Source organism: Anopheles nili, chromosome 2, assembly GCF_943737925.1.
Source record: "Anopheles nili chromosome 2, idAnoNiliSN_F5_01, whole genome shotgun sequence".
NCBI classification, from domain to species: domain Eukaryota; kingdom Metazoa; phylum Arthropoda; class Insecta; order Diptera; family Culicidae; genus Anopheles; species Anopheles nili.
The window spans coordinates 8,164,597-8,270,928 of NC_071291.1; the positions used below are offsets into that span (position 1 = coordinate 8,164,597).

Here is a 106,332-nt window from a genome sequence, read left to right on the forward strand (position 1 = left end):
CTAAACGCCACCATCTCCGAGAGAAAAGCCACCAGTACAAGGCCTTCCCCAGTTGGCACGTCTCAAAGGTAACGATGGCGCGGCGACTGTGCCGAACGAGAAAAAAAGCGGATCGATAATTTTGATGCTGTGAAGCCCACCATGCGCCCTGGTTGCGGGTTGATGCGTGAGGCTTTTCCTGGCCCTTGGCACCATCACCACCGCCAACACCGTGCGCGAGTGTGGCGACTTTTCCTTTCCCTTCGGTTCTACCCACGCCCGGAAAATGAGAGGACGATGCTGAGCCGGTCCCGTGCAGTCGCTCTTTAGCAGGGGGCTTCTTGCCAGCCAGCTAGCCTCCTCCCCAAAGCGGGTTTTATTTTGAGCACTTTCCCTTGACATCTCGCTCACACTCGCGCGTTAGTGTGCTCGGTTGGCTCCCCGGGAAAATGGGTGTGAAAAGACGAGCGTGGGGCTCGAGAGCTGACAAAAGGGAAGGAAAATTCACTCGACATGACGGCGCTGCTTTATGGTTAGATGCTTATGGCTAGAGAGAGAGAGAGAATGAGAGAGAGTGAGGGATCGCACGAGGGCACAGCTCACACAGATGGGAATCTTCGCCTGATGCAATGATGACGAACATAAGACCTTACGGTATCCTGTATCATGCTTCTTTCTGCATGCCACAGAACGAGGAGATAGACAGAGACAGAGAGCGGAACAGAGCAAAGGAAAGCGCTTTTCCGCGGGCATTTTCTAAAATGAAATGATGGACGTAAACATAGACTTTGCTCTTAATGCAGAGCTGAATTTTTATTGCCATCTAGATTTTCAACTTGGCTTCTGTCTCTTAAATAGAATTCAGCACGCTTACGATGCGCAAAGAATTCAAGAAAAAAATTTTTTTCGACAATTTGATGATGTTTTAATCATCTGTCGGTTATCGGCGTGGTTTAAAAAAGCTCTCTTTAAAACTCTTCGTGTTTTGTGACTGGCTGGACAATCAAATGTACATTTCATGCCCTGTTCGGTACCATTGTCCACCGATCCTTACCATATGATCGAAACATACCAGAAAACCTTTTCATTTTCCAATACACAAACAACCCGATGAGTAAAGTGCTTCCCTTCTTCCTTCCATGGTGTAACATATCGATGCCGCTTAAATTACATTACTAGAACAACACACAAGCAGCATTTTGGTTTATCTTGCTATACTCCCATGCAGAGTGCTCTGGGCCCATCTCATACGGTTGCTCTCGCAAATCGACAAATTTTCCGCAACGAAAAAGGGACCTTGCAGGCATCTTTCCATCGCCGACTCTCTAACAGCAAGCAACTGTACAAAAAAGCTTCTATGTTACTCTTATCCGCTCCACTTCGTTCTGTCCTGGATTTCTCTCTCTTCGTAGGACATCGTCGTTCACTTTCTCTTTCTCACTTTCTGGGAGTTTAGTAGCGTAAAACTTTTCCCTTTTCCGCTTATACATAGGGCCGAAGGACTTTGGGAAAGCTTTTCATCTTGAATACACCACGCCAGGGAGGATGAAGATGCTGCTGGTGATGATGAAACCCCGCAAATCCAACCAACACCAATAGGATAAAGCGGAAATCGACAGAAAAAAGAATACCACGAAAGACACAAGCGGAAATGAAAAGGATAGCTCAGCCCGCGAGCCCGTGAGATGCAAAAAAAAGCAAAGCTTTTAAGCACGTCCTAATGTTTACGTTGGTTAGCTGGCGCTTCCAAGACAGCAAGTCTTAATAATGACTCTCAACAGTATATATAACGGTGATGTATGTATTCGACAATTGAATCATTTTTAGCTGAAATGAATTGCAGCCTCAGAATAAGGCGGGAAACATTGGCTGAAAGCATCTACATAAAAAACTCTTACGAAGAAATATCCCACCGATGTGGCGCAGAAGATTTCAAAAAATCGATACCATACGCATACAACGAACACGCACAGCATAAATGATGATGTCCTCCTATCGCACCGATCATATGCGATGTGAATTAAGATATCGTACCACTCTGTGTTTTCTACAGGATAACAACAGGACGCGAGAAAGAGCGAAAATAAACCGAAATAAATTCTGACACCTTAAAGCCGAACGAATTCAGACATTATATAACCACACTACTGTAGCATGTATTTCGTAGTATTAAATTTATAGCAATAGTTTACCCGTAGACGAATTGAGGTTGATTTTTTCATCAAACATATCCCAAACCCCAGTTATCACAAATATATTGTCAGCCAGTAGGTAAGAGAACTGTTATGCTTGCGTTTCCAAATGGGCTTCTAAATATAATTAATTCATGTTTGCGAAAATGCTGAATGTTGCTCCGCGTCCATATTGATTGCACATTCCGGAGCATTTATTTCCATCCACGAGTAACACCACCACTCAGCAGTGAACTAACGAAGCCTGCAGAATCACCAGATGGCGAGATGCCTTTCTGGTACGGCAAATAAATGGACCCAGAAAAAGAGGACGAAAAAATCAATGCCAACGTTCTCATCCTTCCAAGGTCTTTTGCGATATCAAGCAGACCGTGAGGCGATAAGACGCTATAAGCTAATGTTATTATAAGCACGAAGCTGAGGACAATTGTATTTTTAACAATAATGTCTATACAAGCAACATAACTTACTGATTGCTAACATCTAAATAAAATTTGTTGAAATAGGTACCTGTGGCTGTGTAAAATGTTTAAACCATTGCTGGTCAATTTAAACAATCCAAAGACCAATGATACAACTCGTATTGCAGCATCCATTTTTTGCGAGGCGGTCGCATAAGAAAAACATAATAAAAATACATGCGCACGCGTTTCTTCGTCTTCGAAATACCAAACCTACAAGGAGGCAGCACTCGGAGTGATCTACAAAAAAAATGTTCTGCACCAATGTAGGAGAATTCAGGTACAAGCGCGTGTTATCAAATACAACAACATCGAGCTAAAGTCACATTCAACTCTTCTATCGTCATCCAGCTGGGTTTAGGATCAAAATTAGGTTTCATCTTTTTGCTCCTCCCATTTATTCTGTAGTTTTTTTTAAATTACTATGTACGGTTTTTTTTTCAATTTCAATCAATTTCAATAAATTTTAACGTGTTTTAGTAACGGTTTAAGAGGTATACAACACGCACACGTAATTGTAGAAATGCTTGATTCGAATATGGGGCGGTTGCCTTTATCGATTTTCCATTTTTACTATCCGTTGCGAAGTCGGCAGTTTACTAAGGAATCAAAATTCATAGACATTTCATGACTTTTGAGTTGTTCGTATTCTGTTTGTTATCATTAGAATCTTTAATCTCACTTTTGTATCTTAGGGAATTTTCGTTAATGGAAATATTTTTTAGCTTTAAACAACAAACTTTCACCAACAGCAATTTATTATTTAATTTAATTTCACTGCATATTTGAACACAAAAAAAACAAAACAACTCTCGGTAGAACATAAAACAATATCGTAAACATGGTCTACAAAATATCAAACTGCCAAAACATTTGTTTTGCTAACAAATTCGGCCAAAATTCATTCAAAATAAACACAGCCACCGAACCTGGAAAGAAAAGTCCTTGGGAACAACATTTCGGGGGCCTTTGCTTCCGCGTTTTCCGGTGGAAAATCGATAAATATTGATCAATTTTCCACGGGCTCCAAAGACGACACCCAGATGGAGCTAGTGAGCAAGAGAGCCAAAAATAAAGTGAACATGCAGAAAGAGGCGAGAACAGAGAGAGAAAGAGAGAGAGAAAGAAGAGAGGGAGAGCGTGAAAGAGTGATGGTCTACAAGCAGAGGCGAAAGAGAAAAATAATAGGGCAAAAAAGGAAGCTCGTCCACTTCAGCACGTGCATGCGAGCGTTCGGAAGCAGAAGTGAGGATCTGCGTTGTTGATTCCATTAGTGTCCTGTGGCAGTTATGTGTGGCGCAACCATCAGGAAAGGCCACCAACGTGGAGTATCATATACTCGTTCCCCAAAGGGATGGGAATGTTCGGAGAACTGGAACTAAACGTTAAGCAGCAGGAAGCGGAAGGAAACCTCGCTTTCAGAGCGTAGTTCAAGCGATGTCACAGCATAGCGTTGCTATTCCCATAGTGGATTCAATAATAGATAAGTAATGGGCACACCATCAATTATGTATTTTTGATATCTGAATGCTCATGTTCGGGCAAATGATTCCAGCTTTGTTCATTAAATTTTTGCTTCTGCTATGTTAAGCAGCATAATTACAAACTAGAAAAACTCAATGCACCACGTGTTAAATGTCTTATATGACATGCTAAGTTTGATTATAAAAAGATAAAAATAAATAAAACATACTAATGCTGTCGAAATGTGTTGTTGGCAATTCCATCAACCCAAACCGGCTACAATTTCCAGGCAAATGATTATCTAACTAGCGTAAACCATTTTAAAAAGCTTCTCTAAGACAACTCAAGACAAAATATAAGTTTGTTCTGTTTGACTGTTTTGCCTGCAGTCTCTTGAACATTTTCCGAAAGAAAACGCCCAGCAGAGAGACATCATAACATCGCTCCTGCCAGAACCCAAGCAACGGTCGTACGGATGAGGACCCCCTAAAAAAACTGCCCAACGGCGGAACAAAAACACCATACGCGACGACGATGTAAATCAAGCCAGCAGCATATGAAGCAGCATAAAATGCATCGTACCGTAACAAAAATACCGCGCGCTAGGCGCAAGCAATTCCGCCTGACGGTTGCGACTTTGAAAAGTTGAAGGAACTCTACGTACGAGTGTGTGCGTGCGAGTATGTGCGGGGGTACGCTTCTGGCTGGGGGTGTGCGTGTTGATGGTGCTGGAAAAACTAGTTAATAGCTCCACCACCCTACCCCCGGTTCCATCGCTTCTTATGCGCCCGCGTATGTGGAGCAAGTCCGAGGAGCAATGTGCGCCCCTCATCCACCCAGGAAGTAGCGCAAGTAAGTAACAGTATAGAGAAGACGACGATGCTAGACGCGGCCATGGTTTTGTACTGAAAGGCAAGGGAACCGCCCTAGGGATGGTGGAGCATCCCACCCAGTAGATAGGGCTCAGACACAGCGAGGTTCACGCAAAACCAAACCAAGCGCAATTGAGTGCGCTTTCTTCAAACCGAACGGTGGTGTTGGTGCATCTAGCCGTAGACACAGGGCGGCTTTGGGGAAGATAAGGTTCGAACGAGGGACGTAATTCAAAGGGAAAGGAAGATGTACTTGAAATCCAATCTAGGCGCTTGTGGGGCGCCTGTTAGCACACGATCGAAGAAGTATGAGCTGGACGGGAAGTCTACAGACGCGTTTCTACATAAATAGTGCACCCGATCGAGGCAAATCATGCTAAAGAAGGGCCTTCGGTGAGTGAGCGAGCGAGAGAGAGAGAGAGAGAGAGAGAGAGAGAGAGAGAGACTCTTACGCAAGTAGTTTGCGGTTTACTTCACAGCTCTTCTATCCCGCCCCTAAACATCGTCACACACACACGGAGTGTTCTTAGACGCGCTGCGTCAACATTTATTCTACCAAGCCAGCAACATCAGCCCGCTAGCACGGGTAGAAGGGCGGACTAAATCGATTGCCGAGTTGATTTATTTTCGTTCACAACCAGCGCGCGCGCTGCTGCTCGCGCTTCTCACGCTCACTCACTACGAGCATTCTCACCATCGGCTCATCTCACGGCGTTCACGCTTGATGCTGAACATGTGTAGCGCGTTGCTCCACCGCACACAACGCGCATAGACGGCGTGCGAACGGCCTCCAATCATGGCCACGGCACTGAGCTCCATCAAGGGGGCCACCGGGCCTAAAGAAAGAGAGAAAAGGAGGACATGGTGAATGGGGAACCAACCTCCACGAGAGACCTCGACCAGCGAACTGCGATGGAAAGATGACTACGGTGTGTACCACTGGTTGTAGCGTTTTCACGCATACTTCTACCGAACGTCGTCAATTTGGCTTCATCGTGCGTGCAGCCGTTTTCTCCCACCTCTAAAAGAAAAATCTTCTTCCCAGCATGTTGGTGGCCCAATGCGTCACAGCAGGAAAATTCGAACAAATACGCCTGCCGCGATCGGTGGATAAAAATACGCAAGCTGCATCCACGCCCGCAAACGAAAACAATGCACCCGCGTTCGATGCGTTAGGGCGTGCAATCCTTTCGTTCGCCGCGTTGAGATAAAAACAAATTCACTCGCCCGAGACCGACGACCCCCACAGAGTAGCGCCCCCAACCGGCGGGCATCTGAACTATTTCGGTGCCCACAAACGAACATCCCATCCTTCGGTTGGCGGTTCGCTTCCGAGCAGCGAAAGAGGAGACACACATGAAGCGAGGGAAAACACACAAACACACACGCACGGTTACCGTTGCTCGCCACAGCGGTCCCACGTTTTTCCCTCCCACGAGAAACACCCCAGCAACTAGGTGGCTCCCCTTTCGTGGTCCTTCCCGAGCGGGCAATAACAACGCGAAACAAGAACCGCAAGAACAACAGCAGCATTCCGCAACGCGTCACATCCATCCCCTTTTTTTTAGTTGAGTTTTCTGTAAATGTTCTTCGCCTACATTGATCTGCTTTACCTCGCTCTCGCGGTTACTGTTCGTTTGCTTTCCTCTATGATCACTTTCTCTACATGTGTTTTAAAGCTCCGTCCTTGGCGCGAGATTTTTTTCATTGTTAGTTATTTCTCGGAGGGGAGGTATATATTCTGGAAACTCCATACATCAGTTGGAGCGGGTTTTTGGATTCAACGATGTGCTGTTAAAAAATAGTTACCCAAAATATACTGCGCTCATGTTTATGTGCTGCGAATTTGGAATGCTACGGGTTTTGCTGCACCATGCGCAATTCCACGGTTCAAATCAACTTTTAATTGACGCGCTCGCGAAGCATGAATAAATAAACGTTCGTCTGCATCACATCACATAGTTCTGTGTACTAATTTCTTGATCATACGCAGCGATATGCAACATTAAAGTGCGCTGGTCCGCGGAAAACGGAGGAACAAGGATAGTCCCTGGCCGCCCGGATCGATTCCATATTCCGGAACAAGCGGAGGGACCCGACGTTCGACCGAGCTATACATAATGGTGACCTAGATACTTATTTTAGCTAGCCCCCGTTGTTTGCTAGCGCTGAATCGTAATTTCCCCAGAAGCTACCAATTCCATCGACCAACCGCGTGCGTTCGTAGTTTCATTTCTCTTCCTTTTGTATTGTCCTCCCCGTCGTTTCACTATCGATTTGACGACATAATTAACGAGCATGTGGGGGGGCACTATTTTTACCCAACAACGCACGCCCCGTTGCCATTGCTCCTTGCTCGTGCCCTAGAGTACCCTGCTCCCAGACTGCGTCGTTATCGATTAGCGTCGATTACTGTCGCCAGGCCGATGGTATTATATACGTGCTAAACGGGTGTTTCCTTGGCGCTAGAGGTCAAAGCACACGAAGGTTATCACCGGTAGCATGGCAAGAGCAGAATAAGGATGTAAATGTCGTGCTCTAAAAATCACGACAATTGACAAGTGACATCCCGCGACAAATCACGTTTTCATCGAACGCGCACTTAACACCTTGGGTGGCTAACAAACACGCGAATGGCAGTGGACCTATTGACGGTTGGTGTAACTTGATATCCCCCCACAGGAACATGAATACTTTACATTTACATGGCAAAATACTCTTCAAGCTCATTTTCATCGCATTACGTAAGTCTTAATGCTGGAGGCACATTGGTAGATGAAACATTTTCTTTGCTGGTTTGATCATTTTCCTCCCAGTACGAAAATATGCATAACAGATGAAATAAAAGATCGCGAAAGGATGAAAATCTTTAGTAGCTTATATTCCTCCATCCTACTTGTGACTCCTTTTCTCATCCTTTTCCTCTGGATCATTGTTTCACGATAAAGAGATTAATTTCTCTTTTCCTGAAGCTATCCAAATAGATTAAAAAGGAAAAACAGATTTGTTTTTGAATGCTCTTCGAATAGGAGGATAGGGAAGGGCGAATTTGAATTCCAGGTCAAATATGGTTGATTTTCTAATCAACTTTTTTCTTATCTTTTCTTATCCTATGGTTCTTATTACTTCCTTTCAGGTATAAGAGATGTTCCAGGTATTAATTTTCCATCCGTTTTTATCCGGTTCAGATGAATGTCTCATCTTTCCCATATTTGATTTCAAGTGTGAAAGTAGAAGTTAAAAATACCAAACATTCAACATCAAACGAAAATAATTAGCATTTTTATTTCTATGACACACGGCAAGTGATAATGTCACACATTTTAAAATAATACACCTTTACAGGAACATGTTCACTCCAAAGAATGTTATTATGTTTAAAACATTCATTGGTATTTCAAAACAGTCCGTAAAAAACACGAAAAGAATCATACGAGCAGGGAAAACCAAGGCGAGCATGATTTTTCACTGCTGGAGAGCGTTCTTCCATTTTCCGCATTTTATACTCGCCTCTCTGCCCATGTGTCGACACAAAAAATCGGTAACCGTGACCTCCCGTAGAGTTGAACACAAATAAAATGCTACACGACCGGTCGAACATCGGAACGTGTAAGCTTTGGTCAAGGAGCAAGAAGAGGAGGAGATCCACTTTAATGGAAGCTTCTCTGGAAATAAAATCTACCTCCCTTAATCCCATCTTATTTTAACGACTACTCTACGCACATCCCGCAATAGTATTCCCAATCATTTAGATAATTGAAAAATGCGCTTCTTTTAGTCCTACAAACGCACTTTCATTTTTGAAATAAAATATCGTGTTCAATTCAAGCCCAACTATATGTTTCTATTCAAATTAAGAACACTGCCAAAGTTTCAAATAAACATGTTGACGAGTTGATGATTTTGCTTAGTTTCTATGTTGATTGTAGCGAATCATTTTAACAGTGGAAAATGCAACATTTGAAACAACTTTAAGCTTCTAATATTTCACAGTTCAACTAAGTCTACAGTTTATCACAAATTCGCTAGCTCTCTACTTTAGGACTGCTGGAATGAATCTCATTTATTGTTATCTATTCAAGAACGGCCAGACCATATTGAGATTTGTATAATTGTTTCTGGACTGAAAGCCATTTCCTCCCAACAGCCCCTGTGAGCTTTATCCCAGGTTGACTTGGTTAAATGAATCTCTTTTTTTTTTTGCAAGGAATCGCATCCCCAAATTGGAAATGAAAACAAACGAATAAAACTGTAATTTGTCACTTACACGATGATCATGTTTTGATCGCGACCGCTTCTCACTCGCGCGGCATTCGGCGATGAGTTTTGGGCAGCTCACCACAGCTCACTACTGCTCACTGCGGCCACCGCGCGGTACCGTTCCACGTGCTCACAAGATTCAGCATCTCACCATTGGCCGTTCACAGAATGTCATCATCGTTCTCACCATCATCCGCCGCCTGCTGCGACTCCCGCACCTGTAGCAACGCCGCTGGTGACGTCGATAATCCCGGCGCGGACATTAACCATGACGGGCGTGCAAGGGTGGCCGTACGAACGCACTGTTGGGACTGCAAAAATCTGCCGGAGCAACACCGCCCCGACCCGTAAGAGATGGATGCAGATACAACGGAAGGAATGAACGCGAAGATAGCGACGTCGTTCGTCGTTATCCACATTTCCGCGAGCCACAAAAAACCATTCCGACTGCCGCACGGAAGGTGTGCACACGCGGAATAAAAAAACAAAACTCGACTCGCGCACTTAAATCGCACACTTCGTTCCGTTCTTTGTAGTGGTGTAACCAGACTCTTCGGTGTGATGGACGGACGGTGGTGCTGCTGTTACACACTATTCGCGCACTATTTTCCTTCCTGCCCAGGCAGATGCTGCCTTTCAGCCTTCTCAATTGCCGCGCCACTGATAATGATGGTCGCCACACCAGGCGCCGATGGTGTAACGCGATACAATCGCCACACACCGCGAGTAAAAAGGGCCTACTACTCAGGCACGACGTGCGTGTGTGGTACACGGTACACCACGCGAATGCACACCTTATCCCGTGCTGGCCCCGTCTGCTTCCTGCGACACGACCATGCGCGAACGCACAACAATTCTGGCTGCTTACTGCTGCTCTCCGGCCACACTTTGCCCACGGGGTGCGGTTTCATCTAACACCCCATGAGGCCGCGACACACCACAGCCCAATGACAGCACTTTTTTTTTCTTCGTTTAATACCACCCTTCAGCTCACTTTAAACCAGCCACAAACGCGCGCGCTACCACGTACACTGTCTCACTGCGACGGCGAGGCTCTCACGCGGGGAAGGAGAATGCACACATTTTATTGCTTGCCTGTTTCGCTACTGCCATTTTCATTTTCTGTGGATGGAAAGGATTGCTTTTACTTCTTTCATCGAGTAGAACAAAAACACCAACAACAACATCAAAACAAATGAAAAACGTGCCATAAACGACCAGAGAAGTTTGTCAAAGCAAGCGAGGGTGGGGACGGTAGGGTCGTATCTTCTTCAATCGAAACGCGTTTTGTTTCCTCACGGCAACCGTACACTCACACATACACAACAAGCACACCTCACTTGATGGAAGAAAAAAGAGCTAGCGGTCACCGACACCCTGCCTCACGAAGCGAATGTTTTGCTCACAAGGTACTTTTTTACACACCGCTCTTAATCTGTCGACTTTTAACACTCTACTAATTCTTCGACAATTTTAAGGCTGCTCATGATATTACGTATCAAGAAATACAAATTTCATAAAAAGGATCTGAAATTTTTCCAATTGAGATTTAATTATTGAGCATCCGAGATGAGTGAGAACAGAGTGAGAAAAATATGAGCCGCTGCTAGCACACGGCTCACGTCGGAATTGCAAACAATCCGTAAACAATCAATAAATTGAATGAGAATACGAGTTTAAGCTACGTTAAACGAAAAGTCTCCACGACAGTGAGACTTCCATGTATCGAAGAACAAAAAATATTTCAAAAAAGTTTAATTTTTCCAATAAAAAATTCGTAGAGGCCCACTTCCATACAAAACTTTTCTAGCCTAAATCGGCAATAAAAAATCTTTACACGGTCATAAAAGCACGCTGTCATGACGTACAAGCAAATAAAACGAATTTTGCCATTTCCAGCAAGACAGAACATCTTTAGCATGCCGTATAAACACTTGGTCACGGAATTTTGGCTTACTGCTGCTCCTGATGTCAAACACACAGCTTACTGTTTGTGACGAATTAAGCTATGAAAACTTGTAATCAGCAGAAAACAAGATAGCTAAATTAATTTCACTTAAGATTGCCGTCTCACGTGCGCCACCAGTTTGACATTAACATATCACTGCTGGGCGACGTGTGCCGGGGTTCCTCAACCCTGCAGCCCTGTGAAATTTTTCATTCTTTAAAAAATAGCCTACAAAACCTCTTAACAACACGTACTCTGCCGTATGCATCAAATCTAACGATTGTAAACCCAGGAAATCAACGAGTACGAGAAACGCTGCCTATCAGGTCGAGCTCGCGGTTCGATAGAAGGCCCTTAAGCCTAAGGGCGGACGATGGAACCGACCACCATTTTGCCATTCCGAAACGACATGCGTGAGGCGTTGGTTGCTGGCGGCTGGCTCGGCGCTAGAAGCTCCTCACTAACTGCACCTCACTTTGCTCTTCTCACCTTCTCACTCACGAGGAACAAATGCGTTCGTTTTTCATCAAACCCATGCACACGCACACACACATATGCACATGCTGTCTAGATATACCACAATTTTTTCGACACAAAATTTCACACCTTTCGCACACTTTTTGGCACACGGAAGAGGTATTAACAAGTAGAGTTGCCTTTCCGCCAGCGATTTTACAACCTGCTGCCGGAAGTGCGATAGTTTTCACGTGAAAAATTGAATTTCTCTGTGGCTGCGTTCGCACGCCACGACAATTTTCGCTGGTGCTGTTTTATGTGTGTGTTGTTAGGCCGTGGCTACGCAGGAACAGAAGGCTCTTCTTCTTATTGTATGGCTTGTTTCCTCCTATCATTTCATATAATAGCTCTACACGCACAACACTAGTCTGTCACACTCCTTCCAATACGGATACTGTAGAACTTCTACAGCTTTGCAGGGCTTTCAAGAAACAGTAGATGCAGAATATTTTACACAACTTTACGTCAAAAAGTACACTTAGGTATGGAACATTGCAAATTTCCTTTGCATGAAAGGATATTCGTTTTAATGTTTGAACCAATGTGCTTTATGTGTAGCCTTGCTGTCACAGTTAACATTATCAAATGGATATGATATCAAATATTTTCTGCAAAACAGCCGTAGTCTATATCTCCAGGTTGAATGCCCTATAGTAGCAGTTTTTATATCACTTCTTTATTACTGTTAATATAGCATACACTATGTTGTATATAGATGCATGAGAATAACTTTTTTATTTGAAAGGAAAAAATATTTTTTAAGCATATCAAATAAGAAAAAATGCTGCAAAACTTTGGTAGATTTTAATCTGGCCTTTGGAACATTTGAAATATCATACTTTTAAGTACAGAAATATCGTTCCAAATTTTATGTGCGTTTTGCATTCCCACAAGCATTAAAACTTTTCTGAAGTTGTATTTTCTCAATGAAATACGATAATCTCACAGTTTTGCTTTTATGTAAAGTAAAACAATTATCGGCATACGTTCTCTGAAATAAAGCAAATTGTTTGAAACAAATATTCATAAGCTTGTTTTCACCTTTATTATAAACACCATTTTCCACTCGTAGGGCTCTAGAAAGCTTCTCAGCACCTTATGGTGGAAATATAGGTTTTTGTACATGTGATAGGTTTATTTGCAGACGCGACGGATATAATCACACAAGGCTGATTTGCACAAGCGCACACTTGTTATACTATCTATTTCAAGCCTTTTTAGAGAAGCCCTTCTATTGCTGCCATGCTTTTAAAATACAATGAAAATATACTTTTCCACTGCCTCAACATATTTATGGCTCTTTGTTATTGTTAAGCTTCAAACTATCCCACATCCCAAGATGGGATCGAGTTAGATTCACTGCGCTTCATTGCTTTAAATTTTGTTGATCTAGTTTACAACGCATGTCGTTCTTCCATCTTGTCTCGTAAGTTACTCAATTCTCTGCTATATTGTTTAAGTGCCTTAATTAATATCGATGCCTTTGTGATCAATTTTGTCTCGATATGAAGGGGATAAAACTCCCCCGTCCCTTGTGGATCGGTGAAAATCACAGTTACTGTCTAAAATATCGTTTCAAAAATTGAACCTGAGTTTTGCATTGAGACGATCTCCATAACGTCATTTTTGTATCGATATGATGGTTTTCGTATTGATTTGTTACAATTTTTATCCCCCTTCTCCCATGTCCATTCTGAAGCCAAGCAACAATCACATGTTCATTAATACCGCGGCAAAAAGCAAGCACTTTAGTTTTTTGTTCGATAAAATTGTTCAATCTAATAACTCTCACATTTTTAAAAGCACCATGGGAATGGGTTGAAGACATACTAGCTAGGTAAAATTTTAAAATTATCTACTTCAAGATGAATTACTAAAAAACATGTGCTATGCTATTACTCTTAAAAGAATTGCCTACGCACCTTCACATATTACCACTAATTTTCTCTCTAACAAAACATTACAGTTTTGTAAAGCGTTATTCGTAAATGACCGTTGATCGATCGTGCAAAGGCAACTGAACTCTAGAAGCTTACAGCATATGTAATTAGAAAGGTATAATAGATCTTAGAGCATTTGAGATTCTTTGAGGCAGCAAATCGCTAAGTAACGCAGTTAATGAGAAGTGAATCAAACTATAGCTAACAACAAGCAGTATAACATTTTCAGCAATTTAAGTACTTCACATCACAAACCGCATGAAAAACGGACGTCTGTCTGCGCATTACATCTATGCGTTCCTTGAATATACGGCTCATTTCATAATAATATCGGTGAGATCAGTTGGAGACAAATTTAGATAGTTTCGTGTCTTGCTAGCGAACGAGCTCTGCAGATAACGTGATCACAAATTACCTGAATTGTGCCGCTGTAGTACACTGTTGATTTTCATTCTCAGCGGTGACAGGTCGATCTTGCCGAATCGTGGCAACGAACCAAAACGCTTACTAACGGGTGTGGTTACAGTCATGGCCGATGCATCAGTCTGTTGGCCTTCATCAGACTGACCCTCAATTATCAAATTTTTTGGTTTCCCCGAGCATTTGCTCGGAGAGGAGATTCGTGCTACGGTTGCGTACTTCTGATACAACTTTGGTGAAGACTCGTCGCAAGAGTCTGTCAATCCGCAGGGCTGCCGTGGTGCACGACCATCTCCACGGGAGCACAGACGACGTCTGGTTGTTTTCGGTGTCCGAAAGCTCGCTTGAACACCATCCTGAGTTTCCACTATGTCTTGCGATGCAGCCCGTTGGGCTGATTTCACTGTTCTGGGCAGCGTAGTTGCCGCTGGTAGCCCGGTGGTGGACTGTTTTCCTTCCACGCTGCATCTACGTACTGGCGGAGTTCGCAAGGATTCTTCGTTAGGGTAGTACGATGCTATCTTATCATCTACCGAGCTTCGGTTTTTGCCAGTTAAGTCTGTACTTTGCTCACTAGCGCTGCTAACACCGCTGCTGCTACTACTGGTAGAGCTGGATCGGATTGGTTCCGGTAGCTTCCCCGACCCCCCCATACTCATGTAGATCGATTCTTCTCCAGTATCGCCACATGAAGCGGATCCCACAGGCGGATTGTTTCGATAGATAACCTCGACCAACTTCCGCCGGTTGAATCCTGTTCCAACTGGCCCCATCTCTAGATACCCCACAAGATCGTCTTCATTGATCGGTGGAGGATAATCGACAGCGGGAGATATTACTGCTGATTCGTAATCTAGCCTAGACGCAACTCCGCCGCATGCGGATCCAACGAGATTAACGGTAGACGAGTTTACTGAACCATTGAAACTCTCGAAGATACGCTCAGATATGTTCAGCCGCTCTATCTCCGGTATTCGCTGTGCGTCGGCTCCCTTCACATTGGATGCTGGCAACGACGGTTCATCTGTTAAATGAATAAACTCGGACGATGCGAAGCTGCAATCCTCCTCGATGTAATCAACGTCTGGCTGGGGATAAAACTCGGACGTGCACGATCCATTGCCATCAGACAAATTGTCACAAGACGAATTGTCTCCGGCGATACCAAGCGTGCCTTCGGAAATTTCGTCAATTTTCAAACGGCTCAGATCCGGGCTCGAAAAGCTGTTGCGTTTGTTTTCGACGAAACGCAAACGGCACACTTTATCGCGATGCACCACGGCACCCTGAATGGTGGCCGATTTCGCGTTTGTTTTACTTTGCTTTACCGCGGAAGGTTTTTTCCCGGAAGCCGAACCCTGAGAATCGGTGCTTGTGGTGCGTCGCCGCCCGAACACCGAGTCCAACCGTAGCCAGTGGCGTTTTTTCTTCAACAGTTCTCCTTCGGGCGCCGGCGATGAGCAGTGAAAGTCTTCAAAGTTTTCATTTGTATTCGCCCTAGTCCGTGGTGGCAGGGGTGGTGGAGGGGTCGATGCATCCTCTTCGATTATAGGACTCGTTTTATCGCCACTGTTCCCAACTAGCCGCATTTCCTCGTATATGCCGGATGCGATCGAGGCCCGTGAAAGGCGTGATCTTGCCGTTGCTCGATCATCCGAAATTTCCTCGTAGATACCTGATATTCCGGAAATGCGCCGGGACCAGTTTGCCGTGTTCGTGTCCACACGCTCTAACTGTGGAACCGTAGGGAGCGGACCAAGTAAATCCTGCAGATCCATGATGTTTTGTGTGTTGTCTAGGTTCTGATAGATCCCAATATCATCAGCTGCACCACCGTCCCATCCACCCCCCGTTGGTGTCGTGGCCGCAGCCAGTGGATTAAGGGGCTGCATCTCCTGTCGGATTTCGTACACCGGCGTTCGACTCGCTCGGCGCAGTTGCATCATCTCCTGTCGGTACAGCTCGAGATTGCGAATCGATTTCTTCATCCAGCACAAGTGCCGCTCACAGAGCAGCTGCGTTTCGAGTGCGAAGTACGCGCAACAGCGTTTGCGATTGTTCTTCCAAAACAGCCCGTATGAGTGCTGCTTCGTGCGGGACGTCGCACTCTGCACCGTCAGACCGGGGATATTAATGCGCACGATCAGATCAGTTGCCTGATCAGAGGGCGACGAAAAGAAGGAGATTCGCATGTAGCACGGGAAACACTTGACCGCCTCCACTCGGACGAAGTATCTCGACCAAGACTAGAACGACGTACAAAAGAACTAAATTCAAATCTTTCTGTAAAAAAATAATTTAACGGTTGGTTTACCTTCATGTGTGAAAATTCTAGCTTCCTCTCACGAATATCCAGCTTTACATCCATCAACATGCTTATGGCGTTGTCCTCCATGATGACGTTACGATGCCGTTGTCTAAGGTTGTGATCACGACCAGAGATTTATTGAGCTATGTAGAAAGAAACGTGTGGCTTGGATTACGAGCACAATTTTTCTCTCGTAGGTAATGACGAGCGTTTTTTTATCACCCAGCATGGAGAAAATTATCAACGGAATAGCTGATAAAAATCCGTCACAAAACTAAACCGAAGGCCTATTCTCCTCGGATGTAACCTTGGTGGGACACCGTCGTGTTCTAACGACAACGATGGCCCCTGGGGCGGTTGGAATGAGTGCGAAGGACCTTCGAATAATTTCTAGCAGTAAACGCACGCGCTCACTACTTGGCGATGAGGCGCGACACTACCGCGCAACTGGTAAGATACGAATAAAAAACCGTGTCTGTTGACGCGAACAACAACCCGACAACCTCGTTCCAGCTGCGAGCTTGCGTCATTTAGAACCGTTCGGAATTACTTGGACGCGTATCAAACGTTTTTTGTTTTTTCCCGCCGCTCGGTGGATTGCCAATGTTTGCGCAGCATTTGCATAGGATCATTCGTTGTTTGAAAACTCGTTTTGGGGGGATTTTTTGGGTTGGTAATTATGTGCTTAGGACAAAAATATCTAGTCAACGTGACTGTGCAATTGATAGCCCTATCCGAAATCAAGGAACGGCAAGTTAGCGCCAGGAATGTTTGTTATCTTAACGGAACGGGTTTTTTGTTGCGAATTTTGTCTAATCGGCGAACGAATAGCTTTGGAATACCAACCATTGCAAAGAACCAAAGAAGCTATGTTTAACCAAGCCTGAACTAATAGGACTTTCTTACCTAAATTTATGTTCCCTTTTCCTCCGGTTCAGGCTGCAGGCATTCAACCATATCACTACTAATTAATTCTAAACGAAGAAAATATCACAATTTATCCGTCTATAGATGACTACTTGGAACCCACGGGAAGATACGGGCTGCACATTAGAAAATGTTGAACACGAGACGATTTGGCGTGCAGCATCTGATAAGATGGGCTGCGCTTCTTGAAATGATCCAGAAATGATGCTTTTTTTTCGCTGATCCAGAATTCAATTATACGACATCGTACACTGTTCTCGCATCACGATTTTTCGACGAGTTGATTTTGTATGCAAAATCCGAACGGAGAACCTAGCGCCAGAAATGGTTGAAACAATGTGATGCCGTACGTTTAGCAATTGCAGGCACAAAATGGAAGTTTCGCCGGAAAACAAAAGAAACAGCACACTGAAGATGGGCTAAGTCGGGAGCGGGTATACGAGAAGAATGGCTAATTTGCACTCTATTTACCACACCCGCATCCCGGACTACGGAAGATGGTGGACAAACCCGTGGAGATTCGAACGAGAAAAAAAAAACAGGGTTTATTTTGTGCGCTTGTGCATTAGTTTTGATTCACGTGTACGCCCAATTGCGCGGGGCTGATGTGTAGAACGAGAAGCACAACAAACTGACAACTGTCACAATATTTACCCCGATTTATGAATATCTTTAAAATAATCTAACTTTTCATTTAGTACATATAATTGCAATAATGTGGCCAGCACTAAAAATTGCTTATTACTTTTTCGTTTCGTTTTGTAAAACATTCGAATCATTATACTTTCATATTTTGAGGTGAACACTAGCAAACCTGCCGGCGTAATCTGTCATCATATGGCAGTAAACGTCACCGGCTATTTTGCTTACGTTTGGTATTCTTTCCACACTACTTATTGTATAGTTCATAAAAATAACTATCCGTGCAATTGGGGTTTAGTGAAGGCTCGAAATGGCTTCCAAGGAAATCAAAAGCGCCCTCAAGGAAGCTCGAGAGGCAGTGAACAATAAGAAATTTTCCGTAGCAATCACACTGTGCAAAGTGAGTTCGGTGCATCGCAGGGGCAAACGAACGAAACGCAAGCTCCGTGATTTTACCTTTTTTTACAGAAAGTACTGAAAGAACAGAACGATAATTATATGGCGCTTTTGCTGCTAGGCGCATCCTATCAAGAAAGCGATAAAAAGGAAGCAGCCGCATATTTGAGGCGAGCCATTGGTTGTACCTCCGACCCGACGATTGCGTTGCAGGGTTTGACCAGCTGCGTCGACGATCGTGAACTGCTGGATATTTGTGATAAACTATTAGCACTTACACCGGATAAATACGAGGATTTACATGGCAAAATTTATGCGGTAGCCGCACGTGGTATACTCGAACCGGCCCTGCGAATCTTCGAGCATGAGCTCGATAGCGAAGCGGACGAAAGAAGAAAACAATCGGCCTTCGATTGCTTAAGAAAAATTGTCAACATGAATGCCGATCTTGAAGAAACAGAACCCGCCCTGGTATGGTTATATCTGCCAATATTGATCTAGAGATAATTGTTTAAAATTGAACATCATATTTTCCAGGTTACAAGAGTGTTAGAGCGGGAAATCAGCGACAGTGGACTAGTCCATCATGATAAATTTCGTCGATATCTAAAACTGCTGTACCGCGAGAAACGTTTTGAGCGATTAGCGTCGGTTGCAGCTGCTATGCACGATCGTTTTCCAAATGACATATACCCACTGGAGTGGATTTGCAAGCTGTACAGCGAGCGTATAATACCAGAAGAACAGCTAACGTCTCTGCTAACGCATGATCTCGCGGTTTACCTAGAACGAGCTGTTGCTGTGGCACCAAGCTCCGCGATAGCGCTTCTAACGCAAGGAAAGTTTCTTTTCGATCGTGGCCAACTTGTAGAAGCCGAACGTGTCTTAAGGCGCGCTAATGATGTGCAGCCCCAATGGGCGTCGTGCCTCAAGTTGCTGGCAGAGATCTACTTCCGGCAGAAAGCGTACGGGCTGGCGGAAAATCTGTATCGCAATATGAAAGTAACGAATCGAAATTTCGCCATTTCTCTGTTAGAGGATGAGAGCGTCGAAAAGTTGCGTGAGGCGGACGCTTGCTTTGAAACGCTGCACGAAACTGATCGTTCAGTGGAGCTGCTATTTTATTGGTGCAAGACGAGCCTTTTGCTCGGGGACCTAGCTGCGGCAGATCAAAAATTGTGCCAGTTGCAGCAAATGGAGGATGCGGGAATTGAACGTTTGGATTACTTACGCGCACTGCGGGAAAAGCTGACGGGGAACACCGAAGAGGCGATTAGGTTGCTCTCTGCCCATGAGCGTGACTGCTGCTGCTTGTTGGAGCTTTCAACCGTGTTGAACAGTGTTGCAGGGAGACACGAGGAAAGCTTTTTAGCCGCGTTGAAGGCAACCAAGCTGGATCCAAACAATGCCGAATGCTTCTATCGTCTAGGGCAACTTTACCTAGAACAGGGAGACTCACTGCGTGCCCGCAAATGTCTCGAGAAGAGCGCCCATCTTAGTCCGGCCTCACGAAATACCGTGATTCTTTTGAGCGGTCTGTACCGTAAATATTTCGAGTGGGACGCCAACGCTGCCCTACTGTCGACAACGTTTTCACTCTGTTCGGGAGCAGCATGGGCACAGCTGCTGCTCGGGTTGCACCATCTTGGCCGCCATGAGTACGACGATGCGATCGGTGCCTTTAGAACGGTACTGCGGTACGATGTGGACAACTCACCCGCTTGGGAGGGCCTGGCGGATGCATACTTAGGTCGGGGCTCATACTCGTCGGCGATGAAACTGTTCAAAAAGATCACGGAGCGCAATCCAGCCAACCCGTACCCGTCGTTACAGCTGGCGAATATTAAAAACGTAAGCAAACTCAAGAGGAGAGATGGTGGTTTTGATCACACCACCGTATGCCGTGGATCGTCTTTAACCTCATCATTTTACAGACCGTGAAGCTGTACAGAGAAGGTCTTGTATTGTTCGAGGAATTGCTGTCGCAACATGCCGACTATTTTCCCGCCATTAAGGGTATCGCCGATTCGCACATGGGATTATGCTATCAAGCTCTTAAGCACCGGCTGGTGGGACGGAGTCGTGACCATGCCCAGTTATGCGTTGAATACCTGACGAAGTAAGAAACAAACAAAATCCTTCATGAAATGATAACACAATCCATTAATTTTCTTTTTTTTTTCGACGTAATCTCTGTTAACATAGGGCCATCAAGCTGAAACCCAACTTCTCCTGTCTATGGCAGCAGCTGGCAAAGATCCTGGACACAGTAAGCTCGTTTCCCGTGGTAAACTCCCATGTTCTGATTGAAGGTAGTTTAGCTGGGCGTGCGCACGAACAGTCGGTGCTGCTCAAAGGTGTCCAACTATCTGAATTGGCCGGCCGGTGTTACGGGCGAATAGTTAAGCAGAACCCTGAAAACAGCGTATATTGGTACGAACTGGCGGCGAATGTGTACCGTCGGGCAGTGAAGTTGTCCCGTCACGCTCATGAGGAGAAGCATGAACACATCAGTGAACGATTGAAACTTCTTGGCACGGCACGCGACATGGCTAAGCATTCGATAAAATTAGATCCGGGTCGGTGGCAAAACTGGAACCTACTTGGAGTGATATGCGCCACCAAGGAGTTTAACAATCTCGCCCTTGCGCAGCACTGTTTCGTGGAAGCTGTGACGATCGAGCGTAAATCGTCCGCGGCTGCTTGGTGTAACCTGGGAGTGCTGTATCTAATGGCCGGCCCTCTTAATTTGGCCAACAAGGCGTTCAGTCGAGCTCAGCAATGCGACACGACGTTTATGAATCCGTGGATCGGTCAAGCTATGATTGCGGAGCGCGTCGGTCAAATGGACGAAGCTATGGATCTGTTCCGGCACTGCACGCAACTCGGCTATCATCGAGAGTCGGCAATCGGCTATGCTCACTGGGTGTGTACGATTGTGAACGAGGACAACTACCGCGAAAATGGACGTTACCGGTTTGCGATAGATACGATGGCTGCGCTTCCAATAGCGCACGACTGCATCATCTGGTACTGTTCGGATTTGGCTGAACAGGCCTCAGTTTCAGCCCTAGCTTTCTTGGGTAACATCAGCAGCCGGTTGGGGCTTTGGCGCACCGCTTCTGAGGCGTACTACAAGGCATCTAAAGGAACAGCGTCCACACCCGATGCGGATCGAATATTATGCGACCTGGGGCACTGTCTAATGAAGCTGCAGCGTAACGAAGAAGCCGTCAAGTGTTATGAGAGCATTCGTGGAGAACCCACCTACGGAGCGTTGATTGGCCGAGCGCAAGCTTACTTCCGGGCGGGACATTATGAGCAATCGTACGCAGAGTACGAGCAGTGCTTGAACTACCTTGTTTGTACGGACAGCGAAAAGGCGTACGTGCTGATTGCAATGTCCGCGATGCTGTACGCCTTTCACGGGCAAGATGCTGCCAAAAATGCTCTCTTCCAATGTATCGCATTGCCGCAACCTCCGATAGAAGCACTCTTTTCGGCCTGTGCGCTTGGTTTGCTGCACAAAGACGACATGCTGACGGAACTGGCAATTAAGGAACTGCGCAAACACGAAAGAAATCCTCAATTCGGCCACCAAGTGGTGTTCTTGGTTTCAGAATTCTACTGGCACACCGTAAGCATCCAACGAAGTTCTAACGAAAAAACCATTCACCCGTTTGGGTAGCTTACCTTCATTTTTTTTTTATTTGCCTTTCTCTACCATAGAATCAAAAACGAATGTGTTATACATACTTGCTTTCCCAGTTGCACTGTTACCCGGACCGACCTAAACTGTGGCAGTTGCTGGCGATGACGCTGTTGCAACGGTTCCGTACACCCGAGAATAATCTGCGCCTTGCATGCAGCGTGGCGCAGGGTGCCGTCACATTGGATTTGGCTAATCGTGTGCACCGCACTCGGCCGGAAGAAGCTGCACGATGGCTTGCCGTTGCAAGTGAAGCCATCCGCCCACTAGACGGACATCGGTGCCGTATTCTAGCTCAGAAGGCTCTACACGCCGGTCCAACCAGCAGCGAAGCTTGGGGAGCATTCCAACGTGCAACTGTACGATGAACATTATGTTTCTCTTCGCTGTGTTCATACAATTGTATATACAAGCAATACTTGCTACACAAATAAAATCATTATCTTCCTGTCTTTTTCTCGGACGCATGAGTCAGTCTTTTTCTCTGTCCATGTGGCATCCTAAAATGATTATGCCTACTGGTACATGGTGAGTCTAATTCGCACCCCAGCAATCGTACAGCTTGTAGAGTTCGTCATTGTAACCGCTGCTTCATTGTCCTCCCACTGATAAAGAGGTGGAAATCGTCAATATCTTTCTCTCATATGCGGCTAAGAGAGATTTTCCACTGCTCTACATAAGAAGTCAAAATCAAATTTCTCCTGAGTAATTTTCTAACATTATGCTTAATTTGAACTTTACAATCCTTTCGTTGCACTTTCATCTGCTCCATTCCCCAAGTAGAAAACCAAAAGTTTTAGTCTTGGCTCAAGTTGAGTATTATACTTTTGTCTCGAAGTGTAACGTCTCGAAGGTAATCTGCAACAAATTCCAATTTTTCAATGACTCGTTGAATTAATTGTTTCAAATATATCTTTGAATTAAACAAATGTTCAACGGATTCTTGAACATTGGAGCGGGATTGGATTAGTATCTCACTCGGATCGGATGCATTGTACATTTCGAACCGGTTCGCCCACCACTAGGTTAAAGAACATTTGAGCTGGCCCTCGGCTGAGAGTCGTAACGATTTGTGCCATCACTTTGTTCGTTGAATTGTTTACATGCAAATGCAGCGCGGTGCTTATTGTTTTGCCAATAGTAGCGTAATCTCAACATTACGTAAAAAATACAGTCCGTTGTTGCTGAACTCTGTTGCCTCGTTCCACTCGACGAAAATGGTGCAAATCAAGGTAAGTGTGCGAAACTGCGCTAGCACTAACACCGCTTTGGGTTGCCCCTGAACTTGGCCACTTGTCTTCCGGTGATTATGAAACACAGCGTGAATAATGAGGCTGACAATATTTTATCCCATCTTGGGTACAGTTCCTGTTTAATTGGTTAATATCACCAATGGTGCTTAATCCCACACCCAGTAATATTCCTAAGGATCAGATCCGACTGGCTCTGAGATGCATGGACGGGTGAAGTCGCATTTTTACATAACTAGCTTGAGTTGTGGATGTTATCATTATCAATATTGCTTCATCACCATGCGCTCTCCAAAGACCGCAAATCACGGAAGCGACTTATGCATTTGCATTTATGCTAGCTGGTGTAAACCCCCCACAGTTCCCTGTTGTACGTTTTGCCATCCGGTTGCTGCACCCTTTTGCTTCCAGCACGTTCTCGAAGCAGGGGCAGCGGAAATTGTAGGACAGGTGGTATATCAATTCGCACGTATCCTTGCGATCGATACTAACGAGCCGGCAGAAGGGCGGCGCGTATCCGTGCCGCGTTATTTATCGTCACGTCCCTGCTGTTCTCAGCAGGTAACGAGCCGGCATTTGAACACCTGTGCCCCGTTTCGCACCGTTGATTCAATTGGGTGGGCTCAGCTAGAAAGCCAATTTTGTGTACACCATTTGAAAATAATAAACCCACCAGCGAACGAGCGGCAGAGTTTTCCAGCACATTGAGCATGAAAAAAAGGTAGATGGATGCGAGAGTGTGCACGTCCTAGTTCCTCTGTCAACGATATTTTGGCCCGAGGGACGTTGTTATCCTTTCAGGCTGAATATTGTATGGGCGCAGGCCGCTTGTGGTATTTTTTTTTATTTACGCAATTTGTGCAACATTCCCCAGCACGAAAGAAGAGCCAGTATTATCTTACGAGCCACATATACCCGCCCGGCTTTTGCAGTTATTTAACCCCCTCATTCCGGTTGTTGAATCGGTAAATAGAACCAACGTCGTTCCTTTATTATGGCTCTTTCATGGACCACTTCACCCTTGTCGTGCGGGACGGTACGTGGATACTATTTGTTGATTCAGGCTACGGTTCACCGCAACCGAAGCCTACGTTTTCTCGCTCGGACGGGATTTCGGTAAGCAACGAGAAGCGGTTTGGTGAAGGATAACTCGACTGGAATAACTTTACCTTCCAGGAGAAACCAAACCACACAACTGGGCACTGTTTTCGTAGGAAGCTTTTAATTGAGTTTAGGAACGCATCCTCGGCTTCGAGCGTTCCTGTGCAAAATTGAGCGTTTGGTTTGCGGTTATGCGAAGGATACGGGTTTTGTTCCTGCCACTTTGAGGTTTGATTTTGTTTTAAATACTCGCTGATTTTGGCGTTCCGTTTCGAAAATCAGAGCGCTCGAGAAGGGTACATTTGACCCAACAATTTACGGGGTCGGATTTGCTCTTCCTTTTCAGTTATTTTCATCGTCACGAAGCTCCTTACAGCCACGTCTAGATTGCAGACATTACCGTTTAATGTTTCATGCTCATTTTTGTTGCCTTTTATGGACTCTAATGACTTGCAGCTATTGGAAGAACAATCAAATCTCGTCTGCCATACATATTTAAGCGCACTCCCCAGAGCCACTCGAGTAGAGAGGACGCCCCTCGAAGGCACTTGAATAAAGGGAATTCGAAAGCATCCCATAGTGGCCTTGTCTGGCATAAAATTGGATGTAACAAGCGGTTTATGAGACTATGATATTAATATCTGAAACAAGTTTGTATGATTAAAATAGTCCGTCGTTGGTTTGCATTGTTTCCCAAAAATAACCATTTGCTCAAATGAAGACCCCTCGTCGCCCTATCGGGTCGTATCCTTTCGGGACCTGGGGGTGTATGTGATAAAATATGTATCACTTCATTTAGCTCCAGTCGTCGATTCTCGGGCCCCTGCCTGCTTAAGGCCTTAGGAGAAAAGGACGGTGACTAATATGTAGATGATTGCTTTGGTTAGTGGGCACAAGACAGAAATCTATATTTCATAGGATCCTCCGAAGGACCTTTGAGACCTTTTCCGTGTGGTAGCCTCGTTTTCAGCGGCAGAATGGGCGATAAGCCGAGGGTATGCGATTCGCAACAAATCGATACGCTCGTTTACTCCCGCTTGGACGCTGCTATATTTGCTTTGGTTTTAAACCGCATTGCCTGTGGGTGGGTGCGTGCGTTTGGTTGCTTTGCTGATGGCTTTTAATTTGTGTGTTCTTTTGCTTTTCTTTGTCGTGCTTTTTCCATTAACTACGCAAACGAACATCAACAACGCTGGATGGACGACGACGATGATGATGATGATGATGATGGCGAAACAGGAAGGTGATAAAATACCGTCGGTCGATCTGTTCGAGGATTCGCCCGCAAACAAGGTAAACATGGCGGATCTGTGCGCTGGCAAGAAGGTGATCCTGTTCGCCGTTCCGGGCGCCTTCACGCCCGGCTGCTCCAAGACGCATCTGCCCGGCTACGTCGATAAGGCGAGCGATCTGAAGTCATCCGGTGCGACCGAGATTGTGTGCGTGTCCGTCAACGATCCGTTCGTCATGTCGGCCTGGGGCAAGCAGCACAATGCCAGCGGTAAGGTGCGTATGCTGGCCGATCCGGCAGCTGCCTTTACGAAGGCACTGGAACTGGGAGCCGATCTGCCGCCTCTTGGTGGGCTTCGCTCGAAGCGCTACTCGATGGTGCTGGAGGATGGCGTCGTGAAGTCGCTCAACGTCGAACCGGACGGTACGGGCCTGTCGTGTTCGTTGGCCGACAAAATCAAGCTGTAAGCTGGCCGATGCCCGTTCATCGCCATCCGTCTGCACCGTTTTCTCGCAATCTATAGCAATATTACGTATACCGGGTTTGAAGCCTAGTACCTTTTTGCTCTTAATCTCCCAACAATTAACGATCATTGCTAACACACAGAACACACACAAAGCATCAAATCTAGGAAAGGTATCGATGCCTAATCCCAGATGGGGAGCAGTACACGCGCAACCACTCGTAGAGAGTAGAGAGTTAATTCACTGTGGTCAAAATTCTAAATCACTTATAGCACGTATCGCTGTGTGCCGAATGCCTCGTAGTTCTCTTTTTGCTAGTTGTTAATGAACATCACAGTCACGATTCTACATCAATATATATTATACCTTTTGGAATCTGTAGCATGATAATTGCTGAGAATGGGGAGAAGAAATATATCAAAATCTACTCCGCTCGTTGTCGTGTAACAAAACACTGGATCACGTGTCGAGCGCATCCCGAGAACAATAACTAGTTGGATACATAAGAAATAGGAATTAGTGCCACAAAAATCTCCACCATCGTCCGTTACGCACCACGACGCAACTTCCCAATTCTAGCTTTCGTTGTGGAATTTGGGAAGCTGCGATACGTGACCCGTAGGAAATGTGAATGTGCTTTACGAAGTCAATTCCTGCAAGAATCATTGAAAGGAAATGGGGAGATATGGGAAGATTATCAGTACAGTACACGACACGCAGGGCTTGTGAGGGAATGGGTTGTGCAGCGATTCATTGAATTTAAAAATGGAATGGAATATACTTCACAATTTGCTAAGCAAAATAGTTCCACTACAAAAAAAAAGATTTGATATCGAAGATTTTTATCTGACTACATCCGAAAAGCTACAGCTCGAAGTCAGCGTTTTTATTGCAGCTGTTGTTAAAAGAACGTTAGCTCAGCTTACAATACTTTCTCCGCTAATCAAATAAGTATCATGTACAGTCATTTTTGGAATAACAAAAAAAGAGAAGGAATTTCAATTTAAATTTTGTACTGGCAGTTATAATCCAACGAAAGTGCAACTAATCCGACCTGTTGAGGATAGAACTGCTCTTGTTTAGTAAAAACGAAATGCACATCACTACGCTCCTATCCAAGGAGTATAACGCAAATATCCCGACCAAATGGCGTCAGAGAAGCGCGGTAAAACACTAACTTTGATTTGTTTACCTATTGTACAGTAGTTGCTTTGATCGATTTCTTTTCTTTCAGAGATTGACGTTGTTATAGAGATGATGGAAATTTATATCAATTCGATTCTGTACAAGCGCAAACTTTATCCTGAAGCATTGTTTCGCATTCGCAAGGCGTATAACATTCCGGTGTACATTTCAATCTATAAGAACCTCAATGTTTATATAGCGAACACGTTGCAAGCTGTCCGAGAGTTATTAAGCGAACGCAAAGTTTCCAAACTAGAGGTTATTGTTTACCAGGACCAGAGCCATCCTATGGAAAGTTATGTTTTCAAATTAAATTACTCGCATATGCGGCTAGAGGAAGACGAAAACATGCGCGTTTTTGAGGAAGAACTCCGTAAATCGTTACTTTCCTTAGATGCTCGAATGAAGGATTTGAAAGACTTGCCGGAGGAATCCGATGTTAAGTTTAAAATAGTGCTACACACTACCGAATCAGCTTTTGTTAAGATTGGAACCGATCCTAGATTACAAAACTTTCCGTTTGTTAAAGAAAGCATTGTTTCAACAGCAAATGAAATGGCCAAAATCGAGCTTTTACCAGTGTTGCAGACGTCGCGTGTTGGAGTAAATGTGTTCGTCGAAGAATACAGTGCCTGATTTTTAATGGTTCAACGTTCAATAAATTGAATTGTTTTTATGTATGTTTGTTTGTTTAGCTAAGAGTAATTCGCTTGTTTTAAAATCTATTCCTTGGTCCAAGAAGCAGCCCTGGTTAACAAATGTCAACAATGGTGAGATTGGAGTGGTGAATAACCATGCCCAAAATGGGGAAGAACTGAGCAGCAACATGTAAACCTACATGTTCGAATGTATTACAATTCTTATTAGGACGAGATACATTGTCGAGAAAGTAAAAATTACTTTTGGATTTTCCACCTGAAAACTAATTCTCATGTAACATGTTGTATGTATTAAATTACGATAAATTAAAATAAAATATTTGATTCTATTTAATGTGCTACATTGTGAAAATATTTGTTTGTAGCGACCATTTTTAAAAGCATGACCGACGATCTCGGTATAATCTCGTGGCATTTTGTCTCGTGCTCTCGATCTCGTCGAATGTAAAGGCTCCCTCATAGAGGGTTTGTACTACTGTCACTCTCATAAACGACGCGCAAGACAACAAAGTTTCACTATTGTTTTACCATTCCTGGGATACGCAGGTGACAATCTGAAACTTCGCGCAACGAACTGTATTTTGCTGCAAAACGTACGTAAAAAAGTTATATCAACGAATTGTGGTTCAAGAGGGAATCATCTGACGCTGTGTGTAATATCAACGAGAAACGCCGACAGCAAACTGTGTTCTACGGGTCAATCCCTGTTTCCTGCGAAACCCGAAAATAAAACACGCTCCGGCGGACGACTAATTTATCATCCGATGGCGTGAAAACAGTGAAAAGCTCAACAAATAGGTTAGTGCGGTAGTGCGTGCAACCTGGCGTTGCGTAAATACTCGGGCACGGGCAGCTGACTTACAGTTTTTTCCTCAACACGATATTCACGAGCACCCGGTGCTGCCGCGAACGCGTAGTGATATTTCCAGCGGCGTTCTGCATGTGCTTCCGCTGGTCGCCCGAAAAACATCCCAATAGCTCGCGACTGGGCGGCCATTTTCCTTGAATAATCTCTCGCGCGCCCTGCGGTGGTAAGTTTAGATCGCGCGCACGCAGCGAAAGCGAACCGCAGTGTGTGTTTGTGAGTGTCGTGCAGATAGCCTGACAAAAATCGCTGCGGGAACACACTCCGGTGTTGTAAATTAACCAGCATCAGTGGCGGTGTTGCGCCTAAGCTTTGTTGCTGTTGGTGCCGGCGGCGAAATAGCACAACAACAATCGGCACCATTGTGCGTCGGTCGCATTTTTGACTCGCGCAGTGTTGCCATGCTTGCCGTTGCCCGTCGTTGACCGAGCGTGAAAAAGAGAAAAAGAGCGTGCGCGTGAGCGAGCAAGAGAGTGTGTGTAAAATGAGAATGGCAACATAGCAAGCGCCGCTATCATCGGTCTGTGACTTGTACGCCTTCCTTCCTCGCGGCAGGGAGTCCATCGCGTGTTGCTGAATTTGGCAGCACGAGCGCAAAAGCTGCTCTCCTTGGGAATGTACCGTCAAAAAAAAAGAAGAATCTGCAGCTGTGTGGGATAGGTAAGGATCAACCCGCGCGACCAAAGGAAGGCAGCAAAAAAGGGTACGAGAATTCGTCCGTGTTGACGTAGGTGTTGTGCAGAAGAGTACAGTTTAGGTTATAGGAAAATTTAATGCCGAGAAAGTGTCACCGCTGGAAAGCAAATACGTCTCGCGTGTCCGTGTGCATGCAGGGGGCAGGGGTTCGCTTGTGTTTGCGTATATGTTGCATTTTCTTGCGAAAACAGGCCGCGATAGTTTTCTCTCCATTTTCCATCTAAACTCACCCACCACCTCGTTGGAAGGGGAGTTTCCTTCGAGACGAGTGAAAGTAAGTTGAATGTGTGTCCGCTTTTGTTTTTCTCTACTCGCTAGCGGAGGTGAAAGGTTGGGATTACCACCGGCAAACAGCTACTTGGTTGACGGAGGGCTATACGTGCCCTTACTGTCGCGCAGCGCCCATCCAGAGGCCAAGGTCAACTGCCAGCGAAAGGGTCGAGTTGGTGTGACCTGTGGTGGTTAGTGGTTAGCAGTGAAACAACAACAGCAACAACAAAAAAGAGTGAAAAGTGAAGAAAAAATGAAGTGAATCGTATGGCGGCAAGTACGGCGGTTTTGTGTATTTGCGTGAATCTGCATCAGGTCGAGTAGTCGGTACTGTTTGACTCCTGGCCGGATTTGGTCGTCGTGTGTTCCCCGTTTTCACCGTTGGCTGTGCACCTACATGGCAGCGGCAGCAACTGGCAACATGGATTCGGACGACCTTTCGGATACGATGAACGATTTCCTTCCACTGCTGCCGGAAAACATCAAACAGGAGCTGTTCGATGCCACCGAGAAGGGAAATCTGTGCGACAGTGTGGAAAATAAGGTAATTATCGTTAGTTTAGGCAAAACGGCATCATTCCCGGCTTCCCGCAATCGAAAGTTGCGTCGTTGTTTTAATCACCGATTTATATGCTATCGGCATCATTAATATACATCATCTTTGTTTGATGTTGTGAGCTTTACGGCAGGTGTACGCTCTAATTGCTTTCTGTCCGTAACGTTTTGAAAATTGGGAAAAGTTGGCGGCATTATTAGTGTTACTTCAACGGGATACGGAAGCGTTTTGTGTAATATTTGTGCATGTTGTACGTACCTAAAATGTTCCCACTTTTTGTCTGATTTGTGAGGGAAATAGGTCTGAAATTTGTAATTTTGATAATAATTAATTTTCTGTCGCGTCATGTGTGCGAGATTTTTTTTGTTTGTTGTTCATCCAGCGAAAGGTGAAACATGAGAGGCTTTCAACAATGGAACAAAATTAAATTATTATCATTTTTGTTTCGCTCCCACACCTCTCGCCCCTACCGCACCCGGTGTGGTATGGTTAAAAAGGGTTATAAGACAGGAAAAATAATGGCACAAAGCAAAATGAAGATAATTTAAACCGTTCCTTGCCTCATTTTCCGCCGTCTCCCTTTTGGGGAGAGTTTTGGTTAGGGTCTCGTCGGCATTGTGTGAAATAGGCTTAATCGGGATCGTATTCGTGGGGGCGAATGTCGTGCTGAAATGTAATGTAATTATGGCGGCTCAAGTAGCGCAGCATAAATGCATTAAACATGTCCGGATCGTTGTGTTATCGGTGTGGATTCGGGTGCTTATAATACCCGGCAAAGCTTAATGTTGAAAACAGTACTACTTTCATCAAAATGTGCACTTTCATCTCGTCGCACTTTGGTTTTCAATTATTGTATGTATAAAAATGCTGAAGTGGTGCTTTTTCATGGTTTTTGTGTTCACTATCAACGTTCATTTTGCAATTTGCGTTCATTTTGCAATTTCGTGCGAATAATTTTGTTGATCCAATGTTCAGAGAGAACATTTTTTAATTCACTTTACGTAATCATATGAAATACTCATCTATGTGCGTATATCAGTAGAGCTCTTTTGTATAAATTGATGTAATCAGATGAGTCTGCATTTAAAAGGGTTTTCCGTGCTACCCAACGGCAGTGGAGGCGCCCAGCCTTTGTATTGGAAAGCGCCACATTGTTCAGCGAAAAGCTTTTGTATTCGTTTCCCACGAATCATGGAAAGATATTTTTGTCTTTTCATTATGTTTGCGTTCGCAGTGAAAATATGTAAATTATGCATATTTAATTAATGTGGTTTGAAGTTGAGGCTGCAGATAGTTGTTCAGCTTTTTCACATCTTTCCTATGATAATACGAATCAAAAGCGCCTCTCAAATTCGCCCCTATAGCTATGTCCTTGTTGTAACATCAAAACAAACACATACATACTCATATTTTTATATATATATACATATCAGGACAGATTCAACTAGCTTGAAATGCTCCAAAAGGACTCGCTCTTTTGGCGGAGTTCCATTTCAGCTTCTATGCTTTTTTTCTTGTTCTTCTCGCCACCACCTTGATGCTTAACCTTGCTCACTTCATTCGAAGTGGCTTTCCCTTTCTACCATCTCAGATGCTGCAGGGCAGCTCTTGTGCAGGCGTACGTTATTCCCATCGCTGCCCGTTTACCCTCCAGGAGTTGAAGGGGACGATACCGCAAAAATGTGCGGGGAGACGCAGAAACCCCGCTCGTACTACGAAGCGGCTATCGGTGTAAAATGCCAAGCTTTGTGTTAGTGTGCCAGGCACGCGATGCCTACTCGCGTGCCACACACCGGTCGGTGGTGACATTGTCATTGTCAGCTGTTCGCCATTCACAACCTTGAAGCCTCCTTCCGGGGCTCGTCTTCCGGAAAATTGGCAGAAAAATCTCTTGACGGTGTGCGTTGCTTCGAACGAATTTTTCGCGCGTGTAATTTCGTAGGTTTTCAATTGTAAAATGCAAACTTCTCATGGGATTTTGATTTCATATGGAAATCAAAGCATTGATATTTTTGTTTTGGAAATCTCCCATAACTCGCATACATTTATGAAGCTAAGAAAATTATCCTTTTGCGCGATTTTTTGTTTGAACCTTATAGGTATGCTTTTCATATTTCTTCTTTGGTGGGATATCAAATTCGCAGGGGATTTATAATAACAGCTCGGTTTCTCTTGTCAGGTTTGGTTATGCATGATGCGAAAATCACGTTTTTTTGTGCAACCTTAAATCCCTTATTTCCAACGGTTCAATACACGTGACGGTCGGGGTGGGTAGGTAACATCAGATCGTTGCTTGTTCAACATGCAAATAATGCCAAATTCTATCGAAAACATTCAATGAGCTGCATTGTTGTGAAATCATCGGTGGTACAATCGCCAGTAGACGGCAGTATCGTGAGTAGACAACCCGGTCGAAATGTTGATCCAAAATGCTATGCGAAAAACACTGGCGTTATTTTCCTGCCGATATTTTGAATACTTGCCCAACAATCACCATTTACTGATGCACTTTTGGGAAGGGAGAAGGGATGATACTGATGGCTGATGAAATGTAAAATATGTCCCGTTCGTCAGGTAGAATCTGATATGCCACTATGTTTTCGGCAAGGGAATTTCGGAGGCATAATCTTTTGTGTTGTCCGTTGCATGCCGCATAATTAAGGGGGGCTGCAACGCAAGACGAAGCTGATGTTGTTGCGTTAAAATTTCTACCAAAACGAATCATATACACGGTGGTTCGGGCTTAATTTCTCGTTGCTCGTACATTGTATCCAGATCACTGGCGACATACGAGATGGTACGAATGAACGGTTTCCACGAAGTCCTGATAATTTGGGGTACATAGAATAACACCAGTTGAATGATGTGCCACACACATACAGCTAATAGTACGGCTTGGGTGTGCATAAGCTGTTGTTTTTCATTTATGCTGAATTTGCTTGTAATACTGGATTGTGATGTATTTTGATCGTTTGTGTGTTAATGAGCGGGTTTTATGCTCGACGCTGTTAATTGTGAATCATTCTCAATGGCTCTTCTCTTGCACGCGAATACCCTCGGGTTCTGCATGTTATTTCGTTTATCATCTAGGTTGATATTTATTTAGCAGGGTTTTAATTGATGGAAGGTATAGTTTCGCACCAGCTCGCCAAAATTCACACTGCGTATCACGATGTGTATTGTTTATTCTTTTTATTTTACGGTGTTTGTTTGTTTAGTACCATCGAGATGGTGCATAGTATTACGTGTTGCGCTCAGCTGCATACGGTGGTATAGGCAGGCCCTTGGTTGAAGACGATAATGCCGTCAACCGCAACATAATCGATACCACGTTTCGTCAACGTCAAAATTAATAGAAGGAAAGGCAAAAAAGTTCTTTCTGGATAATGGAGAACGAAACAAATCGATAAACATACTGCATAAATAAAAATTTCACAGTCATATGAAATGATTCATGTTTTTATCAGTTGTTTAGCTTGTAATTTTACTTATTATACCATCATGGAGAAAATTTATTTCATTTGTGGATGTTATTTCTGTTTTCAACAATTTTTGAGTAAAATATTTTTTGGCTTTCTCCTCTTATTGATATTTGAATTTGATTATTCCTAAAAATCATAATAAATATCTAGCAGTTTATATGTCGCCATCCTAACAAACATGCTTGCAAAATGTTACTAGCATACGAATTATATGGTTGTTACTAAGTGCAAATGTTTTATAGTTGCCGTTTCTGCAATCCTCAACACTACCAATTTCAACCGATCATTATCGTTAAAGCTAACGAGCTGACAGAAATGCGGTGCACGGAATACTATCGTTTGTAAAATGGAAGCTAAAGTTGAGGATAAAATATCCATAAACGACCTATTCGTATGCAGCATCACGGATGGCCTTCTAGAAAAGGAGTAGTAAAAAAAACAACCACCATTCGCTATAGTACATACCCAGCCCATAAACGTTATTGGATGATACGACGGGGTTTTAACGATATTATCGGCGGCATCCCGTTCTTGTTCGTCTGGTTCCGGAGACTATCGCGGCGATCGGATTGGGATAAATTGCTTCGCTTTTTGTAGGTCGCCTGGACCATATTCGGGTTCGCACACATGTTTGTGCCATTCATGTGCCAGCAAAGTGTTAGTGAAAAAATTGGGCCGGGTGATCGATTCACCCTCGGAACGAATGTTGCATCGTGCAACTAGCTCTCTGGTGCATTACGTTTCGCATCGTTATAATACCGGAGCTGGTGGTATTTATTCGAATGTAATCACGATAAATCGTCGTCTGGTACGCGGCTCGAAGCATGGGCTTATCTATGAGGCAATGAATGCGAGGGATTTTGTGATAAAAATCACCGACATGTTATGAGCTCAAACATTTTGCTCTGGCATTTTTGGCATACACATGTACACATTTCGTTTTATTATGCGTTGCTGTTTTTGCGTTTTGCGTTGTCGTTTGTGCATTCTTTTGTGCAATAACAATGCACAGTGATCCTTTCTGCGATCTGGCTGAGGAATTTTTCACGTGAAATGCTACCATCAAGGCCATTTTAAGCTAGCATGTCAGCCAAAGCTACGCGACGGTTTTATTGATTTTAGTTTAGTGTGTACGAAAATATAAATATATTTATTCAAATGTAAAACTTCTGGGAATATCCCCTCCCATGTGCAAATTCGATTGCTGGCACAACCTGAAAGCATAAATATAAACAATCTACAACACAGTCAAACTGAAAGCTGCTAACCGGTGAAATTAATTTCGGGAATTTCCATACGGATTAAAATGGCCCGCTTCGCAAATCCAGGAGTTCGCTATATTTATAAGAAAAACAAATCCGTGTCAACCCTTTTTGGGCGGGATGGATATGAGTAGCACCCCGCGGTTGCCTGCGCTGAGGAAGGATAGTAGGGTGAGTGTGGTGATGTCTATACATACGCGGAGATAGGCACCGGGCTTTCCGATGTGTCCTTCAGTCGCGGCAGCCTATTTATCTCCTGCCCTGGCTCGCCGCTGCATATGAAAGGATAACATTCCAAATTAAAATATACCGCTGCAGACGTAATATCGTTAGCATAACAACACGGGTCGCTATCCCGTTCCTCTCTCGGTGGCTGGTGTGCAATAAGGATTTTTATGCCGGCGCACAATGGCGTGTGGCATGGTAAATTTGTTCGGAAAGCGAATGAAAGCGGTCATTACGCTTTCCGCATGAATAAATTACCAAAATCTGATCAATGGGTAGCTGTGTCGTGTGTAAAAAGCAGCACGGAATTCAATTCCAAAAGCTCTTGTTCTCTCTCTCTCTCTGTCTCTCTTTCTCTATCTATATATCTATCTCTTCATCGTAAAATGGATGGAAGTGCGGATTTTGCACACATTCTGCAGAAGGATGTGAGTTGTCAGAGGAATGGCTGCGGTACAGCTAACAGCCATTCCACCGTTCCCAAAAATGGGCTTTGTTATGCGGTTCCCCTCCAGAAAAGAAACAACTAAAACTCGTTAAACAAAACAACGGCAGTGGATTTGAAATCAGCAAACATCGGCAAACAACAAACAAAACACGTACATTATGATGATTGGTTTGGTATTTTGTACGCTACCTTGGTTGTTAAAAGTTGCTCCGTTGGGCGCTTCTGGGATGTTCCATTCGAAGTTTGGATGCTGCACAAAATCTGACAAAGGATGTCAATTCCACGAATGCGACAGCGGGCCCGAATGTATGCTCCAATGTTGGGTAAAGTTTCGCAAACGCGAACTGTCAACTGTGTTGTCAATGAGAGTTACTGATCGGGGGTTCGGTTGCAAACCGGAATGGATGGAATTTCCATTAGTCGAGCGAATCGAAGCGGAACTAGTTTATCGGAAGTTTTCTTCAAGTTGCAACTTTTGAATCATTCAATTATGAGAGTGTAACTTGCGACTTCATTGCGCACACGAAACCCCAATTGGATGTGCATCCAATGTCCCATTACCATGAACTGGATCCTTGCGACTTGGAATTTGAATTCATGTTTAAAAATTGCTCAACTGTGGGTTTTCCCATATCACATACATAGTTTTGTAAATCGTTCAAATCGCTCCTTGATTATCAACGAAGCATTTCCTCAGTATGAACAATTTACGATTGATTGCCATCTTAAATCCTTTAAATAACTTCATAATCGCAGAGAGAAAATTGGATTTACAAGGAACTTATTTATAAAATCATAATTATGGCTTGGCTTTAAAAGTACATTCGGTATAGTGCCGAAATTGCACACCCTAAAATTGCACCGGCAATTGTGAACACTAAAGCAGTTGCGAAACATCACTAGTTTACAAATAGTATGAAAAAAAGTAAGCAAACACCATCAACATGTCATGGTGAAGCGCTGAATTTTACGAAGCAGAAGATTGTTTTTTCATTATTTACTTTTAATTTATCATTCGGTCGCACCGGTCACCGGCTCTTTGCTCGTTTGTGTGTCATGGTAATCCTTTTTCAACGTTATTGCTTTGCACGTCCGCTTGCTACTTGTGACAACCCAGAGCAGCAGCTGTTCGTGTTCCCGCACTAGTGTCCAACGATAGTATTACGTCGCAGCATACACGAGTAGCGGCACGGTTGGTGCAAACCATTGCAATAAACTCGTGCACTAGCACCTCGTGGGATAAAGTTGGAGGATCGAAACGGAAGTAACAACATAACCGGCTGCTATTCAGGATTAATAATGGATCAATGATAGCACTCTTGTTACAGGCAGCGCTGCTGCTAGATTACTGCCGTGATGGTATGCAGGCATTTATTTAGACATTTTGATATCATTTTTATGCTCCATTATCTGGTGCACAAGGCGATGAGGTCTCTGGTGCCTGATGTGCTGTTGTACCTATCTCGAGAATATCTCGAGGAATGTATTAAATGAATCATTCATAGTGAGCCATAGCTTATATATTGAATACAACAAAGTGATAAATGATAAGTTTAAAGATAATTTTAGATGGAAATTAAAAAAAATATTTGGAAGTTTATTCAACTAATATTAACAAAATTACACAAGAAGTTTTAATAGTTTTGCACCATTGCAAAAATAATTAAATGTTATACATTATTTCTAACGGGCTTCACGAAACTGGGGAGCATTGAGTGAAAAAAAATCAATCAATGTCTGTCCGTGAATAAGAATGCTAACATACAATTCAGTGGAATTGATCGTTGGTAAATTGTCTTTTCGTGAGATGCGCGAAGCAAAATTTTGCTTCATCATTCCAATCAATCTGTGATTGTGCAAGCGCAAAATCATGTTGATAGATGTGCAACCGATCAATCTGCCATGGCAATTTTTTTATTTTTGCTGTATTAGCAACATAATGGAAATGATAAATCTTTTCTCGGGTAAATTATGCACTGCAATGAGAATTATTAGTTCATGATAAGGTAGGTTGGAAAAATTGTAATAGTTGCATAGCTAAATTATATTCAACTTAACTTTATTGTGCTTTTCTTTATGATTCTTTCCTTTAGTGTGCTTTTATTTAGGTGCGTATGTAACTTTGGCAAAGAATGGTTTGTGTAGCGAGCCCAATTAACAATAGAATTTTGAAAATAAAAGACGAATTCAATATATTGTAAAAGCATTATTATATAAACTAGTCACTCCAATTGTAAAAAATGCTTTCATATTCTTTTAACTCAATTTACTTTAAACTCAAATAAGTATATCAAATTAATGAACGGTGTTTTATATTCCATCATTGCTGCGCTGTTCTGTAAAGGACATTATTTTTCTTCTCGTCCTTGCAGCTAAAATACCATTGCATATCCTTTTGCAAAGAGAAAGAGAGAGAGAGAGAGAGAGAGAGAGAGAGAGAGGGAGAGTATGAAGAGCGCTTATGGAAGCAATGCTATTCTGATGGCAGTGACCGATAGCTCAACTTTGCAAAACTTTCCAACGATGACGGGGTTGTGATTGTTCAAAACCGGAAGCCATAAAGAAAACTCCACAGTGCCGCGTTTAAGAATGGAGTAAAAGTTGAGCATGATAAGAAAATATTATCTTTCCTCCGGAAATGGCTTTTTTTGTTTCCCTGTCTTTTGATAGTAGTGCGTTTCCTGCTAGCTTCTCGAGTTTCTGCATACTTTTTTTATAGAAAGAAGCCACAACGGATGAAGTTTCCTTATCGTTATCATTTAAATCCATTATAACTTACCATACGTCTGCAGCGTATCCTTATACTGCCGTTCCTTCCTAAGCATAACCTAAAATCATATGAAAGTTGTAATATTACGATGTTCGTTTACCTTCTGTCAATTTGTGCTCACACAATGTGTTTTTCGTGCGAGCATGTTCATATTGTAAAACCACACAATATTCTCTTTGTCTGTGCACTTGAATGTGCTAGTTCATGCACATTCTTTAAACAGCTCTTCGCTTACCACTCACTCCGTGAATAGAATGAGTCGATTACATTTCAAGGATTTCGAGCTATATTTTGATAATTCTTCGCAGCCATCATTTGAGTATTGTAGAGGGCAATGAATGGTCTCACAAGAGCCGAATCTTTGCGTCCGTTTAGACGAGCTTCGTCGAGTTATGGTCGAAGCGCGTGTAAATGTGATTTTTTTCTTTTACCATTCCCAACATGCTATTCAAGTAGCTCTTCGTAAAAAGAAGGAATACCCTTGAGAATGGTTGTTCCAAATACCCATGAAAAACGGAATGCTACACTCAGCGATTGAATAGTTTTTTTTATTTGCTATTCATTGCGTAATATAAGTTAATGATAAAAACCTCGTGAATTGCCAAATTATCGTTTTATGTATATTTTTCCAGTCTTTTCTAAGGTTGAAAATGAAACCCAATCTTCTTCCATCTTAAATAGTAACTATTTTGCATTTACATTTTTCAAGCTAATTTACATTTTCGTTTATCCTTCGATGAAATTGAATGAGGTTCGTACTTTGTGTGACGCCGTTCAAAATCCAGAAAAATGATGTCCAATGTGTTGTCATGCTTCATGGATGATTTTGAAGATACGCACCGGAAAAGAGTGAGTATTTATAGGGGCAATATAAAAAAATACACACAACAGGGGTTGTATCTTGATGCGTCTGTCTTGAGGAAAAAACTAAGTAGAAAAATATAACGAACAGAGTTTGTCGATTGCAAATACAGATTTCATGGCTTTCAAGCTCGATCCTCATCCTCGTCATATTTTTGTTAGCTTCGTTCGCTCGTATGCTGTTGCGATTGAAGAATGGTGATGGTAACTGCCAGAAGCAGTCGAGGAAACGCGGAACTGGCTAATTAAATTTATGTTTTTAGTGCCCTTGCTCAGACTCATACCAAAACGGAATGCTGGCTTGGCTGTTGTGCAGTTTCCACTTTGAAGTTTTACTGTTTCGCTTTAATATCCACACTTAACTTCAAACCTCTTATTATTTAAAATTTCGAATTTAAGATTATTGTGTTTTATTTCTTTCAGGTAAGATGCTTGCAATACACTCAAATGGGATTTTTACAATCATATCGAATGTCTGTAAGTATGAATTTTCGTTTTGGTATATGTTTGTAAAATGTATGAAATGCATATTGTAAAAGCGATATTTCAATAATGTTTGGCAGCTGCTGCAAGAGTTATTGCCTCCACTACAAGCTCTCACATTTCATTTTACCTTAATTTCGACTCTGATATTTCGTACGATGCTAAAAATACATCAAGTCAAAGCCACGAAAGAGATGAGAAGAAAATCGTCTCGTGCAAGGCAAGATTGCGTTTTTGTGGTGAAGTGTATTGCGTGAAAGATGATCGGCTTCACTGAGACTTTGGAAAGGTTTTGGATAAACATTTATCTGCTCAAAATGCCATCTTTTTTCCTTAAATTATGGATTTATTCTAGAATCTATTGCATGTTTATGAATGTTATGTATTTTCATTAATAATTTCATGCACTGTTTGTTTGTTTACTCTTATTTTGTACTGATTTCAAACATTTTGTGGTCCAATTTTAGCTAAATATAATTCAATCTTCGAACGAAAATGGGAAACCACGAGAGGCACGGCTACGGAAAATATGGCAACGTAGCAAATGTACATTTTCCTCCCATACTGGTGTGGTATTGGTTCGCAAGACCGGACAGGCGGCGGATTAAAAGCAATCTAAAGTCAATCACAAAACGTCAATCGTTTGTTGATCAGAGAGCTGGTGGTTGTGCGCAACAGTAGTTGATTTATGGCAAGTTGAACAAAAGTTTCATTCCACAGGGCGGCACATTTCCCATGTGACAACTGTGCGGTGTGGAATTCGTCTGCATCATTGACGGATAGAAGAGAGAACAAGTGAGCGGGATAGAGAGTTTTTTTGATGCATTAAATAAATGCCTGAGGGGAAAGCAGAATACTTCGCCGAGAAGCAACGTTGCCAGATGTACGACGTTGCTTTCTCTTCTCTGGTTGTTCATTACAACATGTTAGATGAAAGGGGGAATTGTTTTTGCGTTTGTTTCAACATTTTAGTGTTATCGTTTTTGTTATAGTAATACCAAAACGTTGGATGAAAGCAACTCTTTTTGTGTTATAGCCAAGCGTTGCGGCCTAATTATTATGTTTTTGTTGTGATGCTCAATGGTCGTTAGTGTCCGTAAGTTGGAAAAATTAATTGCTGGGAATTTTTGTAATCATTTTGAACAATTTTTTTTGCTCTGTCACTCACAACACTATCATTATTCGCAAGGCATGGGCGTGAACTCGGTACGTGCCTAATTGTTTTAAATATATGCTTAAGCGGGGCGAAAGTAAGTTGATTATCAGCTAATGATCCGTTGCAAAATAATTTTGAAATTCTCGCCCCCATGGACATCGTACTGTGGGATGTAAAACAAATTAAAAAAGCAGAAGCCGGCAGAGGAAATATCGAGAGAGAGAAAGAGAGCGAGAGAGAGAGAGAGAGAGCGAAAAATACCACTAAACTAACGTTGAAGCGCGCGCAGGAGCCTGTCCGAAAGGTTCGCGTCTTCTTCTTCCCAACCAGCACTACCAGCACACAAATGGCAATCAGCTTGTGCGCGCGTAATTAACGATGGCCCGTCCGGACGCCTCATACTATTTGCTGAATAATGGGAAAATCGACCATTACCGAGGGCTGGCGCGCCAAAACTTGCAACACTTCCAAAGCGGCAAGGAAAAAGCGTGTATTCGATCGCTGTGCTGGCGCTGCCGAGTCAGCAGACCAGCACCGCTCCGGCGTGGAGTTCGCAGAAAAATGCGGTAAAATTTAAACAAGAAGAACTATATTCCATGAAACTTCCCTCCCCGGGAAGCGAACCGTTTCCGCATTACCATGGCATCCGTTTCACGTTCCACGAACGTGATGGAGATGGATGCGTAGTAAAAAATAAAAAAAGGGAAGCTTAACGAGTTCATTTCCGTCTCGTGGGGTGCGCGAGAGGGCAGTATTCTGGCTTACCCACGTTTTCCGAAGTTGCTGTTGCGCTGTTGCCACATTTCCATGGGCCACTCCAGCTGGGAAAGAGCAACGTTGTGCTTTTTTAGAAATCGAGAGAGCTTTTTTAAGTGCTTTGCCGAGGCTTCCCACGCGGGGCACGTTCGCGATGGCTGAGACTGTATTGTGTTTTTCGGCGTTGTGCTGGAACGCTAGAGAAAATGGCGTTGGCGCTACAGCAAAAAACTTGGCAACCTTGTATCGGTTCGGTTCTTTGAACTTCGCCCGATGATGGTGTATCGTTTCTGTGCGGCGTTTCTTCGCTTCTTCGTGGGTGCGGTTGTGGTAGTAGTTCCTTCCCGAGCTGGTACGTGCCTTGGATGGGTTTTGAAGCTTTCCGTCAAGGACTCAACCGATTTTCGAAGAACGGTGGTTGTGTGAGATTTACTGCACGTGATTGGAAATGGATTTTTCTGCTTCAGCAATTACCCGTAGATAAATATCAATGATCCATACCTTCTTATGGCAGTTTCTTATGTTTGATCAACAAAAAAAAACACAATTGTAAAAATTCCATGAAATGCGATAGGCGATAAAAAATGTGATATTTCCAACGGGTAGGGTGAAAAAGACGGCACAGTCGTTAAAGCAAGTAATTCCTCTCCTTCCTTCTTCAAAACGCGCTCATGGTCGATTGTAAAAACCGCGTTTTATAATCTACCGCGCGCTTGCTTTCATATTTCTTCTTCCGTTCCATTTGTTCCCTTCACCAACCAGCGCCAGGCACTAAAAATGGTACAGGATCGAGAGCACACACAAAAAATCATTCAATCATCGTCGTTTCCTTTTTCCTGTTCAGTTTCTCCCCTCCATCACAGCGTGGCAATGGCGGCGTCGCCGTGCCAGCGAACCGTGACGTTCTCAAATTTCGGACCCCTACCAGGGCCCTCTTGGGTAGTGAAATCTGGCAACGTCGCAATGCGGTTCATGCTGTGTGCCGATTTTTTTTTGTTGTATTCGCCTCGACTGTTGTGTGCGTGTGTGGCCGCATCTGTCGATCAGGGACGACGACGCGCGCCGAGTAAGCCTTTATGCTAGGCGAGAAGGTGAAAAGCAAAAGAAAATTCATAGTGCTTTGAGTGGGCGCGCACCATTCCCGGTTGCTGGGCTTGGTGTTGGTGGGGCGATTTATGTGCGCGAGCATCTTTATTGAAAACGTCATTCCCGTGGATGCGCACGATGTTTTGTTTCTGTGGGGTGGATTTGTTTATATGTAGTCGCGCATGGTTTATCTCAGCGGCGTCGTGCGCAACGGCGTGACGCGAACGTCGGCACGCACACTGCACTCTTGGTAAGCCAGCATCAGCTTTCCTATCGCGTAGAGACCGGCATGCGTGCCTGTGTATGCAGCTGAACTGTTGCCTTGTTGCCAAGTGAAGCCTTCTTTTTTTAATTTCGCCCCAAAGTACACCGCGCCAAAAGAGCGCCATAGGCTGGTCGCACGCTTTTTGAGAAAGGAAACGTGAGGCGAAACGGAACGTCATGATGAGAGCGCGTATCGTGGAACACACCCCGGGGCAGCGCTCGGCGCTTGGTAACGATTCTGATTTCAAAGGGTTCTCTCGGAAGCTCCCGCAGAGGTGGCATTGCAGCTGCCGCTGTTTTCCCGACTTTTTTTGTTTCATTTTCGTGTGTAGCTCCCGCTTCCTTGCCCTTCGCCAAGCCCGCAGCTAGTGGAGAAAATGGTTATTTTAGGCCGGATGGGGGCGTGTCTGAGGCAAATGGCAAGCTGCGTGTGTTGCGTGGCGGGCGATAAACGTGGTGCGATTTTTTTTTAAATCGCAGATTGGATTTGGTTTGACGTAAGCTTTTAATGTGCAATCAGCAAGGATTCATCCTCAGGGCTTTCTTTATGTGCATGTAATGAGTGCCGCAAGTCTTTCTTTGTGTGCTTGTAATTAGAGCTCCAGGGCTTTCCTTATGTGCATGTAATGAGATCAGCTGCTGTGTTTTCCGATTTTTTTGGCTAACACTTTTACCACTGCTATTTTGCAATTATTTTCCACAATACCAGATAATAACGTTTTTTACGATACAATAATTACAGTCCTATTAATATTGAATTCTCTTCGAACACCACTTGAACATTGAAACAGTTTTACGTAAATTGCATGTTATCGACGATTTTGCTTAATGTTATTATACATTTTCTGCAAAGTCTAAAATACCTCAAACATTCTTTTTAACCATGTCTCTGATTTACAACCACCCTAACATATACAACGATACTGTCGCAAATTTATTTTATGTTTACTGAGGTGCAATAAAAATGCCTACGATCGTGTCACAGATGTCCTTCACCTTCTATGGAAGGCTAACGATCGCTTTCCCATACAGCAAATTGTGTTCCCCAATACAAGCGGTTGTTATAAATTTGTTACTTCAAACTAACCATTAATTAATTTTTAATTTTTTGCCGCTGCGCATGAATGGCTTTGTGATCGTAGGATCGCCTGTGGGTGCTTAATTTTGTTGTAACTATTTGATTGTAAAAATTCCTCTTTATATTCGGCCTGCTCTAACGTTGGTGGCATTTTCCGTGCTACATCATGCATACAACAGTAAGGGACATTGTATTCAAAACGTATCTAAGGCTCTCAAGGCTGCTAAAACCAGACTGAATGTAAGTGAACGTAGAAATGCAAATCATGCACCCTTCGCGTTTGTCTGTCTCATGTTTTGCATATATCTACATATTCCTTGTGAAGATATTTTTTTTGGAGACTGTTTTCTGAACATTTTGCATCAGCATGCGCTTGTTCGTTTTGTAAATAATTCAACATTGCATAGTTAGCTTTATTGGCGTTCGTTGAATACCGTGGTGGGAAGAGATTTACGTCAGTTTTGATTGGTTTCCGAAGGTGAAATTGCTTTTTTTTTGCTACTGAAATCGGGGAATGAGGAAAGTTTGCAGGTTTTTGCATTGTTTCGTCGTCTATCCTCGTACAATATTCACCGGTTCGCCGGTTGCTGGCAAGGTAAAAGGTTAGCTGGATTATGTATTTACAATTTCGTGCAAGGTCTGCTCTATGCGCAAAAAAGAGTTGTTGTGCTTTCGGCACGTTATTCATAAAATGGAATTTATGGGCTGCTGGAGGGTTTCGGCGATTCAGAGGCTTTACTTTTATCGTTCGTTGCCCGTTGTGAGCGAAATTCAATTTTGCCAGCTCTAACCAGCTACGACTTCGTGGATGTGTAGAGTGTTGGTGTTGGTGTTAGAAGGTCGCTTTGAGCGAAACAGATTTATGTCTTATATTCGCGATGGTAAGTAAAATTCAAACCTGTCTGGTTTTTATTTTCGGGCGGTTTTACCTACTTTAGCAGCAGTTTTGATTTTACGACAATGCTGCGTTTGGATTTACATTTTATTGACCGACTAAACGAATAAAACGAATTCGCTTCATCTTCAACCTTGCCGGACAGTTTAAATATATATATCTCAACGTTCAAGTGATCTTTTTTTTACATAACTGTCTGGTGCTTGATAAAAAAATGCGAAGACTGACTCAAGAATGAACTTGTTTGTCTTCTGGATTGTTTTTATTTCTAGTTGTGTATTTTTTATGCTGGTTGTCGTTTTGTGAACGAGCCGTCTGATGCCTCTCTTAATTTGGATATACTCCATATCCAAACGAAGAATCCTTGACAAATGAAGCTGGTAGTTTTATTAAAAATGATTGGACTCTTTATCTCTGCTTCTGTACTTGAGTTATGGATGTGTCTGTTCTAAGAAAATATTATTTATGAATAAAATATGTTTTCTAGCCAAAAGATGTTTGTTAGTAAATAATAATAAAGTGTTGTTTTGTAAACTGCGAAGTTCGAACATGAGTAATTGGGTCGGGAAAAATAATTTAAAACTCATCGATCTGTTTCATGTCTGCTAAAATATTTTGAACTACCCATTTGTATAAACTCATATTCTTTTTGATGAGTTATTTCAAACTTGCTATTAAATTTTGCTCTAGTTCACTGTACTGCTGTGTTGATACGTTCGTTTTAAAATGATCGTTTTCGTTGCTGTTCCAATCAAAGCGGGATGAATTATTTATTTATGGTGCACGGGAATGAATTATTTATGGTGGTCGGTGAATTTATTTATCCTGGCGCTGTTTCTGCGTCGCTGTGCACACATCGAAATGCTGCTAGATTTCGGCACAGTCTTGCTATCTGGAAGTGGTTGACCCTTTTGATAGATGCAATAAACTAAAATCAATGTCGGATGTCATTTGCATTTAGCTTGTCAGTCGGTTAAAAAGGAAATTGTATTAGCATTAATCATGTATTAACATATTTTAATTGTCATAGCGGAAGCAGATATTTCCTGTTCCCTTATAATAATTTTAGATTTCATAGCTCTTAAGAGAAATGGTGATAATAAAAATCATTTTTTTTTATTTGGAGTACATAAATAGAATTTGCTATAGCATTAATATAACTCCGGATGTTTATATCAATCATTCTAAGAGAAGTTCTTATAAAGTGATAGAACTATTGTCTCACTACTATTGTGTGTAACTCTATAGAAATAAATGATACCTAGTTAAGTTTCTGTTCCGTAAATCTATTGAAAACAGAATGATAATCATGTACGCAAATAATAAAATTTGAATTAACATATGGCTAGATTCTTTGATAAGGGTGATTGATGGATTTTACAATCACAATACAAGTGTTTTGAATGCTAAGCAATCTAAGATGATGTGTGCTGTTCATAAGCATTTACTGATAGCACCGGAAATGGATAATTTGGAGCTCTATTTAACATGCGTACGAAAATGACACGTGTTTGATGTTAGCTTGAATGATAGAGCCATTTCAATGTGCACCTCGTGTGGACGCAATTTTCGTAGGACATAAGGACACCAGTACAGACAATAAAATAAAGCGTCATTCCAACTTTGGCAATGGCCGCCTATTGTGTGGCATGGCCATGTTGCCACTCATTCGCTAGCAATGGCGGCAGTTGAAACTTGGCAACGCAGCACCAACGGTGCGCCGATCCTAAATAAAGTGAAACTCAAGCGGGTGTTGCGTTTATCGCGTGTTTCTCTTTCAGCATTTCACGAGACGAACGACGAGAAAGACCCAGTTCGAGAGCGAGAGCGCACGCGAGAGCACGCCAAACTGCCATGATCGTGTGTAATATCTTTCAATTTTAACCAATATCAACGCCATTTCGCCGACGTGCGATTACGAAACGTCAAATAACTGCGCCAGCGTTAAGATGCGCACTATGCGGCGTAGCGTCGGAAGCACGCGAAGGGATCAGGATGGTTGGGCGCGAGGTCGTCCCTCCGGCCCACGAGTCCGCATCCGGTCACGCAGCGCGATGCAGGTGGAGCGGGCGTGTGTTTGAAACAGGAACAACAAAATAAAACGCGAAAAAGAAGGAAAACTCTCGTTTTGAGGTTAATGCTTGTCATTTATTATTATGGCTAGTGTTATTTATTTTTACGGCCCGCTCCTGTCGTTTCGTTTTCGGGATGACGTGTGTGCCTTCTACGAACCGTTTCCTTGCGGGGTTACCCTTGCCACCTTGAAATGACATTAGGAAGGAAAATAAATTGACAGCTTTAGACAGAATGTCACTCCAACGTGTACTGGTTTTCGTGTTTCGCTAGTGCTGTTCGTGAATGTACGCCCTCCCCAGTCGGTCGTGTAAATTATGCCAGCCACAGCTGAACTGTGTTCTGTTCTGTTTGTGAGATATGAACTTTCTATGCCGCTCGCCCCATGCCTTTCCATCGCCTTACACGCTGTAAATTGTTCCAATTGATCGGTATCCGTTAGAAGTGAGTTATATATGGCGTTTATAATCTCTTTAAAAACGAATGAATGACATCATTTTTTTGTATATCACTGAAAGCTGTCGTTTGCATATTGCATGGTTTATATACTTTGCATGCAAAAAGTTTCATCACGTTGGGGAAAATGTTGCTGATGGTTATTCTAGGTGAAGTTTAAGATATGTTTTGTGCTCTATCCATCCTACAATTTCCATTTGCTTTGAAAACTGACAGTGGCAGCTTATATATGTTCATGTGATTGACAACTGAAAGCTGATAAAATCCTGTCCTCTGTAATCTATCCTGAACGAGCTCAATCACCCAACCAACTGCAAATATCAGTCGGCAAGACATGTGATGACATTCTTCCGGTGGAAAATCGTTCAAGCTATAAACAATCGCATAGCTTAATATGAAAGAACTCGAGAGATTAAATTGACATGATGAAAGTTACATTCAGTGGAGTTTCCTAACGATGGTGATTCCTTCAACAGCCTCCAGCACGGCTATCCGGTATTCATATAAAATGGCATTTGTAATATGGTTCTTCCCTTAGAAAGCCATGTAAGTGGAATCCTTAATATTTAGATTGCTTAAGCCATACACTAGGCACTGCAGCGAGGTACAATGTCTACGGAAGTTTAACAATTGTCTAGCCATGCTTTCAAATGTGGCTAGTGTTTTTTTTCTTTTTTTTTTTGGATCACCAAGAGTAACAAAACAATGGAAAAACGTTACATTCGTTGCAAAGCTTTAGCAACTAGTACGGTAATCACTTTCAGTCTATACACGCTGTAGGATTAAAACTTTTAATTGGATTCCTTTTTTATAGCTTCTCGTTCGCCTTCATAAATGCATCTGCTTCATCTTGTTGAAGATCGTTTCGAGATTGGCAACGTTACTCAGCCATCATTCGCGCGTTGAAAATAAAGCGAGATTTGATTGTGTATTATCTGTACACTTTCAGTATGAATGTCATGTCTTTTTATGGTGATGCCTGGCATCAGTTTCATGTAGAGAAGGTAGCGGTTTTAGTCTGAGTGTAACATCATCTATACGATGTAGAGATATGTAAAATCTGAACTGAAAACTAATAAGCTGTGTGTGTAGTTCAGATGTGAAATAATGCCATATAAATTTACTCAGTAAAACATCTAATCTTTTATGGGTTATGTTGTTTTGTTTTTTAATGAAATCATTTATGGGCGTCATCTTGAATTTAATACAATGGATGAAGTGACGATACTTCATTGAAATAAGTAATTGCTTTGTTGCAATGTCCACGGATGCGCCAAATAGAGGCATATTTATTTGTTCAGAGCCCTGGGGATTTGTGTTATGCTTTTAGAACTTCAGGTTGTATTGTCTTCATACCGTAAAACTATACAACCGACTGCCATTTTACGCCAGCCAGCTACGGCTACTGTAAAACCTACACATCAGCGTCATTAATCTGCAGGGATAGCGCGGCGAATTGATTACGCTATTCATCGGAGCATATAATTCCGCGGCGGTTGTTATGCAAAGGTTCCTTCTGACGGTAGCTCCACAAATTTACGTTTGAAATCTCCATAATCCGGTTGTTTATGGCTGCAGTCCAGAGAAACGAAGCACTCTTTTGGGTAAAAGCATTTTGATAACTCTGTAGCTATAGCACTCGTTCTTGGCTCGAGGTATCACCGGTGCTCAGAACGCAACATTAAAAGGGAAATTCAAGCGGCATCGCACCATCTTTCCCGTCCTTTTGTTCCTTACAATGGAGTACCAGAAAAACATTGATGGTACGAGGTGTTCCTTTTCAGTTCCGACCATTCTGAGCTCAAAAGACTGTGCCGTATCTTTCAATTACAAATTCATTTTACTTCTACTTCTTAAAACCCATCATAAAAGTGGATGAAAAATTCATCCTAGTTGGTAGTGAATCAAACGAAGAAAGTCACGCATTCCGTTCTCCTTTTCGGTGGGAAAAATCTTGTATTTAAATTCTAACTACCTCGTCTCGCGACGTTCAAGGAGCGAGTTTTGCATTGCTGTTGCGTAAATATTGCTTTCATACCTTTCCCAGCCAGAAGGCTACTATCTAGCATTTCACTTGGTGAACAACATGAAATTATTCGTCTGCCGGGAAATTCTTGAGGCCTAAGTTTCGTTACGCTACGCCATCCCGGATCGTTCTATCTTGCATTTTTTGTATGCTCTTCATTCTTATCTTGTTAGGCCTTTTGCAGTGTTGAGAAAACTAATAAAAAACTTTCACATTTCTTCGTCTCTGGTCTGGTTCACTCAGATGAGAAAGTGCACCAAAAAAATCTTCAAAACTTGGAAAATATGACGCGAAACTTTGCACAATTGAAATGTGTTTTCATTGTGGGGTTTGACTTTTTTTTTTGACATTCTATGTCAAAACGCGCCATTGTGTTGAAATTTCGACAGACGGTGGATTTCGTTAATATTGTCGTATAATATTAGTTGCATTTTGAATGAGTGAGTGCACGTGACGAACTTTTATGTATCTAAAATTTTTTAATTTGCTATCTTTAGAGTCAAGATATGTGATTTTTTTTCTGTTTCCATTGTCGAAAGCTAATTTAGAAGCAAAATGTTTGCTTGCTTTGCTTGTTTACGTATCTAGAGTTTTATGTCTGTTTTCATCACGGAGTTCCAAAGCGTGGTAAAATGAGAAATAAAAATAAAATCACTTTTCGATAGAACATCGTAAGGAACTTGAAATATTTTAAATATTATAATTTTAAGTTTTACTTTTTACATCCTTTTCTGGTTGTGGGCTATTCATATTTGCTTCACTAGCGGTAAACGGGCGCCACTCGAATGCTCTACATAACATCTGCGACCAAAAGATGACTCAAACAGGCGGAACTGAATTTCACTACCCACTTGTAGCAGTTCACGTGCTTCGTCCCGGTTTGAAATCTCTCATGTTAGCCTTTTTTTATTTGCTTATCTCCTACGTACGCCCCTAATAAAGTCAACTAGATCATTCCACGGTCCGATCGATATGGCAAGGTGTCGTGGTATATGTATATGGTAAGCGATATCGGTTTTATGGTGGTCGCATTGATCAGATCAAAACAACCTCAAAACATATCTGCTCCGGACTTTGCAGATGCTGTATCATACACGTGATAAAATTCCAGTAAGATAAATACAAGGAACCGGATCCAAAACTTCTACATCCTTGCTCCATTAACCGCTTTTGTTACATGACTTATTAAATAACTTATTTAAATTACTCCATTAAATACTCTCAATTTCTCAATCATTGACTAAAACACGTACTGTCAACATGAGATCCCGTTTGTGCAAAATTGATTCCATGTGTCTTATTAGTAAGTCGTTTCCAAAGTACAAGTATTTGAAGCTCAGATCGCGAGTGGATAAAATTTCACATTTAATCGTTTTCTGTTTTGACTATCGATCGAGGGTGTGCATATTAACGAGCGTGATTCGGTTTAATGGTTTATCGGCGGCGTACTCACGATTTGTTGAACAACGGAGCTATATCGAACCAGCTGGCGTCACTTAGGGTGTCACTTTATAGTCGGAAGTTTTGTTTGCCATTTCCCCAAAGAGCACGCGGGTGGACGTGTGCACCCACGAGGCGCGGCTTGAGGCGGGACCTTTTAAGGTCGCATGCGTGGTCGTTGATGGTAACAACCTGTCGCTCTGCTTTGCGAACAAACGCAACGTGAATAATCCAATGAAATTAAGCGTCTACTGAAGCCAAGTAAGTCAGAGGTAATGCTCGTAAAAAACAAACTTCACCACAAAAATCGGTACAATTTGCTATATCTTACAAGCAACTTCAACGTGGTAGGGAATTCTGAACTTCTAACTACATGCTACGGATCGTTTTGTAACGAAAGAATGCCTAAGCTATATTATATCGAGTACCTCCATAGGCTGAGCTGTGTCAATGAACTTTACAGCGCCCACCAAGTCCCACTTTATGTCGCTTAACCTTTGGTGCAGCTTCTCATTAGCATGCGTTGCGTTAGATTCTGCTGCAAATATCACACTTTTCACGCCTCTGCGTTGTACGCCCGAGAGTGAAGGAGTGCGATAAATTAATCAAGATCACAAAAAAAGAACTCACCTTCCATACCATTATCGTTGCTTTGGGTTTCGGCACACAAGCGGATTATGCACTGCGCGTACCTTAAATTTGACAGACGTACGTGATGTTCGCTTAGCGATGCACGCGAATGCTGACGATGATGGAAGCTGTCACATTTTCTGTTGTTCTTCCATTTCGAGCAGCAGCGTAATTGATTGGTCTCATTTTCTGTATGTGGAGGAAGTTTATATGGCTTCCCTACCGCCTCCGTTCCCATTCTTAGGTGGGTGCTGTATCAATTGGATGTACCCGGGACCGGCGGGCGGGCAGGTATGTGGGTGGAAACTAAAACATTCATATGCAAATTAATATTTATCAGTCATGGCGGGTGAAACGAGTTCGGATCTCGGAACAGTTTTTTTTATGTGTTTTATCTGAATATTGCAATTTGAATTAACCTTTAAAATTCATTACAAATTTGGATGTTTTTTTTGTTTTATTACTCGTATTCACTGAATAAAAAATATGACTGTCTATGGTTTGATCAAGATGAATGAAGATTGATGAACTGTTCGACGAGAAACCATTGTTCATTGTGTTGAAGAATGTCAGGATGATGATCGATGAACCAGGTGGTGGAACGTAGAAGGGGTGATGGTGCCTTGAGCGTCATGGTATGTTCATAAATTAATTTTATTTTTGCAGGCAATCAAAGTGTGCATGGTAGTGAAACTTTTTGCTGATTGGCAAAGAGTAGCATCGAAAGTAAAGGCGAGATAAGAGACAGCTGCCAATGGTTGTATAATGAAAGAGGAATGGCTAAGTGCAAAACGGGTAAAGGATTCAATGGCCTTCGAATGTGTGCAAAAAAGGAAAATATTTTGCAGTTATTCACCGGCTTTATTGTTGATGATGCTCTTTTGTTTTGTTTCACAAAACGTACATTGCTTCCTTTTTTATTTAAAATTTACAAGTCTTGCTTATGCGCCATGTGTTCTTATCAATCAAAGTGAGTAAGCAAAATTAAAATGCGCATATTGCAACGTTGCCAAATCTTTCTTGAATCAGACCTCGGGGGTCACATGTTTAAATCAGATGACCCAAGCAAAGACAGTCACTGGTATAGTGAATTAAAATGAAGTGTTTCCAACCAGTTGCTGATAAATTTTCCTGAGATTCAGCCCGAATTGTTTAGTTTAATGTTGGGATTAAAAATGTGCACTCTAATGCACTACTTTCTCTTTTTTATTGATCCTTCGAAGAACGAACTCAAAATGTGTGTGTCATGGAAATGTTCATAATGTTTTATCAGCAATCATGTTTGCTTATCTTATCTTATCGCATGTTTGCGGTTGAAATACCCATGTGACGGTAGATTATGGTTATTATGGAGACTTTTCGAGCTTAAGACTTTGAAAATAATTTTAGCGATAATAAAAAAGAAACGATAGCCACAGGAAGTAAATAAAATTTGATCTTATCGTTACTTCTCAACGTTCTATAACATATCCGTAGCATTGCTTCAAGTGATTAAATCCAAATCTAATGTGGATTGAGTTTGTAGACTTGTTTTCATTGAAAGGTTTCATTTGCTCATTCTTTACTTTGTTAAACAAGGCCAATTTGTTGAATCGATGCTTAAACATAAATCAGGATTTTCTTCCTGTTCTGTATCAATAGATTTGAAAATTTTTGTCCTTTTTATGCTGCGGATGTCAGGGCTTGATAATTCTAGGTTAGCACCATGAGAAAGAATATGTCAATTATTTTTTATTTGCCACTAGGTGTGACGTGGCTTCCTACGATAAGTCCACGTTGATTTAATATTACTCGGTTCTAAATCAACCAGCACACAAGTTTACACGGGCGCCTTCTTTGACGCACCGTAGAGCCTTGCGCTGTTTCGCCGGACAACAGCTGTACATATTCCCTCGAAAGTTGAGTTTGCGAGGCCACGTTTGCAGTGATATGAACCTGACCGATACAGTACGGTATCGTTTAACCTGGTGTTAGGGTGTAAAATTGAATTGCAAAACTAGTGCACGTTTTGTCCGTCAAAGTTGCATGTCAAAGAGGGCCTATCTAAGGTCTAAGATTTGCGACGATATTGAGCTTTATTCACACATTCAAACGTTGATAAGTAGAACCATTGAAGAATGTTGCCTGTGTTGAATATAGATTATAAATTACTGGAGCATCATTCTATAATTGTAACTTTAAAGGTACGAAAGTCATTGAGCCTTCGAGATGCATAAAAAAACTCCATAATCGTTTCTAATGGTTCTAATGATTCTTTATTATGTTCTCTGTTTCGCAGGGAGATGAAGCAGAAACAGCTAATGAGCCGCCAGCACCAAAAAAATGCGTGTGGTGTCAACAGACACTCACGCCCAACGATCATCCGAAGCTTCTCGAGTGTCTACACATCGCCTGCCATGCATGTGTTAAGCAGAAGATCACGGATCTGTCGCACAACTCTGCACTCGTTTGTCCGGTGTGCAAAATGGAAAGCCGGCTTGAGTACATCATCGACAACGTGTTTCTAAGCGAAACGTCATCAACCGGCAGCGAGGACAATCCAGGAAGCGTAGAATCGACGAAGGACTTGATCAAGTGCAGCAGCTGCAGTGACGATGCGAACGCCACATCCTGGTGTGTTGAATGTGCTGAATTCATCTGCGATAGCTGTGTGCAGGCGCACCAGCGGCTCAAGATCACGAAAGAACACACGATCAAGCCGAAGGAAGCAGCCAGCAGCGAGCAAACCGGAAGCAATGGGTTGGCTGGAAAGAACATCATGTGCCACATGCATCCACAGGTATGTATCAATCGCATAGAATGAAGCTACATTCTTCATGCATTGGTAATCATTCATCGGATGTAATCAATCGGCTTTTAATCTTTGTTCGTTGGAAAGCACCGATTGGGTATTAATTTTAATGCAGGTAACCTGCAATGACATAACTATACAAATGAGTCCCAAAATTCCTGAGCAGTGTATTGTAAAGTCATGTCTGGTGTGTTCTACCACATAATGCGCCGATAGCGGCAGTAACTGGTAGTAGCATGATCAGCAAACACCAATGCTGGACATTGTCGTCGATACCGGGAAGTCATTAACCCACTTCCATTGTAACCATTGTAAGCCATTGTGGTCACCTTGCCGCGCATAAGGCTGTACATTGTATGATGTTTGGGAACATTTGGTTCGAAGAACTTTGCCTTTGCAAAATATATTGAGATATACATTATGCGCGTTCACGAACAAACAGAGGTATCATTGTTTTGTTCGTGCAAGTGTCCAAAGATTCATCCAAAGACGTGGCGGGCATTGAGATGTGAAATAAAGTAGTTGTTTTGCGTTTTACTCAAAACTGGAGATAACACTTGTTTTTTTTTAAGAGTTCGAACTGTAAACCTTCAAATAAACCTCTGAAATAACTTTTGAATTGCACGCTCTGCTTTTCATTGCTTTTGCATGATGTTGTGTAGATAAAGCGATATGTTGTAGGCGCTTACTGTTTACAGCAAACCTTGAGTTTGATTATTTTCGCAAGGACTTGTACGAGATTACCTTAATTAACATGCTGTCGAGAGTCATAAACTGCAAAAAGCTTTACATAAATGTTTATTGCTGAAGTGTGAGAGAAACGATTGTAGCTTTTTCGTGTATAATCGTGGTAAATCGATTTCCACGAGTATGCTTTTTGCTATGTGAATATGAGTGACTGTGAAGATATGATGTCTCTCGTGTAATTTTCAAAACTACATGACCCTCTTTAAGTTGAAACCCTCTATGAAAATAAGCAAATAACATCTCATGTTATCTAATCCGCTATTTGCTGATGCAATCCGTATCGAATCGTTGGAATTAATCCGTTAGTTTTCCCAAAGTTGAGTTGCTCTAAAAAGCGTTGCAAAAGAAATCGTAAACACAAATCCATTCGATCGTTTACTTGCAATAAGCACAGCACGAACGAGGGTATTGTGAGAACGAAGTAAACCAACATTGCAAGAGAACAAACAGAGGCTTTCAATCGCATGCATTATTTCCACCAAATTTAGGACTGCCCGGATGGCAGACAAAATTCATCGCACTATAGAACTCGGTGCGGTAGTTTTATAAATTTTAATAGCAAACTATCAAATAGTTCCCCCATGCCTTCCACGTCTAACATCGGGCGGCCTTAATTGCACATCCAGTTTTGGGCGATTCGGTAGATTTACCACGATAAGAGACCGCAACGTACGCTAAGCGCATCGTACAATAAATCAAGCGTTATTGAAGCCGCCATTAAAAATCTACGAACCACCAATCAAACGATCTATTTGCATGGAACGATATTGCTGATTGCACGAGATTCCGATGCTATATTATGCTTGATCGATCGAGTAGCTAACCAGTAGTGTGGTGGACCAATGTTGGTAGGCGCACGAGCTACAGCAACAAGACGAGCGCGAGCCAGTTCCATATTATTTGCAATCCGCTATTGCAGGGGGGGTGAGACACTAATGCTGACGCAGCGTCGAATTCGGCGAACGGAAAGGAATATATGGCGAAATGTTTGCTTACGCTCGCGGAAAGCTTTTACGATAATTTGTTATTTACGACCCCTAGTGCTCATCGCTTGTACCTCAGCCGGTTATGGATGTTTGTAACGGCATGGTTTTATTTATTTGATCAGTATGCGGGGGTGCATATGCGCTTTTTTTATATGGAATTATGTGAAATATCATTTTCAACAAAACATGTTTTACCCAGGTTGAGGTTTTTGCGGAGACAAAAGTAGCAAGTGGTAAAAGCCGATGGAAATATTCTCGTAAAAAGCTTAAAAAAAACTATCTTATCTTCTTTGTAAGTGTGTTGTGCACGTTATGAAAATCAATCTTGGTTTGATCTTCGTTTTTTTTTCATCATAAAATTGCACGATTGCGGTAACTGCAACTGCAAATACCAGCTGCGTTTTGTGCTTGCATGCAATGCATATCGTGTAGCTAAATATGTACAGAGTACCATCTGCTACCAGTGAAGGATTGAGAGCCAGCCTTCCTTGCACGTCGCCGTTGGTGGGAATAAATTGGATTTCAATGAAATTTATGTGCTACACCAGCTGGCATGTCAGTTCGCCTGGCTGTGGCATAATCCAGAGCAATAATCCTGCCTGTGCGGATAAGGCCGGGATTCGGAGAGGGCGCATGTGAAAAGTCCATCATATTGATCCTCTTCCCAATGGGCTATATACGTCATTTGATTTGGGATATTCCACGAGCAGCATCGGAACGTTTGGAAATCTGCCAGCAAAAACTGTCATGTTCTTGTGGTTACTACGTAGTGTAAAATAAGCTAAGTCACATCACTCTGCTTTTACTTCGGACAATCAATGGATCAACAATGCGCTGTTGAAATAGATGCCAAGAACATAGATGTATCATTTTGTTGTTACATTTTAGAAAGAAGTTAAACATATTGTAGAATTCACGGATATCGCATAAGTTTGCTCTGCAATGCTTGCGTAATTTAGACTAATGCGTGCCAAACCAAACTTAGATCTAATGGAGGTATTTATGTTATTTTTTGCAGGAAAAATTGTCTCTCTATTGTGAAACATGCGACCGATTGACGTGTCGCGATTGTCAGCTCCTGGATCACCGGGATCATAAATATAAATTTGCCAACGAAATTGCCAGTGAAACACGAAGCAGTCTTAGTGCGCTGTTGAGTGAAATCAGCTACAAAAAAGTGCTACTATCGAGCGCCATGAAGGTTATAGACGATCGCCAGGCGCAGATCACGGAGAAGAAAAAGGAACTGTCGAAGGAAATTGCCGACCTAGTGGTGAAACTGACGAACGCCGTTAACATGCGAGGCAAGCAGCTTGTGTATCGATTAAATCAGGTGAGTGCCGGTTGATAAAACGTGTTGGTAAGAAAAAGATACTCGCAAACACCTTTATATTCATGTTCAACTATCTAATTTGTTGTAGGTCTGCGACACCAAGCTTCAGGTACTAAACGAGAAAAAGGAAGCCCTCCAGCTTCTCTCCGGTCACACGGACCATTGCATCGAATTTGTGCAGACCGCACTTGACAAGGGTAGCGACAGTGCCGTCCTATATAGCAAAAAAACGCTCGCCCGACATCTACAGAAAGTGAAAAGCCAACGGGCGGATATTCCCAACCCGGAAATACCCGTGAGAGTACAGCTGTACCTATCCAACGTACCTGAGCTACAGAGCGGTAAGCTGAACAATGAGGTGGAACCATGGCATCAAGGCATTATCGCTCTATTCTTCTCCGATAGTGATCGCACGCATTGGTACTATACTAGTCGATGGAAAGGTCTATCCACCTCCTCCAGGACCTCAAGGGCCCTCTGGTCCTGGTCCCGTCCCCGGTTCGGCTCCACCAGCGCCGCAAAGTCGCAGCAAACAACCCAGCCCAAATATCACTCCTCCGCTGAGGCCTGGCATGCCTGGTCCCGGTATGACAACGCTGTCCTCCAATGGTCCTGGCGGTGGTGGACCCGGTGGAGGCGGCGGTGCTGGCAACTTTTCCCAGGTACCTCCCATGTACAACGGAAATGGTGGCGTACCAGTTGGAGCACCGTTCCCACCAAACCATCCCATGAGCAGATCGTTCCCACAAGAGAACGGACCAGGTCCGGGTCCAGGTTTCGGTAGGTTCCCCATGGGTCCACCGCATGGCATGCCACCACAGCAGCACGTCAGCTCGTCGACTCATCCACAAAACATGGGTAAGTTGAATGTCGATGTGAAGCGAATTAGTAGGGCATAACTGTGCTTGTGGTCAAATTTAACATTTCGTGCAAAAATACGATTATCTTTGTAGTAATATAAAAAGGATAGTGTAAAAATAATGTCTGTAACACCGATTGCTAGTATCAAATTGGCATCACTGTTTTAATCATACTAGATTCTTGCTTTCACGGGAAACATACGTTCTCATCATCAGCTTTTGAAATCGTTACAACTCTAAATTGTAAAACAAAAAAACGAGCAGTGATAATCTTAAACGAATGGTGCCGGTAATTGCATTAATCTTATTTAGATAGATTTAGATTGATTTGCGTTTGTCAATACCTTTTTTAACGTGTGTTCCTGACTTTTGGTTCTGGGAGGGCTTATTAACGGTTTTGTTTTCGTTGTTTTTTTCTTTTTCTTTTATTGATGCCTTAACAACCACCTCATCACCATCATTGATCACAATTGTCTCTTATGTTTTCCGCGCTTCTACCCATCGAACGCTGCTTTATCGTAATACCCTCACACACATCACACACGCCATCTTCTATTAACGCCATATCTTTACCCATCGACTCTTACCCATCCATCCCCACCAGATATTAGTTTGCGTAATTTATTGAACCAAAAATCGAACGGCCCTCCAATGCCCCCAAGCGGGGCAGCTGGCATGAACGTTGGAAGCGGGTCCTTGCTTGGTGTTGGCAATACTGGCAGTGGGTCTGGTGGTGTGGGTGGTGGAGCCGGTGGTGGTGGCGGTGGAAGTGCTGGGGCACATGCAGGAGGCAATGTAGGCAATAACGCTCTGGCTAATAATCAATTTACTGCCACAGCAAACTTCATGGGGAGCGGCGTCTCACCAGGAGGTTCGGGTGGAGGACCTTCCTCCCACCGGTTGTCTGGGCAGCTGGGCGGGCCGGGAAATTTTTTGGGCGGCCCGGGCAGCGCGCACCAGAGCTTCAATCAAGCTTCGCCCGGTGGCCCGCCCAATAGCGGTGCAATGGGCATGGGAGCAGGAGGACCAGTAGCAGCCGTTGCAGCGGCCGCGGCGGCTCGCTTTCAATCCTTTCCGAGGTTTCCTATACCTCCCTCGATGCGGCACATCATGGGAAACGTAAGTATCCGGTAGAGCACATGTAGATCACAAACACAGACTGGTGATGGAGATTTTCTTTTCCTATCTGCGCGCTTTTTCTATCAGAACTCTTCCACTCTCCTCACACCAAAGCAGCAATCCTTGCGCTATCCGGGCCAGCAAACGCCACCGGGATATAATCCCAACTCGTCGCAACCTCCTCAGCTACCGCCACAGCTCTCCGGTGCGCCCGTACCCGGATCAGGTGGCAGCGGATCGGTAAGTGGAAGCAGCGTTGGAAGTGGTGGCGGTGGTAGCAGCGGAGGCGCCAAATGGCACATCCCGCAAAACATGCAAACACAGCAGAACAATGGTGAGTTGTGAGAAAACTTATTAATTTTGTCTGTCCAGTTGTGTTAAGTTTACATATCTTCTCGCCTTTCAGGTTTTGGAGGACCGTCAGGATTGCATTTGTTTGGCAATGGGCCGAACGAGTCTTTTAAAATCCCTTTGAAATCACCGGACACCATGCGCAACGCAATGCTTCTGAACGGTGCTGGCTCTTCCAGTGGTTCCCTTAGCTTGGGAGGAGGTGGCCACGGTGGTAGCGGAGGACCTTCAGGATCAGGCCTCAGCGGTCTCAGCAGTTCGCTGCACCATCACCATCACCATCATCATCATCAGAATCACAATCAACAGCAGCAGCAACAGCAGCAACAGCAACAGCAACAGCAACAGCAACAACAACAACAACATCAGCAAGCCCAGCAACAGCTACATCAACAGCAGCAGCAACAACAGCAGCAACAACAGCAACAGCAGCTACACAGCCAACAGCAGTTGCAGAATCATTTACAGCAGCTGCAAAATGCTCTACCGAATGTTTCTTCTACTAATCCGAAAACGCCAAGCCCAAGCACGAACGAGGTACCGCAGTGATTTATCATCTGGGTTTAGTTACTTTACTAACCAGCATCTCTCGTTGTTTTGCTTGTAGCCTGGAAAGGATTTTGCTGAATCTATTGATAAGACTTGTGAGGATTCAGTGAACGATCTGATGGCCACGATTGCCAAGCTGGATTCCAACGGAGTGCAGGTGCTGCCGGAAGGCCATCGAGGCAAGACAACGTCTCCGCAGGTGCACAGTTCGACGGACCTGAACAACAGTGGTGTCAGCGTGAGCACGGCATCGAGCGCAGGAGCTAGCTCGGGCGGGTCCAGTAGCAGTACAACCATCGTACTGGATGACAAAAACCTGGTCAAAGATCTCGATCCGAACGAAGACTGGTGTGCAGTTTGCATGGATGGTGGTGAGCTGATGTGCTGTGATAAGTGCCCGAAAGTCTTCCACCAGACGTGTCACATACCGGTGATTGATTCGCTGCCGGATGAAAGTGAAACCTGGCAGTGCTTATTGTGCTATAACTTTGCTGACCTTCCTCCAGGTAAACGAAAGTAATACGCATCCTGGGGTGAATCGCTCTTATTATATGTGCCCTTTTGTGCGATGTTTCCAGAACCGACAGGAGAAAAGCGAAACATCGGAATTACGCCGCTGGAGCTGAAGATACTGCAACGAATTGTGTTGGAGCTGTTCTGCCAGTATGAAACCAGCATGCCGTTCCGACAGCTCGAACCAGACACAAATAAAGCGTACTATGATATCGTCAGAAAGTATGTCTTTTAAGCTAATTTTAAGTTTGTTGGCATCTTTGAAATTTTACTAACAACATTTGCTGTTCGTTTTATTGTTTCAGTCCCGTTTCGTTGACGATTATTCGTGAGAAGTTAGAAATGAGCAATAATGACCATTACACTGATATTATTTCCTTTGTCGCTGATGTCAAGCGATTATTCGACAATGTCTATCTCTACTATCAGGTATTGTTCGTAAGACGAAGGGTTTGACAATATTTTAATTGTAATTAATGTTGTTTTTTTTGCCCGTTTCGACCAATAGGAGGACAGTACAACATACAAGAATGCAAGGAAGCTGGAGAAATTCTTTGAGCAGCAGCTCTCGAAGTGGTTGCCCAAATACCTCGAGATTGACTGTTATGCTGACGATTTTCTTCCAAGCGTGACCAAACGCTCCAAGAGTCACCAAGATGACTAACAGTCACTGCAGCACGTAGCTGGTCTCTCAGATTCCACAAAAGAAGGGAGTCTAGGCGAACGGCAACAGCAGCAGCTCTGCGATATGCAACCGGAAGATCTTTCACTTCATTCCGCGTTGTCAGAACATCGTCTTGCGAATGGATCAGATAGTTGTACATCGCTCGTCGAACAAACTCGCCGTCTAAGCAGCAAGTTGGGAAGCGGATTGTCGACAAAGTCTACTGTGGACGGGAGCGTGGAATCTAGTACATTGGATGAAAGCGCAAATAATCATTCAGATAGTAGTGTATCGGATCCAGGCGCTAATGGATCCTTAGACGGGAGGCCTAGTGCACGGGAGAGAGAAACGAATTCGTCGACCACGGCAGGGACTGCTGACGGATTGGGATCTACTGTTAACGTTTCCCCCCTCACCACCACCCAAGACGCGTCGCCATCATCAGTCGCAACGACGACGCCGCAGACAGTAGACGAGAAGACTAGTGAAGATAGCACACCATTTCCGGCCTCCGCCACAGGTGAACCTAGTTCGTAAGAGCAAAAAAACTAAAAGCAAAAACTCGTTGCAAGCGTTTTTGGCATCAAGTATCCTATACAAAGGCATAAGTAACTATGATGTATATATAGGATTAGTAATTTGTACTTTGCGGTACTGAAAGGATGATAAGTGATTGTCATCGATGAATTATTAGATGTAGATATTGATATTGGAAACAATTTCATGACAAGAAAGTGTCATACATTTTCCAAAGTGAAAGAAGCGGAAACATCATCCTTATCGAATGCGAGGAATTGTACGGATTTTTTACGACGGATGGTAAATATTTTTCTTAGTATCACCTTTTAATTTCATTAGTGAGCGCAAACTTAGTGTCCCTTTCCATTTGCTTTTTGCGATATATCGTAACATCGTATTTATGATTCTTACTGTACAAAACCTTCGATCAAAGATGCTTATCTATGCATTGTTTCTGAAATATTAGCCATTTGTTTGCTAGCTTAAGTTATTAAACTGGAGTAAAGGTATGTCTTATGATGAGCTTTCATCGAATCGAACGTATCTTGCTTTTAGAATTAAAGAGTTAATTTTGCAACAATTTAACGCTTAGATTTTAAGCATTCGATATTTCATCAAATTTTGTCACATGTTCGTTTCCATAAACGGATTTCTCGATTTTGTCACTCGCTGTTAACCGGTGATGAGTAGCCATTTCTAGACAGCGATGTATCATATGACAGAAATGCGGTAATCTAACACACTCATAAATTGAATGTAGCTTTTTCGTAGATTCGTTACTCTCTCACTAGCGAGGAATAGGTCGGTGTTAAGGGTTTTTGATCGTGAACGTACTATTTTACTATGTAGTATGGTAGTGGCTACTTTTCCACTCAATCACCATTAGTCACAGTCATGTCCAAGTATACGAGGGGGAGCGTCATCTTCCAAATGACTTACCCGTTCCACTCTGTCCAAACGGTGGCTGCAGATTGAACTTTGCAAAGAAAATTTAATGTTGAGCTAGCTTACAGTGTCACGATGCGAGGCAGAAGTGAGTAAAGTAACAATGGTTGTTGCGTTCGGATGAAATGACTGAATGAGTGGATACACTGTGAGTCATTTCATACAGGTGCATGGTGCGGTTTGCAATTTTTCAAATTGACTTGCAAATTAAATTCTTTCATTGATGAACACCGAACTTAAACAGAGATCTTCGCAATAGCGCCTACACGCATGGTAAACTTTGCAGTTCTAGTGAACACTCTAAACGATTGTTTGCAAACTTGGTAGATCTTTTTTTATAATTACGAACAAGCTGACCGAAAATTATCCATTTAACACAGCTTAGATAATATGTAAGGATGTAACAAAGCGTGTTTCGTGTTATTGTAACGAAATTATACTTAGTCATTTATTAGTGATGCAAGAGGAGTTCAAAATTTACACACTCTGTTTCACTCTCGTTTAACATGATATATCAATAATTTGTTTGAATTCTGATTTGAATGGAGGATGTGCCGCATCAACTCCTGACAAAGGTGTTGAAAGCATGTGGCTCACCACAAAAATGTCAGATAATATCAATGGAAAAGCAATTGATTTACTAAAACATATTACTATTTTATCCGTGAGTATTGTAAATGTGCATGTTACGCCGTTTTTAAAACGATGTAGGATAGTTTTTAAACACCAAAGCAAAAAGCATCGCGCTATTCGAGAGTGATTTGTAGAGCAGCGTTTATGCCATTCTGAAATTGGCATTTTAAGTAAGGGTTTTGTTCGCTAGATCTTCTGTTGAGTTCGCTATGTGTAGGCGCTGTGTTGGAACACTCATTATCACGTGTTGCTTGTACAACAGATCGAATAAATAGCAGTAAGTTAAAACACATTGGAAAAGATAATAAAAGATTAGAGTATAACTATTGCAATAAAAAGAAACTTGGAACCCGTGAAAACCGTTAAGATTATTCGAGCACTTTCCGAAAGATCTATTGCTTTCTGTTGAGGGAAAAACATTAGTTCGTTTGAATCTAAGAAATAATGTGTTGAAGATTAATATGAGTTTTGAAACGTGTAACTGAACTAGTGCTTCAATGCTTTCCCTACATAGGAAACTTAGCTGTCCGAAAACTAGTTTTACTATAATCTAATCAATAGCCCAATTTTTCATAGTTATTGATTTCATTGATAAAAGTCACAAAAGTGAGACATGTAAAGCGCAATAGGGAGTACATTTTTTCATATAACATTAGCATGCAAATTAGTCTCTTTTATTCGTATCTAAACAGTGTTTGAGTGTCGTATAAACACTCATGGAAAGCGAACACAATTTGACAGTTTAATCATATATGGAGCAATAAGGGGAAATGAAAGTCCGTACCAACGTGTATAAACGGCTGATGACAACCGATTGAAGCGCTGAATTCAGAATAGTGCATTTAGCAATATGAGGAATGTTCTGATTTTATATATTGACTATATATTGATACTGTTCATTAGTACCAAAGATATACGAAATCGCATCGTCGAAATAACATCTCTAGTAATTGTAATAATGCAAAAACTAGTATTTAATAATATTAGATTTTTGGGCCATTATTTGAGCAGCAGTTGGCCACTGTGTATCGCAGAAAAGGCAATGTTGTTAGGCAGGAGAAACTCTCTGGAGAGAAATGATTCGGGGTTTCGCTGAAGCGAGATGCACTGCTGTTCTCTGTATGACAGAACGAGCGCACATGTTCGATACGAACTTTGTGCGAGCTAGCAAGGAGTGCGAAAGCCATTAGCCAGAGCGAGATGACATGAGCACAAATTTCGTCGAACATCTTGGGAATGCTCAATGCTGACGCTGTTGAACAATTGAAAGGCAGCTCTCGTTCGCATTACAGTGTATTGGGTTTTCATCAGCTGACCGGTGCGGACGCACGTTAGTCCGTGGTCGAATTCGGAAGTCCGACACCTTCGGTGGCTTTATCGTACGGATGTGTCGTGTGCGTGCGCGCCCTGTGTTTTGTGCCGATTGTTCTTGTGACCATTGTAGGTGTGCGTGTACAAGGTGCGTAGAAAAAAGAGGCAAGGGCAAGTGAGTTTGTGGGAATCAAAGCTTCCCAAGTCCCGTTGCAGCGATCGTGTGGCGGATCAGTGATGATCTTTGTTATTCGTTTGGGGGGAAGATTCCGCGCGTCAAAAAGCCAACAACCCACTTCCGGAATGGGTGCGAGCTTTTTGCAACATTTTTTCGCCCGAAAGATCCGGTCGCATTCCAGCGGGTATGATCGCGATCTGCAGAGTGATCGCCATCGATCTTCGTACAATATGAACGAAAACGCAACAAACAAACAAAAAATAACATGTGAAAGTGCATACGCGCGTGAAGTGTCGTTAGTTTTGTCGTTTCGTTTAGCCGCGCCAACTTTCACCATCGTGCAGTGCGAACTTTGATGTGCCCGAGTCCTAATTTGATCGTTTTGAATAAAATTAAGCGCAGTCTAGAAAGTGACAAGTCTACGGCAGGGCGAGCGCACCCAGAGGATGCTTTATTGTGATCTCTTTCTGCGCCACGCCGAACCCGGTTCTCGAGGTGGCGCTTGGCGCCGCCATAGATTGATGCTGTGCTTTTTTTGTCTTGCTCTTTTTACGCTTCTCCAATGCTGACTATATGCAGTGCTGCGATTGCTGCTCGAACTGTGCGATAGTTTGCCATTCAATGCAATATTTTTCGACATACACTTCGGTCAAATTCTGCTGCCCTGTTGGCTGCCTTTCGGTGTTAGTAAAGATTAATATTACTTAAACGAGACGCACATTCCGTTTCAATTCATCGTGAAATCTCCGTCCGTATGATGCGTACGGTTTGGTTACGAGCCGTTCCGTCGTAGTGGTGTTGTTTTGGCTCCAAACAATTCGACGGAGTAAACGACAAATCCGGCTATGCTCCCCAGCGGCAGAGGAGCGAAAGAGAAAGCACGACAAGAGGCAGGACGGCGCCCATGTGTATGCGCGCGCGTGTGTGTGTATCGTGGCTTCATCTGTCAATTCGGTGGCCAGAAAAACAACTGCACGGGAAGTGTTTATTATTCCTCACGTAGAAACCGGAAAAGAGGGCGCCTCGCTTGTATGGCGCCTGTGTTTCCTCTTTTCCTTGATTGTTTCGCGGATCCCTGTGTCATGTTTGCTTCCTGCACGTTTTGGCTCGCGCCTGGTTGCAGCTTCTTCTATCTGGCGGCCGTTCAGAGTATGCGTACGAGCCGTGTCCGTTTTGACACACGCATACAACGTTGCGCTCTCGTTGGCTGACTGTGCTAAGGAATTTACGTGATTGCACAGGGTTTGAGCTCAAGATAACATACAACAAACATTGTACGGAGTTTAAAAAGAGGAATTTTTGAATGGGAGCTAGTTATTTACAACTAAAAATGGCCATGTTAAAGAAACAAAGAATGGTAGTTGTTTGGTGTGCAGGAATTACGCAGCTTGATATTTAACGAGAGCCTTTGTACGGGACGATACGAAGCTCAAAAGTACTAAAGTATTCAACAACACTCAGTCAGTGTAAACACGTGTTATTGGTAAGATAATGTGCAGTTGACAAAGTCCAAGTAGCCGGAACTAGTATCTCATTTGGATTGATTACAGTGGCTAGCGAGCCCTGCATGGGGAGCATTTTTCATGCCATCGTTCTTCTCTCTAACGAATTTTTGGAAACGACACAAACAACGTCTTATTTTCCTTCCGATAAGCGCTCAAAATCCGACGGGAGGTGGCGATTATCGTTCATCGTCGTCGAGAACGCTTCTGCTTTGGTTTGGCCGTTGCCGTCTAGTTGTCAGATTTATTTGCAGTCAATAATATAAAATTTGGGATTGCGCTTCTGTGCGGTTTAACGCTCGCGAAGATTTCACACTATGAATTGTATCTTCCTTGGATCAATGCTTTCGTTGCACCATTCACGATTAGATAATTTTGGCGTTGCCCAGAAATCCACCGTTAAATTGCAAAGCATGTTTAGCAGCAAATGAAATTTATTTTTGCTGAATGAAAGCTTTCGGGTTTGCCGTGAACCGTAGACTCGAGCGTAAGCCGGAACTGCCGCAATCGCAGCAACCGTTGATCAGCAAACGTATATGAGGCTCAAAACACTTTGAATTGAAGCATTCACGCTCCTCGCCATCATAGGCAGCCAAGAGTGAAGCACAAATTAACGGGACGAAGCAGGCCTCATGGAAGAGGTAAGCTTGAACGGGAGTAAAAGTAGCACAAGTTAAGAGCAAAATCCACACGGCAGAAAAGCGTCCCGGGGCGAAATCTCGTTTGAAGTGGGCAAAAAATGGCTTGCCGGGGTTGGTGGAACATCGAAGAACTTCGCTCCGTGTCGTGTGTTTGCAGCGCATCAAACTCTAGCCTGCAAGCAAGTGTCCGGAAAGGAAACGCGAAGTTCAAGAAATGCAATTAAAAAAACGACGCCAAACCAAACAAAATAACAAATACACTAGAAACACGGTGTGCACATGAAGGAAACTAGTTGTTGCCAAAGCAGAGTAGCAGCGGAATCAGAGAAAATAGAACAAGCCAAGTTGCCCGTTCGAGTGTCGCCGTATCCGTAAACAAAAGTCGCATCTAGTTGGCTTTTTTCTACGTTGAGGTTCGCGTTGGGCTGGTTTGCAAGCGAAGAGAAGAAGGCAAACAAACAAACGAGAGAGAGAGAAAAAAACCCATCAGTTAGATAATGATGGCCCCTACTGTTTAGAGCAGAAATGCAATGAGGCTGTGTGTCAGTATCGAAGTTTTTGCTTTTTGAGTTATTTCGAGCCAACCAAATCGCTCACCCCTGGAGTCGACCTGTTTTGTGTATTTTTTGTTGTTGCAAGAAAAAGTGTATTCGACTCGGCGGCGTGTTGTATCGTGCTGGTCTTAAACTTGCATCGAAACAAATGTTTTCGAAGGAAAATAATGCCATCTCAAATCAAACCACGGTCCCGGTTGATGAGTTTCATCATATTTAAAGGTAAGTTTATGTATCCAAATTGCGCTTACGTGCGGCACAAATACACGATAGTATCGTAATCGAATCTCGTCTGAGCCTCCACCGTACGCAGGACTGACTATCCAGCTACGAAAATTTAAAGTCATAAGAAGAAAGTCTTGGCTAAGCATATCAAGGTAGGCCTTGACCGTACGCCGGTTCTTGAGCCAATTAAAAAGATGAAGAAACGTAAATTATTATTATTATTTAGTTAGGGACTGCCAAGCCGTATTGAGATTTGTATAATTGTTTCTGAACTGAAAGGCATTTCCTCCCAACAGCCGCTGTGAGCCTTATCCAGAAAGATACGTAAATTATCTATTGGTGGCTTTTATGCAATTTTAGCTTGTTTAGTGTAACATTAGTAATGCATAAAAGCAAGAATAAATGCAATAACTGCATTTCATTGCCCTGTCGTTCACATTATAATTCAATTAATATTTCTCTACCGCATTCAGTTGCGCGTCAGTTTCAACTAGGTGTAATCGTGACTGAATCCTGTGGTCGACGGATCACATGCCATCACACATTTCGTCGAGTGTGCAAAATAATCCACCAACAACTGGTGAATTCCAATCAATAGCGCATTTTAGTAAGAGCGCTTTGTACATCTGTGCATTCAGAGCGTTTGCTGGCAGTGAAATGGAGATGCGAGATTTTATGACATTTAAATATTCAATCAATTCACCCAAACCACCCGTTTTCGGTCAACTCTGAAGCATGAATATTCCACAGGAGAGTTTGGCACGTTTCTGATACAAGCTGTGCTCCGTTTTCCACATGATTTCCTTTTTTTTAATTTGAATGATTGTGGTGTTTGTGATTCATTGATTTAGCTGTGTCAATCACAGTTTTGCTCCACTTTGGAGGGGTTAAAAATCGTGTTCGATCCTTTCATATTTTCATTGATAGCCGTAATTTCGTCGGTCTGGGCCTAGGGTGTGACCAATTTGATTATGTTTTTTTTTTAAATTCAAACCACTCTGCACTGATATTATGTTTTGTGTGTCAGTTTATGCAACACATAATCTCATCAGATTTTAAACATTTGCAATCCGATTTGTTGATTTGATTCCTTTAATGCCTTAATCGAGATTATGTGGATTACATTTCTATGGAAAATCATCGTCACAATCAGTTTTTAGATTTACTTTTTTATCTGAAAGTTTGCCTCATTATGAATTCTTTGAAGAACAGAAAAAACCGCACATGTCAATGTGTAAAACCTTTCCTCTTGCGAAATGGATTCCTGCTAGCTATAGGAACGGCGAAGCATATTTTTCTTAGACATGACACATTCGAGCATTCGGTCTGTTGGCGTAATACCAAGGCACATTTCTTTGTTCCGCAGAAGGTATGTTTCTAAGTATCGTCCAACGCAGATCAAAGCGTTGTTGGTAAATGTTCGTAGATAATGTGCAGCGCCGCTGTGGGGAGACAGATTCAAAGGAACGTACCAGCATACGTGCTTCTTTTCTATAAAAGCGATAAGCACCATAATGCAGCGTTTGAGAATTGTTTTTTTTTGCTGGTGAATCCCTAAAAGAACGTTCGCCATATCGGGTACGTGTCTCGCGGATTTGTCGCTTTATTTCCACCGATTAGATAAGAAGCTTGCTGATGAGTCACTCGTTGGTTCAACATTCATGTGGGAGGTGTTTGTTCTACGCATATGCTCATTGTGCGATGCGCATGAGGGATTTCTAATTCTTGAAACACTTCGTAGAAATTGTTTGCGCACCTGTGAGCCATTTGCTCTTCTCACAAAGAGCCGTTCTTTCTGGGGACACCCATGCGAAACCGTTCTGGTGCGTTTACGATTTGCGATGAGGAGAGGCGGGGATTTGGGTGGTGTTGAATTAGGACCATTGCGTTGTAAATCCGAAATTCAGTTTCGCGTCCCTACCAAGCTGACTAACTTTGCTCACGTTCCTGCTCGTGGCCTGTTTCAAATTACATTACGCGCGATAAAGCAAAAGATGCGCTGGGTTTTTGTAAATTGAGAGCGTTTTCATATTTCATATGTTCGGCTTAGGACGGGAAGTGAAGAAAAGAGCAAAGAAAAAGCTGCATGTAACGAAAATATACACGCGCACCGTGGAACAAAACATTCTGCCACGAATCGAAACGCTCGTGTCCACGGAAGAGGGAGTTACATAACTCGATAGAGCATAAATCAAATTCTTCCTGCCCCGACGTCGAGACGAATTTGTTACGAACCTACCGGCGACTAGCAGCAGTCCGCCGAGTGCGTGAGTTATGATCCTATGATATCTGGCAAACAGTTGGCCGCGGCATGGTTTTTCGGAGGACGGTGTGTGGAACAAGCGGAAGCGTAATATGTAACAGTTCTCTAAACACGGGCCACCTGCTGCGCCCAGCCTGCCTGGGGCTCCCTTCTTTTGCCTTCTGCGAATTCGAACCGCGATCAAATCTTCTCCCCGATCTAGAAGCAGGTTCCGTTGCTGCACCAGTTGGCTGTTTTGATTTCCATCGCCTCATGCATGCTGATAGTGGGGTTTTATTTTCTTTTATCAGCTCGAGAATGTGCAACGCAGTACAAAGAGAGAGGAAGAGAGCGTAAATGAGCACGTCAGAGCGAGCGAGATGAATCGTAACGATCGGTGATGATCATCTTGCCCTTGCGCCTTTGGTTTGTTTGTTCTTGTACGCTTGTTTCGTTCTTCCGACTTTGTCGGGCCTTGCGCCTTCTCTAGCAGCACTATCTCTCGCGCTACACCACATTTGAACCCGTTGCGTACGGAACGGCAAGCGCGTGTTGGATGGGTTCAAATCTCGCGCTTCTGTCTCCTTTAGCGGTGCCAGATCGAGGCCTGGCCCGAGAAACCAATGCGCCAACGGTCAGCCACGCAAGCAAACGCGCTAGTGTGTTGGTGCCGTGACACCGAACACCGAAAGGTCACCCGAGATTCGTTCGATAATGCGCCGGCTGGGGAGGGCGCGTGGACATGACGAGGCAATGGGGTGGTCGGTTGCGCTGTGGCGAAGAGATGTAACTGATCTATTTAGCCCTCCACGGTTCGCCTGCCGTAGGGTTGTGCGTTTGTGGTGTGTGGGTTCGAGGAGTTGAAAGGTGCGTGCAAGAGCATTGAGAAGGGACGAGGTATGTATGTCAAGTCACACACCCGAGGGAAGACTGAGCACGCAAACATGGCGCAGGTTCTTCGGAGGTGCCGAGAGCAACATGGGGCCACGCGCTTTTCGCGAGCTGCGCCGGAAAGAGACGCACAACACGGATGACGGCGGTCGAGTTCTAATTCCGGCTCAAAACGGCCCGAAGACGACGTCAAGATCCACGAGAGGAGCTGGTGTGTGGTACACTCATTCTGTCAATCCGGCAGATGATCGAGCGATGATGAGTCCGTATTGCGTGTGTTTGTGGCGCTGTTGCCGCGCGCGCTAATCGCAATCGCGCACGGGCACAGAGTTCACTCACCTGCGTGGTTCTCCGCCCGACGGACCTACCGACCTGTAGATACTGTGCTCAGAGAGATCTATAGTAGAGGGTACTCTAGCGATCGCCAGCACACGGTGCAAATATTTGGTGGGTGCGAATGTATGCTCCATGTGCAATGGCGTGTGCAGTTTGCTGCGAAAGCATGACAGATGAATTGTCAGTGGAGCGAACTAGACCTAATGGAGACTATTTCGGGACCGAGCCGTCCACAAACGTGCGAACGTAGTGATCACAAATTAGACACCGTACGGGACACACACGTTTTGGGCTTTTCTGGGTCGCAGTGGTTGTGCGTGTTTCTTGATGACTTGCCTTGCTTTCTACTTATTTCGGTGCTATCATCAGGCGTTCCTTTGGGTGACTACAACGGGGTTTTTCCGCGCTTCGTAACTGTCCCATGCGGGTTTCGAGCGGGAGTTATTGGATTCAGTTGAATAAAGCTTCAGCTTGTTGTATTTATTAATGTTGAGTTAAGGTTGTAACGGGAGATTAAAATAGCGTTTCGGACATAACAGGAAAATGAAGTGCTAACATATGAAAACGTTGTGCTGCACTTCAAATTATAAGCAATATTTTGCAATAACTACCCGTTACATTTTTAGCTATTGCGTGGAAATTCCATCTCTGTCACGAATAAACATGTTTTTGTTTTGCTATTGCCGCTCGGGAAATCGATGTTTATGACAGTTTATTGTTCTACGATTATCAGGCATTATGAAAACAAGAAACGGCCAGTACGACATGTTTGATTTGTTCTATTTCAAACATATCAAACTTCGACGTGGTCATACAATGTGCGCCATTAGTTTTTGAATCTGATTGACGTCGTTATATTGTGAATCCTAGAAGCAGGATTAATACGTTCAACAAACTACGGCCACAGATATGAAACTGTCGAAATGCTGGTATGGCTTGGGATGCTGACTGGAGCTATTTGCATGTGATCTCGAGTATTTTTTATACATGCCTGTTCGACGTACAGCTCATAGGATTTACTAACCCAGCAGGAAATCATCATTTGTTTGTTCCATTGAAAATGCATTCATTGCAACGTAGGAATTGATCATCGTTCGCTTTGCTCGAATTCTTCAAAGTGTTCTGTAGAAGTGAGCACTTTGGGAGACACGCTCATACTAACAGTCGTTTGCAAAAAAAAAACATTCTTTCCATTTGATGTATTTCTGCTGGCTCATGGTTATGTCTGTTCTCCTATCACTTGAATTGAAACGAGCTGAAGAAAGGTGTATAGTTTGCAAAAGAGCACTATACAGCTGAACAGCCGAGGCTCTTAGATTACCGAATGTGTTGGCAAAGCGGACGCTTTGGATAAGGGAAATGAAAATTGTCAACCCCATGCTAAACTCGTATGCTGAATTTCTGCCGCATGCTGAACTTAATGCAATTTCATTCCGTCAATGAGAAGTTCAACTCAGCTTTATTTACGAAAAGATCTTCCTAAACGATCCTTGCAACGTAAAGTGCCCGTACATTTTTTACCAGATCTCCGCGAACCTTGGACAGCGTCCCATGAGCATTGTTCATTAATTTTGTGTTGAAAAATGTGTTTAATAAAGGAAAGCAGCTTACTCATCGTATGATGCAAGAACAGCGTATCGTATGATAGTAAATACACACGACTAGGAATCATAGACAGAAAGCAAAACTTATAGACTTTCGATGACTGATAAGAATTAAATCCGCTTATCACTACAATGACTTTGACCGCTTATTGACGTGCATCGCAGTTGCTAAGCGATAAAAGGCTTGTCGTAGGTACGGTATAGCTAATATTTGCCAACACGTTGCAAGCCGAATGTTCTTTTTTTTGGGATCTCCGAGCTCAAATTCCAGACTGTCGGGTACTATAATACCTTTTCCAGCATCGTTTTAATTTGATTGAATTTGGATGCAGCTTCGCCGATTCGCCATGCGGCTACCGTGAAGACGAAAATAAGCATTCCTGACAGCCGGCAGTACAGTAGTGGAGCAACTTATTTGAATAATTTGCCTGATTGCATTTATAAATTGGATCGATAGGGCGAAATTTGGAGAATGGAATAACTTTTTCACACTTTTTCGTTCGTTTTGGGACCAGGAAGGGCTCGGGATTTTTTTTTGCTGGGCAACTTTCCCGAAAAATCCTTCACGCTGGTGGGAATATTTTTTGGCGTAAAATATACCCCCCTTGTGTTGGGAAAGGTCTCTATCACACGCCTAGCGGAACGATAGAACGGAGAGAAGCCCCGTTTCTTTTGCGCAAAATATTATCGCTAGGAACGAACAGCAGCACTAAACTAATGCATTTGCTCTCTCCTTCGGTAAATTTTAAATTTATGGTTTTCCATATCCCTGCGAACGCACCCGGTAACGGTGAGATTTGGTGGAGAGAAAAAAAGGAGCATAAATATCTACCCCACTCTGGGTGTTCTGGGAGAGGGAGTCGCTTCGCAACGGAGGTTACTTACTCCGTCCGACCGCATGGTTGATAGGGCACAAGGCACTGTCCGAATGCTGGGCTGTGCCTCGAATTTCCCGGTGGGGTGTTCTCGGTAGCAGGAAGACCGATGCTAGCTTTCTTTTCTTCAGTGAAAATCCCCAGGAGGGCGTTGGCAGGATAGAAGATGCTACCGTTTTCCTATCCATTTCCGCAGCGGGCATAGATTCTTGAATGAGGTGAGCAATTCGAATAGAACCGAACGAAGGAGCAACGCTTTGGAGCACGAGAGTGATAGTATTCTACACCGTGGTAGAAATTATGGCATGCGAGAACACTGGCAAAGTCAAAGTTTGCCAGAAGTTTGCCTTCCGGTTTGCCACCGATTTTTCGTTCTTCGATACAAGCCGTTCATGGAGTAAATCGGGAGGGTTGGATGATTAAAAATAATGCAAAATATTAGGCTGAAATAAAATGACAATTAATGTTCCATAATAAAAGAATCACAAAATCGTAGGAAATTTAATCAGAACATTCACACGAAGACATGTGAACCTGGGAATGATAAAAGGAAGATAATAAACCTCGGTGTGCCGTTGGCTTATGGGAAAATTTCATTTCCAAACGAATGGATGGCTTATGAAGAATGGAATGGACGTTTCGGTGCCTTTTGCACTATTTCCGGAAGAGATTTAGACGAGATGCTCTTGCGCGCTTTGTGGAACCGAACGAACCGTGTGAGGTTTTAGAAAATAATAAAACCAGCTCGAGCGTGACAATGGAGGATCGTGGTTGGTTTTCCTCCAACCACTACGTGCATACGGACGCGCCGGAATCTGTGCCAAGCGAAACGCCCCGGAAGTGAAGTTGCGTAGTGCCACGGGGTATGATAGTTCACCGTCCATGGTGCTTGGAGCTTCGAGCGGCGGGATAAAATCCGGAAAGAGTCCAATCGTTACGAAAGTAATGCGGTGCGCTCTTATCCACGAGTGGTGCGCCCTTGGGTGCATCCGAAGTCAATGTTCAGCCAAGTTTAAAGTTTCACCCTGAGGATAAAAGTAAAGAATGTTAGGAAAGGGCTCACCAGAACACTCCACCGAACGGTTTTAAGGGGATGAGGTGCTTTCGCCAGCAAAAGCAAACCTTCCGGAGGGCAAAAGGAGCCCTCTCGCTCGTGACAATTACCGACCAAGCGGTCGCGGCACGCAGGACAACTGAATACAAAAATCACTTAGGTCTTTCTCGAGTACGAGGAGATGCTTGGATTGTTGAAGTAGTTAGCGCAAAGCAGAAAAGTTCGCTCTTATCGAAAGTTTACCAAGCGCTCGCTTCGCCCAGGGGCGCCAGTTTCGTGCTTTACCACGAAAGGATTCGTGGAAGGGATAGCGATGATTTGAATTTCGTATGAAATTTTGCGTTTTATTAGCCATTTACCTTAACGCGACTAACGGGAAACGATTATTGTGTCCTCTTTTCCATGTCACAAGTTCGGTGATTCATTAGTGCACTGAAGGTGAAGTTTGGAATGGTTTTACGATGCCAAATTTCGAGTTTCGTATCTATCCGAAGTAATTTATCCTCGAATGTCGGACTATCTGTGATGTTGATAGTCGTTTTTTTTTCACGCTTAGGATTCATACACGTATACATAGCCCCTTTTTTGTGTTGCGTTGTGTGCTATTTTTGCGATAGTTAAGCTGATTGGTTCGCTTTTCCATGTTCAACATGAAATAAATTACGCCCTACCAAGTGCTTGCAGCAGCTCTTTTGGATGAGTCTACCACCACACGCGATCAATACCCGTTTAAGCTCTGTCACACATGGAGATCCTGTATTGAGATACCACGTGTCACTAGCGCCGCGATTTCGGTGGAATGAATCAACGTAAACAATCCCTACGGCGCCGTGTTGTTGCGATTTGGCAACACCAGCTATGCTTCGTTTCGAGCTTTTCGAGCAGCTTTTACTTTTTTGTCTCGCTCACCGATATAGCCGTTTTGGGATGAAACCGCGTGTCGCACCCGATCTCGGAGGACCCCCTGAGGGCCGATTCCTCGAGCCGAGTGGTATCGTCAGGATGCAAATGGCGCGGCTTGTTGTTGGTTGGATTTGATTTGCTGTTGCGTGTGCGATTGCAACGCCCGGTGTATCGAATCGTCTGGTAGATGCAAATGTCCGCTCCGACAGGACCCAAAACGAAACGATTGTCGTTCGTCAGCGGTGCTTTTTTTGTGTTGTTGTTGTGCCCATTTCCATTACCCACAAAATGGATGCTTTCAATGGCTGCGATGCGCACAGAATGCGTCAGTGGTTCGGTTTAGGTTTGTATTTTGTTTTTCATCTGATCTCCTCTCCAGTGTGCCGATGCAAATGACGCTGTATTTCAAATCCTGCCATTTCAAGAGGATTTAATCAATGTACGGACGGCAGTGGTACACTTTGCACGCTCGGTGAAACACCATTCCCAACCCAGTTCAGCCAGTCTGATTTTAATGCTGCCGCTCGTAACGCCCTGATGAGTTCATTCGTGGTGCTCTCATTTTCATTTCAGAGCACTTCGGAAGCCCTCCTTGGGGTATGTGGGGGTATCATTGCAAAAAATCTCTTCCAACTGCACAAGCCCCAGCAATCAATCAGTTGACGCTGCTTCGAGCCCGGCGGGCATAATCCCGTACGGAGACTGTGAACATCTCGTTTTGGATGGTTTTGAAATGATAGAATAATACACCGTAGTGAAGACGGCGGGAAATCGGGGAGAGGGAAGGGTGTGGGGGTTGGCTCGATTGCGAATCCTGCATGGTGGTGAGGAGGATTGGATTTTTTTAAGCTGATCGGAAAAGGCTGATACGCGAAACCCGGCGGAAGCAACGCTCGAGCGCTGACACTGTCGGGATATCAAAGGTAAATGTTTTCTTTTTTCCTGGCCCCGCTGCAAACCGCTTTAGTGTTTGCTTTTTCGATCGCTCTGAAAATACCGATCCTCATTTGCTTTGATGGAATGAAAATAGTGCCACATCCGAGCATATTTTGGGACGTCTTGAAGTACGTGCTCAAAGAATGCTGTTTTTTTTGTTTTGATTGAGCCACTCTCCTCGTCATAGAGTCGTTCTGAGCTGCTATCAGGCGTTGATTTCGGTTTTCGATAAAACACCAGGCTACTGATGATGCGAAAAAGGATTTTCATGGACTACAGCTTTCGATTGAGTACGTTTATTAAAATCCTTCAAACGAACGGTAGTTGGGTTGAGTGGAATAATTTTTAATTTTAAATTCTTTTGACGATCAAGCGATTGAAGCTGAGTGCGCTCGGTATGGCGGAAGGCGACTGTTGGATGTATTTGTCTTATCGGAAGCGGAAGCAGTGTTGGATGGAAAATAGGCAGCTTCAAAAGCGAAAAACTTTTCAAGCCTTGTTTGTCAAACTCCCAACCATACCTCAAGATCATAGGTCGAGAGGAAATCGCACCAAAAGGTCCCACCCAAAAATGGTATGTCCCCCGTAAAAAGGATCAGAATTGCGGCCATCTTCCGCAGGGCTATCGGTTCTAATATTAATGGTACCGCAGTTACGCTTCTATTTGCTTAGTCTTGTCTACGAACGTTCGAGTTTGTCCCTTGCTTTCGACTCGCTTCGTGCCTGCCTGTTCCATCGCAGCGTAATCGTATGCGGAGTCGACGGCAGACAAAAAGAAAGCAAATAATACTGTCACTGAAAGGTTTGTAGCATTTTAATACGTTCGCGTATATATGGCGCCTTTTCGTAGTCGAAATCTTGTTCGCTTTTCTGGGCTTTTCGGAACGATAGTGAAAACACAGCGAACCGAGCATGAAACAATCATCCCCCCAGCAAGGACCACTCCATGCGGTTCTGATGAAAGTAAAAAAGCATCCGCGAAAGAGCGAAAGGACACTCGCCCGAGGAGAAAGTATTCGGTGCGCTCGAAGTGCCAAGCGGAATAAGAATCATCCTGAGGGTTTGCCCTTCGTGAAATCGTTCGAAAAACAAGCTTTTGGTAGATTCATTGGAACCATCGCTAGTACTACTTTTTCCATTCGTGATTTGTTTTCTTTTTTCCGTTGCTCAACCACCAGTGAACGAGCTGTATCTTTGGTCCTTGAGTTTTGGTCTTGTTTCGGATTCGATCAGCTCCTTTGCCTCCCGGTAGCGCCATCGTAGGGCGATGCATGGGCGGCATAGTTATCGTTGTCGACGGCGCTATCGTCGATCGAATGTGGCAAATGAAGGCTAGAATGCCAGAGATAGCAGAGGCGGAATCCCATCGAGCGAGATTAGGGCGACCAGCAAACGATCCTATAACCGGTTGCTGCACTCAGTCACGGACAGGATGCTGCCGGGTCGGGCTATGTCTGCCAGGCGTACAGCACAGTGTTATCAGCTGCTGTCGATGTAGAGAGGCAACCTTAGGTTCAACTAATGCTACTTTTGTCACATTATCAGATCGGATTTTGGTGATGCCATTTAATGGATATCAAAAGGGAGGAGTTCGATGTGGCGCAGCATCGTGTGAGGTAGGATTTCATTTGGCGTGAGTGTATGGTAATGAAGTAGGCTAATTTGATTCTATCTGCTCTGCATTGTTAATATTTGCGTCATTGTGTCTGATTTGCCTGCTTAAGGAATGATATTGAGTACACGTTTACTTTAATCGAATCGGTCACATTGGCATTATGTATGCATTATTTTCTGCACTATGTAGTGGTGGTTTACGTGCAATTTTTTGACGCTAGATACTTTCAAAATGGTTGCTTAGCTTTATTCCAATTGTTCTGTATTTTGCTCTGATTCGTTATGTTAATTTTGTGACATGCAATTCAATCATCGACTAACCTAGATTTAATACATGAATATTCTCTAACGAAACAGCCTTATATAAAAAGCTTCCGAGCAGATTGAAGATGTTCCAACCGGTTAACCGGTCAAACGATTGCAACCTTACCGGGTCACGGGTTTCGTGTGCCAACGTAGCGCGATAAAACCCAAGCAGCAAAAAGGGAAGGTATAAATGTCATATCATAATTTCACGTGCCTCCCCCATGGCTCCGTTCTCATGTGTCTTTTTTATTGGCGTTTTTTGGTTGTTGCTGTTGCTGCTACTCGTAAAGTGGACACTTTTCAAGAAGGAGCCCATATGTGGATTTCGTCCACCAGAAAGGGAAGTTGCGCTGCGTCCACGGTTCCATATGGGGCGGGAACCGTCATCCCCAGTCGCCCGAAACATTTACCGCGTGTGTTAACTCGTGTGTTGGTTGTTAAGCCACCCCCGGGATCCGAAGGATTAGCTCGGGGAAGCTGGATTTGGCTTTCGGGTTTTGGGCTGTGCCGCTGGGAGCGGATTTGCAATAGGCGAAACGGCTGGAACTCCCCCGAAAGCCAACGGACGGCGAAATATGTTACGGTTTATTTACTTAGGCCTGTGGGACCCAAAAAATTTGAACCTTTTTGTCGGTTGGCTAGGCGTAAGTATCAAGCGGCGAGGGAAGAGTTGTTGATTGATTTTTCGACCAAAACGGAACACCTCTCCGCAGAAGGATGTGCTTACCGGAAGTGTGTATGGCTGTGTGCAAACATGCGTAACGGAACTGATAAAATGATACGCTGACCTGTCTCGTATGTGCAGGGACCGTAAATTTAGGATTTTTTGTTTTGATTTGCAAAAGCAGTCCGTCGTCGACTAGTTTGGGATGCTTGCAACAGCGGAAGTGTTGAATTGGAAAATTAATGAAATAGGCTTTTCTGTATAAAATTTAAAGATAAGTCGTTCACTAAGCGAAGCAATACAGATGTAATAAAGGCAATACATTTCAGAATGAACAAAACTAATTGACCGCTCTTGTAAATAACAAGTATATTGGCCTATTTTCTTTGTTTATTTATGAACTTATTTACGCCCAAAAAACTTCCTTTATGATGTTTTTGACATTTAAAAAATTAATGCTTTAATGTTTCCTGTAATGAGATCGGATAGTTTAGTACCGTACCAATTTTCTTAAAAAAAATTTAAAATCACATGTGATTATCGTTTAAAACTATAGTCCATTTTTGAAGCCATGGCGACGATTATCGTTACGAAAAATCACATTTTAATGAGTGTAAGCTGATTTTTTCATCGCCATCAAAAACATTCGCGCACATGTGCTTCGGGCTTTTTTTGTTTGAAATTGCCCGGACTAATCGTGGCAAGGTTGTTCTGCATCATGGGGGTTCATGAATGCGTCGAATGGTTATGTTGAGATTTGACATAAAAATAAACAACCCAATCGAGAAAATTGCCAAATATGTTGGCCAATCATCTACAGCCACTGGTATAAAAATCGCACACTGGCAGTGGAGGAAGCTGATCATGTTTACTCGTGGGAACACTTAAACCTGTTGCAATCGTTGTCTCCTTGGTGTAAATCCTTTAACCAGAAACCTCGCGCGTTACACGCAGCCGTACGCAAACGCATCAGCATTTTTTTAATTGCCCCCAATGACAACATGCTACCGTTGTGCGTTTAAGCTGGTGCATATGTTATGATAATAGTGGTCGACAGAGCGGACGGACCGACGCTGGAACGCATTAAAATGCACGCACGGACGCATTATTTGTCTTGTTACCGGTTGCGGTTGGGTGCAAATTATGTTCCAAATTATCGGCATTAATAATTTCGAATATGTTGTATGTTGTGGAGGGATGCTCCATGCCGGTGCGTGCATTATTGACTGCAGTGGGGCGGATGATGGAAACGCGAAATAAAATGAGCGACTGAGCGAGTGATTTATGTTATTGCAGTTTCTTCACCAGCGGCCGATGAAACGATGAATATGACGCTTGAACGAGACCGTCCTATTGAACAATGCAATATTTTGTGGATAATTTTTGCTCAAGCTTATCGACAGTCAACCGTTCAGTTGATACACCACCGATGTTGGTCATGCCTCGCCATCATTCTCCCTCACGATTCCTCCCTCAGGCGTCACATCAAGCGAGAGTGGTCTGGCTCGAATAGTATCGTTTTCATTCGCTTCAGACAAATGCATCGGGTGGGAGCGGGGATCGCATCCTCGTTCCATTTCACGCTCGGTGTTCGAATCGACATTGTGGTTGGCACGAGCCAGTAAATTAATAAGTGCGCACACATCGGTGGAAAAAGGGATACCACGTCAAGGGAAATGCGGATCGACACATTGACGACCGGGAAGCGCACTGCTGCGGGTGCTTTCGCGGGTTACAGGGGTTTCGGCAGGAAAAGGATAATTAATTTGAAAACATTTTCATTTAACTTTATTAAATCATCGCCAGTGATGCCATCGTCTGACAGCCCTGAAGGCACGGTACGGTGCAAGCGAGAATGAACCGCACGTGTGAGGAGTGTGAGGAGAAAAAAAAAAGATTTCCACATGAACAGGCAAGCGATACGGGTTTGTGATGCGTTGTAATGAAGCAATCGACCCGGTGCTACGCTTCATAAGTTGTTGACCCGATATTAAGTCTTTTGTTGTCATGTTGGACCAGCACTGTGTTCTCGGGAAAATTAACAGAGCACACTTTTTAAAACAATATGTTCTGTCAATGAATCTATCGTATCGTATAAAAGGCATAAAGTTAACAAACTAAAGTTTAATTTATGTATTTTTGTCATCGTGTTCAAATTGATATATAAAAGGTCAGCAGTTGTTCAAATGATATAAAAAGAGATATAAATGATATAAATGATATAAATAAAAGAGTGAAGCTTGTTTCTAGTTATAATTTTAATACTTTTGTTAAACAGAGTTAACTATATGACCAGTTTTGTCATATCAATTTTTCTTTTTTTCATCTCGAACACTCAATAAATGCTTGTCTGCTTGTGTGCCGCAATTCGATTGCTGCGGAACATCTATATATTTTTTATGACGCCGTTGGATGATTGGTAGTGCATTTTTATGCTATCAGTCTTTTCGTGCCATCTATCTCTATGGCATTTTTGTGCCGTTTTCATTTGACTAAAAATAAAGGCGAACGAAAGAAATTGTGCAGTTGGAATTCGCTGCTTCCGTTTGCTGCATATGTGTGAGTTTTTTATGTGCTGTTGTGTCCCAATGGGTTCCTCGAAATCGCAACGTTTCTCCTTCCGGTACGAAGCACTAGGAATGGCTAGCGATATGGTATACTATAAGAGCAGATTGTGAAAATTTGATTAACAACGAGCGTGAATCGACAGTGATGCAGCTGCTATCGCTCGAAATAGGGATCCATTCGGTATGGATAAAAGAAAACCAGTGAAAATATAGTTGATTGACGTCGACGATGACCACTGGGAAGGGGCTGGTGAAGATACGAAGATGCAGAACGCATGGCTATAAGTGGTGGGTGAGAGGGAAAGCAATTCTTATCCCCACCACTTCTTGATTGGAACAGAATCCTGATTTCAACTGCCATCTGTGCCTAAAGCGTACTCAGGATGGATTTATTAGTCTGCTCCGAAAAGCGAGGCGAAGTTTTTTTACCCATCTTCATCCTGAACAAAGTCAAAGATCCCTAATCCGGCCACCGACACCATCATCAACCCCGCCATTCTGAATACCGGGCTGGTGGAGGGAATCGTTACTAAAACCCCATCTGTCTCCCCGTGGGATATAGTGGCAAGTAGAGTCAATCGAAAATCGAATAAAATTTATAGCATAACATAAATATCGATATTAATTTATATGCTAGCGGGTTTGTGATGTACAAATGTCTTTTATTCATATATATTCCCTTCATATTCTTATATCTTATTCACATATGGTTTCTTCGTATTCGATGTTGAATGGATCTTTTGTCGCGTTTTTTTTTCTCGAAAATTTCATTTAGGTTTGTCGATCTATTTACTGCTACCGCCATTTCTACAATTTCGACTCCATTTCGGAGTCTCGGGCCATATTTTTCACAACAATTCAGGCACAGAACGTCTGTTCGAGGGAATCGATATCGTTAATATTTCAAATACCAGAACAATGTGACAAAAGTGAGCTCGAAAGTAGTGTCGTTCGGACGGATGAATATATGCAGGCGTGTTGCGATGCAAAATTTGATTCAAATTGATCCGAACAAAAGTCGAAATAAATAAAAAACTTGCCAAACTAAAATAAAAAATTTAGTTCACGGTGACTGTGCGAGTGTTTTTTGTCATAGCTTTTGTGTTTTGAAATTTGTTTCGAATTAGGCGAGAAGTGCAGCGATGCTTATCGTCGAATTGCGCTTCCATTCTAGCGTTTCGTAAGGATTTATGAAAAGTTTAATGTTTGTTGTTTTTCTTCCAGCCGGTTGTGTGCCAGGAAAGATCTGGCAGACCGTGGAAGATATAAAAATCACATTATCCTAGTTTCCCATTTGTCAAATGGCGTTGACCACACCAGTCATGTTCATGTCGTACTGCAGTTCGACCGCTGTGGCACATAAAACTGCATTGAAAACGATTTTCTGGGATGGCGTGTAGTCTTGCCGAATCGATGTGGTTTGCTGAACGCTTACGGGGTGCTGGTACTGCTTATGGTTAGTAGCATTGCACGGTTGCAAGTTGAGTTTGTTCTTTTTTTGAATTCTTTGTCGATGAATTAGGATGCGAGTAAAAGAAATACATTGAAATGTTCTATATTTTGAAAGAACAACACATCTTACAAAGCAGTCTAATGCAAATGTGAATGGCATAGAACAATCAAATGAGCTATCTATTTTCATTTAATTGTGAAAGAGTTTCATTGTAAATTAAATTAATCTGTACGATATTCGATCTTAACGATATCTATACTCGTGTTGAAACATTTGGTAGGCTTGGCGATTCCACCCAAACGGCAGTATCTGCAAAAGATCCTGTTCCACTTTTTCCGTTGATAAACCATACGCCAAAAAAAACATCGTGCGCTCGTAGGAAACGGGGCGCTATAGCGGTGAAAGCGTGTCACATTCAGAAGATGATTTAATTTTCTTGTGCAAAATAATTCGCTTCACCTTTTGGCGAAATGATGGCGCATGGCGCGCGTAGAGCGGGGGAGCGTTAAAGCCGTTGAGAATTCGTTTTCAATGTGACGCTGAGAGGATAAAATATGCATGTATTGGCTATCGAACGAAAAAAAAAATCGTTATGTTTTCCTGGTGTGCCACTGTGGTGCACAGTGTATCAAATAAATCTTTTTAATGCTACGAAATTTGGAGGATTTAAATGGAAAATTTATGTCACACTGTCTGAATCAGCATTTGGAGCGGATATACAATATTTAATATATACAATTTATATATCTAGACAAATTATGAACATTATTCCTTCGTTTAGCGACCAATGTGCGCGTTTGACACGGAGTTACGAGTGCAGTGGTATGCGCATCCGATCTCTTGGTGCACAGGGTACGTTGAGTACGTCGCATTTGAGGCAATTTTACTTCTCTAGACGATGCGAGCACATCTGGCGAATTATGAGATATTGAATAATTTGATTGAATAAAATTCAATATTTTTAGATGTTTTTCTCTCCGTTGGCTGCTGCATCTTTCGCAGTTGCATCGCTATTGGTTGCTCTGAAACCGGTGGGTTAGTGCAAACCCTCTGAGATCTATTTCAAGTTTTTTCTATGATTTTTTTGAATGGATTTTTCTATTGCTTTGCGTGCATCTCGGTTTTGCTCTAAGTAGCAAGGTGTTGAATTTTAGGGAATGGTATAGTGTTTGATATTTTGTAATAATTTCGTTATATTGAGCTACCGTAGAATTTCTGTAGTACATGCATAATATATTCCAATCGTAATAACGCGCATTGAAACAAAATAAGTATTTAAAATACATAAAGAAATTAAAAAGGTTAAGGGATAAAGAGAGTTAAGATAAAGATTGAAAAGATTAGGGAATAAAGAGAGTTAAGAAGTAGCTTAAATTAGTACTCATAAATTGATTGATGCTCATTTCATGCGTAAGCGTTATAAAATATATCACTGTATTAGAATCACGGGAATTAGCTGTTTTTTTAAATAACAGTAGTTGAAACTACGCCTTACTTCTAACCTTGGAACAATGAAGAAAATATGTAGAATCATTACTATGTTGTTGGAATTTTGCATTCCAATTTTTGAAGCAGCAAAAATCTGTTTTCTTTCGTTCATCTGCGAGTGCCATTCTTTGCCTCTATTTGGTGTTTTTCTTAGAATGTCTAAGACGTTCGCCAATCGATAGACGACTGCGTCGCGTGTTTGCCTTTTTATAGTCAAGACCTTTGATCCTGTTACCCGGCGTGAGCAACGTGACTTTTTTCCTTTCCTAAAAACGGCCACTTGTCTAGTCTCTTGTCGCCTTTTTTATGGCTTCTGAGTAATTGAGGAATGCTGACGATAATTTTTACCCTGTTTCCATGCTTCCCTTTCGAAGCAAGGAAAATCCTTTCTGTACTTTGTTTTACCTTTTTCTGGCGATCTTTATGTTAAGAAAAATAGTATCTGTAATGGGTTTCAATATGATTCTTATCGATTAGAAAAAGTATTTTTATGTTTTTACTTTGAGCAGTTTGATTTATTTATTCCAAGTTTATGATTTTATAGTCGGATGGACTTTTTATTATTGCAATTTGGGAGTTGATTTTTGTTGGGAATTTTCTTGAAAAATTCCCAATCCAAAATATCATTTGTTTTATATCAATTTGGTTCATATTGTCCTTGGGTTTGAAAAACACGGAAAATTCCTGTTTGGGCACATTATTGGTTAGAATAAATGTCTACTAATGATGCAAATGGTGTTGTTGTCAAAAAAAAAAAAACGCTGAAAATGTTAGAGGAAAATATGTGTGTTTAGATATGAATCGACAAAACCCTAATGCGCACATGAAGCGATTTTCTATGGTTGATTTGTATAGTAGAAGTAGGAAAGCTATTACTTAGCAAGGTTGGTTTTACTTACCCCTGCCTGAAGCAAAGGACCTGGCAACGGATACTCGATACTGGCCGTAGGTTGCATTTTGAGGACGAAAACGCGGCTCATTTCGTTCGTGTTTCAATACTCGTCCTTCGGGATGAAGGATCTGAAAAAAAAATCATCACCTTTAACGAAGTCGAACGTGAAAACCGTGCGCCTTTCACTGAGGTTGCGTGCCTTATCTGTTCTAATACGGACCGATAGGCTTGCCGAAACGTGGCTCGGCATGTATTGGCCAGCATAAAAGAAATTGGTTGGGTTTTGTAGGTTGCAAGAATCCGCCACAATAGAACCTAATCAATCGATTGTTGTGAGCAATCTTTTTTCGAGTTTCCCGTACTGCCGGTGAGCTACGGTGCGGAAGCAACGAAAAGACGTTCGTCTTTTTAGTAGGAGTCTTAATTTGGTCTACCGATTGACTTATGGGCATGATTATTCGATCCTTGTCCAGCAGAGACGGGGTGGAAAAGCCTTTATATCATCACATGCCGGACGGGCGTTGGGATGGATTAAATTGGATTAAATTATTCGGGATACGATCGAATGAAGACGGCCAAATAGAGGAAACTTTTTTCGATTATTCGCCACCAACGTCCTAAATGTGTTTTGTACGTTTTCTGGTAGCAGGAAGTCCCATGCACGAGTAACCCTACTGCGTGTGGTTCCAATGCGATAGGTCAGTCGTCTGAAATTTCGTGTAATCCTATAAACTTTGATTGACATGTGCTTTCATTCTGTGCTTTTTCTTATCTTATTCTACCGTGATCCTTATCTTTAACTATTGTCTGGCAAGACAAAATACTTTAATGGGGTTAAGACTCCCTTTAGTTACATGGCGATAATTTTATTAAACTCACACTTTAAGTTCAGTCCGCGTCGTGAAGGCTACGATCCGTTTTTTGGCCAGATTAAAGAACGTATAACATGCTTTTGTGCGTAAAGGCAACATAGCTAAGCATAAGAATGAAAGAGAAAGAGATATTCGAAGCATTGTTACAAATGAAATTGTCGCCGTAAAATGAGCTGTGACGCGGGGAAGGTACGACAGCATGATGAGGATCCTTACAGAGTTTTGGATGGGGAGGTGCGTGTTTATGTGTATTCAATAAAGAGTTTACCCATCATAGCTTTTGGTACCTTGATGGAGGCGCCCGGTGGCTCGATGGAGACGCTTGGTGGCTCGTGATGGTTCGTGTTTTAGCGCAGAACCGCCGGAAAGAGCGTTGTTCAAATATTGAACTTTTTTTTTCACTCACGTTATCAGTGATTCTCAAGCATCTCTCACTCAAACCTTGTATTCGCTTTAATGCTCCAGGATCGGAAGAAACACGTACAAGAGGAAGGAAGCACGATGGATTCACGGTGACATACGACATGTGACATGCATATGATCTTTGCACTGGGAACGAGGGTAAATGAAAATCTGTTTATTTTCTTCTTTCATTGTTCGAACCGTACGAGGCGCATACGTTAAACATCTTCGCGAGGTTGAGCAATAAGACGCCGCCCGTGTTTGGCATTGAACACATGACGAGTTTCTGAACGAGACTGTCATCATTTCCTTTATCAGGTTGTGTTTCGGTTCACGAACTTCCTCAGTTCGGTTGTGCATAATTCAAACATTCAATCGATCGTGACGAGGTGCTTTTTGCTTTCCGTTTCGGTTGCACGAATCTAGCTTAAATCATTTGCTAAAGATGGGAGTTTGGAAGAAATTTAATTAGGATGTTAGGATTTTTTGCTCTTTTGTTGATAAAGTGGGTAAAACAAGACAGAGATAAAATGTGCGAATTCATCGCTGGTCGGCCAAAACAGTGAAGTACGCTCTTTATGTCTCATTGATATTCATTATGTGTTTGGTGGCATTGCCGTGTTCCTCGATTGCATAAAGAATGTTTTCTTCCTCACGGGTGAATATTAACGTATAATTTCACCTTCTGTGCTAGGGTGTAGTAAACATTCTTATCGCAATCGATGAGGTAGTATAGTTATACTTTATCCGATGTGCTAGTCATGAGGAAGCACAGAGCACATGTGTCGATTTACCAGACCTATCTCGTGTGGTGCGATATGATGACAAATGTTAGGTTTGGCGATTTAATGCATCCTGTTTCAGGTCGCCCTGTTGCAAAGATACCCCTATTTGTTGGAGAAGAAACATGCCTTCGATTTGGCACTAACCGTCAAGAACTCACATATTGGTCCAGGTGTGGTCTACATCTGGATACTGACCCACTAGTTCCCGGAAACCATGCTGGAGACCTTGTGTCGGCGGTCATTTTCATACCGTTAGGGCACGAAATGTGTACATGTTGATGTTGTTTATTGACCTGGTGACCGGAAGGATCCATTTCCGCTGGCAACCATTTCCTTCGAGGCGATTGTGTGCGTTTTACATCGGAAGGATATGGTAAATTTTGTCATGTCTTGTTGTTTGTCGTGCGACAGCAGCGCCACTATTGTCTATACCCTTGTTTTGTCCGATATTATTTGAGCTGATTGTGATGTTCACCCTTCGTAACGCATACACCGCAAGGGTATCGTGGGTTATTAATGTTTGGCCTCCTTCAGTTGCAATAATATTATTACGCTGCTATTGTTCGCAATTTATGTGCCTTCACGCATGGTTTGTCCTGCGGGGATATTATTTAATAGCGTTCACAGTTCGCTATGTGCATTGAACGGACGTGCATCGGAAAATTCATAATCTTCTTTTATCTGGAAACTAATCCCTCTAGGGTGTCATAATTTAAATCCCTACAAATTCCTCCCCTTTCCATGCTAGCACATCGGTACCTAAGGCTAACAAATGCACTGATTTGTCTTTTTTTTTTCTCAATCTCGTTATAGGTCAGTACAGAATCCTAGAACAGATCATCATGCTCACCAAAGGGGATGTCGTTTCATAGCCGAGCCATTTCGGCACCCGCCTTTGGTCGTGTAGAAAGTCGATGATAGATATAAGGTAATGCGGTTGCTGACGTGCAGCATGATGCTGCCTTACGACCGATGCAATGTTCCACTATCTTTCGCCGCTCATTATCGTAAAAGCCGTAATAGAATCGTGTTACGATCCCATAGCCTCGACGAATCGAATGTGTGCGATCGGAATATTCCATCCTGCCGACTCGATTTTCGCAAACGAATAACAGTCGACCATATTTTTCGTGCCTACTCGTCTTAGCCGTTCATTTCGGTTCACAAATCAGAGACCCCTCGGTCGCAAGGAGCGAACGAAATGTTCGAACGCTGCCAGTCCGTTCCGCTCCGGTGCCCATCCAGTGTGTTTTTGTCGACAGATTGACTTTTACTACCTCTCCTGCTCTGGGGCACGTACCGCAGCGATAGTGCGATCCGAAGGGAGTGTGAAAATATACCTTTCCCAGGGATTTGGGCAGCTCTGGAGAAGAAAGATATGTGCGATTGTTATTGTTTTCGGTGTTGTGACTAGCGTTTGTTTCGTTGTTATTTCTAACACGAACCAAAGGCAGAAGTCAGCGTCTCGTCGGAGGATTCTTCCAGGATGCTGTCGGTGTATCGTTCCTTTCTGGCATTCCCGTGAACCTGCCGGTGGTTTTTCTGCTCGCATCGTCGAGCCCATCACTCACCACGTTCATTTGGTCGGCCCGTTTGGAATCCAGTGTTGGTGCTATTGTCATTTTCTTGTTTGTTTGGCGCTTCACCCTTGACGGGGGCTTCTAAAAGATTGGCCCCAGCCGACGGGGCATAGGTGTGGGGTTTGTTTTCCTACGCTCCCGGCCGGTAGTATCGCTCAACACGCAACCACGCGTTCGGACTGCGCTGTTCTCCTGTCTGGCCTTAGAGAGCATGGATTGCCAAGATAAATACGGCACCGTAAAATCCGGCCTAGGTAATCTTTATTCACTTCGTCCATTTGTGACGATGCGTTGTGAAGGTTTGGTACGCCTTACGGAAGTACAGGTCTGGTAGTAGTAAATCAATCGTTCTACAACAACCACCCTCGAACGGTGCTTATCGGACAGGACAGGGCAGGACACAGCGAAGGCGTTTTGTTGTGACAACGCTACGTGACGAGGCGAAGAGTGCTGACGTCTGTTTGAGTTTGGAGTTATCGTTTGTGCGGGTTGATGTGAACAAGTTTGTCCAACGAAGAAGTTTGTCGTTTGTGCTCACACCAACAGAGACAACAATCTAATCGAAAGGTGAACGTTATATGCAGACCCTTTGTAGGACCTATTGAAGGAAATGGAAAATTTCGGTGCACTTGTCAAACTTGTTTGATCGGCATTTATTCACGATTTTATTCGATGAAACGTCAATCTGTCACATGTTACGATTGGATTATCTCTCATTATGTGGGTGTGAAGCATTTAGTAACAATACCTTAACGAGTTTTAAAAATGAGTTTTGTCATGGATCTCGCGCCGTCAAGATAAATAGTTAATGAAACGTCATAAAATCCATATTCTATACAGCGTGAGTCCTTTATCATCTTCATTGACCTCAATTTAATGTATCGTTCCACTATACTAATCCATCGAGTTTGAAGAGCTTGTGGTGAAAAAATATTACCCATTGTTATTACGTTCATCTAGTATCATTTTCGCAATTTAATTAATTTTACTGCTCTTCTCAAGTTGCTGGCATGCACAATACAAACTCACTTTCCACCTTCATTGCAACACTTGCCTCGGCAAACCAATGCAAGTTAGCTCATGGGACGGTTTAGTTTACATTTTCCGCAGTTTTTCCACCCAAGCAGAGTGACGGCACCGCGCAATGGCTCGATGTGGATAGGGTGAACGTTTCCTGTTCAATATTCTTCGCGCTGCGGGTCGGACATTTTTCCTCCCATTGCTTCATGCATCCTTGGCTCGCGTGAAGTACGCCATGTTCGCCTCGAATGCACCGTAAACGGGCCTTGCTGCCAATCGTCAGCCGTTTTATGCGATCCACTTGCCCGGGCGCAATCGCAACTGGGTAGTATCTGCTGGCAGTGCTTTAGCGGCGTATTTTTATGCAGCTTCTTGCGCGAACGGTACGATGGCGGTAGAGTGGCGTGTTCTCCCTTGGTGCTACTTTCAAATTGTTTGCATTACCTCACGTCCACCTTACGCGAATTAGAGAAATACACAGTTTGCCGATGCCACTGTACCCGGCGCGAGCGAATCTGGATGAAATTGCGAACGAACTTTTCACCGTTCTCGTTACGGTTGTACCGGCCAACATTGCAGCGGTGGGTTGGTTCGCCCGTTCGGTGCCGTGAGTGGGATGCAATTTTTGAAATTGAATTTTGTACGAAAGAATGATAGATAGTAGTGAGAGAAGAGTTGTCGTGCCATGTAACACATGAGATTGCACAGCTCTTTGAAACATTTACTTTCACAGGCATCGTTTGCATGATGAAATGAAAGATTTATCGCGCTCCCATTTATACCTTTAGTTAGTTTTGATCGTTTTGGTTGTACTTAAAGTGTGCTTTTAAGCATAGAGTTTGTAAATTAATTATACACGAGTTTAAAGTGTTATACAATTAATATTCCTTGGTATGAAAAAAGTACCTTGGATACGAATGAAATACATAACGAAACGGTCGTCCCTTTGCTGGGAATAATATTGCTTCGAGCCAGCAATTACTATCATAATTATACTTCTTCTAGGGTAACAGAGTCACAGTGCCAGATGAATGCTACCGAAAAAAACGCTAGTTTTGTACTTTTAATTTCATCAGCAAAGTGTCATAGCCGCTGCTGTAGGCGAAGCTTTACTTTGCAGCAATATTGAAACTATTATTTAGTAACGTGGGGCATGCGAACGTGATAATCAGAATCAAAACAATTTCGGCTCCACCTTGCTGTGGGCAGAGGATGATGCTTTTGATTTAGTTATGCAGTGTAACATGGCACTGCTAAACCGTTGTTGAATGAATGCCTGGTAGAAACGTTTAGTTAATGAGCGTTCTGTCTAGCTAGCAGTCACTATCTTTTGCCCCGCCAGTTGTTGAAAACTAAATACACATCTGGATGCAAATCCTCGCTTTTGCCGCTCTACGGGACAGTAAGGCTACTGTATGCCTTGCAATTTTGCTTTACTGTTCCAAATTGCCGCCTGTGTTTAAGAGAGAGCACCGTCTGGCAATTCAGCCGCAGTTAATGCTTTTGGTGAGCATAGTGACTTTTTCATGTTGCAAGATATCTTACTTAGAAGCAGAAGTTTTTTGTAGTGCAGCGTGTCGAAAGCATGAGAAATACAAGAAAGAGAAAAAAAAACAATATTTTTCCTTTCGAGGAAAAATTTCTCGTTTCGTAAGTGAAACTTTCTCAGCAGGAAATAACGAATGTGTTGTTGTTGCTTTCATTGAGTTGTCACTCGCTGGATAAGCTTGCAATTTGCAAGGGCGCCGTATAAAGCTAACAAAACATGCTTGCATGAAAACGTTTCCGTCAGTTAATGCTACCTTTGTGATGATAGTCATTACAATTTTAATAGGCTTTAAATACCCATTTATGTTGCGATTTTAATTCAGCAATTTTTTAAACGACCTATGAACGATCTTCAATGTCTGCAAACTGGTTTATATTCTAAAGAATGTATGATTTATCCTCTTCAAAATTCTGAAGTATTATTGCAGCATTCCATAATCGATTAAGTTATCTTGTGTATCCGATTATTGTTAATTAAGCGTCGTTATTGTTTGCCGTTCGAATTCAACATCGAAAGTACTATTCATACTGCGACTGAAATCAAGGATATCTTGCAAGGATTATACTCTAAAAATAACGTCGTCAATCGTGATTCACAATGAATCCTGATTTTTCGTTCAATGAATAATTGGTTTTAATGGATTGGACTTTAAGGTCAGGTCGTGCGGACAGTTCGTGCTGCTTATAAACGATGTTGGCTACATAAGACATCCCGTGTTGGTCACAACCGAGCGGACATCCATACAAACAAACACAATCCATGCTACTCCATTCGTTGGTTGTCGCTCGGTGACAAGAGGAGTAACCCGATGGCGAAGAGAATTTCCTGAAGAAAAATATGCCCATAAACAAATAATAAAACCAAAAATAATAGCACCGATAAAAAAATGATAATATATGAAACAATAAAAGCAGAAGCTGGGTCGTAAAATGTGAATGTTTATGAAAATAGGATTATTATTTATTGATTGAAATCAGGATTATATGCGTATGGCAAGCGGTAGGGCGAAAGAGAGATGAATACAGGGGCAGAGAGGGTATCATTCTTGAACGTAGAATCGTCCGAGGGTTGACCGAAGAGTAGAAGGCCTAAAAATCTGGCAGACAGACAAGTAGCGCGTGCCCATCGTACAACTTCACATGGATGTTGGGGCCTTATTGGGGTTGGGATAGCGTTTTTCGTTCTTCCCATACGGGCTTTTTAAGCATCAGCATGAGTGGGAGATTAGTGTTTTTCTTCTTTTTGGAATGAAAATCTCTACATGCAATATATTATGTTGATAACATTTAAGGATTGCAGTGCATAAGGAGATTTCTGAAAATGGCTAGTAAATCAATTAGGAACAACGTTTTCCCCCTTCTTGTACGTGGAATGATTTGGAACATACCGGGAAGGTTTATAATATACATTGGAAGTGTATCAATATTGAAAAAATTTCGCGGATTGTTGAAACCCATATTGAACCATTTTATGTGATATTTCATTTAGAACATTCCGCGCTGCTACATAAAGAAATATCTAAGTGTGTTAGATTTTTGTTACGGTCATTGTCAGCAAAAATGTACCATTCTTTCCTATTTAATAGATTTTTTATGTGCACCATCGATAGTAGCACAAGATGACGTGTCTGTGGCATGTTTCAAATGGCATGAGCCTGCCAGCGGCAGCGATGTGGACGAAAGCGAGATGTACAACTTTGGACAGACCGTTGTTGTAAGAGCGAAACGGAAAGAATATAATTTTGCTTTCAATGGCTCTTCGGGGATTTTGTGGAATGCGAATGAAGACGCAACGAATCTTCGGAAGAAGGTGAACAGAATAGAAGGAACACGATTTCAACGAAGGTGGAGCGATCTTCGAGCGGACTCCGAGGGTGGTAAACGAGGACCCAAATGAGATCGGAATCTGTTGGAGGTTCTCCAAACATTGGTTTAGAATTTTAGCCGTCCTCTCTTAGATTGCATGGCTGTTTTTTTCACATACTCTCTTGAAGCACAGCTTCCTGAGCTGCTTCTACGCGGCACTCTGGCGTCAGGTACGTGGCCTAGACGTAACCAAAAGCCGGGCAGTCACGGTGTTCGGTTTTAAGGGCACATCAGGGCTTTCAGCGGTGGACGTATATTTTCGTATTTAAGTGTGATCATCTCCCTCGCAACATCACTTGAAAGAATAGGAAATGTTGGGGAGGATTACGGCGCTGCTTGCCTCTTCTGATAGGTTTGTCGGTTTTTGTTCCATTTAGCGTCCGATTATCTTGTGATTAGAAATCTCTTTAACGTTGTTTGATCTGGCTTTTAAACCCAAATCAGCTAACCTTTGTTTACGAGTTGTAACCGAATTAACATATCATCTTATCTCGTATTGCCGGTTATGATTTTAATGCTATAGATTCAAATAGTGCATAACTGGACAGGAATTAAATTTCATTTTTCGCTCGGTTTATAGTTTATTTCAGTCAAAAATAAATGACTGCTCCCTTAACCGAGCTGGGACAGAACGTTATACGCCGTGCGATGGCGCTGGTAAATATTCCAAACCGGATCAGCAGCTCCCTCACGGTAGAAAACAAAGACGTCGTTATCGTTTCCTTCTTGCTGCCGCTGTTTGCTATGCTTAAACCGTGCCCGGCATACCAAACGGCAACTGCTAATCATTATGTCGATGATGAGTGGCGCGGGCTGCGGGTCATACTAACACATCACCGGTTTCCTCCCCCGTTAATCACGAGAGCGCATCGGGGCCGCATGGCGTCATGATTAAGAAATCGTGACGATCTTTTTCAAAACCACACGGGCCACGCATCTCTGGTTAGTGGAAGAACCCTTTCAGAGGAAAGGAGAACCGCCCGTAATTATGGGGGAGCATGCTGATATATTTCCTGCCATTTGTGTGTTTGGAGTATAATTTAGTTAAAAGCAGTTTTAAACGAATGATACTTTGTCTAAAACTCGCCTATTGCGGTCTTCGAACTGTGATGTTTGACATTCAATTGTATGGGTTAGTGACATGAAGCGATGAAACAAAATACTAAAGAATACTGTTATATATTTCATTTATGCATATTTTGTTTATAAGTTGAAAACTATGACAATATTCGTATTTATAAACTCATTAAGTACAACGGGTGTGCATGAACCAGAACAGTGTTTTATTAAAAGAGCGTTTGGAGGGCATTATTAGAGAAGAATCTAATTTTAGGTGCAACTTAAGCAATGCATGCATTCAGCACCGGATGTTTCGGCTCCGGTTAGGGTGGTCTATTTCCAACGTCAACAAGCACGGCTAGTGGCATTTTTTTGTAATGTAAATCTAAAAGAATTAAAATTAATCTTCCGGACGAGATGAAACGTGTAAAATGAATTTCGAGAATGCGTTGGCGAATATTTATTACAATACCGAAAAAACATTGTTGGCAGATACTGTTTCTTTACCAAGAAAGAACCTGCACAGGCCTTACGTAGGATCGAAGCCAGAAAGCCGATTTCAGTTTCGTAATTTAATTCACTCGAGGGGAAAATGTTGAAAATAAAACTCTTCCGCTGGATTGCCATGTCAAGGGATCAAAAAGTGAGTGACTGCGGTTGGGGGCTGCTATCAAGAGAGTTGCAGAAAGTTCTGACGGACGAAGAAAGGGAAACGTGACCTCTAAATAAATTAACACGTTATGGGTGAACGCTTCCTTGAATGAATTTTCCTTTTCCGCCGCCAGTAACTTTTCATCCTAGAGCTTTCATCCAAGGGTCTCGGCGATATAGGCTATTGGAGAACTGTAAACTTTTCCACCCGAGCAATCCATTCAACACCGTCGAACGATCGTACGGGAAATGAAAAAAAAAACTTTTCCCGATATTGTTTCACGTCAGCTTATGTATAGGAATGATGATTTTGGGTAATTTTTTTTTAGCGCTAGTATTTCGGCTGGCGGATCGTGAAAGGAACACAACTAAAAACGGAACCACTGCTGTAATTGAAGTGGTCACATAAGTGTTGGTTGAGCGAATCTGCTCTCAAACAGTGGTGCACTGTGGACATGCTTAGATGTCCGCCATTTTTTTTTACTCCAGAGAAGCTGGACCCGTTTGAAGCAGACATTTTTGCGGTACCATTTTGTTGAAGCATTTCCGCTCTAATGAAGCGCTAGGCTCTTCATCCTCATTAAGAAAGCAAATGGGCAAGTGGTTTCTCCTTAGCCCACTGATGAATGCAAAGTTTGTGGCTAAGCTTTGAAGCAATGTAAAGTGGAACCACTTGGAATCCTTCTTCATTTGTCTCTGTCTCTCTTTCTCTCTTCCTCTCACCGGCATGTTATCTGTTGAGCAATGGGTTACGCTCGGCACCGAGTGGAAGGACGCCAGCGGGTAGAGCGGAAAAGTGCATAATGCTGCTTGAGAACATCCATCCCGCATGAACATTGCATTAATTTTTCTTTTAACTTGCAAATCCCGGGCAAAGTGCGCTACTATGAATGTGTTATGTTGTGCCGTGAAAAATAATCTCAACACTGGCAACCTACGCGAACCAAAGAGGCACCGCAAGAGCCGTGATAGTGGTGCATGGCCCCGTTTGGATGAGCGATTTTTTATGTCTGCAGGTTTGCCGTTGCTTACAGAGGGCCTTTCATGCTACATGCTGTTTCAAAACGACGTCGTGGTACGAAATAATGTTGAGCCATTTTCATAGTCCGTTACATGTTGTGCATTGTGCTTTTCTGCTACAGCTTTCGAACTTTTTAATTATATTTGACCTGCACACCTTTCGATGCGAAAATTTGTATGCGCTCGGTGGGTGAAATATTAAACTTTGCTCTGTATGACCAAATTTAATAAAATGCTCCAACAATTGAAGGCAGCCCTGTTTTTGAAGCTTTTAATATTTGGACCATTTTTGGGACACGTTACTTGTAAACATCCGCTAGCACTGCTACAAGTTTATGAACCAAGGGCATGATGGAACGATATTTGTTGGTTTTGGAAATCGTTCCATGGAACGGACAGCAGTGGAAAACTTTCATGGGTGACATTAGAAAAAACTACTTTTTCCCCAGAACGTTTAATAAAGTTTTGTTTTGTTACATATTGCTTCATAACAGGCACAGAATCCACAATGCTTTTGACGGTTTCAAACACACTTTACGTATTTAATTTATATGTCGATGGGTATTGTATTTCAATAGAGATGTGTAATGTCGTTTGAGGGTCGGGTGTGAACTGACGATTTTATCCTGTGCTGTTCTGATCCATTAGTTGTAATTCATTTCGTCATCGCGATACCACTGATAATGTCTACAGAACAATGGACGTGTAAGGAGCGGCAGCTGCGTATGGAAGAGCGGCCGTGTACGGGAATCCGGCGGTATATGCCGACGCATATGGAGCAGAATAAGCGGCCAGAGCAGGTGCCGTCGCGTACGATGTCACATAAGGCGAAGCCACCGTTACGGCTGGAGCTGCAACGAATGGTGCAGCCGCTGCAGTGTAAGCCAGTGGCACCAAAGGCTTAGCCGAGGTCGCGACGATGGCGAGCAGAACTACGAAGAACTGAAGCGAGAGAACGGTACGCGAAAGATTAGAATCCATAGCGATGTCTTCCGTCTGATCCTCAGAACCACGGTACACTTACCACTTTAGTGAACATGTTGAGTGTGTTTTCGAGCGTTTTGGGACTAGATTGGGTGCTGTCGTGGAAACTGCAGATTTACACTGTACTTGCGATTACCACGGTGCAGCTAGTTTTATAGGACCACCACCATGTAGTCCACCCACTCTTGCGGTGTCCACTGGTACAACGGTGGACATACCTTGACCTTGGTCAATTGATGGTCGTGCCAGTTCCATGGCACAAACCCTGCTAACAACGTGGATTTGGAACAGCGTGATGTTACGCCGGCTCACGAGGAATACACCGAGTATCCCCATGCACACGCTGCCCGACATTCCCCACATGGTTGTCCTTGCAGTGATGGTCCGTTGATTGAATTAAATATTTCGCTGCCCCGGTACACCGAAGCAGTGCCATATGCTTCGCAATGCCAGTAGAAATGTGGTGCAAAATTTGCATACACCAAATGCGTGATGCGAAATCAGTAGCGAATGTCTTCAATTCGATTTGACAATTTAATTGCTCTCGGGAGCTTGGCCACAGTCATCCTCCGGTAGGTTGGAAGGTAAGGTAACGTTGCTTGTTGGTTTAAAATTCGTCCGGTGTGTACGTGATCGCTGGAATTGATTGTAGTGACTCCACACGGCACTTGAACCTTGGACGCAATAACATTCGGAATTTGGTTTCTTTTGTCGTTGACAAATCCACGGAACGATTGCAGAAGCTCCAATGGTCTTGCAAATTTACCATTGGAAGGTACCTTGGCAAAATAATTGTTACAGGGTGGGATAACTTGGATAAAAAGCAATGCGCTGGTGAACCAAAAGCATCAGTTTCAATCGTGCCATCGTTGCAGTTGCAGTTAGCTTCCAAAACAGCTCCAAACAAATACATCCTTCAAAATGTACTCCAAAGTAGTGGTAAGTCCTAGCATCTCAGCCTGATACATTGAGCGCCCTTCGTCAGTTGTCTCGCGGTCTGAAGATCATGCTTAAGTAGATCTTCTCGAGGCAAGATCATGATGTTAAGGATTTTAAAGGATTTCCGATTCTTCTCAGATCGCTCTTACCCTGTGCGTCCTGAGCACCGTTTCGGCCGGAGTAGTCCCAGTGGCAGCTCCGTTTGCTGCAGCTGGTGTCATAGCACCGTACGCCACGTCCTACAATGCGCACACGGTGAACCACAACATCGCAGCCCCATATGTCGCGGCCACGCCTGTCGCTGCTCCGGTTGCCGTCGCCAAGTATGTCGCCGCACCTGCTGCTCCGGTTGCGGCCATTGCACCGGTTGCTCCAGTAGCCAAGTATGTTGCTGCTCCGGTTCCTGCTGCTGCCTATACTGCATACAGTGCGGGTGCTCCGGTTCTTCCAGCTGCTGCCTACACGGCGTACAGTGCCGCCTCTTACCCGTATCTTTTCTAAACAGTGTCATTACTGGGCTTCGATCTTCGGTTTCACGAACGCTTGCCTTTACTCCTACAGTGTAACACGTGAGAACGGAGCTCTCAAATGTTCCGTTCTTTGTTAAATCAAACCAGAAGTATGTGCAAAATGGAAAAAAAAGAAATATAGTATTCGTATTAAAAACTACTATTAATAGTCATTTTGCGATCTGAAGTGGATAAAAAATCGTTACTAAGAACCATCGATGATATTTTCAACCAGGCACACCGATGTTAGATTGAAAAGATTATCGCAAACAAGTGGCGAGCGTTGACTCTAAAAGCATCCATTTCAATCCACTTCTCCTGTCTCTTTGGTATCTCAGTACATTGTAATTCGACACGTTTCGCCCGAAAGTAACGGATTTCAAGAAACAAAACGTTCGTCAGCTGGTCATTGACCAAGATCCTGGAATGTTCAGGACTATCGTCTGAGTGGTGATCAAATAGCCAAAAAAAAGTATCATTTTGTTCGTGGAATCGATTCGAAACGTTTCGTACGACGCTTTTTCGCACTGTTCATTCATCCTACTACTCGAGCTCATCCTACGCACGTGTTTGTGTCGGTTGTGCATTAGACGGCAATAGGTGGCAAAAGAATTGCAAAAGAAAAGCGTCATTCGACGGATGTCAGCTGCAGACAGTCACGGTACTAGCCACGTGTGTTCGATCCGTTAGTAAGTACCCGTGATGAGATATTTCCAGACGATACAATTTTTTTTCTAAACCAGTCTATTATGTAAGTAATCTTGCAAAGCAAATCTAGCAATATTTCGCGAGTTTCCAATTACTATCTCATTACGATCAACTTTAATAGAAGCGGATGATTGTGTCGTAAAACGGTTGCCTTTTACTTTTGAAACCCTTGCATTAGATAGTACACAAGTTTTAGGTTCTGTTGATGAACTGAACTCCAAAAGTGCTACTTTCACCAATGTCCCTTGATTATGTACTCTCCGTAGCGAGATATTTACCCTTTAGTGGCATCCTTTTTAAGACAGTCCTTGTCAGCGTCCCAGTGCCACCGTTGTGTGTTTTCTAACTACTTCATGCAACATTGTAAGGACAATTTATCATAATGAACACCGAGACGAGGGGCGTCCATCGTGTGCCGTAGAGTACGGTCCTTTACCATGGCTCTATCACCGAGCGAGAGCAAAACGTGATGCGCTGCGAGAAACGAGCGATACTGTGGTGCGTTAAATCCACAGAAGAAGACAAAAAATGCGTTGATGACAGCCGCTAAAGCTGAAAGATCGTCTCTGTTCCTACAATTGTTTGTCTAATGTTGGTTCCCATTTTCTTTCCATTTCACCCCTCCCGCTTCTCGCTCAAGGAGCGGACTCGCGCGAAGTGAAAAATAGAACACGATGTTTTGTGTGTTGTATCACACCATCCACCCCGGGTACGGTTGTCCCAGTGTCATTCACTGCTTTTTGGGGAATTGTTTGCGAGTTTATCGCTCGTAGTGCCACCGCGATGCCGAGAAGATGAGAGGAGAAAAAAAAAGCCACAGAATTCGAGCCACATTGCGCGAATGACATTTGGCATTGCGAGTGCCAAAAGAAACATGCAGAACATTTTTGCGGGTCAAAAGGCGTACCGTGTATGATGTTCCTGTTGAGGGAAGTACCCCCGAGAGAAGGGGAGGCAACATAATTGAAGTCACCGTTGAGTGTGGGCCTCCCAAAAATCTATGTACATAAAAAAACCTTCCAACTCCCAACCACCTAAACACACACACACACGCGCGGCACATACCGACGGCGGCAAACCAAGAAAGCGGCCATCCTCTTGCCTTGCGTTCGTTAGGCGTCGCGATCTTGAGTGACGCGCTATTGTTGAGCGCGGGATAACTTCCGCAGCGCGGTTAACATTCGACCTTTTCCGCACAGCTCGCGTGGCGTTCCCTCGTAGGAGATGCTCCCATTGTGCTCCCACTGGGAGGGAAGGAATCGGGCAGTGAACGTGGTGCGGGGCGTATATGCTACCTCTTCGGCCACGTTGCCAGCGGAGCATTCCTGCGAGAGGCTCGTTCGGTGGCGCAGGTTTAGTCTAGAGTTGGGCAAATGCTGTCGGCAGGTTGGGGTGCGGTTTTTGGAGGTGAGTGTATTGTTTCGGTTGGGGAAGAAATGCAAAAGTTATGCTGCACTCGCCGGGCACACGAGTGGCCATAGTACCGGTTCTACTGTCGGTTGGTGGTGACGACAGCGGCCGAACAACAATGCACAATCGTAAATACATCGTCCCATGGAAAACCGCGGAATCGTCCACATCATCATCTGGTTCTGGTGCTGCTGCTGCTGCTGCTGTTCGTCGGCGTTGTCATCGCTCGCGTATTGTCGCCGACCGACCGGTGTACTATGCAAAGCCATCGAAACAATGTATGCTGCCAGTGGAACTTGGACGGGAAGGAGCCGGAGGTATCTTTTTTTTCTTCTTCTCTTGATTCTTATGTTGCTTTCCGCTTGTATTGGCGGGCGCGTGTTTTTCTCTCGCACAAGCTTCCACTCACGCGGTGGTGTTTGTTTTCCTTGGCGACTGATTTCGGTTCCGACCCCTCGACGACACCGTGGCGCTCGCATCTGCAGCATAAATTTTGCCGGTCCCGCCGCATTTATGATGACATACGTGCACATCCATTTTTGATGTCTCCATGCATCGCTAATGTGCACCGTAATCGCGGAAGAAGGTGGCCGCACGCTGGCCATGTCCGCTTCGTTTGTTTGTGCGCTTTCCAGAACCGTGCGGGGAACCTATGCGAAGTGCCCGAGGAAGTGTCCGGAAACGCAGGTGACTCATTTACCAGCTTCCGTTTTCCGGCTACCGAATTGTGCCGTCAACTTTGCATTCGTCCGGGCGTGTGCCGTTTGCATAATGCAGCCGGAGCGCCGTCAGCACACCGAGGTGAAGCCGGCATCTCAGGGACAGTTCCGGGAAAAATTCGGTCGCGAGAAAATGCAACCGGCGAAACAAAACTGGGCTGGGAATGATGTTTTTTTTTACATTTCTCGGGGAAAATCTTCCCGCTTGCAAATGTTAACTTTCTCTTGATGCTGATAATGTTGCGGCTGCTGTTGCGAGGGCTTTCTCACACACAGATATTGTTTTGTTGTTTCATTCTTTTTCCCTTCTATTTTGCTTTCTTCTCATTCAGGCTCCATGCCGTTAAGTTGTGGTGTTGTTTACTGTAGATTTAGCTCCTGATTGTTGCCTGGAGGCGGACGCTTTTTTGTTGATAACGGGAGTTGGTTTCCTAGAAATGGTACCAACGCTGAATTTTCCAAATAATAAACACTTTTATCTATCCGGAGAATTTAAAGCTCAAATGTATGAGGAAAATAAAAAAAAACGATCGTTAAAGTAGAAATAAAATTGCATCAATCGAGAGATTTTTATCAAGAATGAAATGGTTCCTGTGAAGTTTGGCCATCACGCCATTTCGTACCGCGTGTTGTAGTTGAAAGTTCAAGTGTTGATAATTATTTAAATTGCACCGAAGTTATTACAATATGTTATCGCTAACGATATTGTGAGACAGAGTTAGCGATAACCTTAGACGTTTCTCAATAATTTAAACCAACCGTTATCATCATGGTGAAAATGTCAAAGTTTTTCAATTAGTTCTCGCCCACAAGTGCGAATCAGCTTCGCCGAAGTTATTAGTCGGTGTCGATTACCATACAAACCATTTACTGCTTCGCGATGCTTTCCTCTCCGAGCCATCATTGTCATAAAACTCTTCGCAAACTGCATCTTCTCGCGATGGAGAAAATTTTCCAAATGACTTTCGAAGGCGTTGACTATCCCTCGCAATACATCGCCAAGCAATGGCATGCAGCTGCATCCTGTGTCTCGGGCGTTAAACACTTTCCTCAACTATTTACCGCAGAACGCGACATCGGGATTTTAGCTGGCAGTTCTGGTGGGATGATTATGAAACTGGATTAAAATTGAAAGTTGGATTTGTAGTTTCTGAAGTGTTTCGTGCTGATGCTGGATTTTCTTGCTTCACCTTCACAGCTACGGTTGATTATATTTAAAGATAGCAGAAGATGAATGTGTAAAGCAATCGCGTGAATTGTAGGAAATATTTCGAGAGCATTTAAAAAAATCGCTTGAACACCCTTACCTCAAAAGATGTAATTGCATTTTTTGCTAGTAGCCGTAGATGGCGGATACATGGAAAATGTCACATAGCAATAGCATTTTCCGAGAAAACGAATCAATGCGTTTCGCATGGCTTGAGCATGAAAAGCTTGTCAGAGGTCGATTCGCTTGGTTGCGGGTTTAAAGTCAATGAATCATAATTCTACCGACTAATCGATTCATCTCTTAGCATTACCGCAACGGTTGAACCTTCCTCTCCGCCGTCTGGCGCGTTTGGCGGCCAGTTTTCCTACTGAACTCAATATAGGTTATGTTTATTAATGAGCCGCTGAGCTGCGAGAGAATGACGATCATTCAGCAGAACAGAAACTGAGGGAACCGGTGTTGTTTCGTGAACCTGGGAAAATGGATCTTGTGCGTGTTATCTGCGGCCTTAGCGTGCGTCAGAGTGTGCCCTTTTGTGTCAAAAGCGAGCGAGATCAGAACGCTGGATAGGTGAAAAGCAAATCACCGTGGCTCGCGCTAAAATCTTAGAAGCCCGTACGGCTAATCACACCCGTTGCCCGGTTTAAACGTGCGCCAAACACCTGATCCAAGGGAAATGACGCAAAATCTATCATCACCGTCTAGCAAACTCATCTCGCTGGTATGAGGAAACCAAGCTCGGAAACACGGCTGGTGTGCGTGGAGAAATTTATGATTCATTCGCTGCTGTGCGCCTACTAATATGTGTAATCTGGTGCACGGTGGGAACTTGCGAAGATTCACCCACCGCCATAGATAACGCTCAGGCGACGGTAATGTTTATAATAGGCCATTGTGATAATGATTAACGTGGAAAACTTTAAGACCGATGAAGCCTGACCGAGCGAATCGGACGATTTATAATACTGCCGCAAGCATCAACCAAAACGGCCGGAAACACTCGTGGTAAGCAGGTCCTGCAAGACCGCAGCTGTGCTCTGGTTGGATGGATTCCGCATTTTAAGCTTTGTTTATCGTTTTGGATAAGGAGTCTCGTGTGTGTAGGAGCATGAAGACCGGTATGATGGATGACGAAAATTGGTACACCATACACGTGGGAAGGGGCAGTATAGTTCCTAAGTGCGGAGCCTAATTTGCGTTAGTTGGTGCCTTTTCCCGCACGCAGATGTTTTTTCCGCGGCGACCGGTAGTTCGTGGGGTTCGAACAATTTTACAACTCTTGTATGGTCGCTAAAGCATGTTGGGTGCACGTGACGGTCGTCGCGGGTGTGTGCAAATGCCGGCAGAGTAAGCTTACCTGATTGGATTGGACGGGGGTCGGACTCATTTTAGTGCTGGGAAAGGTAGGATGGCTGGCAGGAGCACGCGTAAAGGAGTGTGCAATGGGGCGCCTTGAAATTGCTCGCACGGAGTGGTACGTACGTGTAGTTCGTAATATCGCCTCGTTCAAGATGGCGCCGGTGAAACTTACCAACCGCAGGTCGTAATGCATGATATAGGTTTGCAATTTATTTCTCATTTGCGCGTAACCAGCTTGCGCTGTGCATGTGGATGTGTAGTCCTCTGCCAGTGGGAGTTTGTCGTTCGTACAGAGTTCTCGAACGAGTCGTGTAATTGAATTGATATGATCGCAGGTGTGCGGTTTGTCGGTTTCGGGGTGCGCTTTTGTCTTGCACACATAGTCAGCCGTATTATGGTTCCAATTTATAAATTTCGCATGACTTTGGTTTCATTTTAAGCTAAACTGCCTTTCAAAGTCTAATTGGATGTGTGGTGCACCGTGTAGCACTTGCCAGACTGGTTGTGTTTTAGTTTGACTGTGATCAAATTTAATTTCTATCAAATTTGAAAGTGACATGTGAAGATCTTGTTCGACATGCGAATATTCTTCGCGCACGTGTGTTTAGCGTCTGTACACGTGAGAAATACCAGTGCGAAATGTCGGTCATTTTTGTGAAATTCATTCGCATTCGATACGCCACGGAGGGCGCATACCAAAGGACAATGAAATTCGCACCCCCCAACAAGGATACGCGAATTTCTCGCGCAATGCTTGTTTTGGTATTCGCACATCGTACAACGCACGATTTGTGTGCGATGTCCTGCCCTCGATAAACCAGACGCACATACTCCACTTTGCCGGCTTTTGGAGGACGCGAGGTATTAACATTCATCACGTTCCAGTCGCGTTTCTTACGCGAGGTACATCTTTCTTTTTTTTTTTCGTGGCCACTTGAATGCCAGATGGCCATTAGACATCAGGCGCCATTCGCCATAGGACATATGTTTACGTTAATGCCAGTAACGAAGTAAGTGTGTCGCATTTCACGTGGAACGTCTGTGCTCTAAAACAGACGAGCTTTTCGGGGGTGGTTCCTTGTTTTACTCGCGCAGAGTTTCCCCTCGCATGGCTTGGTCATTGAAAATGGGCCACTGTAAAATATTCGATTAATGTGGAAACTTTATTAGCTGTCGTTTTGCGTTTGCTGGTACGAAGCTTACCCACCTCCACTAAAAGCGTTTGCGTGTTGTGCTCGATAACGTTCGTTAACAAATGGTGCGTTATTTCCGTTTGCCTGGAAAATGTTTTTGTCTTTTCTTGCCGAATTTAGCGCTGTAGCTACTCGGGCGTACCAGCCGTTAGCCGTGCTTTTTGCATTAGTTTTTCTTCGAATTTTGCATTACGAAACAAATGCTCGCGGAAGTGGATTTTCCTCGCGAAATTTTGTTTGTGTGGCTGAAAATTCGGATTACGTCGCGCCAAGCCGGGAGCCTTTAGTTCTTAATTTCTCATTAGCGCATGATGGCACCGGTAACAGCTCGCTAGAAGCGCTTCGCAAACCGAGGTCAAACCAGAAGTCAGAGAAAAACCGCTGTAAATGCAACGAAAGTTCCTCCGGCCTTTCTCTCAAGGCCAAACGAAGGTCGGAAGTAGGGACGATGACAAGCGGGGACAGAAACCACAACACGCAAATGACGGAAAGAAAAATAACTGGCGGAAACAATCGGTCGCCATCGTTGGGGTTGAAATGAAAAATGCTG

General features: G+C 43.3%; 7 protein-coding genes across 7 annotated transcripts; 5 read left to right on the top strand and 2 right to left on the bottom strand.

Moving 5' to 3' along the window:
* Nucleotides 1-12,773: 12,773 nt before the first annotated feature.
* On the bottom strand, nucleotides 12,774-16,447 carry LOC128730982 (uncharacterized). Its single transcript, XM_053824076.1, has 2 exons — nucleotides 16,367-16,447; nucleotides 12,774-16,298 (listed from the first exon to the last, which is right to left on the bottom strand). Exons 1-2 carry the CDS (start codon nucleotides 16,445-16,447, stop codon nucleotides 14,037-14,039), a joined length of 2,343 nt encoding a protein of 780 aa, XP_053680051.1. The 3' UTR covers nucleotides 12,774-14,036.
* Nucleotides 16,448-18,239: 1,792 nt separating this feature from the next.
* LOC128731807 (tetratricopeptide repeat protein 37) lies at nucleotides 18,240-22,451 on the top strand. The gene is made up of 6 exons (XM_053824949.1): nucleotides 18,240-18,329; nucleotides 18,398-18,796; nucleotides 18,863-20,176; nucleotides 20,260-20,444; nucleotides 20,531-21,962; nucleotides 22,055-22,451. Exons 1-6 carry the CDS (start codon nucleotides 18,240-18,242, stop codon nucleotides 22,400-22,402), a joined length of 3,768 nt encoding a protein of 1,255 aa, XP_053680924.1. The 3' UTR covers nucleotides 22,403-22,451.
* Nucleotides 22,452-23,112: 661 nt separating this feature from the next.
* Nucleotides 23,113-26,888, top strand: LOC128731809 (peroxiredoxin-5, mitochondrial). The gene is made up of 2 exons (XM_053824951.1): nucleotides 23,113-23,266; nucleotides 25,625-26,888. Exons 1-2 carry the CDS (start codon nucleotides 23,138-23,140, stop codon nucleotides 26,081-26,083), a joined length of 588 nt encoding a protein of 195 aa, XP_053680926.1. The 5' UTR covers nucleotides 23,113-23,137; the 3' UTR covers nucleotides 26,084-26,888.
* A 338-nt stretch (nucleotides 26,889-27,226) lies between these two features.
* On the top strand, nucleotides 27,227-27,901 carry LOC128721850 (DNA polymerase zeta subunit 2). Its single transcript, XM_053815650.1, has 2 exons — nucleotides 27,227-27,245; nucleotides 27,315-27,901. The coding sequence occupies exons 1-2, from the start codon at nucleotides 27,227-27,229 to the stop codon at nucleotides 27,899-27,901; spliced, it is 606 nt and encodes a 201-aa protein (XP_053671625.1).
* An 803-nt stretch (nucleotides 27,902-28,704) lies between these two features.
* On the top strand, nucleotides 28,705-61,615 carry LOC128731808 (E3 ubiquitin-protein ligase TRIM33). Its single transcript, XM_053824950.1, has 13 exons — nucleotides 28,705-28,722; nucleotides 29,804-30,299; nucleotides 53,981-54,481; nucleotides 57,245-57,559; nucleotides 57,648-57,900; nucleotides 57,965-58,417; nucleotides 59,024-59,538; nucleotides 59,626-59,872; nucleotides 59,945-60,426; nucleotides 60,497-60,944; nucleotides 61,017-61,173; nucleotides 61,257-61,380; nucleotides 61,460-61,615. Exons 2-13 carry the CDS (start codon nucleotides 30,153-30,155, stop codon nucleotides 61,613-61,615), a joined length of 3,798 nt encoding a protein of 1,265 aa, XP_053680925.1. The 5' UTR covers nucleotides 28,705-28,722; nucleotides 29,804-30,152.
* A 35,770-nt stretch (nucleotides 61,616-97,385) lies between these two features.
* On the bottom strand, nucleotides 97,386-97,819 carry LOC128732216 (uncharacterized). Its single transcript, XM_053825386.1, has 2 exons — nucleotides 97,776-97,819; nucleotides 97,386-97,693 (listed from the first exon to the last, which is right to left on the bottom strand). Exons 1-2 carry the CDS (start codon nucleotides 97,788-97,790, stop codon nucleotides 97,439-97,441), a joined length of 270 nt encoding a protein of 89 aa, XP_053681361.1. The 5' UTR covers nucleotides 97,791-97,819; the 3' UTR covers nucleotides 97,386-97,438.
* Nucleotides 97,820-98,603: 784 nt separating this feature from the next.
* Nucleotides 98,604-99,224, top strand: LOC128732215 (angiomotin-like). Its single transcript, XM_053825385.1, has 2 exons — nucleotides 98,604-98,674; nucleotides 98,813-99,224. Exons 1-2 carry the CDS (start codon nucleotides 98,657-98,659, stop codon nucleotides 99,173-99,175), a joined length of 381 nt encoding a protein of 126 aa, XP_053681360.1. The 5' UTR covers nucleotides 98,604-98,656; the 3' UTR covers nucleotides 99,176-99,224.
* Nucleotides 99,225-106,332: the final 7,108 nt, after the last annotated feature.

What these genes read in the sequence shown, in the direction of transcription:
- LOC128730982 (XM_053824076.1), bottom strand. Translation starts at nt 16,447, where the DNA reads ATGGAGGACAACGCCATAAGCATGTTGATGGATGTAAAGCTGGATATT. An exon ending in TAGAATTTTCACACATGAAG is followed by an intron (nt 16,299 to 16,366) that starts GTAAACCAACCG and finishes ACGTCGTTCTAG; the next exon opens with TCTTGGTCGAGATACTTCGT.
- LOC128731807 (XM_053824949.1), top strand. Translation starts at nt 18,240, where the DNA reads ATGGCTTCCAAGGAAATCAAAAGCGCCCTCAAGGAAGCTCGAGAGGCA. An exon ending in AAGAAACAGAACCCGCCCTG is followed by an intron (nt 18,797 to 18,862) that starts GTATGGTTATAT and finishes CATATTTTCCAG; the next exon opens with GTTACAAGAGTGTTAGAGCG. An exon ending in AGCTGGCGAATATTAAAAAC is followed by an intron (nt 20,177 to 20,259) that starts GTAAGCAAACTC and finishes ATCATTTTACAG; the next exon opens with ACCGTGAAGCTGTACAGAGA.
- LOC128731809 (XM_053824951.1), top strand. Translation starts at nt 23,138, where the DNA reads ATGCAAATGCAGCGCGGTGCTTATTGTTTTGCCAATAGTAGCGTAATC. An exon ending in CGAAAATGGTGCAAATCAAG is followed by an intron (nt 23,267 to 25,624) that starts GTAAGTGTGCGA and finishes ATGGCGAAACAG; the next exon opens with GAAGGTGATAAAATACCGTC.
- LOC128731808 (XM_053824950.1), top strand. Translation starts at nt 30,153, where the DNA reads ATGGCAGCGGCAGCAACTGGCAACATGGATTCGGACGACCTTTCGGAT. An exon ending in CTTTGCTGACCTTCCTCCAG is followed by an intron (nt 60,945 to 61,016) that starts GTAAACGAAAGT and finishes CGATGTTTCCAG; the next exon opens with AACCGACAGGAGAAAAGCGA. An exon ending in ATGTCTATCTCTACTATCAG is followed by an intron (nt 61,381 to 61,459) that starts GTATTGTTCGTA and finishes TTCGACCAATAG; the next exon opens with GAGGACAGTACAACATACAA.